Source organism: Glandiceps talaboti, chromosome 6 (genome assembly GCF_964340395.1).
Source record: "Glandiceps talaboti chromosome 6, keGlaTala1.1, whole genome shotgun sequence".
Taxonomy (NCBI): Eukaryota; Metazoa; Hemichordata; class Enteropneusta; family Spengelidae; genus Glandiceps; species Glandiceps talaboti.
The window spans coordinates 11,720,751-11,855,750 of NC_135554.1; the positions used below are offsets into that span (position 1 = coordinate 11,720,751).

Genomic DNA, 135,000 nt, shown 5'->3' on the forward strand with positions numbered 1-135,000 from the left:
CCCACATTTGAAGCAATGTCGGTGTGCAACCGCATGAATACCTTGTCAAAAGCATACCTAGATTAGTAACCATGGTTTATACAATTCTAAGAGCTCTGTGATGGGTGAAGTGGTCAATTGAACTAATATTTACTTCCAAAGTGTGCTAATAAGGTGCTTTTCCAACATACGCTCTGATTCAACTGCACTATGACTTGTCATCTATCCAAAGTGCCCCACTTGACGAAATATCATTCGTTCACGTTGATATATAATTTGAAGGCATTGGTACATCATTTGACGGTAATGGTACATCATTCGATTGTAATAATACATCATCTGACGAGACAGCTTTTGGCCTTAATTACGCACCATAAGTTGTTCTTGTTATATATACTGCACAGTCTGTATCCTTTACTGAGAATAGCCAATCAACTACTGGTCAAACATTTTTACTTTACTATAATGTAATTACTTGCGCCCTCTTTCCAGGGGTAGGCGATTACAATTGGGATTAGATGTCCGTTCGCTTGAGAGGTCGGATTAGGGATGGAATGAAAAACTGTCATCTGACAATTTTGAATAACTATTCAATTTTACTTAACACAGGTAAAAAGAGGAAGAGACTACGGTATACCAAGCTTACGTAGTTCTTCTTTACCGGCAATAATGGGAATGACTCAATTCCTGGGACGGATATTCTGGGGAGTTCTTGGAAGGGTGGCACACAAGATGAAGCCAACTATACTATATGGTGGTAGTTTTGCAGCAGCTGGAGTTGTGACTGTCATTAGCATACACACTACAACGTATACAGGTCAAATACCCTAACCACTTACTATCTGCATATGTATGTATGTATGTATGTATGTATGTATGTAAATATGTATGCATGAATGTATGTATGTATGTATGTATGTATGTATGTATGTATGTATGTATGTATGTAAATATGTATGCATGAATGTATGTATGTATGTATGTATGTATGTATGTATGTATGTATGTGTGTATGTATGTATGTATGTATGTATGTATGTATGTATGTATGTGCGCGCGTATGTGTGCATGTGTGTATGTATGTGTGTGTGTGTGTGTGCGTGTGCGTGCGTAAGTATGTATGGCATGCACGCACGCATGTACGTACATGTATGTATGTATGTATGTATGGCCGGCTGTCTAGCTGCATGCATTTAGGCATGTGGGGTTTTTTTCTTTTTTTTTCTTTTGACAGGTCAGCTGGTCTATATGGTACTGTTTGGGATATGCATGGCTTGCTATAAAGCAATTTTCCCTATCGTGATGCGTCAGATAGTTGGTATGAAATATTTCGACAGTGCGAATATGTTTTATTTCACAGTAATGGCCATTGCATCATTGTTTTGTGCTCCATTTGTAGGTAGGTATTAATGCTTCAATGCGAAGTATTTATGTAAACAGATATTCTTGATTGCACAAGCTGGTACTGTTCTGACCTATTTATACACTGGCCATATTCCTATAGTATCACGTCCTATTATATATCATATGTATAGATTTATATAAATCACGTGCTCTACTCGTGCAGTAGTTTTCCCTCAGCATGACCTGGCACACATATTTCAATCTAGTTTCGTCATATTGGCTATGGCGTATATCGATCCCATTACCATGTCGTATAATATGAATTGTGTTTGTAATTGTCATCCCATACCTTAGGTAAATGTTGCCGAAATTCCCATCAATAAATTACGTGGGGAAGGTTACAGTATGGTGATGTCTGTGCCTTTGTATGTCATCACTTTCTTTAAAATGACTAGCTCAATTGAAATTCAAAAAAGGTTACAGAATAGAGCGTGTCGTTTTTGAGAAAACGATAACACATACATACAGACAGACAGAGACAGACAGACAGACAGATATATATAGACAGACAGACAGACAGACAGACAGACAGACAGATAGATAGATAGACATATACCCCAAGATATGGGATGGAAATGACATAGCCAATTTCCGCGCACGAATTTCGTAAATAATAATATTTAGTGGCGTTCCGTTAGGTAATTAATTTCAGTCACATCATCAAAAAATTCACGAAAGAAAATTCCAATATAATCCTTCCAGCCTTTCTTACAAACCGTCAGTTGACATTTTAAACCGTAGCATTAATGGTCAATTGACATAAACATGAATTCACATCATTACAGGATGGATACGGGATATTGAAGGAAATTACGACCTTGCTTTTTATCTCATCGCTGGAATATTCCTGACATCAGCAACCTGTGCTTTCCTCGCTCAAATTGCTGACAATTACAACAAGAAAAAAGAAAGACGAAAACTGAAAGCAGCTGAATATACTAGAACAGCAGTACCAGAGTGAAAATTAATTTTAAAATAAAAAAAAATAAAAAAAATAACATTGCACGATATTAACGTCGTAATGTAGCCCCAATTATGAAGTGTGTGTTCGTAATGATCCCACATTTATAGTATTCACTTCATTTTCGTTATTTTGTTGGTTTATCATATTGAATGGGTGTGCCTACTATTACTACGAGAAAACTGTGATAGACTGAATGTGTTATTACATAAGTAACAGGATGGAAATCAAAAATAGCAGTCACTGCACGACAAAAAGCGTCATGGATTCTTTTAGATATTGAGAAGCCAGTGGAATCTAGTAGTATCGATTATGGATTCTTCAGAGAAGCCATCATCTATATATCTAGCAATTTATCAGGATGGGTGTGTCCGCTGTAGTCTATGTTTTTCATTAAGTCACAGATTTTGTTCATTCTGAAATCTTTTATTTAGTGCATTGATGAACTTATTGAATGCATGAGCTCGCCATGTACGCCGAGGTCCACAATATTTCCACCTTCAACATCAGGCATAATTTCAACAGTAACGTACGTACTTCCATAACTATCTTTCACGATTTCCTTTACTTATTTTTCTTCTCTTCATTGTTTGTCAATATAAAGAATATTATCATTAGTAATATCTATATTAATTGAAATTGTAATTTCTAACTTCGGAGTTCAAACTTCTAGGCATCACCAACAGTTAAAACATACAAATTTTTACACATGTAAAAAAATACAAAAAAGGGACATTAAAATTGTCATTTACGTCATAATCAGAAACTTACTGGTATTTTAATTGCGCGAATGAGTGGCTGAACACTCATTAACTCTGAGTCTAGCCCTGTAAGCATGCTACTAGTGTACACGTATAGGGTTAATTGTTTTCTATCCTTGCAAAGAGAAATGTGCCCATCACGTACGTGTAGTTGCCACTAACATTGTGATTTTTATTTTTAAATGATGACTTGTCAACAATATTACAAACAGCACGATGCCAAGCATTAATTGACAGCACTGTGTACATTGGAATAAGAAGGGGAGTGAGCCTGTTCAAACACATAAATTTTAAATGCATGCGTATATATATAAATATACTGAACTGTCATCTCGATATCAAATATATTTACTCTGGTATTGTTTCTATCGTCATTGCTTTCAACCACAACATCAGCGTCATCACCACCACCAACACCACCACCACCACAAGCAGCAGCAGCAGCAACAACAACAATATCATCATGATCATCAACATGATCTTCATTGCCGTCGTTGTACATGTAGTCCTCGTTGTCGTTCTCGTTCTCGTTGAACCACTCACCTAATAATGTTTAATGCTGTCATCGTCAACAACAACATAACACTACTTCTTGTTCATTATATAACCAATCCTACATGTTCTGTAGCATGTACAGTCCAAATACAACCTTTGCCTCATTACTAATATCTTATCAAATCCACAACATGAAATGTAAACATGTTTAACAGGCCATAACCTATCGCATGTTAAAATATATCAATTACATAGTCCTGACGTGTATAACCTCATATTTAATGTAAGGTCATACATTTGCGCAATGCGCATGTACGGCTTTCTTTTTGCTTTCCCGCAACATTGATATACACGGCATACTTAAAGGGAAAAAATGAACGGTTTACTTATTACGGTGCTCTTTAGACTATTCAAATAGTAATCGTGGTTGGCACTAACGAAACAACGACCCCTGTCTATATAATGCAGAGGTGGTTATGTATTCAGTGTCTGCGCATGTCTGACCTTCTGCTTGCAATACTAGTATTTCGACCCAGACAGTTTCACCTCCAGCTGCCCCTAGGGTATGAGGCGAAACGTCAAGATTGCAAGAGAACTGCCAGGATCTCGCGCACTGTTATATCCGATATCACGACATTTTATCTTGCATTTACACAATGACTACTTCTAAGTCTTATAAGTCAATGAAGTATAACTGTGACCCTCCGGACGGTGGATATGGTTGGGTAGTAACGTTCGGTGGTTTTATTGTATTCTTTCTCATCGGTGGACAGGCATATTCTTTTGGGGTTTTGTATGTGGAATTTTTGAATGCCTTTGGAGCGTCGAAAGCTGACACAGGTAGGAATGTTATAATTGTTGAAGATGACATATTCATAATTTTAGTAAATTCCGTATTTTTACTAAACTATGTACCGAATTAGCATATTTTACATTGTCTAAGCGCCTCGTTTTCGCTACCTCGCTGAATGCGGAAGTGTGTCAGTTACGGGAACCGGCGTACGGTCTCAGAAACTACGTCGTGTATTCAAACAGAATGAAAATTTTCTTTGAAATATAGCCATTTCGATTGACAATAAACCATTTACTAAGATTCTGTAAAGTATTTGACTAGAGAGCAAGCAATTCATTTACGATGGCACAATTATCCGTGCCGAAGCGGATGCAACGAAACTTTCAGAAACTGCTCCCTGTACCATCGATAGTAGCTGGTCCAAAGTTTAAGGCCGTACGATACATTGCATATATTTGCGGCATGATGATTAAGTGACGCCGTGCAGAGACCAATATGTCTATTGAATTCTGCGCTCTATGCAAGGAAATGGATAACGCACGTGTATATGGAACGAATGATGTTTTTACGCTGTTGTTTACGAGTTTGTCCATGACCACAGACATAAAGACACCCTAACAGTTTGTTTTTTCCCATATAAGCTTATACTGCCATCATAATCCAGGGCTGTTGTACCAGACTGTCCCATTTTCATACATAGCGAGAGAACATTGCGTTATAAGCTTACATCGTGGCTTAGGTTTTGTCAATCCAATTCGAAGTCTTTTGGGTTAATTTTTTAGATTAATTTTTTTTACATTTATATTTCTTTTACTATTATTTTTAGTGTTTTTAAAGTATTTTATTATTATTTTTATTTTTAAGGGGATATTGATGTGTACTTTTCACGTACAGGTAACATCGTAACTTAAATACCAAAAGTGAACAGCAAGACCAAGCTAGAAAACTTGAAAACATCAGAAAGTAACAATGCAACCAAAACACCATTTTCAAAACAGAAGCTATTAGTACGTTGATAACTCTTTACTCAGGCCTAAAAAAATAATTTTTGGTTCCGGTTACCCAACCCCACCTACTTTTTCACTGCTGGCCCTAAATTATTTGTACGTATTCGAGAAAAAATAAGATGTGAATTCTCACGAGAAATAATTGATGTGGAAACTGACACCAACCTAGGAAGACAATACATAAAACTGTTCTTCCAATCTGAAATGGCTGATGGGAAGAAATGAAAAACACAGAGACCATTTGCAAAACAATGGAAACCCTGAACTAGACACTCACACATGAAAAAATATATAATAAAATAGACTAAAAATTCTACCTACACATGTACCCCACCTATGCTAAAATGTAATAATCGGAACCACACGATTTTTTTATTAGGTGTTATGTTTGATTTTCTTGAAACTGAAAATCGTTATCATCCCAATCTCCGTCCTCGCCCTCATCCACATCATCTTCCCTCTCAAACACACATTCTTCTGGTAAATTATATTCTTCTTCAAACTGTACAAGAGTTTCTAGCTCATCAATAATGTCAAGTATTTTTTCACCCTCTGTTAACACGATGTCATCCACTTCCATATCATTCTCTCCCCTATGTCTCCCTTCGTTGCTTTCACAATTTTCGCAGTTTTTACAATAACATCCTGGTCCACATTTAAGACGTTTTTTCACACAACCACATTGTTTGTTTTTGCATCCCCCTTTACATTTACAACCCTTTGTGTATTTGCCAACAGTATCTTTAACAATTGCTATATTTTCTTCTGAATCCCACAAGATACTTAAATTACCATTAGCAATACAACCATGACTATTATAATCTGGTAATACTATCGTAATTTGATGTGACTAATTCCATATTTTAGATACAAAGCAAGACCTCAACAAATGATACTTTAATGCGGTAGGGTTTGGCATATTTTCCTCCTCAAACCGTGTTCTTACTTGTATCTGATCAACATTTCTTGTGACATTTTATCACATCACGGATTTCACAACATTTTTTCATGTATTGTTTTCGCACAACTCATGTTGTCTATGTACTGGACAAATTTTGAATGAAATGTTTTCACATACTGAACAAACGCCCTTTTTTCAAGCTTCAAAGTAACATTCATAGCCTTACGTTTAGACAAGTCTAATTTTTGCCAGATTAGATATGATACTCAATTTCCTTGGCATGTCACTAAATGTGCAAGCTGTGCATTGTTTATTAATGACACATTTTATTTAGGACAACCTTGCTTTTCGGTGACACGACAGTTGAGTGTTTTAATAGGATCATATTTAAAGAGTACAACAGTCAAAAATTACAATAGCAATAAAGTAAATAAAACGGAGCAATGTCCAATATATGGACAAATCAAAAAATTACCCGAGAAGACACTCTAGACAAACAGTTCAACACAAATTTACACCTCAGATAAAGTTCAGACAGAAAGCAAACTTCTCCACATCCACACTAATATAGCGAATGACTCGGAAATCTGAATGTCTTGTCACAAATCCCTCCTTCAACCAACCAACCAACCATCAGCTACTATGAACCTGCAAGACGAAACAATTTAAGATTTTTTGAATTTTCATTGTTTGTTTGTTTGCTTCGGATGAATACAAGAGTAAAACAATTTTAGGAAGGAGGACACAATCTCAATATATACTCTAAGTCTCAGATATCTATTCCACTTTATCATGACAGCTATGTTTGTATTACAGCATGGATAGGTGCTTTGTTTGCTGGTAGCGGAATTTTGGGCTACCCACTTTCACTGGCGCTTTCTAAAAGATATGGCTACCGCAAAGTTACAATGCTAGCTGGTATTTTAACATCCATTGGTATATTTGCAACCTCGTTCGCAACAAGCATCGGACAGGTGTATATTTTGTATGGAGTTTTTACAAGTAGGTCTTATATTTCATATAAATACGCATGTGCAGCTTTTGACGCAAGTGCAGAAATGATCAATTGAGATTTCAATTAAGATATGCGCAAACATGATCTTTGAAGATGCTGGTGTCTATCTATCTGTGTCATTGATATCAACGCAAACGAATCACAAACCTACACACACACACACCCACACACATATATATATATATATATATATATATATATATATATATATATATATATATATATATATATTACATAATATTACATACACACACGCAATGGCTCACTTTTTTGTCATATATTCCTTCCGCTTGCTTAGCTATCTATCTGTGTCATTAATATCGACGGAAACGCATCACACACACACACGCGCGCGCGCGCGCAATGGCTAACGTATTTCTGTCTTCATATTTTCCTTCTGTCTCGCTGCATGAAAGGTATTTGGTTCTGGCAGCCTGAACTAACAGCGTTTGGAATTCTTAGTAAATACTTCAGCAAGAAGCTACCCTTTGCCATCAGTCTGGCCGTATCAGGGACAGGAGCTGGACAGCTAGTACTGTCATTCGGGACACAACTTCTCCTAGATGAATATGGATGGCGTGGAACACTTATGATACTCGCAGCTCTAAACCTTCATTTTTGTATTGCTGGGGCACTGTACAGACCTATCGAAATGTATCATCGGACAAACAAGAAAACAAGTACTGAATTACAATCTGTATGTACAGCATCTCCTCACGATGTACAATGTGATAACAGTAACATTCCAAACACTACGCTACATGAATTCAACAGCAATTTCGATTGCCAAAGGAACGGATCTGAGAAATGCTCGCATCGAGAGCAAAGTTACAAGTATCGCCATGTCGTTGAAAATGACAAAGCAAGAGAAAGTGAAAAAAAGTATTGTCATGGACATTACAAGGAATACTGTATTAAACTATGGACTAGTTTTCTATCTACGTTTGACCCCTCTTTATTCAAGAACGTGGCATTTGTCTTGGTACTTGTGTGTGCATTTGGACACCAGGGTGGAAGTTTTGCGATATTGGCGCATATTGTAAGTTGAATTATAACCATGTAAAATACATTCGGTGATTTTTAAGGCAACACAAATGTTTTAAGTTTACAATGACGTTACTACTAGGAAAACTGAACTGTCAGCTAATCAAAATAGGCAAACTCTAAAACTGTCAATCAATGTGGTAGATTACACAATTAAGTGGGTGGTAGTGGTACCTTTATTGAGGGTATGTAATCACACTATAATAAACTCTGGAAGTCCCCAACCATGTACAATGACTGATCGTGGAAGTCATCAGAAACACCACACAATTGCGGGTGCATGCAATTAAAGCAATGTCCACTCAATAGCTCAAATCAACAGGTCACAAACAATAGTTTTAGTTTGCGTCTATCTTAACCGAATAAAACCCCACACATACATGCTATTGCAAAGACCCCCGTCCGTCCGTCCCTTCGTGCGTTGGGTTTGGGGTTAGGGTTTAGGTTAGAATACGTCCTAATATGCTTTTTATATGGCAAACGTGCATTAATCTACCATTTGATTTAAAACAGGTTAAAAGAGGAGGAGACTATGGTATAACGAGTTTACTCAGTTCTTCTTTACCGGCAATAATGGGACTGACTCAGTTGTTCGGACGGATATTCTGGGGAGTTCTTGGAAGGGTTGCACACAAGATAAAGCCGACCACACTGTTTGGAGGTAGCTTTGCAGGAGCTGGAGTTGTGACTGTCGTCAGCATACACACTACTTCGTACACAGGTGAAATACAATCATTTAAACAAACATAACGATGTAACGATTGGGCGGGTGGCCAGGCGGGCAGGCAGACACATGTATGTATATATATATGTGTGTGTGTGTGTGTGTGTATGTATGTATGTATGTATGTATGTATGTATGTGTGTATGTATGTATATGTGTATATATGTATGTATGTATGTATGTGTGTGTGTATGTATGTATGTATGTATGTATGTATGTATGTATGTATGTATGTATGTATGTATGTATGTACATATGCGCGTATGTGTATGCAACACATGCATGCCAATACATCTAATTGTTTTTAATTTCGCTTTACAGGCCAGCTCATATTCGCTGTGCTGTTTGGTGTATGTATGGCTTGCTATACATCCATCTTCACCATTGTCATACGTCAAATAGTTGGTATAAAACACTTGGACAGTGGTAACATGTTTTATCTGACAGTATTAGCCATTTCCCCGTTTCTGTGTGCACCATTTGTAGGTAAGTGGTCATCCTCTTCCATCTATTATTAAAAATGTATGAACATCCTGGATTATATGATTACCCCACCTTCTAAAGCAATACTGGTTAGATTGAACAAGAGTCAAGGAAATCATGCTTGTATAATACCGTAATCAGCTTATTCAAACTTGTTACAAAGACATTGCGAACATAGTTATGTACTACACAATAAATCAAACAACACAAACATTTGCCTTTTACAGAATGTATATATCAAGGTGCATAAAGACTCGATAAGTAGCTATGGACCATGGGGTTTGATCTGCCCTGTTTAACGTCACACAGATGAAGATTTGAACGTGTTTATGTAATAATCATATCATATCATATCATATCATATCATATCATATCATACCATACCATAGTGTATACATTATGTGCAATTTTTTATGACATGTCTTTTGGTTTAGAGCAAACAATCCACACAACTGTTTTTTCATTATTAATATTTGGGGTTTGATGAGGCTCGTTAGGGGATCTGGCTGGAGATATATAACTTGAAGATGAACTTTGCAGAGGCGAAAATATTAAATTAGGGATATTATTGCAAGCATGTTATATTGTGCTTGCAGACACGTTTACACAAAAAAGAACTGACAACATAATACGAATAGGATTGACAATCATTTGACGTGTATATGAATTCTCTTCATTACAGGTTGGCTACGAGATATTAAAGGAAATTACGACCTTGCTTTCTATCTCATCGCTGGAATGTTTCTGACATCAGCAACCTGTGCTTTCCTGGCTCAAATAGTTGACAGTTACAAGTCGAAAAAGAAACGACAAAAACCTAAAGAGGCTGAACATAAGGATACATATATATAAATGAATCTATGCCCACTTGTGCAGCAATACAAGTTTGAAAATCTAAAAAAAGTACTATAACAATTGTTGTCTTTACATTAATTGTATATCTTGCAATTGACAGCAAGAACTTCGTATTCACAAACGCACTTTTTGTTGTGTTACCTTCATCTTTTGAGACGATTTATCAATCGACGTGTGTGCTTAATTTGTTATCATGGACTTATTGAACATGCATGAAATAGCTGTTAATTCTTTCTTTTAACTATGAGAAACTGTGGTATTCATTCATTCTGTCTGAAATTAAATCAATAGCAAAATTTCAAAGTAACCATGTAAACACTTTAATAATCTTAGCTATTAAAAATACTTACTAAATATAGTTATATAGCTGTGACAGTTTATTTCGCGTATATACACAATAGTAGACTGTAAAACGTGACATTCGTGTTATACTGTGACCAACCACTCACGGTTGTAGTACTCCAACCAGTCTGTGCCTGCAAGACCAAAAGATTTAGACCCCCGCCTTGCACTAGTAGAGATTTTAGTACAGAATACGTCATTTTCCGTACTATAGTTCAGATTGAGTTCAATTCTGTACTTTTATGCTGATGAGGTGGACGTTTCTGTACTTTCCCATTAGCGCCTGTCTAATCGGATTATACTCGATCTGAAAAATAGTTCAGATTGCGAGTCGGAAGTGATTTGAATACATTTGCATTTAGTTCAGAATATATTCATGAGTTCACCCCGATAACCGGGCAGTAAACAAATGAATATTCAAATCTACCGTGCTTGCAATCAATACGTACATAAACGCTATACGTGTAGCTAGTGTATTCGATACATATATGTATGTATATAAGCAGGCTTATGATATGAACTACATGGTTAGGACGTACGTAGATTGTAATATCACAGGGCTCATTTTGAAATAAATGTTCGTAGTACGCCTTTTCATTATGCACTACATACCACCACCACTAAACGTGTTTCACATTTCTACGCGTTTGATGCATAGTAATACAGATTTAGATGACATGACAATCGTTTCCAATAATAGTTTAAAATTGGGCCACAAATATTGCTAGTGTATGGAGCTTCTTAACAAACCTGACCGGCCAATAGCGTCAAAAAAACTCACAGTAGAGACGTGCTGACAGATTTGAGTCTGTGGACATTATTTCTAGCTAAGTAAAATTGAGTGACTATTGGGAATATTATGGCAGTATCTACCCATGTCATCCATGTCGTCTATAGTTTCTGACGGACCGTGTTATGTACAACGTAACGCTGAACGAAATACGGTCCATCAGGAATTAACTAGACTAACCTCTATGGGAATAGTATTCTTGTCCATGTGTCGTTTATAGAACAATTAAATGTTAGGGTGTGATCTTCACAGTAATAAACAAGCCTTTAGAAGAACTACAGGTATTCACGCCTCAAATATCTTGGGCATCATCCAAATTACGATCATGAGCACCAAAGTAAAGGAAATACTTAATGACGTTCGGCATGCAGAACCCCCCCCCCCGGGCCCGTACCTATGGGTACATGTCCGGCATCCATGTAACTGTTATATCACTCTACTTGACGATTCTGAGGGCCCTCATCTCTTATTCTCTTGTTTTATTTCAATGTGGTATACTCATAACTCCTGTTTTTATAGTATAACTGTACAATGCAAGCTATATACCATGTAAATCATTCATTCATTCAATCTTTATTTACTCTACTCACTCTGTTTGAGAGTGTATGGTACAAAAGAAATGTATAGTTCTTTTCGAATGACATAGGCCTGCTATAGAAGCCTTTTGTGATCCATTCATGTCAAACTACTTTGTTTGGTTGTGATTGGTTAACACTTAAACGCGCGTGCTTCTCAGGTGAAGCTGTGAATTTTATTTTAGCGTCACTCTCTCGATCACTTTCGAAGACACGAGATAATATACAGATTGATTTATCACAATGTTCTGTGTTCGCATCATACCAAGATTACTCATTACACGAATATATCTCTCCAATCTCTATACGTTCCCTCGATAAAAGTTCATTCAGAACAACTTAAGTTCATACATTTGTTTGGGTCTGGTTATCTTGGTGAAGTTTATAAGAAAAAATTCTAGTTCGACCAGTAATTGTCCCCTATTATGCATATCGCACAATGTATATGTTTGAAACATATAAAATGTATACCTTGTGCAACTTTCGACATGAGAATATCGAATATTAGTATACATTAACAAAGATGCAACAGAATAAGATTTGACAATACATGCAATATGTTAGCAATGGAGGTACCTGTCACCTATTATTTATGGTCACTGTTCGTTTTATTTATACTTTAGAGCAAGTGTGTATGTGGTGGCAGATGTCATTTTTTGTTCGTGATTGGCTCTGCAGTACTAGTTGTCTTCACTGAAGTAGGGAGGGTTATTTTTCTGTTTCCCAATGGATCTGCAGACTGCATGGGCTGGACAAACACGAAAAAAAGACCGACGCGCAGAAACAATTCGCTCCTTTTTGGCCTTTTTTATAGTAATCGTTTTGGTCGGATTGAAATCTAGATGTACGATGGGTACAAATAGGCATGGAATGGGTTACCTTGTTTATGGTATTAGTCGTATTGGCTTCGATCAGTGCATTACAGATTTTCATGAGTCATGTGTGCACATTGCACAGATATCTGCAGAATACTTAAAAGGATTATGGGTAATGTATGCATATGCGGGAAAAACAAACTGCTGTAAGGAGCACTGACTTTGCCCTCATATCTTCATCCCATTTTGCACTGAAGAAGTTTCACATGGCTCTCATATTTCATATATACTCTTTCTAAATATATGGTGATGCAACATGAGTAGAAATAACTGGGGTTAACTAAGTTTGGTAGTCAATATAGCAGGTTTACCATCAAACTGACGCAAAATTTGTTTCAAATTTGTCTAGTAAAAACCGTTGGCCCAGTTGTCGATTAGGCTTACAAGTTACACAAAACATGATAAGATACTGTGAATGGTGCAAATAAACAACGTGCGATATGCCAAATACCAAATGCAAACAATACAAGCGAACAAAAGGGCCTGTATGCACTCTAATAGCCCGATATTTTGCCTAAAATCAGGCTCACATGTGCGAACGGTGTGTTTTTGACGTACCTAGTAGGCAGTGATGTAGATAATAGCCGGTTACCGGTCATAACGCCCAGCTATAACTTATAAGTATAACAGTTGTGGGACCGGCTTAGGAAAGTACTCAAACCTGACGATCATTGAACAAATTCTAAGGTTGGAAAATTAAATATGAGTTGCCCGGAAGTTCTAATAGCAAGTAAAATACCCAAAGTGTAAACAAAAAGATAAATTAATTCATAATTATTTGGAAAACATTTGACGATTACGCAGTAAAACAAGACTGGCCACGCTATCGCTAGCGAAAGCCTTCGAACTAGTTTCATAACGACCGGACGTTGAAGGAAGCGCGAAGCGAAGTGTGAGGTCAATGTGACGTCTCATGATGATGTATGATGCATCAACATGACGTTTACGTAGAGTAGCACTAAATGTTTTCTAAACTTCAGTGGAAAGAAATTTTGTCGATCAGACACTGACTATGTTTAAATTCTTAAAACATCTGAGAAAACTGAAGAGGGGAAGCAAAATGTGACACTGACAGACAAGCCAGACGTACGGCACATGTACAGAAGGCGAGGCACACCCTCTGGTGCAAACTGGACAATTATCGTGCGTGTCACGTATAAGGCATCAGATGTAATACATGTAGCTAACCAAATGTTCTTGTACTGCAGTCTTTCTTGTAACAGGTATTGGAAATTGTCAGAAACCTGATGATTTTATGACTGAATAAGTTTCGATAAAGAATTCTCATACTTTCAGTTAAATTATCTGATGGCCGGGAAGCAAGACATTTTTGAAACATTTAGTGCAACATTTGATACTGATGATAAGCGACGTTGATGACGGGTACAGTGATATAATCCATTAACAAATCTAACGTTGGCAACTCTTTTATTTCTGTAATGATCCTCACATCTCAAAGAGAACTGTCTGTGTTGTACACATAGATCATACATCACTGCCTAGTCTAGTTCCTATAGCTGCCGACTGTTCTCTACGATCTCTAGCTCTGTGCATGTTGTGGAGATGAACGAAACGCGAACTAACTAGACTACAAGTACAATCATGGAGGCATCAGAACATATTTGTTTCATTCGAATTTGAGAGTTGAGTAATCGTATTGAATTCTTTCCAGAAATCGTTTCCACGTGTTTTGGCACTATCCGGCACTAACCCTCGTCATGTAAATGACATAGACTGACATCGTAGTCAAACATACGGAGAGAGAGAGAGAGAGAGAGAGAGAGAGAGAGAGAGAGAGAGAGAGAGAGAGAGAGAGAGAGAGAGAGAGAGAGAGAGAGAGAGAGAGAGAGAGAGAGAGAGAGAGAGAGAGAGAGAGAGAGAGAGAGAGAGAGAGAGAGAGAGAGAGAGAGACCAAACTAGAGTCGGTACTCACCCCACCACGACATATGCATGTTTGTGATTTTGAAACGATAAAGAATGTTAATATGAATATTGGGACGATTGGAAATCGGACGATGTGAATCGTAATCGAATATCTCAGTCCATCCACAATATATGTTGTGTTGACTTAGGCGATCCCAGAAACCATTCTTAGTTTACCCCTTTCACATATATTATCAACCATGCTAATATTTTGAAACAAATCTCGATTAACAGATAATTTATCGCTTGAAAGATGGCGACGTCCATACATACCTCCCCCCCCCGGCTGCACATATTTTAATATCCAATTATACATTACCCCCTCCCCATACACGTCAGAGAAGTACAGTATGGTACACTATATGACACACTGTAAACTAACAGTGGAAATCAACTTCAGTGTCCATACATATCAGACATAGAGATTTCTTTACAAATGGATGTGGGCTCATTGGGCTGTAACCTGTACTTGGAAAAACTTAACCAGCAGAGTTTTCTTTTTGAATCCTATTTCTTGACAGAAACGGCACCCCCCTTCGATAACTAGTGGGGAGGGTGTGTCCCCCTCCCACAGTAGGCAATTTTTTGAAAAATAAGGACATGTAGGAGGCCATTTAGCGGCATAATATTTCAAACCATACACATTATTGGAAGCCATAAAGTACTTGAAAATTGTCTTCAATACCCAAATTGTACTCTCATTAAATTATTCTACAACTGTATTACCTACACTTTAACTAATACATAGATATTTTGGCAGACACACACATTCGTTTGGCCAATGGCTGCCTAATAATTAAATGTATGGTAGGTAAATGAAGTGAACAATTTTGCAAAGTACAAGGTAAACGACTGATCCTGTGGTTTGAATGTTCAACAAAGTCTCCACACAGAGAGATAGAGCAAGAGAGAAGGAGACATACGGAGACGAGAGAGAGAGAGAGAGAGAGAGAGAGAGAGAGAGAGAGAGAGAGAGAGAGAGAGAGAGAGAGAGAGAGAGAGAGAGAGAGAGAGAGAGAGAGAGAGGCATACACTTACACAAATGTAAATTTACTTGGTAAACAACTGCTCCTGAGGTTTAATTTTGGTTCAAATCATGAGCAGAATATTCGGGGGCCCTTTCAGACCATCACAATTGTCATGCCCCCCTCCCTTTGAACCTCAATTTTGTTCATGCCCCCCCCCCCGTAAATTCTGACTCCAGCATAATTTCAAGATTATTCCGAGCTCGGTATTACAGGCATTCGACTAGAGTCTTTATACCTCAAAGATATACAACAGTCCATTTCTGTACAAGGCATATCAGAAACCAAACATTTGCAGTGTGGAGTGCCACAAAACCCTGTGCTTGGTCCACTCTTACACGCGCTATGCTGTCTATACACATCACCACTTGGAAAGCTAATCCGACATCACAATCTCAATATGCAACAACATGCAGACGACAACCAGATTTACCAATATATTTCCCAATCACATACGTCAACTACAGTAACTAAGATGGAAACTGTTGCACATTATATTAAAAGACCCAAAATAAGCTAGTTTAATGATGGCAAAACCGAGGTCCTCCTTATCACGTCTCAGTTCAAGAGGTTTCCTCGTCTCATGAACCACATCAACATTGGATCGTCTTCTGTGCAGTTAGTGGATTCAGCATGTACCATTTGTGTAACAATTGATGACCGTTATAACCTCAAGAAGCACATCTCGTTGACATGTAGATCAGTTCTTTTTCACCTCCGAACAATAGGTCGCATCATTGACAGTGGAGGGGGCCCCTCCACTGTCTATGGTCGCATACGCCAGTATCTTACAAACGGAGTTTGTCAGAACCTTGGTCATGCACTGATATCATCGAAACCTGACTACTGAATGGCCCTTCTGTATGGGCTGCCAGCTAAAAACATTGTCCCTCTCCAACGTGCCCAAAATACAGCAGCTAGGATTGTGTCAGGTACAAAGAAAACAGATCACGTCACACCGGTTCTTTCAATAACACAGTTTAGTTAGAAATCACACTGGCGTCAAGTGCAGTTACATAATATACCAGTAGGTAGGGCCTACATGTACATGTAGTCTCAGGTCACTACATTGTGGTCTGAGATGTAGTTTACACCACTATGACCTAAGGACTTGAACCAGGGCTGAGGAGAAGTGGTCTGAGGTTAAATTTTTGCAGCTCTCGTTCAGCAATCTCAAAACATTTCAGCCTACTTCCCGTAATGAACACTTGTCAAGCATTTTTGTAGCTCCCATACTCAAAGACTACATATATATGTTTATATACGACTCAAAATATAACACTGAAATTTACTTTGAACACGTTCAGTTTCAGTAGACGTATTAAAACCCCAAATCTCCACCGTATAATTTAATATCGGTAATAGTTTACAGTCAAAAACTTTTAAATTTAGTTTTGACTAGGGGGTCCCAAGTTTTGCAAGTTGACTCATGACCGCAATCATTGCTTTACTCGCTTGAGCTGCAAGCGCTAAATACCATAGACCACTGCTTGACATAATCACGCCTAGATATTCATAAAAAGCGAACAACGTCGAGTTTATGACCACCAATAACCACTTTTCAATTTTCTTAAGAATTTCATCTCTTAGTAAATACAATAATTTTAGTTTTGACATACATGTAATTTACTTTCAAAAGACAATGTTAGAAACCCCTACCCCATTGATTCCTGTGGGAACATGCCTTTCGTGAAGAAAAATGGTTACATAACATGTCTACAAGAATTGTTGGAGAATGTCTATGTAGAATGCCACACTGATCCCATATCCACACCTTGAGTTTTATTTTTATTGTTCTTCAATGATCTCCTTCAAAGTAATAGTCTGGATGCCAATATGGTTTCTAACTAAACCACGTCTAGCCAAAAGCCCCTCAAATAGCACAAAAAGTTGTTCACCCAATCAGTGAAACCTAAATGTTTTGGTGATGTAAACAGTATATAAGTAGCATCATGAGCTGACAAATGTACCACATTTGAACATTACTGTCCCAATAAACACTAACTTTATGAGGGACTGTGTTATTGGTTAGAGTTTTGTGATTTATTAACAAAGACATGATGTTAATGACTGCGTGGGTGGCTGTAAATGAATTTTAAATTGCATCTCATGCATTTCAAGACTTCTAGAGTAACGACTCTGACTATACTGTGAGTGGAGGTGTAAATGGCAATGATACAGTATAGGAACTAGACTATCAAAGTAATTACCTTGTCCAAAAGACTACAGTCGGATATTAATCTCACCATTAATGCCTGAATTTATGTCTATCAAGGCGGATCTGATAAAATCATGGAAATCGAGAAACTTTCATCACTTTGGACTTGAGCATTGAATACATTTGTGAAGTACTCAGACCATGATTCATGGTTTTTTTTAGAGGTTAATTCCACTAGATCGTCCACTAAATCGTCCACGAAAACAAATACATTCTATCATTCCACCATGTCACTCAACAACGCGCATCACATCCGGGTACCAGTTCTTCTGTGAGTTCGAATTCTATCACTTGAATTTCCGTTATTTAGTCGTCTGAAGATCGCATTCAAGCGTGAAACTCTGAGTAACGGCCTCCGTGCCATAACTTGTGTACTTTGTGTAAATACAGCTCTACTTCTCAGTATTGAGCACTTTTCCTTCAGTTTATGACTCTTATATATATATATGTCAAATGTCAAATGCTTCGAGCGTATTTTACTTTGTCAAAACCCACAAAAACATTCACACCTTGACCCATACCAATTTACATATTAAAGTAATAGAGGTACTGATAATGCAACTCTCACATTACTTCACGATGCGTATACACATCTTGAAAAACCAAGTTCATTTGTAAGACTATTGGTTATTGATTTTTCATCAGTCGTTAACAGAAGTCAACCAAACATGATGGCTCATAAACTTAGTTATTTAAACGTTAACCCCAAACTCATCCTCTGGATAATGGATTTTCTTGTCAACCTTTCCCAGTTTGTTCGCTACCAAAAATTAAATTCAGCCTTCCATTCATTCAACATTTAGGGGTGCCCCACAGAGCACGATACTCTCACACAAACTATTTACACTTTACACAAATGACTGCTCATCAGGTACCGATACAAATCCACTTATCAAATATTCCGATAACTCTGCATTAGTTGACCTGTCAAATTCTGACCGTAGTTATTTGGATGAAGTTGATAGGTTTGTTACTTGGTGAAAACTACTTGGACGAAAGGTCGACTTCAGGAAGAACCCTAAAGTAGTGCCCGACCTTTTTATTGACAATGTTAAAGTTCAACAGGTGACTATATATATATATATATATATATATATATATATATATATATATATATATATATATATATATATATATATATATATATATATATATATATATATATGAACAGTCTTGACACAGATTTCATTAACAAGAAATGTCAATCTAGAGTTTACTGTCTACAACAATTGAGGGGCCTAAAATTTTGTAAATGCCAAGGTATTACAGACATTCTATCGGAGTTTTGAGTCGGTTTAACATTTTCTTTTTTGTGCTGGTTTGGTAGTCTAGGGACTAGCTACAAGAGTGTCTTGAACAAAATTGTAAATGTGTTTAGTAAAGTATTGAGTGAAAAGCAGACTAATTTGAATGAAATGTTTACATCTCGTGTACAAAACAAAGCTGGGAAAATGGTAAATGACAAAGGCCACATTATGTCCCAACACTTTGAACTCCTGCCATCAGGGAGACGATTTCGTGTCCCTAAATTCAGAACAGTCAGAACCAAATCAAGTTTTGTGCCCACTTCAACTAAATTTTAAACCAAACTAAATAATTCTATTTCAAAGACATCTGCTCTGCATTCCAGATTGGAAGAACAGCGTTTTTTATTGTCTTTTTTAAGTTGATGACCATTTCTGGCAAGACTTCACTCACAATTTTCGCGATTTTACTGATTTTTCTTCTTTATTTAAAAGGTTTAGGGTCGGCACCGGATTTCTAGAATGGAAGCGTTTGGGGAGTTATGTGTGATTTATTAGTTGAGAAAGGTTCAAAGACAATAAATATCGCCGGAAGGTGGCACTTGCCGTTCCAGTGAGGAACGACTAGTGCCACCACGGTAGTACTCGACAATTCGATGGACCACGGCCAAGTCCGCCATTCACAATTTTCAAATCACTTGAAATAAAGCAATCTGGCAAAACTCGCCCATGTGCATTTACAATCTTGTCGCAACTAATTCTAGTAGGTAAAACCATAGACCCTCCACCCTGTCTATGGTAAAACCTAGTCGCATTCATAACTTTCATCGAGGGTAAGGTAATTTTAGTCATCAACTTCTATAAAGTCCAAAATGAAATGATAAAACATGTACATTTTGGAAATTATCCCATGTATAATGCCAGATTATAAAGTGACAAAGAGTGGTTCATCTGAGTGGAATAGCTTAACCTCTTGACGATTTATAAACAATGGGAAATAGGCAGCTATCTCGATGTTCATTTTAACCTATTTTCATATGTACCCAGAGAATATGTTCAGAACTGGTATCCAAATTACCAAGATCACGTTTTTCATATTTACTGATATGCCGCTTTAGTTATGGCCGGTTTTGTGAGATGTTTTGCATGCACAATGTAAACCACAGACAAGGCATGTAAACTTCTACTTGCAAACCCGTCTATTTCAGGCTTGGCCTCTTACCACTCTTGGAGGAATTGTACTGACTCCTCCAAGACCACGTCTGACATAGTGGCCCGAAACCCATAGTCTATCGCGAGTATATTGTCTACCCTTCAAGAGACACACATTCTCTGCCAGTCACCCTTTTAAAAATACGCTTGTTAAACGTCTGCTCCTGGAGTTAAATTTGGTTCAACTCATGAGCAACATATTTATACGTGACTCCGGGCCCCTTTCAGACAACCCGAATTTTCACGCACGCCCCAATTCGTTTTTCCCGTGACAACAATTTTCTCCTGAGCCTCCCCCTACCCTAATCTAGTTCCTGGCGACCGTGTTCCAATTTTACACTACATCTTTACATATTACGTATAGTCAAAGTCATTACTCTCGTTGCCGGTGTGTTGGCAATTATATATATATATATATAATATCCATAATCACAACATATTTCCTGCTCAAAGAAGAACTGTTTCAGCTTATTCCATTTCGATATAAACAGAGTCCAGGGATAAAATACCCATGTACTACTCCTTATATTACTGGCAAGGTAATGTCAACCGTAAAATAATCCAAGCACCAGCGTCCCTAAAATCCTTGAAACAGTGTCGATATTACAGTATTTTGCTGACACTTACTACTTTCTGTAACTGGTCTATATTTGTGATATCATGGTAAATATGCTTGGAATTTATGGCCTAACAAACCAGACATTACGTAGACTTGAATATATTAGTACTTTAGACATCAGTGGGGGTCACACTTGGTCATTGAAACTATATTGACCGACCAAAATTCTAAACATCACGGATAAATAATTTGATATCGAAATGTATGTACGGAGATTCAGGTTTTTAGACCACGTGGCTTTGACATGACATCATCAGCTAAATTTGCAATACAAAAGTAACGTAAAACATGGATGTATCTAGTAGGGAGCAAAGTCCGCATGTCTGTATGGATGTTTGAAGATTTACTATCGGTATATGGGAGGCATAGAGGGAGATATTTGAATAGCGTTATTTAACGTTACATAATTCATAACTGACTACTAAACTACCGTCAAGAGGGTTGTTTTTGCTTCCATTTATCTGTATTAAGTTTTTTAAATGCAGTGATGGTGACTGCCAATGCCGATAGTGAAAATATGGCCCGCACATTCTGAAGATTTTTGTATCATACAAGTTCAATGTTGTAGCAGAGAATGTGATTTATATTTATAACTCAGTAGAATGGGTACCGGTACTGATGCGAGGGATGTGAACCAACCTTTGACTTTGTGTTGCGTGCTTTTTAATATCACCGTGTGTGTGTGTGTGTGTGTGTGTGTGTGTGTTGTTTGTTTGTTTGTTTGTTTGTAATGTAGATTCGTCATTGATATACTGCTACTAGATCAGACCGTGGGTTATACTTCCATGATCAGAACATGACCAGACACAACTCTCCACGGCACCATTTTGGTTTTGCAACTTTGATTACTTTGTTTTGAATAGCTTTTGTCAAGTTCTTGACTTTCCTGATATGACAATAAAGCAAGGGCGGCGAAATATTATTATAGTAGTCCTTCAAAAAACAAGACAATTTTGAAACTTTTAGTAGAAAATGTTAGTGAAGACACAGTTTACCCGCATAAATTAACTAACAAAAGACAAAAGAAATGTACACATGGTTCATTTTCTAGGTGTCGACCTCATGAATATGCACCAAGATTTAGAACCGAGTCAGCTTTAAATACGTTCACACCTCCAAATCTGGTCTGGACAATATTGTCTGGGCTTAGTCACCCTTTTATGCGGACTACAGAGCGGCCCTGGTGCGGACTATTTCTGCCACCGATTAATGCCTGAAAGTCAAGGGAAAGAAAGGAGAGTGGCATATGCTGAGGTTGTGTACAACCAGCAACCCATAACATTTTAGCAATCTACAGTTCTACCTCAGTATGGCTATTAGCCATGCTAGGTAGTTACTATAATGATTAATATAATGGTTGTCTTGGTAAAAGTTGTCGACCCCCCCCCCCCAAAAAAAAAAAAAAAAAAAAAAAAAGATCAACAAAACATTCCATGATATTGAAAGCGCTTCTGGCATGTAATTCCATAGAACAGTTTCCTGTAGGGAATGGCAGCGATTTCATTCAAACTCAAAGACAGAGATGTTGCTAACCAACGTGAACAGCCATAAAAAATTGTATGTGAATGAGTATGACTCTGAGATCCCGCTAACGGTTTCATTGTTGTCGGTCTAACCAGATACACTGGAGAACTTCACTGTCTATGATCTAATCGTATTGCTCAGTGTGAAAACTGTACAAAGCGTTACTATTTTGGCGTTGTATTTTCGCACATTTTTGGTTCACAAGGGTCCAATAATTTAAGCTTGAGTTAGGAAATAGGCCTGTTAAAAAAATTGTGTTGTTCCGATTAGGCCAAGTAATAGAATAGGTGGGGTAGATAGATTTATTTTATTTCATTTTATCATATATTTGTTTTCATGTGCGAGTGTCTAATTCTGGTTTTCCATTTTTTCCAAATGGTCTCTGTGTTATTGGCTTCTTTCCATTAGATGTACAACCATTACAGATTGGAGGAACAGTTTTATATTGTCTTTTTAAGTTGATGTCAGTTTCTGCATCCACTATGTCTCGTGAGACTTCACAATTGTTGCGATTTTGTTATTTTTTCAAGAACACGTAAAAAAGTTAAGGGTCGGCAGTGAAAAACTAGGTGGGTCGGGTAACAGAAACCAAACAGTTATTTTTTAGGCCTAAGGCATAACGTAGCATATAAATCTACCCAACCTGCGCAAGCAAGATCTGCATCGGTCAATGTAATATTTACATGGTCTATTACAATTTTATAAAGTGTACCATTGTATATGCTTGTGCGAGACGTAAAAAAACATCATGCCGTCTAATTGTATGAAACGATTTAGTCACTATGGTTTTGAAGTCAGTGAGATAATGTTTGTGAAGTACCCGGTATCGTGATGTTATCGCTTGTATAGAAAAACCATCACTGAGGCAATATCTCACTTTTATCATCATTCATTTTTAAAGTCTTCAATCGTGCCAATTAAAAATATCGATACTGCAGTCATTTATGTGACTTTTTTTCCAAAAATGTTTATCGTGCATCTCGATTATATTTTTTTTCGTCTTCGTAACATCTTTTTTTTTTAATTGTGCCAAAAGTAGTAGCTACCACATATAGAACAGTGGAAAAATACAGAATGAGACTCAGAAATGTAAAATCATTTACTTCAATGTCCAAAATGCGGACATCAGAAAATGATGCATGCACGTTGTGATGGACTCGTGATTAGCTCTAGTCCAGATGCCAATTAGTATCTAACTAAACCATAGACAGTAGAGAGGGTCCTCTCTATTTTCTATGACTAAACCAAGTTTAGTGAGTGGAGGTGTAAATGGTAACGATACTGTTTAGGAACACGGTGATAGGAACTAGACGAGATTAGCACTGACAACACACGCTCCGCGAACTCCAGCAAAGAGGCCTGGTGGGGTATATAAAGACTTGTCAGAGTTGTCGGAGCTACTGTGCATGTACATATAAGTTCCACGTATTCTCAATTTATTTCGTGCTGGATAGAAAACAGTCAGTATAGTCCTTGTGTTCTCCAGTGTATAGCTGATGGATTGGATAGTGAGAGTCATGATATGTGTGATACATTGTAGTTTATACACCAGAACTGAATTTTAGACTGATCCCGTCGGCATCTTCAGAGAAAGCATCAAGCGGGTACCACAATAAACTGAAAACGTAACGACTATAAGCATAACTATAAGTTTTAATTTACATGGAACTACGGTCATATTTGATAAGCTTATCGCCCACTTCCACATATGGTCTCATACCCCTTGGTCAGCGAACAGCCAATCATGTTCATGTCCGGACATACGAGTTATAAATGGGGCGGTCATATGGGTTAAGTTAGGGTGGAATATAATATATGGAAAAAGTCTGATTGACACTGGCTGTGATGGGTAGTAGAGCATTTTTTAATTGTCAAAAACAGGGTTGGGGGCCGAATGATATGATTCAAAACGTCATGATTTTCTGGTATATCTTTGTTGTCATGTTGTGTGTCCAGTTGAGGATGGCTGTCTTTGACTGGCAAGTTAAGCTACAACAGTAAGTGACTGACTTTGAAAGCAAAGAAAGTGGAAGAACATTGGTGTTAGTTAAAAAACTATTGTTATTAAAGATAAACAAGTAAACACAGCAAAACAATTGAGAGTCGGTACGGAAAGGAACAGATGACCACAGGAAGGTGTTCAGCTGTTCTTCATTGTTCTTTGCAATTTGACGACCGGGCGAGGCCTTGAGTAAGTCCAGAAGTTCGAGCAGTCAGTACGTCGCCATTGATAAGGCCGAATGTTTTTGGCAGTATATTAGGTTGTCATTGAGTAGCTAGCTGTTTATTAGTCTATCAGCTAGCCCTCGGATGTTCTTCCGATAAAATACGACACACAGCCGAACAACGCTATCGAGGATGGAACATCCGTGTTCGGGCAAGCCCTCACATGCGAACTTCGTTCGCTTATAAGTTATAGTTATAGCATCGAAAGAAAGCCCGAACGTCTAACAGCAAGACTAGCTGTTTATCAGTAAGCTTAAGTCTCGACAAACGTTTGTAGTCGTTTACGTGTGAGCCATTCACTGGTAATGACTGACATTTTTCCCTACTTGGTCGCAACCTCACCTACAAATTAATTGTATATGGTATTAATTGTATTAACTGTCATACTCTACTGCTTTTCTACCACTAAGACTGTGCCCTGGCGTAAGGACAAGCAATGTGCATTGTCAAAAGTGATTCTCACGTGACCCCTTCACAGGTGGCAAGAAATGAACAGAAATCAATAAACCCATACCTTGATTGACATTACCCACTATACAAAGAAGAAGTTGAAATAATTGAACTTGAAATGCCTTTTGCAGGCCGATAATGTAGGACAAAGAGGACGTAGTGCTGTTACTTTCTACTACGCAAAAACCACAGACAACTAACACAACAACACTGTAATACTTATGCCGGTAGGATTTAAATAGATTGCTGTGTGAAAATTTCAGCTAATGACCAATTTGCACTTCAGTAAAATTGGTATCGCTGAAACGCGATACAAAAAATACAAATAATACCTCTACCTATTGGTTTTGTTAAAAACAGAATGTCATCTTTGCATGGAAGATGGTATGTCGGCAACTTAAAGCTAAAAAAATGACAATATAAAACGAAGTGAGGGCAGTTAACAATCACCACATTGTAAGTGTCAAAGGGATGACACCTTCCTATAACCCCCACCTTGCTTGCTACGAAGTTCACAACCTTGTAGATAATCTTTGAAGTTTCGCAGTTGTACTTCTAAGAGGGTGAGGGACTGGTATGTGAGTAATGGTCAACAATAGCAACACAGATTCAAAACTGATAACTTTGAATATTCGAGGTAGCCTACCTCCATTTTTGAACAAACCATGGAGGTAGGAACATTAACACGTCTTTTCTACCTCCATGAACAAACCGATGTGTCTTTAATGGGCAACCGTCCTTGAATCATCAACTATACACTCACAGTCGCAGTTTTCAAACAGACTTTATTTGATTTTCGGATACCGGCTCAGCGAACAACCCTCGCTGTTTTCTTCGGATATATTGTCATGCTCAGGCATTCGTACAAAAGATTCAACACTAATGTTGTGGTATATCGGTTTTGCGAGAACTAATAATATCGGCGATCACATACTAGTAGTTGTCAGTGTTTTCGCTAAAGCAAAATACACGGAGATGGTTCAAAATCACTTGACTATCATTTCACTCTTATTTAAATCTACAAATATCTCATTAATATTTTCTCCCAGCTTACTTCAAACTATATGACATTTTCCATGAAAAAAAGGTGCGTATCTGGAGCAAAGAAGTGTTTCAGATATCAGAGTGTTCACGTTTGTGTGACCAAGACATAGACTGGCAAGCGACGCCATGAATTGTGATCGAATCCCAGGGTCGGATCGGCAGTAGATCAGTGTTCATGATAATTCATTTGCGTGTTCAATTACTAAGTCATCGATGTAGGGTTATAAATTCAGTGACTACACCATCAACAAAGTTACTTCTTACTATAAATCCTGTTGAAAAAGACCCTAGGAAAATGTCTAAGCAACAATGACGGGTGTTACTTTTTTGCAGTGTTTACCCAAGTAGTAATCGTCGAATAACGTGACCCTGGCTGAAAACTGCGACAGTGAATGTACCATAAATTCCCAAAACAGACTGACCAGAACAGATATATTGACACAAAAAAGTGTGCAAATTTACATCTTGTGACATGTTTGGTTGGGGTCACCTCCATCGGCTAATGGTCGAAATCGTCATTGTAAAATATTTTTAATTACCCTCAACTACAAATCAGCGTATCATTGACGATCATTTCAATCGTAAGTGTTTAGAACTGATTCAGAAGTAAAACGTAGAATTATTGATGACAATGGTATGCAAAGTTTTGTTGTTTAACAATCATCAGCGATTTGGCATGTTTGCACAAACCACAGATACTTGTTAGTGCATACACTTTTGATACTTCTATTCTATAAGGTAAAGGCTAAATTTAAAAAGACATGATCCCAGTATTAACTTTTTTGTTGCGGCTATATTTCCTAAGTGAGGTGTGCCAAAGAAAGTATTCCCATGATACTTTGCGCCAGTGCGACTTTTTGACATTGTACGTTCGACGTTCCCAATGAGTAAATGAAATTGTATCGAGAAGTCTATTCATATTTGTTTATGACAGCAAGATATTTTCAATTTTCTGTTTTTGGTCATTTTTGGGGTCAAAAACTGTCATTTGTTTTGTAAATAAAAGAATTCAAAGTAAAAATGAATGACAGCCGCAAAACTAATCGAGTGAATGGGCTGACATTTGGTGTGCAGGTATGTTAGAGTATCTGGATGAAGAATTCTTCAAGAAAAATTGAAGATGACATTGATATGCAAATACGTCTAAAACGTTCTGTGTAGTATCATATTATAGCCATGTTATTTTACAATACTCGTGAGAAAGTAGAATTTATTGGTGAAGTAAAGTTGCTCATACACCTAAGAAAATTTGACTACACTTGAATACATAATGAGCAAATGAAATGATCACAACAATCACATATCTTTGTAATATTATGACTATACAAGATCTAATACAGGGACGAATGGGGTACTTATCAAATAATGCCCTCCGTAACTCAGAAATAAATGTAGAGGCGCTGTACCATGCAGTTACGATCAGCGGTTTTGAACTATGGAGGTAGGAAGGAAGGAGGTAGGAAGGATTATAGTCCTACCACCATTTCTGAACAAAATCGTTGTCCTTGAATTGGAATGGTATGCTTTTAATACAAAAGTTGCACAAAAATATGTTCTTGCTTTCAAAAGTTTTAGAATTAACACCATGATTTCACCGTCGCCCATACTGAGGTTTTCCTGCATCTATTGCTATGGATTTTGTTGGTGGGACTTTGCTGTACTGTATGAACACTTGTTCAGACTCATGCCACTAAACCACAATTGCAAAAAAACCGTAAAGACACGAAGTATCGTTTTGCACAACGTTCGGCTTGAAGCAGGCTTGAAGGGTAACCATGCATGACAGTGAATAGATGTTTAGAGCCCCATTCACACCTAAAACAAAAAGCGATTCTAGTCTGTTCCTATTATAGTGGTCTGAGGTTCAGATCAAAGTGCCACATTCATCCACAACATAAAATCATAGACCCTAGACGACTGGCGTACCCAGTTAAATCCGATACACAGTTTGTAAAAGTCAGTTTTAAACCATAATTACTACACCTCTTTATCTTCTCGGCAAGAACATGCAGTTCTGCAATCCAACGTGAGGACCTCTCACCAACTTTCAGATCACTTCACATTGGGAACGTTGGTGAGAGTTCTACTAATATAATTCTGACTGAGGCAAAAAATATAGCCTTTCCGAGTTAAAATCCGAGGTTTAAATCCTGATATCTGAAAATTCCTAATCAACCCAGATTACATTGAATAAAAAATAAGTCTAACCAACAATTTATGATTGTTCAGTCCCGAAACTTGCTATTATCCATACACTGTATACAAAGCTAAATACACGGTGATTGGTGTATCGCACTCCTTGAATGAGTGAGTCGGAAAAAAAATAGGTAGACTCACTTGTCATAAATCGATTTATAAATCCACAACGGCACTGTGACAACTAAAGCAGTCCCTTTACAGACCATTTTCCTTTAGAAGTAGGCTAAAACAATACTGAACGACAGGCAGTCCAAGGTATGCAAAACCATAAGCGAGCGCGTACTCACGATGCTAGATTAACACACCATTTTACCTGCGCATTGCAGACGCACAGTAAAAAGACCAGTTTTCAACATTAATGCAGGAAATACAAAGCTAACAATTTAAAATTGTATAAAATGTAAGAAAACAAAAAACAGGCGACAGTCAGAGCAGGCATGAACTTCGATTTACAATACCATTATTATGTTCTTGCATTTTGGGGCTAATGAAGTCATAGAGACTTGAGTGGGCAAGTTTCATCACAGTTAGTATAATCAATGGCACCGTGATAATTCTGACTTTCACTTGAAACTGGACCAGAACCGTCTAGGTCGGACGAGTCGTCATCATCATCAATTCAACGGCGACGCCACCAAATATACACCGTGAATTCATCTTCGGTGGCATCGATTTGAACAATCATGTCTGTCATTGTTGTCCTCTTTGACTAACATCGAATGTATTTATCATTGTAGAATGTAGACCTTTACGCTGTTTGACCGACTATTGAAGTATAACCCACATAGGTGATATTTCATTGACCTACATGGAAATGCTTGTAAATACTTTTTGCAAATAGTAGTAGCTCAGACCACTCTAGTATTTTAGTGGTCTGAGGTAGTAGTAAGAATTTTTGCTAACGTTTACATGCTAGCGTAGTTGTACATGTACGTATACATGTCAGTTCGTATATATGTACATGTCAACTGACATGTACATTAAATGTAGCTCTCATCATATCATACATGTGTGTAACCCTTTTCTTCTGCACCCTCCCCCTCCGCCTTCATGTGGTCAAACACAGACAACTAACTAACTAACTAGTGTACACGCCTTGAATCACATGCAAGCGAGATAGATTTGAATATTCATTTGTTTACTGCCCGGTTATCGGGGTGAACTCATGAATATATTCTGAACTAAATGCAAATGTATTCAAATCACTTCCGACTCGCAATCTGAACTATTTTTCAGATCGAGTATAATCCGATTAGACAGGCGCTAATGGGAAAGTACAGAAACGTCCACCTCATCAGCATAAAAGTACAGAATTGAACTCAATCTGAACTATAGTACGGAAAATGACGTATTCTGTACTAAAATCTCTACTAGTGTTGGACTTGTGATTAGAAGTTCAAAGAGGTCCTTGGTTGATTATTAAAATCAAACAGGCAGAATTGTTTCTTCTTCGATTCTGGTGATTAGAACTATTGTTGTTATGGTTATACTTATCAGTTGTTTATTCGTATAGTAATACCAGATTCAAACTGAATCCCTTCCGTAATGGCAAAGTCTTTAGATTTTCGTTCCTATTTACAATTACTGTTGGAATGCAACATAACATATGCGATTAAGTATGTTACCAAATTTAAATGAATTTGAAGAGTGCATTGTTAAGATATGGCCTAATTACTGAAAATCGTAAATAATGCAAATGAGTCATGAAAACTAAAAGCTGCATCAACAAGCTTTTCAGAACATGATTAGTCATGTTTGAAGTATGTACCGAATTACATTGAGATTGAAGGATGCATTTTAAACATATTGCTGAATTACTGAATATGGTATCACTTACAAATCCTGCTGATTGTTCCAATTAAGTCAGAGTTACTATCTGTAAAAAACATAATATCACTATAGTAAATAAAAATCCATCTCAGTTCCTTGTATATTGAATTTTGGTTCAGGCACACATTCTATAATTTACACAAAGATTTTTTTTTTTTTTTTTTTTTTTTTTATTTATTTCATAACCAAAATGAAAGAACAATTACAAAGTCAAACAAGGGAAAGAAAGTAAAGCTAAACAAACTTGACATAACAGCAGAAACATTATTTACACAAAGATATACACTTGTAGCTTTCAAATATTTAACTTAAACCAAATGCCACAATTCTTGTACCGTAAACGCAAATAGATGGAAGCGATTAAGATCCGAATCGCAAAGTTGGATGGATTTTCTGCTAAATTATGCCTTACCTGCCAAAAAATCAGTCATTTCCTAACTCCTACATTAATTACGAAGCGGCAAGCCATCACGACCCAAGAAATGTTCAGTGGTAAAAACCCCATCAAAATCGCGAAAGTAGTAACGCATGCAGAATTTTGAAACGGGTAAGTACGCCAACATCTTGCTCAAGTTTTCAACGTGATCTCGTCTATTTGAGTTTGCCCAGCAGGATTCAAGCATCGGAACGAAAAAAGGCACAAAAACAAGAAAAAGCCCTCAATATCAAACCAAACACTACAATTATTGCAGCGAGGACTTTTGTAGCCATGGCGACGTAAAATTACTTTATAGTCAATTTATTGCTAATATTTAACCACGTAGACTTGAATGGGGTGTTAATTCTTTAGTTACCAGCATTTCTCTGATTTCTGGTAAGCCTAGGTTTCACGGCTGGTTCTTCGCTGGACGGAGAAGGAAGGGCGACTTACTCTATATGCAAGCAGGACTAGTACGACGAAGGATTTGTAAACAATCGACAAAACCGTCAAACTACTGTGTTGCAAACACTTCAAATCTGCCTCACAATCAATCGAACTAATGTAGCACATTGTACGCTATTACCCTCAGATACTTACCGTTATATTAAATTAAACATGGGAACAGATTTGTCAGATGCTACGCAATCTACGGGTGGTGTCGTCAACTAGGCTGTGCTATGCAAGTCTCCATGTTGACCTTCACGTAGTTCGTTTGCTTGCTTTTTCAATTTCTCCAGTGTGCGCAGCTGCCAATGTAACGCTCATCCTGATTGGCGAAAGCGCAAGATTCAAACGGGGTTGTCTATTTACATGGTCATCAGAGTGTGAGGCGGCAATCACCCGGAGCAAAACAAATGACACAAAACGATGGAAATTGAGGTAAACAAAGACATCTAGCCGCTTTCACCACAGCAGATTTTAATCAGATTGGGTGCAGCATAACTAACATACAGGACAAAATTTACACATTCTAAGAAAAGCACTCACTAAAAACTACAAACACAACTTCAAACACTTCCTCATACATAACGTCAATAAATACTACCATTGCAGGAGTTATTTAGAAACGCCTGTGATCAGAACATCGTTTTATCAGTGGTGGACAATGAAAAATGCCTTTGAAAGTGCCGAAAATTGTCTACTTGTTATCACTGTCAAACATCGATACAAAACAAGAGCGGGCCCCTCTGATGTAGGTTCACTCTAGCTGCAATAATTGTAGCGTTTGATGTGATTTTGAGGGTTTTTCGTTCCGAAGTTTAACCCGAATCAAACCCTACAATTCCTCTAACGCAAACGCAATAGACGAGACCTCATTGAAAACGTGAGCGAGGTGTCAGTGTACCGCCCGTTTCAAAATGCTGCATGCCTTGCTATATTTGCCGATTTTGACGGAATTGGGGTACCTCTGAAGACTTCTTGGGTCTTGAAGGCTCCGTAATTAATGTTAGCGTTAGGAAATGACCGATATGTTGCCAGGTAAGGCGTAATTTAGCAGAAAAATCCGCCCAACTTTGCGATTCAGATCTGAATCGGTTCACATCAAACGCTACAATTATTGCAGCTAGGTTCACTCGACTCTCGTATCAGTTTGTTTATGTCTATGATACTGTGATATATCAATCATATTTTGGCAACTTCTTTGCTTGCTGGAAATCTGAAAGTGTTGCAATTTTCTGTTTCCTACTTTTCTCAAATCCTTCAGGTGTGCCATATGGTCGCGGGTAGGCTTGATCATCGGTACTTCGCGTTTCATTTTTATCACCAAAAAAGAATGTTCGCTTAATGTTCTTCGCATGAGCTCTTTGGTAATGGATATTCTCATTAGTTGAATCTTCTGCCTTTGGTGTTTTTTTTTATATTTTATTTTTTAGAAAAGCCCCTTTCCTATGTATTGTTTAGGTTGAATTGAATTCTTGTTATGGGGCCGTGCAAGATTACATACAATTGTTGCTGACTTGGTCTATAATTTGCAATGTTGAGAAGATCATGTTTTTTACTCGTCTGTGTGTGTATATTACTGTTTCCTGACGCCTGCCATGGCAGGTACTTTTATCTTCAATACATTTGGCAATAAAATCTTCAGCATCAATGTCCAGCATTTGTTTATGGCCTTCTGGTACCATTACACGTCTTTTCTTTAATCTTTCTGCTTCAATGAGAAATTCAGCCTTTCTCTTTATAGCTTTCTTCTTTTTCTCTTATTTTGTCACTGGAAGGATACATGACTCAGTATTTTTCAATGTTTCCTCCAAACTGTCAATACGGTTGTGTATTCGACCAAGCTGGACTTTTGTCCAACTGTCTTTCTTTTTTTCATGCATGTTTTTAAAACTTGCAATCTTTTTCGAGACATCACACTTTTTTAGCTTGCACTATAAAGAGTCCTTGTAAGCATTTGATATGCACGTAGAATGCCCTGGTTCCCGGTTGATCACCAAAGTCAAGCTACGCGTGAATAGTATTTGGATTTGGATAGGATACCATCTTGGAATACCACGTGCTGTAAGCGTTCCTCTTTGTCACTCTCAACTTTGGTTTTGGCTACCATCTTTATTTTGGACTTTTAAAAATCTGCAAATGCCTACGGCCATACCAGGTAGAATACCCTGGTACCCGTTTGATCATCACAGCTAAGCTACGTCTGGCGTGATTAGTACTTGCATGGGAGACCGCCTGGGAATGCCACGTGCTGTAAGCAATCATTTTTGTCACTCTCAAATTTGGTCTTGGCTGCCATTTGTATTATGCTCTATAACATGTCCCTTTCAACACTTGCGATTGATAGGCATTAAAGTTAGGCGTTAAGACAAGGGAATTTCCTTCAAAGATGTACAGTTATATTTTAAAAGAGAATGTATTTTGTGTTTCAGATGAGATCTTAAGAGAGTGATGCTCTGACCAAAACCAGCTAAAGATGCAATTAAAATGACGTATGGTCTTATTCATAAAATATTCAAATATCAGTTCGAACTAAACGTGAAAATTTTACACAAAACACATTTTTTTTGTAATCATTCGACTCTTAATTCTAAAATCTTCATCAAAATGCACCATACTGCTGTATTAGTGTTCTTATTTAACGCATATCGATTACAGTTCTCGGTATATATCTTCAATGTATGATTTAGTTTCACAATTCAAGGTCTTCGTCAGACCCAATTCTGTTACGGCGAGACACCTGAAAACAACAAAACAAGGGCAAGTTAATGACCTACGAATTGAATAGCAACATTTCTTCATTATCTCATTGTTTTAAAGATTATAAACTTGGCCTTGTCGTAAGTGGTTATTCTCTGATTTGAAACAATTGGCCTTCAACTCTCGCTTAGCCATCTGAATGTATGATTTTGCTTTTCATGAGTTGTCGTCCAGAAATTTGGACGCAAATTCTTTCTTGATTTTAAATCTACCCGTTTTTCTAAAATATTCACGTCATGTGAATATTTTAAAGAATATGCCTCAGGAAACAGCATTGACAGGTCGAAGAGAAAACATTTTCTTCGTGATGTCATAGTAACGCAAAGCAAAAGATGGTTGCATAGTTGGTATACAAACAACTCTTCATAGAAGATACAGTACCCCACAAATACTTGCTACGTGAAAATTATTCTACAAGTAAGTTTGAATATCTTGGGTGTTAAGAAAATCTAAGCGTGTGGTAAGAGGACATATTGGACGAAATCAACCAGCGAAGGTCCTCAGCCGGCATTATTGGACACTCAAAATTCACTGAATATACTTACGTTTTGAAAGATTGCATTGATTGTATCCCCTCGTACACGAGCATCATGTTTCCTTGACCATTAATACATTCACTGACTCGAAGCTGTTAAAATACCAAGAATTGGGAGATTGTACATGTTAATTACTGGTCGATGCTAATGAACATTGTTATTGTTTACTTTGCTAATGAAACATACAATGGGCTTGTAAAACAATAACTATATAATCATTGCAGTTATACTAACCTCAACATTGGTTCCACAAAAGCCAAGAAATATAAAGGCTCCCTGTAAAATTATTCGAAAAAACAGTAGTCTTAATTTTCACAAATGCAGCAGAAGAAAGTAAGCTGTCCATGAATAAAAGAACGGATAGAGTTGTTGGTTGTGTCTGTGTAAAAGTATAACATTACAATGTATACAAATCACCCTCTGTAAGATACGAGACACTACCAAGAGGAAAATCTTGCTATCTCTCCTATTGAGGTAGGCACACCGCAACACTTATTTCGATTTTACAATATGCGTTTACTTTTAGCGCGTCTTTTGTAAATTTTCGTTGTTTCTCTACTGGGCAAGACGTATTTATCAACTTGCAAGCAAAGTTAAGTCGAAATCAAGTTTTCTGACAGTTTGAGTCTAAGGCGGAATTTTCTTGAAGATGTATGGAAGAAAAATAACAAACTGCTTACTTGCCAATTCGTTTACGAGCTTTCACCTATAATTAAAGAAAATAATTTTCATACAAACCAGAACAAAAATCATTCCTGCAAATATATATCCATACAACAGGTCATCGTTCACGGTCATCATTTGTCCAAATGTAAAGGTCAAGGTCAAAGTAGGAAACAAGAGGCTGATGGCCAATAGATCTCCCCTAAAGTAATAACAAACGGTTTATATTTGTCATGGTGCATAAGGGTTAAGGCACTTAAATGGTTTATTTCATAACTGATGAAATGTAGCAAGAAACTGCTATCTTGGTATTTTAGTGTAGAATATGCATTTTCTTTATTGGTTTCTGTGTGATTGTATCAAACGTAGATGGTGAACGGTAACTTTAAGGATTGAATTAATTTGTGATCTGCAAATAAGCAAGATGGCGGTTTTCTGAAGTCATTCTACGTGCATTTTAAAAGTCTTTGTGGACATTGAGGCATCATGTACAACATAATACTGTGGGGTAAGCACTAAAAGTAAATAGTTGCTGCAACCTACCATAGTCGTTCTTTCTCAAAACCTACAAACTCGTCCTTCAACATTCCAAATATTCTGTGGGTCATGGTAAGTAATACCACTGTCACCTTATAAAGGAGAACAAACAGAACAATGTAATTTTGTTGCAGATTACTTTATATCAATATCTAAACAAAGTTGTGGGGTTCTAAAGATGTAATATACCTGTTCATGAATTGATTGTATGAGGAGCCATGTACGAGTTGTGATGTTTCAATCTATGGGGCAGCAACAGATATATGTGCACACTGTGTGGGACGTAGTGATTTTTACTTCTGTTTACACACTAATTATTTACATCCACGCAAGATACCAAACGTATTGTACATTTTCTGGCCTTTTGCATTTTATAAAGGCAAAATCCTTCAAGTTATGGTTATCTCTTTCAAAACTTACTCTTTACAAGTGAAAACACCGCAAAACTAAAATTGTTATCCAAGGTTTTTTGACATATTGCACTTTTAACAGCAAAATACCAAACAAGTGAAACCAAAAATCAGAAGGTGTTAAGTAGAACAACATAGTAAGTTGTTTTATTCATTTAACATCCAACGTGAATACTCATTTCTTGTCCATTATATGATATGACCATTTAATTTTTAAATTGAATAGTATTACACAATTAAAAGTTTAGTCACATTTGATTGTACAGATTCCAAGTCTCTCTTAAGAATGCATGGTTTTGCTTTCCATCTAGATCTCGTGCGTTTAGACTACATCTTGGGTACGGTAAACAAGTCTACAAACCTATGTCCAACTAACAAAACTGTCACACCAACAGATTCTTACCCAAAAGACGAAGAAGGGGACAGCCACCACAATAATTACCATGTTATTATCAATTAACATCAAACACCTGAAATGATCAAACATGTCAATCATTCATTACTCGATATTTGTACATCCATGACTCAACTCTCAACTGAAACGTTTTCCCTGCATTAATATCAAGTGTAAAACAACATATAAGATTAACATATGGCCATTCCACATTGTAGTGAATTTGTAAAGGATGTTGTAAGCTAACATACAGCAAAAACATTGAGTGTAATAGGAGTTCCACAACTGTGATTATCTATTATAGCTCTGAGATTTAGACATCCTATGACATTTATGTTTACTCTCTAGTCATTCTATGACTAACTTGTGCTTTACACTGCTTACATTGTTACAGATTGATTACTCACAGATTGATTACATTAAAAGATACTATACACATGGCTGAAATAATTGTATAATGTTACCGTGTAATTTTGTACTTGAGGTGGATGCTATAAATGATTGTGGCAAACGGGGAAAATGATATAGTCGGATGTTACGAGTTGTACTTTTTAAGCAATTAAAAAACAAACAGTGGTATGCAAAACGATCGAAGTGAAACATAGGATAAAAACACCCGAAATGTTTCATAACAAGACAACTTTAGTCAGAATAAACAAACCAAATACAATAAAACTTGTTATAATATATGAAATAAGAATAGTTCAGTTCTGAATATATAAATATTGACATTTAACCAAATCTCAAGCGAAGGTTATAACTCTAGTGACATCAGTTATTAAAGACATACATGGTAATGCAATTATGTATGATAAAGCCAATGATGACGTACCCAGTCCCGGTGTTGTGTTGAATGACGTCACTGGCATGTAATATTTCGTCGACAACTACCATAATCAAAGGAACAATCCAGCCTGCAGTGGCGTACCATAATCTTAGGATAATGAGAATAAGAATGATAAATAATTCAGTTGCCATTGGATATAGTTTTTATTATTTAGATAAGCTGACGGTGGTGGTAGTGATTGCTGATGATGGCGTTGGTGGTTGTTGTGGTGGTAGTGATGATGATGATGATGATGATGATGATGATGATGATGATGATGATGATGATGATGATGATCGTAACAGCATTAGCGGTGGAGATGACAACAATATCGATATTCTTGAAAATGCATCATTTTCAAAAATAACCCCACTTAAAGTAAAATGACTAAAATTTGTCAGAATAAAATGGAAACAGCATTGCTCAAGTAGAAGTGTTTTTAGAGAAAAGATACGACATACGTAAATTTAGGGGGGAGGGGGAATCACATACTAACCTGCCTCTTGTGGTTTGGCATATGAAGAACTTCACCTTCACAAATACTTGTATAGTTTGACATAGCATCCACACACTATTACTGATCATGACAAAGTTCAAGAGTGAAGATACTCCTTTGCAGATCTATAGAAAACATAGACGTAAATTTTTCAATGAATTTACCATTTACTTAACAGTTTACGTATAACCATAGACCATCAGTATGTTGACTATATGTTCATCATGCGATATCATGTTTCAGGGAATAATATTTCTTTATTGTACATGCTGTTTCTGTTATCCAATGCCGTTCTGAGTGGGAACGTCACTCAATGAAGTATATTTACTTTATTTCATCAACTTTTAGTTCTGAAGAATCTTATCATGATTGCATAACTCATACATTTGCACAATTACCAAGAAACATTACATTGAAAAGTTATTTCACCTTGTTCTCACACTGTGTCCACTGTCACCTCATAGGACTTATTGGCAGACATACATTTTTATTAGATGCACACTGAATATTCGTGATTATTTATCTAAAGGTAATGAACACTTTGGAGTTATGAATATTCAGTGTGCATCTAATAGTTATGTAGGTCTGTTAAGTCCCATGAGGCAACAGTGGGGCAGTGTAAGTACACTATTTGAATAGGAATGTGATCACTGTCACTGGACACACATTTGAATTTGTTTTCAGCAAGGAGTGTTTTAACCTGACATATAGATGGGGGTATTAAATATGATAACTCACGTCACTCTGCTCCTGGTACAATTCACCGAATATTACCCCGATAGGTAACAAAGCGTACGACAACGTTGCATTCAACATCACAAAATAACGATCAATGTTGATGCTGGAACAAAAGGCAGGGAATTATTATACGGAGTACAATATGGATATCCAGTAGCAATGCCGATTTGTACTTGAAAGAAGAACCATGCTAAACATATATACATGATGCAATAAGACATACGGTTATCGGATAACACATTAGTATAATTGTACATAGGAAATATAGTTGTCCTAGGAATAGTACATCAGGAATTGACCTATTCTTGTCAACAGTACTAAAAACACAATAATTTCTAAGTTTTCCAAAATCACCGCACCGACCATCACCCCTCCTCCTTCCTCCCAATTTATGACATCAATGTCCATTATGGTAACATGTAACACAAACAAAGCTCTCGTAATACGGTCTACTGACAGAGTGTAAATAATATTACAACCCTAAACACTGAAGTAAAGCACTTTCACTTTTTGCCACACTCATTTATATTGCTGAAATCAAGTGTAAAAGTATACTCTTTCAATTGCTTTAATTATAAGCCTAGTATGTGACATTTCTATCATAGTCATTTTGTAAACAGTGTGTTCTGCTAACTAGATCTAGACAGTGTTTTCTGGCATCTATGTTTACACTCTAGCCATTGAGACTATTTACTTACAGTTAGCATTGTTCACATTGAGAGATACCACGTACTGGGATGATGAATAGAGCCATTCAAATATAGACTTTTACACATGATGTGAATGCTATTAATTAACAATTATACAGTGGAAATGCTTTTACTTGAGTCTTATGGGGTTGTAAATCTAGCTGTGTAAATTTACTTACTGTGCCAAACAGATCAAAATCACTGACGCAAAGATCAGGAAGGTGGATATTGCGCTGCTGATAATCATAATGTATCTTCGAGCTTCTATATAAAATGGCTGTACATAAGAAGGAAAAGAAGAAGTTTGGTAATAAAGATTTTTTTTTTTTTTTTTTTAAAGTACCTTCTGCATGTGTGCATCTATAATTCCCTCTTTATTATTCCTTTTATCTAACTTTCCAACTTGGAGCCAGAATTTAATAATTTAAAACAGTCACAAAACTTGGCTGATAATTAAAATGAAGTACATCTTCCACATAAAAAAAACAATTATTTAACAATTGCTACAAAACAGCTTTAGCGTGTTTTCTTACTTCGTTATTGACACTTACCACCGGTTCTTTTCCCATCGTCATGGTAACCAAGAACGAGGCCATGCGATTACACTCACATGTAATGAAACTGCTGTCGTCGTTACTTGATACAAATTCACAGTCATCGTTACTAATCATTCTAAAAATAAATAAAGTACAGATATTTCAGAAACTAAGATATTTGAAGTAGTAAGCAAACACAACACGGCATACCTGACCAAAATACTACCAAACCAAACTGACCATAGACTTTCAATTAGGCAGCATGGCCTTTTTCACGTCCCACACACAAGGGTTTTGTTGTTACAAATTACCTAAAACAAACAGAACACAATCACTGATGGACCGCAGGAATATAAAGGTATACAGTTCACAACTCAACATCACTGCCTGGGTGAACAGGGAAGATTCAAACACAGAACTGTTCATTTGTGTTCATAGTGAAACACATGTAAAATGTAACATATCATGTACGTGCGCGTTATCAGTGCCTGTATTTTGTTTGTGTAATTTGTAACAAGTTGTGTGTGAGATGTAAACACCACTGTCCTGCCAAATTTAAACTCTATAGTCTTTATGGTTTGGAAGTAAACGTTGTGAAATAACTACAGTGAAAGGTCACTGGAATTTTGTCAGTTAAGACAGATAATATAAATTATTTAGCTTACAGATTAATCCTTATTAACCTATTACTTTAATACAGATTCAATTATTGAAATCGGTGAATCAGTAAATCTTGATCCGTAATAAGTAATAAACAACTGTGGTTTCAACCTACACTTGTCACAGCTGGGTTTGCGAAGTCAACATTCCATATAGAGCATTTTCTTACCTATCAGTACTATCAAAGTTGATATATCCACAATGGGGATCGTATCCTTCCTGTACTCAAAACAACAGAGAGAGAGAGAGAGAGAGAGAGAGAGAGAGAGAGAGAGAGAGAGAGAGAGAGAGAGAGAGAGAGAGAGAGAGAGAGAGAGAGAGAGAGAGAGAGAGAGAGAGAGAGAGAGAGAGAGATGATAAATGCAGTTAAAAGGTATACTTAAACTCAATTCTTGGATAAATCAGAAAATGATTCATTTTTCATTGTCTAGTTCTTTAGATACTGATGTCTGAAATGTATGTACAGAAAGTCGAGCAAACCTACCATGTGACTTGCAAAGGCTCAGAGTATATCATAGGAGAAAACAACATTCTAAAGTACTTTCCAACTAATATATATATATATATATATATATATATATATATATATATATATATACTATATATATTCCTTACCTATATATATATATATATATATATATATATATATATATATATATATATATATATATATATATATATATATATATATATATATATATATATATATATATATATATATATAACTCGGTGAGTATCAATCTGCTAAGACAGTGCTCTATACCGCAGTGGCAGAGCGTAATAGTTTTGGTAGTACTGGAACTCTTTCTTGGGTGTAACTCGGAGTTTCACGCATATTGCGATCATCAGACACTCAGTGTCTGATGATCGCAATATGCGTGAAACTCCGAGTTACACCCAAGAAAGAGTTCCAGTACTACCAAAACTATATATATATATATATATATATATATATATATATATATATATATATATATATATATATATACTATATATATTCCTTACCTTTAAACTTCGAAACTTCAGTGTTACACGCTCCTTCAATTGCTTTGAATCGATCAATTCATAGGCCTTGACAGAAATAACGGGTGTGTTTATCTTCACTATTTTAGCAGTAGCAGTGAGGGAAGTAACCCATGTTTTCAACCTGTTCAATGCAAAATGTGAGAATAATAATACTTACCGTATAAAGTACTGTACATCAAAGAAATATATCTAGTGTTTCAGGCATTTTGCCATTAGATCTATCATTGTGACTGTGCAGAAAGTCAATACCCTTTGGAGACAATATGCAGTCTTTTCGTAAAAATATCTTTACTTGCCGACTGACCAGTATGAGGTAAATGGAAATATTATGATGGTAGTTATCATAGATTTCAAATATCCTTAACCATATTCTAAGATTACTGGTTTGACGCATGATATATTTTGTTCTGGACATGACTACATGTTACCTTATTAGGAGATTGTACGTGACAGTGACTTAGCAATTCTACTGCAAACTGTTTGCCTAAAGCTGTACTTCATTCTCATCGGTGCGTACTGTTTATTAGAACTGGTATCAAATACTATCGTAGAGTATTATCTTCTCTAGATTGTCATTCTCTTAGTTACCCTTAATCAACGAAAGTGAATTCTTTCACTTACTTAGGTCCATCATCTTTATCTGGCAAAACATTTTCCGGATCGAAGTGTACAATCGTTTGTACGACAATTGTGGCATCTGAAAAAAAATAAGATATTATGTTAAACATGTCCTGTATTTTGTTCATTATTTTTTTTAACCGTTATCTTTATGTGTAAAACTTATCAAAAACACTAGAATTTTGATCTAATCAGACGTATACAAGTAGCATAGTCTTTCAAGCGTCATATTGTACTTTACAACGGGTAACGGATAACCGAAGCGTTTCAGTATACTTGCCCCATTCACTTAGAAAGTTCATATCAGGTGTAAAATAACAATGTATTGACTACCTTAATTATCAGCACAGTATGTGGTCCCTCTAAATGTAATCTATCTGTAAATAATGTTTACTCATTGGAAATGGTGGATCCTAGCTGATTGCTAATAATAAAATGTGTCTATACCCTAGTTGAAGTTGTGTTTTGTCTGTCCGCGACAGTGTTTACAAATTGCCTATTTTTAGAGCGGCTGCTACTGGGCTGATAATCTAGTTCCTGATGGACCGTATTTCGTACTATATTATCTTCATACTATACTGTCTAGTCAATCCCATTACTCAAGGTGTTAATTTAACTGTGGTTCAACCCCATGGTGGGCGAAGCGTAAACGGTGCATGTCAGTAGTAATTCATTACAAATTGACAGGCTGTCATCATTCTTCTCATGTTTCTAGAATCGATATGATATGCAAATGTCCAACCAGGACTCAACCTCCGCCACCTCCAGTCTGTTTAAACTAAAATCATATGGGGACACAACAACGTCATCATGTTTATATGAATGATGTAGGGGGGGGGGAGCACAGAATGCTGTGGGAGAGCAACGGTATTGACTAACCGGTATAGTATGAAGATAATGTAGCACTGAATATGGTTCGTCAGGAACTAGACTACTGATGGGCTGATAGTCAAACACTATTATTTTACACCTGATATGAACATTCTAAGTAAATAGGACAAGTAAGTGAAACACTTTAGTTGTCTGTTATGCGTTTGTGTGGTGGGGGAATTCGTGTATTTTTGTTGAATCATACAATCAAGGTATAATAGACCTAAAGCTTGAACAACAATTACTTAGACGTTCCCTACACTTTACCTCTCTAAAATATATGCAAAGATATTGATGTCAACAGCAATACATTAAACAGACAAAAAACTAGTTACAAATGGGTTCATGTGGGTCTACAACATTATAAAATCGGTTGATACGTACTCGAGAAGTTGATGGTTGGCATATAAATCGTGGATCGATTAGTATATGTGGACATATCGTTGTCAGGGATCGCCCTTTTCTTCCTGGTTTGTCCGCTAAACTTAGGAACGGCTATATATTCTGATGTATTTGGGAATAGAGAGACTTCATAGTCTGTGTAATAGAAAATCAACGTGTTATTGAATGAAATACATTAGATTTTGCATGATTACAAATAAAGTACGATTGGATTCTAGATTTTGCACAACACATAGTAGTGACATAGTACGTCATGTAAGTAATGGAAATCAGGTTATCCACAAACACAGGTACGAACTAGATCTAATGGTGCAACACGTATTGGTAAGCTAACAGTGGACATGGATGTAATTGTAATTATAACCAGTGTTGGCACGTCTCTGATCTGATAGCAACTTTTCCTCAAGTAGCAGGACATACAACCAACTTCAAGAGCCATTTTCTCTGAACTGTAGACTGACTTTTACAACAATTCTGAACCCACGTTCAGCTGATACCAAATAAAAACATTATCATGACTCAACCATACTGTCAAATAATACTTACAAAACATCAATATACGCAGCTTTAAAATATGTCTATCTTTCACTTAACAAGTACATACGGAAAACTTCAGTACTGTCCATTTTCTGTTCTGAAAGTTACATATTTGACACTTTAATATGTAAATGCCTCACCAATGTTCTTAGCAGAATAATGTAATTCAATCAAGTGACTGGTGACAAACTCATGTGCGGTGTCTCCTAAGTCTTCAAGTGACTTTATAATCCGTAGAGATCCACTATGCGAACCAAGGCCCTGATAAGCAATAATACAAAAGAAAGGCGTTATCGAAAAGGTTAAACAAAGATTTACTTTCAATATGGTGTTACATGTTGTCGGTACCATTTCATTGTCTTTGTGGTGTATTTATTTCTATGTTTTAGACAAACCCATGGAATGTAAACATAGGCCCTCTACAATTTAATAGCAAAATGTAAACATAACAAGCGAAGGACAAAACTTCATCTTTCAATTTTACATTCACTGAATCAGTATAAGTAAACAATGTACATGTACATGTAGATTCATTTATATCGCCATTTTGGCATAACTTTTGCAAACAGTTACTGTCACTAGAATGTATGTTATTCACTAGTTAAAATTTACTCTAATTACTTTCCAGTGCATTTGGAGCAACCAAGAGAGAGTTTGAAATCTGGGGATCACAAGTGACATCAGTCATTAATGTTCTATTGTCATATATGCCCTCCGGAAAAGAATATCCAGTCATATTAAGTGAGGTATGTATTAATAACACAAGTACCTAATTAATTTCAGTTGATAGTGGTATTACTAGACATTTTTTTAGCACAACTGAACTGAAGGTTCAGTAGTGCAATAGGCGTCACTAAGTGTCTGTCTGTGTGGATGTGTGTGTGTGTGTGTGTGTGTAAACAACTTAAAGTCAAAAACTGCTGGACTGATTGCTTTGATATTTGATATTTCTGCAAGGATAACAGGGATTTTAGACAAGTGAACAAACATTTAAAAAATATATACAAATGAACCTAGCACAGTTGAACAGTGGTATACTGTATGTGTGTGTAAATGACTTCAAAAAGTCGAAAACAGCCCAGACTGACTATTCTCCTTTCATTGTTTGTGTTATGTAGAACAAAAGTGGTATAACCGAGAAAAAATCAACTGCATCAAGTCATCGTCCTCACAAGAAAACACATATGGAACATAAGAAAATCTCACAGGTCATTGGCCAAGCTGTCAGTATTGCAGAAAAGTCTGTATTTGAAACAGATGATTATAAGATTGTGTACCATGTTTCTCTCATGAGCTTACAGAAGGTAATTATCACTCGGACACACATTGCAAAGAGCACCCTGAAGAAAATTAAGGAGGGCTGTCTGGCGAAAGAAAAAGTTGCAGCATCACCTTCCAAAGTTGCGTCATCTCCTTCAGATGTTGAGTCGTCTCCTTTTAAAGTTGCGCCATCTCCTTCAGATGTTGAGCCATCTCCTCAACCTGTTGAACTGTCACCTTCACATGTGGTTGAAGCACCCTTTCCCCTTGACTGCCACCCTGTCAAAATGTTTATTAGTTTGTACATACCAATTTTAACTCTGGTGAAACTTTGTAATTTTATTCACCAACCTACTGTAAAAGATGTACCAAGAACACAAAAAGGAAAATCAAAACCAATCTTTAAACTTCCAAGAAAAAGGAAGCAACATGAAACAACTCCCGCAAAGAAAAAAAGAAAACCTAGGTGATTCTAGTCTCTTTGCTAAGAGAGCGCTAGCAGAGCTATAGAGCTAGATGGACTGTCTTATTTTTTGAGCATTGTCCATCTACTTTTATGCTCTGCTGTCGAAGACAGTCAGTGCAGCTTTAGGTATAGGTTGATGTCAGACCTTTGTCCACCCGTCATCCCTCCGTTAACTTTTTGTATTTCAATCTTCGCCCAAACTACTAGGCCTATTGAGCTGACATTGGGTGTGAAGGTGTCTTTAAATGCCCAGATCAAATTTTGTTCAAGAGAATTTAAATGGGTCATGAATATGCAAATTAGGTCTAAAATAACTCTAAATAGCATCACCAAATATACTTGACCTATTGTGTTGAAATTTGGTGTGAAGGTGTTTTATAGTGCCCACATCTAAGTTTATACTTGAAAATTTGCCTTGTAGTAAATATACAAATTAGGTCTAAAGTACAACTTTTTGTTAAAAATACTCATAAACTACTGAATGTTGGTGTGAAGATGTCTAAAAATAACCAGGTCTAAATTTGTTCAAGAGAATTTGACCTGATCATAAATTTGCAAAGTAAGGCTAAATGTCAACCTTCAACATCACACACACACATACGTACGTATGTACATACATACATACACACATACACACACACACACATACATACACACATACATACATACATACATACATACATACATACATACATACATACAAATATGCGTACGTACGTACATACATACATACATACACATACATACACACACATACATACATTCATACATACATACATACATACATACATACATACAGCCGTACATACATACATACGTATATACATACATACATACGTACATACATACATACACACACACACACATACATATATGCATACATACATGTACATTGTGTGTTTGTGTATGTTTGTAAGTCCATGGGGGGGGGGGGGGGCTATAGAAAAAAATCAAGAACTTGTAGGGGGGGGGGGTCGTAAATTTTTCCCCAATCAATTCGTGGTACAAAACATATATTTATTACTCTCAAACATACCTAGTTTGTAGGCATCATTTTTGTCAGGCTGCAAAGTGTTTGTCCTGTCACAATTTAGTAAATTGATTCGATCATCCGAACAAGTTGTTTCACAATCAATGCAGTCAGTCACATGATCTGTATAAAATAATGAAAGTACATGCGTGTCGTTAAAACATTTGCTAATAATAACTATATATAGTATCATCACATACAAAATGTACACCTATATATAAATTTACATGAGACATACATACATACATACATACATACATACATACATACATACATACATACAGACAGACAGACATGGTTAATTACAGACAAAGAAGAAAATTTACAACCGTTTTTTTTTTTGCACCGGGATTAAGTTTAAGCCCAGCCTCACAATTCAGTATTAAAGAAGACTACAGCCCTTAGAAGATTATTCTTTCTGAAATAATGGAATGTGTTTTCTGGTAGAAATTGTTCTAAAAGCACAGACTCACAATTTAACGAGACTTTGTTAAAAAGATGTTACCTTGTTGATAGACCTTCCACAAGGGTCTATGATTGTTTTAATAATGTAACAACCGTGTCTATTAAGGGAGTGTCCTGATTTTATTTCGGGGGGGGGCATAAATTTTTCCCAGTAAAATGTGGGGGGGGGGCTAAGCAAAAATTTCACAATTTTTTTTTTTTTTGGGGGGGGGGAGCATGGAAAAAAAAACATGATTACTTGACTTCTCTGTGAGGATGTGCAAGACTTGTTTCATCACTATCAGTATTATCATCAGTACATGAATTTTCTGAGCTATCAGTATCACAATTGTCTCCATCACTGCCGAGATCATGCATTACAGAAGTGTTACTTTCAGTCTCAGAGTCACAACTATCTGTTTCACTCATACCCATGATATTAGTTTTGGTGTTCCTATTATGTGTGTGGATATCATGTCTAATTTTTCTCATTTTCATTTTCTCTATTTTGATAATTAATGCTCATCAAGATATTTATCTAACTCTTTCATTTTCAAGAGTCTCGCTTCAACCAGTCATAGTCATTATATTTCTTGTTTTCTCTTTTTTTCTGTTGCTCTTCCCAATGATTTGATCTGATATTTTTGCCAAGTGAAATCCCCTAATACTGGAAATAGAAGTACAACTTGTCTATCAGTCAAAGTATAACAACAAGCACAAATCGTGATATAGTTAAATTATTTCAGTTTTTGACTATTCCTTCCAACAATAAAAATGTTCATTTTTACACTTGCATTGTTGACAAGCTGAGCAACACAAACCAACATTGGAACTAAAGTTGTATTCAATACATATCTAAGAAGTAGAACAGTTGTGAAGTATTTAAAGTATACCCGCATTGCCCAATGGAAATATATGTTGTTGTTGTTATTGTGCATGAAATGGTTACAAATGTATCTTCTTCTTTTTCAGTATAATGATTTACCCTGTAAAAGTTTATACACAGAAACTTTATAAGTTATTATGTGTATTTATTTATTTATTTTTTAGCACAACTGAACAAAGGTTCAGAGGTTCAAAGGCTATATGCAAGGTGCTGAGACAGTGTGTGTGTGTGTGTGTGTGTGTGTGTAAACGACTTAAAGTCCAAAAGAGATATTTTCATTTCCCTCATATCAATACATTTCATACAGTTGTTCAGAACCATTGGAGCTATTTTTAAATTTTATACATAGAAATTTTTAAGTTTTTTTAAGAGTATTAAGTTTTCGAAGTATTCATTGGGAGAGAAGGTTTGGCACTTTTCAATAAAGTGTTCTTGTTCATTGTGAGGTTTGTATTCTTTTGTAATTACACATATGCATGCATGCATACATACATACATACATACATACATACATACATACATACATACATACATACATACATACACGCATACACACATACACACATACATACATACATACATACATACATACACACATACACACATACACACATACATACATACATACATACATACATGCATACACACATGTGCATACATACACACACACATACGTGCGTGCATGCATACATACATACATACATACATACATACATACATAAACACACACATATATGTACATGTACATTGTGTGTTTGTGTATGTGTGCAAGTCTATGGGGGGGGCTATGAAAAAAAAATCAAGAACTTGCGGGGGGGGGGGGGCATACATTTTCCCCCAAGCTTTTGTAGGGGGGTGTATGAAAAAAAATACACAAGGAAAAGGGAAATCCTCCGGAGTCCCACTGGAAGTAAAATCTGGACACTCCCTATTCCCAACTACGTACGTGATTTACTTCCAAGGTCGAACAGGAATTCGCCAGCGTTACCACAGAGAATCGAGAAGCCTAGATATAGTGGATGAGGCAATTCGGAGCTGCTCGTCCATTCTATGAAATCTTCCTCGCCATGTTTACCCATGGTTATGTAATTGTCTGCTATGTTTATCCAAAACTGTCTCCATTCAGTCGGCGACAACCAGTTGTCCAGGCTCCACTACTCTACAACGGCACCGTACTCTAGGAGTACAGCGCGAGTGTTGGCGCATCCACCAATGATGATCGAATGCTCAGAATTCACACCAGGTACAGCGGATAGTGTTATGTATACAGCTCTCCATGCTCTGACCATAAACTGGGTGTACATAGTTGATGACCACTCGAAGATGAAATATTGTTTATTTGATTGTGCAGTCCAGAAATGCCAATAATTGGAAATTGCTGAAAACAATGGTATTCGAAATTCGTCAAATTTTCATTGAAACCATGGAGAAACATGAGAGTAAGTTGGATTATTGTCAAGTAACCAAGTAACAGATTGGTGTCACTCATACTTTAACTTTGCATTAATTTGTAGATTGCTAATCCCGAACAAACTCACGGTCTATTTACCCAATTAACACATTACGCAAAAACAAAATAAAATAATTTAGTTAAGTATATGTGGTGCTATAGTCTAGGTTTATAGAAGATCTGCAATATTTTTAGACTCATTTATTTCAGTTTTAAAATCAATGCAATTTCGAATATTTATATTTTGATTTTCATAACTACATCCTTACCAACAGATCTAGAACAAGTGGGTCCGAAGAGGCCTGCCGGGCAGATACACAGTCCATCAGTACAACTCCCACCATTTTCGCAATGTGGTACATAGTAATTGCCTACAACGGTAAAAAAAAAACGTGTACACGTACAGTTTAAAAAAAAAAAGATATTCAAAAGAGTTGTAAAGTATAAGACATGCGCCATACTGGCTACGTTACATATAAATTTTGACCTAATAATGCAAGTTCAGTATCAACTATATAAACGTACGGCGGATTTCAGACTTCGTAGCCATGCCAACGACAGCCTTGTTTATAGTCGGGCATGCACTTCACAGCAATGTCGCCCTCTGTGGCTGGACAACAGTCCGTCAAATTAAGGTGATTTTGACAGAACTCATCCCATTGTGTTATAAATACAAACGCATATAAATAGTACACATTAAAGCTTATTTGGGAATTAATAAGCATTAAGACAGCGTGACAGATATCATAACGCCATGATGAGAATATGTGACCGTTGAGAGCGCTGTTAGCTGCCAGCCTGACATTTATATTCAACGTGCATGAAAGGCAAAAATGGATAAGCCAGTAATAGACAACTGATTTCTACTCTCTGGGTGTGCTGTTTATATAGAGTGCAGACAATAGAGAAATATCATTACTATTGTCTATGTGCTGGTGGGTTGGTGCTGTGTGTGTGAAGGTGTTGGTTGTTATTGTGTGAGGTATTGGGTGCGGGTAAGTAGGTGTTGGCGGGTTGTTTCATGTCGGGCTTTGATGTTCCGTTAGTTAACGGGTTTAGTTTAGGTGATAGATGCTCTATTGAAGTTGGACAAATAAAACTTATTCTCGTGTCGGCATTTAGATATCAACTCAGTTCTTTTATTTAGTGTGGAGTATCTGTCTGCTTTAATAATAGTTAGTTTTTCGGTTAAACACATGTTGCATCGTTTTGTTTTATTGGTGTACGCTTGGGCTGTCTTGCTGATGGACCAGGGTACGGAAAAAGGCTCGTTGTTTCTTTTCAGTTTCCAAATGTGTTTTGATAGTTCTGTGCTGTTTTCGTGTTTTTCATGATTGAATGACTGTTTATGATTGGCGTATCTCTGTTTGAAGACTACAAACAGTGTATTAAACGGTGTTTTTTTAAATGTATATTAAACGACGCAAGCTCATCTCCGTAGCTTACAGTCTTGGTTACCCAGACTCTCGCCGTTGGGGCCACACCCGCCTAGCGCGAGAGTTGGCGCCATAAAGGAGTAGTACATGTCTGCATAAAGGATCAACACAGCCGCTTTCGAGATTTGGGATGGTTGCTTATTGGTCGAAAATGATTCCGACATTTCACTTTCAGCAACTCTGTATATATTAACGAAGATCATGGCATGAACTTGTCGACATTCTCTTTGCTGCGAGATTAAATAGCCAAAATACCGTAAGCAAGAGTTGCCAGAGTACAGTGTTTCCCCAGATCTAGACTCTAGCTCGCTGGTTGAGCCCTCAACGGCGAGAGTTTGGGTAAACCGAGATTACTGGTTTGGAAGCTCCAGTTTGTTCTTTCTCTAAATTAAACTGTGTGTCGTGTGTCAGCAGTTTGATTATCTTTGTTGACACGTTGGTATTAGATGTAATGAAAGGATAGGGATTTTCAAAGTCCAAAAACCATAAACTTTCAGAGTGTGGCCCTCGAAATATTACAACGCTGATTACAATGACAATGGACATTGAAACTTTTCATGAAGTAAAAACTCTTCTAATTGGGTACTTGTCTGTATCAATACATTAGTCACACTGAAAGAATATCATCATTTATTAATATTGTAATTAGTATGATACGTTCTAATTCTTATAATCTTCTACACTCTATAGACACATAAGTCGGTCTTTAGATGTCAACCCTAATGACTATGAAGTAGTCTTTTGTGTATAATAAAATTATTCAAACTAATTATTGTATCTTGCTAATCATTGTCAGCTTTATACTTCTGTTGCTAGTATCAATTACTCGTTTCGTTTAAAGAGCCGTCATTCAGTACAGTAGCTGCAACGAATATTGCACAACGTACCATTCTCGTACACATATGCCTCTATATAAACACTCGTAATCAACACCTCAATATCCTATACCAGCGCGCACACACACACACACACACACACACGCACGTACGTACGTACACACATATACACAATGTGTGTGTGTGTGTGTGCGCGCGCGCGCGCGCGCAAAACTACATATCCCTCCCGTCGTCCGCATTATTTGTCAAGGCCCATCTGCAAGCACATTTAGCCCTCTTAGACTCTGCAGCCACGCTGACTGGATGGATGGATGACAAAAATAAAGACATTTAAAGAAATCCATTGGGCCAAGCATTCCATACCCGGACAGTCACTAATGTAATAGTTTTTGATATATTTCAAATAATTAACGCATTAATTACAGGGGAACACAGTAACATGTATCTACTGTAACATAATATGTTTACCAACATGACCAGCAGTCATAAAAAAAAACTTATAAAAATGACAATACGTTTATCTAAGGACAGTCAAATGCAAGATATGTTTCATGACGGACCTCGTCATATCCAAGGATTGCACATTTTTTTATGAAATAAAAATTGTAACATAAATCAAAAACAGAAATAGGAACACTTATAATTTTTCCGCAAAATGTATTTCTTGGACATTGAAGACAGACATAACTTATTACATTCAAAAGTTTCGCCAAAACATTTTACTTAGCCATATGATATACCTTATAAGCAGCAAACTTAATTTCGTAAGTTTTTCCTTGATAATATTTTGATTTTCTCTATACTTACGGCAAACATCGGTGTATAAAAGATGAGCGTCTCCTTTAACGTCAAGATTACTAACATCCCATGCGAAGACGTTACCAGCACTAGAGCAGTCTACGCCAGCAATCTCCCCACCACTTAACGCCCAAGACCATATACTGAAATAAGCGATGACTCCGACAAAAGCTTGGTCTTGGTCATATGACCCCCTTACTATGTCCTGATCTTGTCCTAAGACCAAAGTCCCACCTGACGTTATAGTATTATCTGTTAGTAAGCCTGTACCACCATCAATAATACCACCATTGTCATAAATGTTCCACCTTCCATCTACAGTGGACCATGCGACACATATTCGATGCCAGTCAGTATCATATAGCTCTAAATTTGTAGTTCGTAGAGTTCCTTTGATTCTTAACTCTGGTGGCATAAGTAAGATTTCATTATTACGAGAACTGTCGATCGCATACGATACCATTGCCCTCGATCCCAAGTTACTGCTTTGTTGTATCCAAATACAAATCGTCACCTGTTTAAGTTCAGGTATAGAAGTGTGTACGGCTACACCGGTGTTCGTAGATGCCAACTCCAGTGTATTGTCTGCAGTAGAACCACTTGACGTTGTTTCTGAAAGAGGTAATGACAGTATGAGTAAATGATACACAACGAGGCACATTAGCACTGAGTTGTATATTCTCCTAATACCACACCTTCTTTTGTGGTGATGACTTCATGATATTCATTATACAACTTCATCCCCATCTTTTATTTTCACATAAACACCCCCTTTCACTCTCAAACCAGGTAAGAGTATAACAAGTACAGCTCGTTTCAAGGGACCGTTCAGCGGATCTATTTGTTGTATAAACCAATAGGAAACTGCACGTTACATATGCACTTTCAACAAGATTGAATTAATACAGTTTCTTGTGACAGTTTGTCTAAATGAAATAACTCCGCATTCGTACAAAACACTGCCTCAAACCTATACACGGGATTTCAATATACCGCTCAGCGGCACCCTTTTTGAAACAACCACGCAAAAATCAACAAGAAACTGCAACATGCTACACTTTAAATAGTAAGAACGAAATGTATTGCTACATTTAGTCTGAGTGAAATAAACAATTTAAGATTAACCTACTACAACAAGATGCAGACACACTGGCACCAATGTTTTGACGTCTGCATTTATTGTCTGCATGGTGGAACGTCGGTTTATTTCATATAAGACCAAATGTTGCAAATAACTATTCATTCAATACAGTTATCTTAAAATGCAGCATGTGCACTTTCTTATTAGTTTCTGCATGATTTAATTGTATCAAACAGAGTCACTGAACGGTATTTAGAAAGCCGTTGTATCATGTACCTTAAATACTATACGTGTAACGATCACTATCAAATTTAGAAGCATTTATTATACCCACCTATATTATCTGTACTGGTGGTATACCTAGCAATACACAAAACTGTGTAAGTAACAAACGCATGCCTGACACCCACAGACATCTTCCAACCTCTGGTTTCCATTATCGAAATGTATGCTATGCTTCTTCAAGCGAACTGGGCGCGAGCATACAGAAAGTGTACACGATAATAGAGACTAATGGCATCAAGCCTGCATGTCATCTGCTTGCGATAAATTTACTATTCATGGAGTTACATTTATGTTGTCAATGGTAACAAACATGTATAGAAAACTATAGTCTGTAGACTGTTAAGTGTGTTCCTGAGTATCCCTTTGATAAGCAAATTTTATTAATCAAAACGAACCTTTTAGAATTTTCTTTGATGAAAAACACTCCCGTATACAATCGTACCCTTTGTTGGAATTTTCCAGTAGTTCATTAATAATGCATTTTATTAATTCATGGGGAACCCAGAAATGTTTACTCAGCAGACCTTCATTCAACATACATATTTTCATGTTTTTTTAAAGACAAAGAGCAAATTACACGAAATATTGAAATCGTTTGTGAAAAAAAGAGAAAGTAAACTGCCCACATATACAAGAAAAATATGTAAATTTAAATGAGAATATAAAGTTTATTGAAAATATTAATCGTCCTAAATATAAATCTATATTTTTACTCATTTAACTTTATTCCATCATAGTAATCGTTCACATTATTTAAGACCTCTAGGATTTAGCGGTGTCGGGTTAGTTTGACACCTTCTAGTCTCCCAAAATGGGCTCCGTCCGTCCGTAATACATCATATATTTCGATTTCAATCAAATTTGAATCTTGAGCAAAAGCTTTGTTTTGAATCTGTCGTGATGTTGAAACTGTAAAGGTTTTAACTTGATTATTATTTCCAATCAGAAAACCACAATATATTCACTGAAAATTGTTAGAATACTATTTAGGCATTGTACATGTTAAAAAAAGTGGTTAATATTATACATAAATGGTACAGAAACAGGTTGAATCGTGATCGCCGTTGAGGGCGCTGACTGCGGGTGCGGACCCAAGAATCAATGTGCTTTTCTATATCGTGTGTACAACTACAAAAAAATATGAATGTAGGTAATGCAATACTGAAATGAGGAGTTGTGTGCAATATACAATTAAAAATACTATTGTGCCCAACAAAACATTTTTTTTTGAAAACTTTCCAGTCGCGAGTAGTGTAAGTCGGAGACTTTGTGTACGTCGTGAACAAGCAGCAACAACTACGCACAAAAATATATAAACTAGCTTGTGCCCCTTCCAAATGATAACGTTTCATTGTAGCGGCACGACTCGGTCGTCGTTACTAATCATCATGATGACTACCTTTGTGTCAGAGTCGATGGTCCATGACTGCAAATTAGCATCTACACAATTTAAGGCCAGATGAAAAATTGATTAAAAAATGTATTTCACATGGTATCATTTTTTTTTCAAGGACATAGCATGACCCTATTTGTTTTCAAAGGAAAAAAATTAGTTTGAAAATGACTGTTCATCAAATAAACTAGATACGTCAATCGCAAAAACGTTTTATGTTTACTATGTTGGGCTGATGAATTTTGTTAATCTATATTGTATTTTATGCTAAGAGTCGCCGTTGTAGGCGTGGTTATAAGCGCGCCCCCAACGACGAACTTTCAGTCTATCACGAATAGTAACTTGGATTTGCTACTGTTTACGAATACCATCATGCTAACAACGAGAAGAATGAGGCCGTCATAATTTGAACTATGTTTGAACTTTTGAAAATGCTTTCAAGTCTGCATGTAATTATCGAAGATAAGGCCTGTTATAACCTAAACCATCTGCCCAGATCAATGGATGTACTGTGCATCAGTGTGCAAATAGGAGAGGTAACCATTAGTCTGGGCGTCGTAGTACTTACTATTAAATGCATCCATGCCTTGACAAATAACAATTTCCCAAATCGCATATTCGCAGTGGAAAGAGATATCCTTTGATATAGCGGCGCTCTCCATAAAGACCTGGTATCTCATCACATTAAACCAAGCTCGCTTATAAAAAGTGACTATATTTTCTCTTTTCACTGTGAACTGAACCAAGAATCGGCTGTAGAGTATTATTCGGTGTGATTCTTTAGGAGATCATTAAATCACGATAAAGGTAAAATTGTGGACACATTTGCTGAGTACTAAAACTAAAATCCCGGACCTGACCTCCCCCCCCCCCCATTATTGAATGCTCCCTAAGAACTCATAGACTAAAACCTGTAGCACGATGGAATTGGGTTGGATGACATGTTACGTGATTCGTCAACATAAATGTGTGTTTTTTTTACAATATGCTACATTCAGTTGTACAATCCACGAAAGCAAAAATCACAATTCTCGCTTGAAACCACGGGCCTCTATACGGCATGAAACTACAGGCCTTTCAACGGCACTGTCCAGCAAGGACGCACTGTTAATGGCGTTAGCTAAAAGTGTGCCCTAGCATGTACAATTGAAGTTCTCTACTTCCGACTGGGGGTAACTCCTTCCAAACGTCGTACCATGAGTTAAGAACTCATAGATACTACAACCTGTAGTAAAGACATTAAAATTACAACGTCTTAGCAATGATGTCTGGAATAAGGTACTGCCAAGGTGACCTTTGTAAATTTAAGTACGTGGGTAGATGCCTTCATTATTGTAACATACGATACATTAATTTGATTAACGTCATTTTTACATAGCAACACAATGTTTTGTTTTATGAAGGCGGGCAATCACGACTCTAGAATTTCATCATTTAACGAAAGACAATAACTCCTTGTTTTGTTTGTGATTAATCATTCTTAATTCCATCATGCCGATATAAAACTGTAGTTGGCTGTTTTATAATATAATAATCCCTATCCTTATTTATTGGATTGGTCATAATTCACTCCATTATCTGTGGTTTAATCATTGTCATAAACTATTTCAAAAATATTTCATCACTGTGTGGATACACCATAAGTAAGGTTCAAAAGGCTAGGCCTACATGTATGCACTTCGATGACAGCATTACATATTAAAAAGGTTGCCTGCGATCAAGGCCCGTTTTCAGTCTGTTTTTTACAACTTTACTCTACTTGAACCATACAAATAATTATAAACTAAGTGATACGCGTTATATTCAATCGTACAGTACGTAACTATCATTGGTGAACAACATGTCATTATTCGTCAAGATATGTACGTATGAACAGAAATAGCAAAACACGTTACAACTGAATATATTGGGACTGGATACTTTATTAAGGATTTTTACGTATTTACTGAACATACAAACATTCCAACTGTTGAAATTTTATCAACTGGACAGTATATCTAGCACGTCTGTGGCTAAACTTGTGTTGAATTTGCCGTCTTGTTTCACCCACTGTTCATAAAACAAAGCAAATCCCGTGTAATCTTGGTAAATACATAGTAATCATCTACTCCCCTCTAGTGACTCACTGTTGGCTGCCAGGGGTTCAGCGAGAATAGCTTTTTGGTGGCAGACATGGCTGGCATATAGGAAATCAGAAGGCACGAGAAACCAACAAGAAAGTTTGAAATGGTAGGCGTTAACCGTTGTGAAGGATAGAATCGGCAAACCATATCACCTGAATTGTTAAACATACAATAGTTGCAAATGGAGTATTATTTTTTCAATCAGACAACAAACTATATATTCACTGAAAATTATTACATATTAATGAGACATTGTACATATTAATTAGAGGTCTATTTTATCCATAAGTAATATAGAAATAACTTTAACTCATGATTCATTGAGGTGCTGATTGTAGGTGCGGACCCACAATTCAATTTGATTTGATATATTGCATATTACTATATTTCCAAAAAAGAAATATGTTTACCCACAGGTAATTCAATAATGTGGAGGATGTACAATATTATGATTAAGTCAATATATCAAACAAAACATTTTTAAAAAAAAGAAAAAAAAGAAACCCGTTTCATTTGCAGCTAGTACAGATTTTAATGAATTCAAAGTTGGTGTGGTTTCTAAAAAGTACTGTTAATGGTTACTGTTGCACCACCTTCTTTTTAAGCCTGTGATTACCGGTGTTTTATATGGATTCAATTTGTATGAAAAGGGCTGCTATGTGTGAATGTGTCCAGTCGCGCGCTACTATACAGTATATAGTGCAATGACCTGTGTTCTAAGACACACACACACACACACACACACACACACACACACACACACACACACAATTCTGAAGTGAGTCCTCAGAGGGCCAATGTAACAAGTGATAAAACGATTAAACTTTTAGTGACCTTAAAATACTTAAAGTATCACCATTACTGGGGAATTCATTTAATTTGATTTTTTTTTAATAAACCAACTTTTCTCTGTTTATCTACCCTCGGAAAAATTATGTGAACGTAATTGACGAAGTTCGTATTTCTACATTTATAATTGCAAAAATAAGAGCTTCTAAGAGAGAGGAAATCTAAACGTGCAAACAGTTTGTTTATAAACCACTTTCTGTACGTACAATAACAACATTTTTACATGTTAAGCTTATTCTAGCTTCTAGCATATATATATTACAACCATGGACTTGATTTTAATATGTAGATTCACTATTTTTTTTAAACTATAAAACATCGTAAAGATGTGTTATTAACATTTCTCATCTCTGTTGCCACTTTAAATGAATGCATGTTCACACTCTACATGGTAAATTTGGTAAAACGTCCAATTAGTGAAGTGATAGAGGAACTGTGGTGTGAGTAATCGTCAGGTATATAAACCATTTGAAACATGCTGATTAAAAGAAAGGTATTCTTACCGAATATTTCGACAGGTGCTAAATGTCATCGACCATGCCATTTACAACTAAATTGAGAAATAAAAAAAATTACCATCGCAGCTTCAAAACATTTCTTAGCTTCTTCAATTTTTTCTTCAGAAATGTAACGAACTGGTAGTGATTTGTTTGTACATCGGGGTGGGTGGTTGGGGGTGGGGGGATAGATGTATACTACCGAGCTTATGCGAAAGCCAATAGGGATATACGTCATGGTCATAATTAAACACATTGAAAATGAATTACCGTTTATTTAGCGACTTGTTCCGGTCAAGTCAGGACAAAGGTCGTGTCCTTGATAATAATCACAATCGGAATTGTCTAAATCCACAAATCATAATGTATATGATTAGTTTACCGCATAATACTCAAGGAGATAACAAGCATTCAAACACAATCAATCGTAAATCATACATATCAGTAGAAACTACACGAAAACACGCCTCACCAGAATGATTTTCTGACGTCAGAGTGAGTACCAAAAGTGGGAAGTAAGTTATGCAATGGCAATCATACTGTTATATGCATAATATAAGAAGACAAAAAAGTATTCATAACATTAAATCATGATGATGATCATAATAATTATAGTTTTTATGCGCAGTTTCTTTTCTTTTCTTTTTAAAAACAATGCTCATTGAGCCCATAACAGTAATTTATTTTCGTCATACAAATTTATCTATTGCAGATCTGCTACCGTTTAAGTTCTGCAAAATGCAAAATATTCGTATAAGCTACAAAATAGTTTGAGCTATGATAATCGCGAGGACATTTGAAGTCTCATTTATCGTCATGGGATAACAGCATTTTGTCTGTGAATTTTCGGTTAAATATATATATATATATGTATATCTACATGTTACCGGCGTTTTAAATCTATCTCCTACCCTTGACCCCATAACAAATTGGATTTAGACGACGTCACGTGATATATATATGCATGATAGTACATGAATACTGCCTAGCGATGATAGCGGGAGGATACTTGACACGAGATAGTGATGCAGGAATAATCAGTTTGTTCAAATCAATACCACAGCGAAGTCCGTTCTAGAGTAGGAATACATACTAGCAGCGTATATGTGTGTGATTGACCCCCAGGCTATATCTCAGACGTGAATTGAAATCAGACCCTCGGTCAAATCTAACCCTGTACGTTCTGTTACGTTATGTTCAATTCTTTAATGATGAATTAAAAAAAACGAATTATGGAGTACCTAGTAAATGCAGAAGTGGCTGTATAAAAGTGACCAACATCACGTAATTATTTATGTAAGTTTCATACAATGTTTGCATATTGATATAAATTGGTTATCTCGACACACAGCTTCCCTCTCAGCTGTTGTTGATAAATTATTTTCGAAACCGTCATTTTAATGTGAATTTGAAAAAAAAAGTTCATCAGTTTATGCATCGCATATACCGCGACAGGCTAGGAATTTATAAACTCTTTGTACAATTGTGGGTTGGCCCTTATCAGGTATTGTAATCATTACTACCTGTAGTTAGTCACATACCCACCCAGGTGTGCAGGCGTGGGCGATACTTTTTAAGACAGGTCGCTGTGTCAGCGTCTAGAAAGAAGTTGCTAGTCTTCCAGAGTTGGAGGAAAAGTTTGGACGTCCATTTTTTTTCAAACTTGTGTTCAGTGAAGTGATGCTCTCTTATCGAACATGAGGAGGAAGAGGACAACTTCAGCCAGCGATGTAGCCGTCGCGTTGGTGACTGTGCTAATCGCCTGTGCAACAGGTAAGTCATTATATGGCCATGTGGAGTTCACTATTGCCATACGTTATCCGGCTATGTAGTTACAACATATCGCTGCGCAATAGCTGAGAACTCAACAGCAAAATGACAAAGTGCACGTGGTTGTTTTCAAATATAAACGAATCCATGAAGCGTGTTTCTTTCACTTTAATGTCCAAACCAAACCATTCTCCGTTGTGTGACGCGTTTAATAAACTTTAGTGCATAAGTTGCTCACGATAGAACATCAACATACAAAGTTCAGTGACAATAAATTGACTTTATGGCAAAGAACAGGTGCTTACGTACTCTAGTGTGTCTAGGAATGTATGATAAACATGTTCTTGAGATTTTATTATTTTCTACAGTGTATATCCAATGTTTATTCTGTCTGCTGACTGAAGTAATCAGGTTTATTTACTTGCGGTCGTCGTCGATTACAGTACGATAAACCAAAAAACGAAAATGTTGATGTAATAACCGTATTTGTCCTGCTGTATGTAACAGTGTTGCTTTCTTCTGTATGTGTTGTTAAAAGTCGGTTGACGCGTTGTGATAGATGTGTATATTTTTGTCAAAGGTTGTTATTTTCAATATGTAGTTTAACAGGTAGTGAAGAGATGCCCCCCCCCCCCCCATTAAGATTAACTGGAGATGAACTAGGAAAGGAAAAAGTGCATTTCTCGCTATTTAAATATCACAACTTTATTCCAACATGTAACTGATTATAGGTAAAATCTAACTTACGGTTATACTATTGACAAGTACGCTTGCACACATTCCTATATAGTAACATACTTGAATCTGGTTCTCCTTGACAATACATATTGCACTCAATACATCGGTAACATGACATATACATGATACATGACTGGTATCTCTACTTCTTATCACCAGGTGATCATGCCACTTAGTCACTCCTATTCAAAGGTAAATTAGTTTTAATGAATCACAGTTGATGTAATTGACATCCAAAAATGTAACTTTTGACACAGAAAAGTTCTCATTATAACACTGCAGATTTAAAAGGGTGCCATTTTATATGCTGTACTTTCTAAAAGGTCGTGAACTTTTTCTCCGAGCGGTGATATCGCATGTAACGGCCTCATTTCCAGTGACGTCACCATATTGATGTGATTATAAGTTCGATTTAATTTGACTAAATTCATAAAACTTTTAGTATCAATTTTGTATTTGTCAACGTCACTGACTATGCTATTTAGTGATTTTCATATATATTTCAATACATTTGACATCATTATGTTGTCAAACTTTTGATTTTTGAGTCCAACCTTTCAGCTGCAAGATATACAGTTAGGTTCCCACAACAGGGTTGTTTAAGCATAAGAACGGGCGGAACATCACCTACATTACTTGCAAGCGACATTATCGCACCAAAAAGGGGTATCTTTTTATAATATTTCTGATAAAAACCTGATGATGACACATGGTGTAGAGCAGAGTACATGATATATGGTGCACGAGCAGACTAGAAATATACGGTGCGTAACTGTAGGTCGATGATTAACCTAACCCAATTTGGCATCTATAGTTTGAACTTTTGTAACTTGTTGGGACGCTCGGTACCATGGAGACATGTAAACAAAGCAATAGTTACCATGTCTACCGTGCCTGACTGGGAATGTTGTTCTTTAACAGCAATTTTGTTGTATTTTGTGATTATGAAACCGTTCTCAAAAAAACACCACTTGAAAGCATGCAAACACCTAATTTCAGGCCGTTCTTTTTTATATCTCTTTTTTTTTCTTATGAATAATTTTCCATAAGAATGGAAAACGTTCGATTATTTTTAACAATCAGGGCCAGTCATGACATTGAATGATTATGGATTTCAAATGTATGCTACAAAAATGCTATTTCTACTGGGGAAAAGTTTTCAGAAAATGAACGCATGACCCGACGAGGTCAACTGAAAGACATGTGGTCGCTGTCCGTAGATCGTGCAACACTTCACTTCTGCCTAGTCTGAATTCTGATGATCAGTGCACGTTTAATGGTTGCACGTATGGTCCTTAGAAAGACAAACACGTTATTAAGTATAGGCCGTGGAGAAAAACGCGTCATTTTTTATTACGAACATACAAGGAATAAACTTCAAAGTTATGCATTCAGACAAACTCGGTGAGAATGATATAATTTACGCCTGGTATTATCCAGAGAACACTTCAAAGATTTTCAGTTGTGTAACAAAACTACAACGAGGTAGTTAACAAAATACTTGAACGGTAATATTTGAAGACCAAAGCTTTCAAAAAGGTAGCCGAAGGTCAAAATTGTTCTGTTGTTACAGTGGACATCGTGTACAGCAAGCAGTAGTTCAAGGTCTAAGGTATGAGTTTATACAGGTGGTAGTGAACAGTAATAAAAGGGTAACAAATCTCACGGTGGGACGAAAGGACTTTTTAACTGATTAGAGACTCAGGAATTCACCATCCCTTAGAATATACAAGTACTGGGCCTTGTTAACAATTTATGACTAAATGTTGACATTTCTATACCTCGAATTCTTCGGTTTGCTAGCTAAAACAATGCTGAGGTTATTTTACTTTGAGATTTACATAATTAACACTTTGGACGATCAGTAAATTATACCACTTAGCGGCATAGTAGTAACCGTACGGCACAGTACTACTTAACGGCATTCCAACTCTCACCTTTTAACGGCAATTTCACCTGTCACGTCATGCAGGTGGATTGTACTTTTAAAAAAAATAGCGCCAATGGCGTTGTAGCACAACTGTACAGTTTTTTTAAAATGTTTACCCACATGCTGATCCATTCTAGGTATAGGTATTCATTTGTTGAATGACTATCCGGTTGCCTATCCAACCCTGTTGTTTTCTTTGCAATATACACGATCATTTGGCTGTTGCAATGTGCATGGTCAAGTTGCTAGACATATTTGCATACAGTTTTTGAATGTTCATTCATGTGTCTATTAATCCCTTTTGTTATCTCTACAATATTCGTGATCATTTGACTGTTGCTATGGGCGTGGTCTTGTTGCTAGGTACATTTACATACTTTTTTGAATGTTTATTCACTTGTCTATTAATCCCTGTTGTTATCTTTGTGAAATACATCACCGTTTGGCTGATACTATGGGCTTGGTCATGGTTGCTAAGGGTATTTTTCATATAACTTTTGAACGTTTACTCACTTGCCTACCAGATGATGTTGTTATTTGACACACTTTGTCATGCCTATATAACTACTGAACCTTATTTTGGAAAGCTCCGTGTTCAGGTTAACGATTTCCATTAAGTCTGTTATTATACTTCCATAGTAAATCATTCCATACTGTGAGTTGAGTACAACGCAATAAAGGTATGCGCATGCGCTATATTAATCGGGCACATTTCTTCAACCAGAACATTGATTTTTTTTCAAGAATCATTGTATTGAATAATGTGATTGGTTTATCCACCGTCAGGATTGTTATCTCAAACCAATCAGGTGTTCTCATTCATCGGCATCAGTTGTGCTAATCATTTCGCTCCCTGTTGTCGCTGTGGTTGTTGTTGTTTTTTGTGTTTTGTTGTTGGGGATGTGAGTATGCGATCTGTCTCTTCTTCATAACGACTAGACATCCAGGGTTCGTTTAAATACACTCATTGAATCGATCCTAAAAGCGTGATACAATTTTATCAGACATCCAGTAAAGATTTTAAGCTTCAGACTAAACCACTGTAGTCGTCTGAGGCTTTGTATATCGATCGAAGTAATGGGTGCCCCCTACAGTAGGTCTAAAACTGTACATGGATGTCTAATTATATGATCAGAAGAGAAAACTAGGCATAATATCAAGTGAGATCTCGTCCCTTGAATAACCCTTTTAAAAATGAAAGATGGAGATGGTTCATTACCAAAATCCAAACAAAGAAACAAACAAACAAATCCAGGATATTTTATACTGCAAGTTTTGCGCAATGAGTATACATTTGACTTATCTCGCGTTATGTTACAACGAGAGTGGCATTTCTTCTTCATGGTGTAACTATTTTCTGACTGGAAGATTTCAAGTGATATCTTGGAACTATGAATACTATTTTCAGATCTTATATCTTTTCCACTAAATAGTGACGAAGACGTTTGAATTTTGATGTCGATTATATTCTGTATACGTAACATTTTACTAAAGTTGCCGATGGATGAGAACACCTGATTGGTTTGAGATAAAAATCCTGACGGTGGATAAACCAATCACACTATTCAATACAACGATTCTTGAACAAATCAATGTTCTGGTTGAAGAAATGTGCCCGATTAATATAGCGCATGCGCATACCACCGTGAGTTTGTACTCAACTAACAATATGGAATGATTTACTATGGAAGTATAATAACATACATATGGAAATCTTTAACCTGAACACGGACCTTTCCAAAATGTGGAAATGATTGGGCAAGACATATTGACACATGCTTCCTACTCAAACTGTACACCAGCCGGTTTTTTTTTTTATAGTTTACATGGGATTTTAGTTATTACACCCCTTGGACGGACATTCCATGCTAATCTCAAATTTGAAAAAGAAGTACAATGAGCTGCTGTTAAAATAGCTACACGTAATGTATAATACTAAAGTATGCCCACCTGTTGTTCACACCATAAGTGTTATTGTGTTGTGTTTATATGATAACTTAACGAACACATGTCGTTAAACAAGTTAAATACTGTGTTATTGATCAATTTATCTACCTGGATAGTACGCTTTTACACTGATTGATATGCAATTTTTAGGGGGCATAACCGGAGCCAGTTGGATGTAAAATTGAAGTGAAGGGTGGAGGATACACTGGTAGAGAGGGAGGGGGGGGGGTTCGATAGTTCCTGACAAATTGATTTTGATTCGTTATCATAAGATATACACAGATGTATACGCAGAATTAAATATCCGTCACCTTTAAAGCTATATCATCTTATCGATATAACTGAATTTAACTAATACGAAATAGTTCACTTTCCATCTCCAACTAAAGTTTAGCCAGCCGATAAAAAAAATATGGAGGATGTCAATCTTTCTAATGTTTAGTGTTGTCGCCTTTTAGAATGTGTCGTTACCCATACGGTGATGATAATTGAATGAGGTAATACATTGTACGGCTTTAATACTTAAATTAAGGTCCTTTCATGTTTACAACTTTTAATTTTAGATACTGACATAAATATTTTCAATAACAAAAAACAAACATGGCGTTGACCATCTTTAAGGCACTATCACTCTGTATGCACATAGAATAACAGGTTGAAGTCACCAGTTGGTGATTTTTATTAAACCTTCATATCTGCAGTTGGGACATTTTTTCAGGTAACCAAAGATATATTCACTGAAAATTGGTCAATTACTTATAACTAGTGGTCAGTGTTATCCATTGGTGGTGTGGTGACGAGTTTAAATCTTGAACGAAAGCGCGGTTTTGAATCTGTTGCCGTGTTAAAACTGTGCTAGTTTGTAACTGTTACCAGATGTAAACTGAATGTCTTCTGTAAGGGCAAAGTTTTGAGAATGTCGTTCCTACAGACAATTGTTGGAATACAACAGAACATATGTAATAAGTTATTTTTTTCTCACTGATTGCTATTTGCTCATTGCTGTTAGTGATCTCCTGGTCAACCACAACATGTACTGTGACATTTGTTGAGAATGTTAAAAAAAATAAGTGCATCGTCGTACCACTTCAGACAACATTTCTTGACGAGAAAGTATTTTTCCTTTGTAGTGGCCTACAAAAATATGCCAATGATTTATTAAATCTAAAAGCTCCATCAATAATATTTTCAGGACAAGTGCGCTTTGGTATCGCAAATGCATGTATCAAATTATATTGAATTTGAAATGTGCATTCTTGAAATATAGCCTAATTACCGAAAACCATAAATAATGTAAATTTCTCGTTAATATTCTTGAGATGTTTACCGAAACCTAATCAGTTCTTGTCACTACGCTACAGAACACATGCAATAAATTTCGTATGAATTGAGCCAGTCGTGTTTTAGAAAATGGTGATAAAGTCGCACCACTTTAGACGACATTTACTGACGAGAAACTATTTTTTTCTTTTTGTGGCCAATCGAAAATATGCCAATAACTTATTAAAACTAAAAGCTACATTAGTAATATTTTCAGGACAGGTGCGCTGTGGTATCGAAAATTTGTGTAATAAGTTATAATGAATTTGAAGCATGCATTCTTGAGATATAGCCTAATTACCGAAAATCATTAATTACGTAATTGCTCATTAACATTCACAGGATTTTTACCAAAACCTAAGCAAGTCTTGCCATTACCCTACGGAATACGTCTTCAAAATTTCGTTTGAATTGAGCGAGCCGTTATGGAGAAAACTATGACACAGACAGACAGACAGACACACACACAGACAGACAGACAGACAGACACACAGACACACAGACTTCCACCCATAAATATGTCTTTCTTACGGAAGAAAAAATGTCAGGAATTAGATATTGTACATATTGATCAGTGATCGACCTTATCCGTAAATAATGCAGTAGCAAGTTAAAATCGTGAACGTCGTTGAGGGCGCTATTTTTGAGTGCGGACCCTAAAATCAATTTTGTTGGATTTATTGTACCATATCATATATAAAGCTATGAAGACTATGTTCATCCACAAGTGATTCAATACCGTTCAGGGTGTACGATATTACGATCAAGTTCCTAGTATTTTATCTAAAAAACTTTTTTTTTAAATGTTTTGGCTGCAGCTCGTTCAGCTTTAAAGTCAAAATGCAGATAACGTTGCTTTAACGGCTTATGGCGTATCTTTTGTGATTAGAATTTAGGCCAGCTGTCGGTGAGTTTTAAGTTTAGTTGGGGACATAAAAAGGCGTGGCCCAATTTGATAAGAAGAAGGTCATCCCGGTATCTTATCTCAAAAATGTACTGTCAGGTCAGAGTTGTGACGTCACTATTGACACAAATACCTGAGTTATTGTTATACGTTACTTGTAGGGCTACTTTACAGAATTGATTACAGGTTGGGCCGATCAAGGGGCATTTATTTGTAGTGCAGAAGATAAGAGTATAGGGGGATATCACGGTTTTGTGGTTTCCTTACCGGCATACCCTCGTCTACGGACGAAATATTTCATCTCGAAGGTTAACATCAAAATTGAGTCGCCATTTCATTGAGTGTGGATTTTTAAAGCACCCAATTTAAAAATTGATATTTCGTTTGTGTTTTTAGTCGTCATTTTGTTGGGTGTCTTTATCTTAGATTATTCTTCGATCCTAAACTCTCTTTTTTACGTATTCGAGAAAAAGAATAATAAAATCGCGAAAATTGTGTGAAGTCTCGTGAGAAATAGATGCGGAAATTAAAACTGTTCTTCCAATCTGTAATGGCTGTACATCTGATGAGAAGAAACCAATAACACAGAGACCATATGGAAAACAATGGAAAACATAACTACCTAAACTAGACACTTACATATGAAAACAATTTTAAAAAATTAAATAAAATAAAAACTCTAGCTACCCCCACCTATTCTAAGATTCAGCGTAATCGGAACCACACAATTTTTTTTTGTTAGGCCTAATTCACAAACTTTTTTTCGGATTGAAACGGAGGGTTCAAAGTTCACACGTAATTCACAAAAAGGTAATCTGAGATATTTAGAAATGTTAGTTTAAACTTGTACAGGTTTGGTTGCAGAATATTATTTATTTTAATATCTATATAGTTGACGTTGTAATCAACGAAATAAAGAATAGTAACGGAGTCTTATTTACACTTTTGTATAACGGCGGATGTCACGTCATCAATAAAAGTATAGAACCTATTACAATATACCTCAGACCACTAAATAGCAGACCACTAATCTATTTAGTGGTCTGAGAATATACGAAATCCAATGCATCAATAATTTCAAATTAAAAACAAACTTCGCAATACAACATAATCTTTACCATTCATCAACGGCGTTTTGTGACTTATAGGATATTGAACACTGCAACATTAAACTGGAATTGATTTGCGGGCGAGATAAGTAAAATGTGTCAAAATGAGCGACCTGTCAGATTAACCCTTCAAATGAGCTTTATTGAATTCTGTAAGTACATACCTGACTTATTGGGTAGATGAATGCCGCTTTGTTACAGGTAATACTAATGCCATAATTACATATAATCACTTTATCTACACGATATACGAGTCGCCTTGTACCATTGCATTCCTGTCTAATCGTCACCCATTCCAAGGGTTCAGCTTGAAGTACCAACTCAACTACCAATGTTATCTGTATACCCTACTTCATCATACGGTCAACGAACTAAGTTTTTCTAAACCATGATAATATACATGTGCTTGATTATCACAGCTTCTACTGTTTCCGCATTTTCAATCTGGTTAAAATCTGGTGATGGAATATGGCTGGATTCCGTTATTTTCTTCGTATACTGCAGTCTGAATGACTGTAATTGTGAGAGTAGTCGCTTCTTCTATAATTCTCAGAAGTGCAAAAACCAAAAACAAAGAATTATACGAAGGCAATAAATTCCTACACAATTTCTCTTCTTCCTCTTTTGATTGAGAAACAGACATGTTTCGAAGAAATCACTTGTCCTTCTTCAGTGTCGAACTGGATCTGACAGAATGATCCACATTTTCTGGAGGTGTTGAGTAACCAGAGGTGTGAAAAGGTTAGCTTCAATATATGTAAATTCAGGTGTGAAAGTACTTGTCAGTTATGTACATCTAACTTGTCCGCATCTTCTGTGATAATGTCACTGTAGATGGGTGGAATGTCGTATTTTCCTACATTGGCATTAAGTGGTGGATTGTTGACTTTAATGTACATGGCCTCCAATAGTCTTGTTTTATCCATGTTTTCTTCCCTGTCGATGATCCTGACTGATTTTGAAGTTAGTTCTGTTTCTCAAGAGGAAGAAGAGAACTTTTGGATGAATCTTAGTGCTTCCACGATGAGCATACATAGTGTTCGAAGGAAATATAAAGGACCGTATTCCTACATCCAATTTTTATCTGATTGGGCATTTTTTTAAATAGATAGTTTGTCGATATTGATAATTTATTTGATTGATTTGCTAAATTGTCAGAAACTAAGAGAAGCCTTGAACAAACCTAGTTCGGCAACAGCCCATCGTGTAAAAGTTTGTTTCTCCTTTATGTACCACCACTGTAAAAATAGCATACCTAAAACAATTATCTTCATGTGTATACTATTCAGTAAAATGTAGAAAATGGTTTCATTTTAAAAGATGTCTTTGACAACGCCTTCACCATTTCTCTATGTTACCCTTAAGTGGGTTTCAAGTTTGTGGGCTCTGCTTCTGGTCTCTAACCCTTCACGCGTATAATCAAGCGACATTCCAGAGATGATGAATCGGTATTCGTTACTATAAATCAAGTACAAAGTATGTTCATCCCTGCATCTGTAGGCATGTACTAGATAGTCAACTGTGTCAATGAGGGGGCAAACGTGTGTTCCGACGCATCCACAACATGCACAATGGCGAGTTCATCTATAATCATGAGGTGTTACTCCTCCATCAAGTTAAAGTCCAAAATAGTTCACATACCTAAGATAACCATTGGTCAAAAAAAAAAACCTCTTTCATTAAACAAATAGACACTGTTTCATAGGTAGAGATAAAGGGTTGTTTCATCCTTTTGTTGCTAGTTCTTAGATCCTTGTTTGTATAATATGATTATTGCAATGGGCCAGAAAGTTCATTGCCAATGTATGACATCATGGTTGTAACTTAATTATTGTTAAGACCAAGGCATCAAATGTTGGTTTGGTTGGCTAGTTGTGGATAGTAAGTTCAGGGACTTGACTTGAGATTTCAGTCTCTTATTTGAGTTAGGTCTGAATATGAAGTACACTCAACGATCAAGTCCTACTTCAAATATTTCATCTCATTGCTGTTATGTCCTAGCCTACTTACTTGTAACAACATCAGCATAAATGGTACCAACCCCTCGTCTATATACAAATAGAGATTACAACAATTCTCTAGATTTGAGAATGAATTAGCATAGAGTGCTTGTATCGTGGTCTAATTTAGATTCTTGCTAGTGTAAGGCCTAACAAAAAAAACGTGTGGGTCCGATTACACTCAATTTTAGAAAAGGTAGGGTATTTAGATTTTTTTAAATTTTTATTTATATATATTGTTCATAAGTGTTTAATTCAGGTAGTTATGTTTCCCGTTATGATTTTCCATATGGTCTTTGTGAGTTTCCTCTCATCAGATGTACTAATTACAGGAAGAACAGTTTTATATTGTCTTTTTAAGTTGATATCAGTTTCCATATCCACTATTTCTCGCAGGACTTCACAGTTTTAGCGATTTCATTATTTTTTCTCGAATATGTAAAAAAAAAAGAGATAGGGTCGGAGTGAAAAATTAAGTGAGGTGGGGTAACCGGAACCAAACAATTTTTTTTGTTTAGGAAAAAGATCAATATATTTTCACTTAAAATCCTTTCACTTTAGATTTGTTACTAATTAACGAATATGTGGTAAGAAAAATGTTTGGAAATATACCTCGAAATACTAACAACATGAAAGATATAAGTGTACCAAATGTGTAATTATTACATTTTGATCCGAATTATATTTTATTATACAAGTTTTTTTAATTATTTGTTTGTTTGTTTGTCTGTCTGTCTGTCCGTCTGTCTGTTTGTATGTATGTATGTATGTATGTATGTATGTATGTATGTATGTATGTATCTATGTTTGTATGTTTGTATGTATGTATGTATGTATGTATGTATGTATGTATGTATGTATGTATGTATGTATGTATGTATGTTTGTATGTATGTATGTATGTATGTATGTATGTATGTATGTATGTATGTATGTATGTATGTATGTATGTATGTATGTTTGTTTGTTTGTTTGCTGGATCGTTTAATGACGTATTAGAACACCCAACTGGACAATTTACCAGAACTTGACACTTGACTTGGCCCAATAATATATTAAAGTTCACTCTAATACTGCCACTGAGTATTTTCTGTCAAAAATCGTTAATTTTGTAGGGCTGCCATTTTGTTGACATGTCGACTTTTTTGGACTATTCTTGGTTCAAAGACACTGTTGTTGATGAAGCGTTGTCAATTTGTGTTGACCATGTGACATTTTAAAGTATTTGGCGAAAATAAGAGTTAAATTTCCTCATGTGTCCGATACTAGGTAAATTACTTTCCCGCCAATTTCTAACTATTGTGTAAAAATCTCAACTTAAAATTAGGCTGAAATCATCTTAAGAATTGTACATAAAGTTTGTCACCACTGATTTTTAAAAGTCGTTGAAATTGTCTCAACTTTAGTCAGTGTAAGAGTGTCTAATGTGTCACGGTAAAAGGGGGCTGAGAATCACTGCCCAGAACACTCCTCCATAGTGACCTCAATACTATACATACGTCTAGCTTGGTGGAATGAACTCACAGTTCAAACGGTGCTCATTAGGAGGTCCAATTTATCGCATAAACAGCGGATGTTTTTTTTCACATTGTTTCTAAGACGACAGAACTTACTGTTAACTTACTTTGAAATATTTTAATAATACAACTCAATTTGTCAAATGTTATTAATTAAATAAGTTGTTACAATCGTATTGTTGAAAACAAACGAGGCCTAATGAAATAGTAGGGGCATTGTTTTGTCGGTTTTCAATGTTAGTGATATCTCATTAGTTCACTAATATGTTTTAATTTTGCCGTCATGGTGCACACATATTATTTTGTTTCTCTGTCCAATTCAATCTTTGTCCACAGGGTTCGTACGCTGCTTAGCAACAGTAAAAAGGGTCAAACTTAGATAACCTATGTAGGACAAAACCGAGTTTGCTTTCAAATTTATCATCTCATTAAATCAACATCAATCGATATAGAACTTAATATTCAATTTAACTTTTGTTCCAAACTCAACTTAAAAAACACAACTGTTGTCAAAGACTGAAGTGTGCATTCAAAAATTTCAGGTAAAATTTTCAAGTCGTGTTTGGAACAGTTAAATTGAATACTATGGTATACCAACACAGATGAATGTCCATTTGGCGATATAGAACTTGTAAAATCACCAATTTTCGCAAAAAAACGTGTTAGGATAAAATGTCATCGGTGCAAAAACAAAAAAAAAGTTGAAAATATGTCATGTTTTGGGAACGGAACTAGTACTTTATGAAGGAACTATATTGCTGTGAGTCACTGTTATTTCTTTGTAGACGTCTGTTGTATAAAAAGGTAGAATATGAATTTATGGCACAATACACATCATTATAGTAATATATATACAATGGGAATACAAGTCATAGGTTGCAAGATTGAGTGTCTTCTTGGGGAATAATGTTCAAACTTCGTCAACATGTCAAAATGTCATCGTACTGACAGTAAAAATGGCAAGATAGTTGGGCAACAAATACTAATATATAGCTATTGCGCTGTATAATGTTTATTTAGTTTGTGAAACTGGAACAGATGACTGAGAAATGTTGTACAAATGAAAACATAAGGGACACAGAGATAAAGAGCAAAAGCTGAGTTTATACCTAATTTTTGTTTCATTTTCAAAGTTACTCGGAGTGAATTACTGAAACTCCCTTAACCATCACTTGCAATTGACTGAACTCAAATCTGGTATTAAGGTATATATTGTGAACGATCTGGTGACGTCATTTTTATACCTGCAGAAAAATGTCGAAGAAATCTTTACTATGACTGTTTTAACAATGCCAGAGAACACAAATTGTAATGTTAAAGAAGGCTTAGGCATCGGTATAAACATTATACTAGAATAATTCAATAGAGGTTTTATGTAAGTAGATTCACTTAATTAAAAAGGACAATACAAAATATAAACTCGGCTTCAGATTCAGATTCAGATTCAGATTCTTTATTGCCATGTGTATAAAATATTGGCATATATTCACAAGCGCTCCTAAAAACAGGGTAAAAAAGGAAGGAAAAAAAGCACGGATTAAAAAAGAAAACAAGATAAAAATGAAAATCAAGACTTAATTAAAAATTGAATTTCAGACTGGTAAAAGCTTTCTTCCTAAAATGTTCACGGATGACTTTATTCTACGATAGCGCCAACCAGAGCGTAAAAGATTAAAAAGACCATGAGCGTGATGACTTGAATCATGTGTAATGGATATTGCCTTGCGGAAAGTCCTCGAGCGATATATGGAATTAAGCGAAGGCAGACCCCATATCCGTTCCAATGATTCTTTCTTTTTTGACACTTTAAATTTTGTTATTGCCATAAAACATTTAAAGATTGTACACTTTCATTTTGGTTGTTCTTGCTCAATTTGACTTTTCGTTCTGAATTGATGTTCTTTTTAATAAATTTATTTCAGTTATCTACAAACTTCCGACTAATCACTAGATTGGCACTTACTAAATGTGCGCGGTGTATTTTTCAAGGAGAGATCCGTATAACAAAGGAGATGTGAGGAATTATATCGTTTCTAAGGTGTAACTTGGTATCCACACACGCCTCAATGTTATCCATTAGCATAACTACGACGAGTACAAACCGACCTCTGTATACCACAAATTTCGTAGGGCGCGGTGGATCCCAGTCTGTCTAAAATCTACAAAGGTCCACGACCTTTTGACATTTTGATATATCCCCTAGCTACTTATGTAGGATCAGTATATAGTACATCGCTGAGTGATTCATTGCTGCCTTGTAAACCCTGAACGTTTTCGGCAATGTCAGCAAAATCTCGACAATTCAAGCTGACGACTAATTACGTTCTTGTGTGAAATTTAGCAAAAAACGTTATGAAATTTTCAATGTATCAAAAATATGTCTAAAATTTATGCGGATTACATGATACAATTGTAGTTATAGAAACTGAGGTGGAATTAGTTTGAAATTGTAGTTTACAACAAATGTGTTCAGTGCAAACCACAGGGACGCGTAATTTTTCCTGGATTGAGGATTTGTATCATTGACGGATATGAACTGTTGAATAATGTTGCTACGAAATACAAGAGCATTCTCCATACACTGTGCATGCTCGCTTGATACTAGGAAGAAGTTGTTTCTCTTATATTTGTAATAATACTGGCAGTATAACTGATAATGGTAGTTTTTGTATCCACCCACACAGGCAAGATTACGCGTCCCTATGGTGCAAACTGTGTTTTCTTACTATCGCCATACATAAAGCTAAATCTCGACATCTTCCTGGGAAATGATCTCCACCAGTCTCACGTGGTTGTCTTTTTCAATGTCAAATATTCGGCCTTTTGCGGATGAGACTAAAAGTAGATAGTCATGTCGGCTCAACATTTTTGGCGGGAAAAGTCGTCAGTTTATTAAGATATGGCCGCTTAAACCATAATTATAGTAGCTATTTACTGACAAGAGTTATAACCATTATTTCACATCATCAAGAATATGTTCGGGAAAAAAATCAGAAAAAATGCATGAATTTTTAAAAACGAATGATATTGGTAGGAAATCGGATAGATTGAAAATTATCATTAATAGAATACGTTTTCTATTGTTGTCATTGTTTGAGGAATCTATACACTTTTCAAAGGAGGGAAATATTCGACGTAAAACCACCTTGTGCGGGCAACGGTAGAGCACGACTCTACGTCACAGCTTTCGTGAGAGCGGATCGCCGGAACAGATTCCGACTCTCGAGTGACGTCAGGTTTGACATAATTGTAAAGGAGGCAAAAACCACCAGACGTCTTTATTGCAACGGTAGAACGTGACCCTCGTGAACGTACGTACAGCTCTAGATATACTTTATGTCAGACTAGCGAAAAACTGAGATGTTGGGAGTTACCAGTCGTTGTTTTCGGATTAAAAGTAGGGTGACCATGACCACGCCTGGATATAAACCATACAGATTAATTACCATTATGATATCAATAAAAATACTTTTAGCTATGGGCGGCAAACATAAAATGAAGCAGCGATTTTGATTGCCTGATCACGAATGACCCTAATAAATTGATTTTAATAAATTGATTTTACCTATTGTACGGGGTTATCAAAGATCAGCGGCTGAGCAAACATGTGGTCAAGGTTTGCCTCGATCGATTATCGATATTTGTCTTGCCACAGCATATAGTTATTGTTTTCATCAACATAAAAAACCACAATCATCACACGGTATGTAAGCTTAGTATTAAGTCAAACCATGGACGAACTGTCTATGGGTATTATAAAGTGGGGACATGTTTATGAGATAAATGAAACTCAGATTTGTTGTAACAAATAAGTCTTTTCTGTTTTTTTTTACACAAGAGATGCAAGCTTGATGAATACCAAGTCACCGTAAAGTCTAGTTGATCTTGCACACGTTGGATTCTATTCAGAAGGAGGGTGTGATTTCAATGACGGGACTGTCCCACGCAAAGTCTAATATTTATCAACGCGATTTGTTGTCTCAACCCAAACGATGAATTGTGAAAATATCTAGAGCTATTAACCTTTACACACAGGACAACTGCACTGTAGGCCTCTTTGTTTGAATGAATGAAATAGAGCAGGTACATCAATTCATCACAGAATTGTTAAAAGGTTAAAGTGATACAATTTGTATATATCACTGTACAACTCAACCTGCATACATTTAGATTTCAAAACTTGTTTCTTATGACGAAAAGTAATACATGTTCCATTTTCATTTCCACATGTACGTGTACATGCTCGCCCACCCACCCGCATGCACGCACATGCACTTGCGCGCACACACACATGCACGCAGGCGGGCGGGCGAGCGCGCACACACGCGCACACACACACACACACACACATACATACATACATACATACATACATACATACATACATACATACATACATACATACAAGTTCATACATATCCATTTATTCCATCTTCTATATCACCGTAGATGGGTGACAACTTGCGTCCGCTTGTACTTTTGTTGATCATGCCGGTATCGTGGCAACGGCACGTAATTTTGTCAGTAAGGGCGACGACATCCTAAATGGGCGAAGGGCGATTACAACAACGGTGCAAAGTCCTTTAAACTGGTTTAACTCGAGACAAGTCGTTTATATGCATGTGTATCATCAGTCTGCGATTTAGTCAGAACTTTGGACGTTACTAATGATTACGCAGGTGAGGGGGGGGGGGTTGACAGGAGAGACATTTGAATTCAATCACACTTGAACTTTACTTCCTGCTTTTCGCGATAGTTCCGTGTATTACCACCATTTTACTACCGTACGGTAATTAATATGACGGTAATACACGGAACTACTTCCAAAAGCAAGAAGATGATATTACACAAACCATATACGACTTTTTGGAAAACCTTGCCATTCTGGTAATATCTCAAAAAGTGTCATTGATACGTTAAGTGACGAATGAAGTCACAGCTTCCCGTCATGTGCAACTACAGAAAATATGTGTGTTCACACTGTAGAATTAGCATACACGTATAGCCGGGCCTGATGACGCATGTGGTGAAGACATTTCAGTCAAAAGGTGACGATACAACTGCCGATAAGCTTTGAAGGTGTGAGAATTTGTTTTAGAGTGATCACAGTATAAATCAAGACACTGATCTGTAGTTTATGTCTACTAAGTTAGGTGTGTTATAAAATGGTAGCTACACCCTTCCTCAACTCAAGTATTGTGGGGGCTGGTAATATGTAAGGGTTGGCCACAACTCAGACAGCCATAGAACATTTTCTAGTGGTCTGAGCCAACACCCATCATGGACTTCAGTACTCGTAGGTTTGAAATATTTATGGCCCATGTGCATCCACGCCTTTCAACCAGCATCTTTGTCCCTGTATCTCGGACAACTTGCGTCATGTACACACTCATTGTTCGAACTGACCAGTCTTCATTCAAGCTAGAAGTATCATCCTGTACATAGTCTAGTTCCTATATATGATACGAGAGTGGATGTAATGGTAATTCCTCATCATCGTATAGGAACTACCCTATCCTATACATGTCTGAGGATAAGATTGTTTCAACACGTTTTTCGTGGCAAATGAATTGCTATGACACATCACATCTAAAAAGTTCATATTTTGGCCATGACAGAGACAGGTTTGATATAAATTTTTGACCCGCTGATCTTCATCAGTCGTTGTAAATTCAGAGACAGTAGTTTATTCCTCTGAATCACACATAATGATGCACGACGGGTGGGCTATGAACCGACCAAAATATTCTCAGTGTGAACCTGGCTTAGGACTTTTGTTCATACTCTTCAAGCTCTATATATGACTGTTAATCTCAGACCACCCCAGTGATTGAAATACAAGTTGTACATTTATACCCATATAGTCTTGATACCATATCTTTGCTATAAACATGATCTGGACGTCCGAATACTGTGACAGTACTGTTAACTTCAAACACAAGGTACAACATGTAGACAGTGTTAATATGTTCTTATTAAACGCTAAAACTAAGTGAATATTGAATAAATTGCACACTTTGTTTTGTTATTTTCGCATCTTATGAAGTAATATTATAATTAACCATTTCTCGTGATAAAATGGTTTGATGTAACCCAAAGTTCAAGTTTGTCAAGGGACTGAAGAAATACAAGAGTCTTTTGATTAAATCTTTGTCGGAATTTTGAATATTTCTCCAGGGTCTAGTTTGAAGTAGTAGGTAATATAAAAATAAAACCATATATTGTTAAGAATGAAATATTAAATGATATAGTACCCACGATAACTAGGGCATTCCCCTCGCCTACATGTTGCTGTACGGTCCCCTACACAACATAGGAATCCGACCCTTTACACAGCAATAAATCGTTGCCAGCTATCTACTGTTAATATATCCTATTGACACTTTGTGTTATATGGTAGACATGACTAGTAAATGTCCCTACCTCAAATGCGTATAAGGCTAAAAAAAAATACAAGGGAATTATGAGAGGGTGTATCAGCTTAATGAGAGAGAGAGAGAGAGAGAGAGAGAGAGAGAGAGAGAGAGAGAGAGAGAGAGAGAGAGAGAGAGAGAGAGAGAGAGAGAGCCAGACAGACAGACAGACAGACAGACAGACAGACAGATATAGCATGGTAAGACTGAGAAAGTAGCAGACGGACGGACAGCTAAACATTGACAAAGACAGTCAGACAGAGACAGACAAATCTACCGATGTCTTAACAAAGAAGACAATGACAAACAGGTGTAGTTACTATAGAATGACACTGGACTCTCGGATTAAACGGGCGTTTAGATGGTTAAAGGGAACAATATACAGCTAGATCTGTATAGTATATGTATATACTACAAAACTAACATACTTTGTTCCCAGTGCAAAGATCTTGTGTTGTCATTAGTCTGGAAAGACCCGTAGGTATATACTCAGCCCATCATATATGTATTGGCTAAGGGGCAGTGAAATGGCCTTGACAGACCGTCTAGCCGTACCCAAACTTACACACAGTGGCACCAGTCGCCAATAGACATAAACATTCTACTATGATGTATTACCAATATCGATCATAGATGATTGATTTTCAATTACACCAGACATGTCAAGTCTTCCACTGACCGCCGCGCTGTATCACCTTCTGTTACTACTCAGTACTAGTACAATGCGTCGTTCATCACTGGGTGACGTCACGACAAAACGTCGTCGTACCTGTTGTCAATATCAATGTCAATTTTTATATGAAATCTACACATGCTCTGTTGTCTGGTGTTGTTGCCAGCAAGTATTGGTTTGAGACCCAGGTATATTAATCAGACTTCGGATTTGATTTGTTTGAAGTTCTCGGTAGTCATGGCAACTTAGTTTACATAAATTCGTGTCAACATGATAAGTTATCTGGGCAATAAATTCAACCACTATATACTGCAACAGCTAGTGTCGAGGTCACCGTAGAATATATCCTATATTATCAGGTTTGCGAACATTCAGCAACTTTTTATCCCTATGCTATAGCCTTGACAAATACAATATTTTTACACAGCCAAAATATTGTGAAGTCTTAATTTTACTGCTAACATTATGTGACCTTCGCTTACACACGTGACTCTATGGACATATGCTCAGACAACTGTACTCGTTGTAAGTACAGGTTGTGACTAGCTCCGTTCAAGAATTCAATTGTAATCTTCTACCGTAAGATGACAAGTAATGACTTCGTGTATCTCTCAACCTATCCGATTATATGTTTCTCGAATCTTACCAAGATATAAAAATATCGCCCTCTATGGTCGGATCCGAAAAAAACACACAACAAGTGTGTATCTGGGTAAAGAATTTACATGTATCAATGCATGAAAGACTCTGGACATTGATTAAATAAATTCTTCACATTGGCCTTCTACCTACCTGACTTTAATTTTCATTTCTAAGGCACAAAGACTGTTAAAAGTATATGAACTGAAAACACTAAAAACACAACTTATTGTTTTTTTTCCAAATGTTTTTCTTTTTTGTGAACTGATTGACCAATCCATAAATTATGACAAATAAGAAAAAGAAAAAAAAAGATGACGATCGAAAGGATGGCCATTATAGCCGAAAAAAAACCTGTTCATTACTGTAGAGGGGTTTTGTATATACATTTTTGCTACAATGCATTTTAGCCGCCATTATGACCTGTTTATGGTACATACACATTGATCTCTTTTTTATTGCTATTGTGACGTTCAACTGATATGAAAATAATATATCGGTGAACACGAATAGTCTTTACATGAAGTATGTGGCTGCACAACTACTCATATATCACAAACTTTTGAAATAAAAATACAATTACTGTCTTGTTTGATAATCGATAATTTACGGTTAGTTTTATTAGCATGTGAAGTTGCCGGGATCGTCCAACTTACCTATTGATTTTTCGTCGGCCGCGTCTTTTATGCTGTGATCCTGGCAACTTCCGTACTGTTGTGGGTCTTGGTTGTTATCGGAGACTCTCCTACAAGTTATTCCAATGATCGATCGATCGGTCGATCAATCAATCAATCAATCAATCAATCAATCAAATCAATCAATCAAATCAATCAAATCAATCAATCAATCAATCAATCAATCAATCAATCAATTAATCAATCAATCAATCAATCAACCAATCAATCAAGTTTTTCGATCGATCGATCGATCGGTCGGTCGGTCGGTCAGTCAGTCAGTCAGTCAGTCAGTACAATCAGCCAGTCAGTCAGTCAGTCAGTCAGTCAGTCAGTCACTTAGACGGACAGACGGACGGACGGTCGGACGGACGGACAGACAGACAGACAGTCAGTCAGTCAGTCAGTCATGCAGCCAACCAACCAACCAGTGTTCCTTTTATTTTCATTGAGCTGCATCGGTCTAATAATAAACATATTAAGGATTTCAACATACATGTATTAAATCTTTATTTCTCTTGCCATACTCCTACTTTACTTCAATATCTGACAGCATGGGGCGTGATCTCTTATATTTTTTCTCGTCTTCTACTAGTCGAGATGAGAATTGACGATACTGCCAATATAAGACAGTGCTATAGCTTGTATCAAGTATATTTTATCAGATTAAGTTTATTAGAAGGATTTCAGAAGATATTTGAAATAAGAAATGCCCTACAACACCGTGTGATGTCAGTTTTAACATTCAAGTTCTATCGAAATGTTGAACTCAACTAAACTCTCTCTCTCTCTCTCTCTCTCTCTCTCTCTCTCTCTCTCTCTCTCTCTCTCTCTCTCTCTCTCTCTCTCTCTCTCTCTCTCTCTCTCTCTCTCTCTCTCTCTCTCTCTCTCTCTCCTCACAGTTGATGCAGACTGCAACTCAAACTACACAGCGCCAGCTGGTACATTTACATCGCCAAATTACCCAGACAACTATCCAATACATGCTGACTGTGCGTATTTATTCAGCATACCTCAAGCTATTCGACTTCGATACACGTTGAACTTCTTCCACACAGAATACAAAATAGATATATTGAGATATGGTTCAGGCCTTGTCGTGGGCGAGAATGAAGTGGGTGAGATATCAGGTGAACAAGGTGACACAACAGGCATTGATCCACCTCCTAATCCAGACGAACCTATCGATATAGACGGGAACGAGGCTTGGTTTCATTTCGAATCCGATCACGACTACGAATATCAGGGGTTCCACATAACATACACTGCCAGCTGTAAGTATTACGTACATTTGGAATTAGGGGCCGGGCATTTTTAACTGACTGGAGGGGACAGTGTTTTTGGTGGTGGTGGTGGTGGCGGCGTTGGCGGCGGTCATTTTGAAAAACCACTTGAAGTGGGTAGCAATACTCAATATAATATATATATATATTCATATGGTGTTATAGTCACATTACTATAGTATGACATGTGTTAATGATATGTGAAAAAATATACAGGGGTTTGTATTGGGGTGAGGGTCACTTTGGAAAACGTGGTCTTTACTGGGGGATTACTTTGGCTTTGGTCATGTACGTCTATTTATTTACGCCAACACATAATCTTTGTTACAGATAATTGTCCGGTAGGCTGGGATGAGAGTGACGAAGAATGTTACTATTATTATGATGAAGAACTGACTTGGTTAGAAGCACGACTGCAATGTCATTTACTACACAACGCTAGTGACTTGGTTGTTATAAAGAAAGAAAGCGAAAATGTATGGTTGAGAGATAAATATATAGACACCAATCATTGGTGGATAGGTAAGATTCGTTAAAAACCCTCTATACTGATTGGAGGATAGACAAACGATCGACCTTTAACCTCCTCTACCTTATAAGGCCTTGGTAACCATTCCGGGTTGTCGCATTAGCATTTATAACTAATCACCTCTTGTTGCAAGACCTCAGGTCTATGCGCCATAGTAGATTGTCGAACAAAAGTTGAATTATGGGAGTATTGGGGGCGCAAACGCCCTCGATTGCCACCTTCTTTCACTCGTAATATCGAAGTTCTAACATTTATCTACTACAGAGCCATAAGGATTACAAAATTGTTTTGTTTAGGATCAGTTTATCCAATATCTCTGCAAGACAAGTATTTTTGACATCTAAATTCTCTCTCTCTCTCTCTCTCTCTCTCTCTCTCTCTCTCTCTCTCTCTCTCTCTCTCTCTCTCTCTCTCTCTCTCTCTCTCTCTCTCTCTCTCTCTCTCTCTCTCTCTCTCTCTCTCTCTCTCTCTCTCTCTCTAGGTTATTCGGATCGAACTGATGAAGGATCCTGGCGATGGACGGATTGTACATACCCAGCCGAGTGGCACGAAGACAATTGGCTTGACGATTCCCCGATAGGTGGTATTGGTCGGGACTGTGGTTTAATGGATGAGGAAGGAAAATATTCTGATGAATTATGTGATGAAAAACATACCTTTGTCTGCCATATTCTTCCAAAAGGTAAATGCCATAATTTCACTTAGATCGACCAACGTTCCTGACTCAATAACAACAGTTCCAATCATGGGGGTGTTGGTGGGGATGGCACCACATTAGTGGGCATAGTAGGCCTAGGCCAAATATATATATAAAAAAAATTAGCATGTTACCGACAACTCGACCTACCCTACTTTAAGCCGTCGACCCTAAACATGTTAAATGCAAAAAGGTAAATTATGACAGTTTACTTCTATTTCCCTGTAGATTTTCTTGCCAAAGTATCTTTGGTTACTTAAAAAAACCACGTTCCAGAGGGAAACGGTCTTTTCAGCCTGCAACAACACATATTGTGTTTGTCTACTTCTGAATCACATAATTGTCATCATTTACTTCCAAGTATTGTGACCAACGAGTATATTGTCTTTTGGTACTAGTGTCGAAATAATTTTTAAAAAAGTAAAACAAAACAAAATCCCGACCTACCTACCATATTTTCTGAAGTCATGTAACTTGTCAGAAACAAGGGTTGTTGTTGTTGTTGTTGTTGTTGTTGTTGTTGTGTTTTTTTTTTTTTTTTTTTTTTTTTCCTTATGATGCATATAATTGAATACAAATGAGAAGAGGAAAACGAGCTTAGAATGTTTAGGATTTTTCTGCATACAGAATAAGTGTACTAGTATGTGTCAAATTGATCATTTACCAACGATGTGAGATTCAGATAACACATATAAATCTCAAGCATTTAAAATGGTCACGGTCTTTCTTTTGACATGCGTAGAATATTAATTTCACTGTCTGTAAATTTATTTGACAATATTTCCACCCAATCTTTGTCCTAGCTTACAGATCAGAGGATATGGTTCCACAAGATCTCAACGCACAAGGAACAGCAACTGATAAGATATACGTCAATTGGTTGAACTCCTACTATAACTGTGAAGTGTTCGGTTATTACGTCAAATACAAAGCCTCAGGTACATTCGGTGACTTTGAAGTTGTTGATGTACCTGGTGCTGAGAGCAACGACGTGACCTTGACTGGCCTTGAAGCTACCACCTGGTACGATATCTATGTAACTGCATATACATCTGACGAAGCCCCTATCGAGACGTTAGAAGACGTCGGCCCTGCGACAGCACAGACCTATGAATGTGAGTAACATAGCGAGAGCTGTGAGTTAATTTCTAATAATTATTAATATGTATTAAAAATATGGCTTACAAAACTCGTTATATTATTTTTTTTAAATATGTAAAAAGGTGCAGTGGATCCTCTATGATCGGTGGACGGAATGATGATAACAAGTAAAACACAAATTTGTTCCTAATACTTCAAACGTAAATTGTTTTCAATTTTGGCCAGCTGTATGAACTTAGAAATATGAAATTGTCATCTTAGACTAAAGTGCAATTTAAGACAAAGAAAACTGTACATAACTAAAGGAGATAAGTTTATCTTTTTACGTCTTTATCTTTCTATTTAACTTCTTTCTCCAATACAGCCAACAAACCCATTGTACCAATTCCTCCTAGTGACAAGCCATGTGGTAGCAACTTGACTGCTAAAAACAACTCACTGCTCCGAATCCTGTCACCCAACTACCCTAGTAACTATGACAACTTTGAGGTGAGTGGCGCATATTCGACCACCGCTGAAACTTGACCAACTTCACATGCCTTTCCGTACTGTCACGTGATCCTAGTCTTCAGTAGAAAGACCGGAGTCACGGTGTACTATGCACTGGTAATTCATCCAGTATCTAAATAGAACAAACATTTAGACTAGTATTTATATGCATAATGTATAACAGAGCAACTTTCATGTAGAATACAATTTATTGCCCAGAGATTCCATGTTCTTCATCCGACAGAAGAAAAATGCTTTGATTTCTCACGGATACGGAAAAAACATCCTTTTGAGTCTGTGGCTTTATCAACTAACATTCACCTTATTATTTACAAGTTGTTAGTGTTCGTGTGTAAATATTTTAAATGATTGTTAATGGGTACGGCACTAAATATGGCCAGTCTTTTCTTTTCTCACGTTTTGTAAACCAATTTCCTTTTTCTGAGTAATTATTGTAGGTTAGTTCTTTTGTGTGTCCGATTCATGGGCCGAGGCCTTATAACACTTTGAACTGTAATTACACAATCTGGATGATCCTAATTTAATACCACGTTGCCCCTGACAACTGATCATTGTGTTCTGGCATGAATGTGAATACAAGTGTATATGTGAAAATAAGAGATGAGGATGCAGCAAATATCGTCAAAGTCATCACGAGGAGGGGGGGGGGGGGTATTACTAGTAAGAAATACGACCCTGTGCTAGTAACCCTGGCCACAGACAAGTAAGTCTGTGCCCTGGCTAGTAACACGCCTTGATGTATTTCATTTGAAATAACTTAATTCACTCATATTAATTTTAGTACTGTGAATGGTTTGTCACTGCTACGTCAGAAGACAAGGTCATTACCGTCTACATCAGAGACTTTCGCACCGAAAATCGTTTTGACGTACTGGAGATTGGAGAGGGTCTTGACTCGTATGACCTTGTTACAAGGATTCACGAGCTGTCTGGTAGTGGGTCTCCATGGCACTATTGGACGTCTTCAAGTCATGAGATATGGTTGCGGTTTACGAGCGATTTCATTTTTACAAGGAGAGGATTTTATCTTGAAATCAGTGAATCAACGATAGGTAAAGTTATCTTGATATTGAAAGTCAACAAGAGCGCCCTCACTCATCAGAAACTATAGAATATTGTACCTCAGTTCTTCTCACTTGAAATATATTAGCTAGTTTATACATTGTATTTATTTATTTATTTATTTATTTATTTATTTATTTATTAATGTATTTATTTATTTATTTATTTTTTAATTTTTCATTTATTTATTTGACTTTTTATTCATTTATTTCACTATTTCGATCGGGGAAAGAAAGTGATAATATGGATTGGAAAGAGTACGACACGAATCAATAATGTACGAGTTATTTTAGTCATAAAAGTAAACTTTGGCCATGGAAACTCGATAGCCTAACATTGTTTGCTTATGAATATGTGACACCGGAACGTTCATAGATATGGGTAGCTGCAGCTACACTACTTTTAGAGTTAGCATTGGTTTTGAGTTGTTTTTTGCCCCTGTTTTTGACCTTTTTACCTTCCGCAGCCTGTTTTGCGGTTAAAAACGACGGAACGAAGAAAGGCTCATAAAAAGATAAAAAAAAAAAGTTCAAAATCAAAACTAAAGCGGAAATAGAGATACATGTACACAAAGTGAATTCAGACTACATATACATTTTCAAGCGATACTTACGTATCTCTTTCATGAGAATAAACAAATTTCCATACAAATTTTAACAGCTTTTCTTATCTTATTTATCTAAAGACATACCCACACCAAGACCGGAACCGGAAGTACCACCTCAGTTAACAGACTGTGGCGGTAACTTGACGGTGTTTGATGACCCAGAGTACATTTACTCTCCAAATTATCCCGACAATTACGAAAACGATCTGTTCTGTATCTGGAAGGTAGCTGCACAGTCTGGTGCGAGGTTACTTATTACATTTTTGGATTTTGAGACTGAACAATGCCACGACTGGCTCGAAATCGGCAATGGACTCGACCACGCCGATCTGACGACAAGTCAACTGAGAGTCTCGGGATCAGACTATCCGAATGACCATGAATCAATCGGAGAACACGTATGGTTAACTTTTGCCACTGACTACTCAGTCACTAAAAGGGGATTTCAGCTGCAAATTGAAGCACTAACCGATGATTTAGGTAATGTATGCATTAGCGGTCACAAACGTAAATACAACAAAACACCTACCCAAATATTTACATAGCCCACAGCTGTGTTGTGTGGCAGACGACAGTTGTTTCACAAGAGGGTTTGTGATGTCGTCTGGTACAGCTACTTTGCATAAAATCTGCATCTAATTAATGTCTGTGTATAAGTTGTTTTCATTTACTACAGTATCAGAATTGTGTGTTAATAGTTGACGCTCAGCTGTTATGGGAAATATTTCGATGAAAAATCGTCACAGATGTTTTTGCCACTAGAAAATTTTTGCGATTTTACAGTCTTCAACTATATTGTAGTTTTCAAAGACTAATTTGTATGCATTTGTAGTTTTACATCATGTCTTGTGTACTGTGTTTTTATCTTTATGAAGTTTATGTACAAAAGCAAAGACAACAACATAAATTGATGGAAATTTGTGCAAGAGTCACTCAGTGTGTAAACATGGTACATGATAGTTACTAGTTGGTTCTAACAGTAGAATTATGTACTGAAATATTTTAAGTATTTTTTTTGTATTTACTCCTTTTTTGAACATTATGTTCTTATGTGTACAGCAACTAATGGCAGTAATGCTATTGTTTTTTCCTAAATTACCAAACCTATATGTAAATGTATATTGATGACACCAATGTTGATTCGGTTTTTAAAAAAAATAATTTGTGGTGGATGCCAAATATTGTAAAATTCATCAAAATATATGTAGTTTACTATAAAAATATCTTTTACATTGAAATTGAAATTACTGCATTTTACTTCATCTTGATAATATATATAAATGAATTTTAATTTTGTTAATTTTCGATAGAATGCGGAGGAGATTTGGTCATTGATGATGTTGAGGGCGCTTCTGTGGAAATCTTCTCTCCAAACTATGAAGATGGGTTGAACTACAACGACAATGACCTTTGTATATGGACAGTTACTTCAGCATCCGGTGACCACGTTGTCATGGTTATCAATGATTTCCAGACTGAAGCTTATTATGATTGGTTAGAAGTTGGTAGTGGTGTAGATCCCCTTGACACAGACTCTCGTCTCTACCGTTTATCTGGGTCAGAGATTGAAGGGTCGTTTTCAACTGACAGTGATAACCTATGGGTTGTATGGACATCAGATTCATCCGTCACAGACACTGGTTTTCATGTCACTTTTGTCATAGGTAATTTACGTAAATTATTTTTCCCGAACGATTGCACAATATCACACAAGCTCAATATAAACAAACTTATTCATTTTAGGGGGAGAGGGTCTGGTCTGGTGGGGTGGCCTATACAAACAAAGCTCATTTATTGCAGCTTGTGAAACATTGTGCGATCATCCATAAAGGGCCTTGGGCCAACTTTAAGATACCAGTTGTTATCAAAATTTCAAACGGTTGCATAAATTTAAATTCATTTTATACATTTATATTAATTTGGAGAAGATTTTGAAAAGATCCATAACATCTCCATATAGCATTGATAGGTTTACACATGTATATTTTATATATGATTGTTAGATCAGTAGAAATTTATTGATGCACACATAAAGTACCTAACCATATCCTTTATTTGAGCACATCTTCTAAACTAGGGAGAACCCAATAGTTCGTGTAACTTTTTACTGTTGCCAAATCTCAAATTTAATTCCATGAGTCTTAATGATTTGATGTTTCAGATGAAGGCTGTGGTGGCAGTGTGTCTGGAAACCCTGGTAATCTCAGTTCTCCTGCCTTTCCCAACAAATATGCCCATGGAAGTGACTGTCTATGGAATATAGATGTACCTGGAGCAAGTAGAATCCGAATTTATTTCCATGTTTTTGACCTTGAAGATGATTATGATTTCTTGTACATTGGTGAAGGCACAGAAGAAACTAGTGGATCACATAAATTTGTAAGTCAACACAGCTTGCGGGAAGTTTACATGATTTAGTTCTGTTGTTGATATCTTCATGTTTTCTTCAAGAGCCAAGTTTACAGAGAAAGACAAGTGAAAGTAACACTTTTGATTTCTAAGAACTGTCCCAGACACCTTGGCTTGACTACCCTGATGATCAAATAGTCATTCATGTAATCTTTGTAGCCTGAAAATCCAGTTGTTGTACACTCAACCCATGTAGCGAGTTGTTACGTTGCCGTGCCGATCTTATCCCTTGCCGATTTCGTCCCCGCACATGCGCAGACTATCCAACATGGTTTCTATTCATAAAACGGCCCCACCGGACGTAGACTTCTCTAACCCCCGATTTCCAAGCCACTTTCTTTTTAAAGGTGTTTTCGGCATGAAACAATTAATTGCTTTGATTAATATGTCATAATGGTTATGGCCTAAGCGTGAGCGTGTGTTTAATGCGCCTGTAGATGACACTGTGTAAGATTTTGCCGACATACTTGTGAATATGGGCGGCCACTTTTAATCAGTAATGTGTTGTTTTTGGCGTTATCGAAATCGGCAGCTTTAGCTATTCTGTGTTCCGATCGACTTTAACCGAATGATCCACTTCCCCAAACGTATATATACATTTTATACGAACTTAGACACTTTAACAGTGATCACCGGATCGATTATACGAAAGAAATTTTAGCATGAACTTGATTTTTGAGTCGAGGGTCGAAATCGGCAACGGAACCGAAATCGGCAGCTTTAGCTGCCGATCTGATCCCGCGAAGCCCTGTTGGATAATATGCGCATGCGTGGGGGACGAAATCGGCAAGGGATAAGATCGGCACGGCAACGTAACAAACTGACCAACAACTGGACCTGAGACTATGCTCTTTGCTGCTCAGAGTATTGGACATTTGCCTGCATAATTTCTGTGGTATACATGCAGTGGGCCCTCTAGATGGTAGCCAAATTTTATCTCCTTGCCACTTCCCTGATGAGGCTTTCCTATTGTTGTGTACGGTATGACACTGTTTTGGGTAAAATCACGATACATGACCCATGTACATTGATAATTTACATGTTTATGTTATTGACTGTAGGAACTGACAGGATCTGAACTACCTAAAGATATCATACTAAATGGTAATCAAGCATGGGTACAGTTTACATCAGACGACTCTGTTAGTGGTGATGGATTCTTTTTTACATTTGAAGAATACACAGAAGGTAAGAATGAGACTTTGTCTATATGTATACATGTACATGTCAGGGGTAGAAACATGCTACATGGTTGATTGACAGAGTAGCCTTAAAAATAAATGAAAAAATATAAATACTTTATTCAATTTATGGGTCTGTGTATTGTACAGTATATAGTTGAACATTTTGGTATTCATTGTACATTATTTTATAGTACTTAGTGCAGCAAATACATAGAACTACAGTAGATTTTATTCACCTGTTTTTGTCTCCTTACCATTTCCTTGTTGAGGCTTTCTTATTCTTGTGTACTGTATATATGAGTTTCTTTCTGTATATTGCTGAAAATTGACTTACTTTTATTGGTGAATGGCATATCACTTTTTACTCTGAAAAATAATGGGCAGAGGGAAAGCAACTTGGGCTTTTTACTTTTAGTATTCAAAGTTGTCTTACAACATACTGCAAACTCTTACTGCAAACTCTTCAAATGTACCATACAGTATATGAATTGACTCTAAGAACTAAAGTTTTGAAATTCTATGTACATTTAGTCCAGTTTGAAATTAGCTAACTGATAGGGGAATGCCATTCCAGGTAATGAAAGAAATTTCAGAAATCTTTGGTTCTGGAGAGTTATTTCATGATTTTACATCACCTACGGTACACTACCTGTAGTTTTACTTTTAGAGGAACATCAGCTTGATCTTTTGTCACAGTGGAGGATTTTGTTATGGGCCTCATTGCCTAATGGTAGTTCAGAAATGTATATGTAATAGATGAACAATGAATATTAATGGTGTTTTCACTGAAGGTAACAAGGACATAGGAGTCATAAATATTCACTGTTCAGTTCTGCATTTTAGCTGACATCCATGAGGGCAATGTGGCCCACAGCAAAAGTTCCCAAAATGAGACACAACTTGATATTTGTCTGAAATCATGTGTAATGATGTACAAGTAAAAAGTGAAATAACTCAAGAACCCGAAGTTCATGACACTGCCTTTATTTCCTGGAGTGGTATTCCCCTTTTACCACTGCATATTACAATTAAAAATGTATCAGGGGAATGTACATGTAAATCAATCATTATCTTTGTTGGGAATGTTCTTAGGGAAAGAATCCAATTCAAGATGTCGGTTTCCCTCCGGGTCTCTGCAGATACATTCGGGTGTCTGAAAACACCCGCGATTACCCTCACTCAGGTGATAATGAGTCTGTAATGAGCACACCTCGTCAGCCCAACCGCGGGTTTTCGTGCCTATTGTTTAACGTTCTATTGCTATGCAAATATTATCATTTTCATTTTCACTTTCTTTGATGACAGAGTATTTACCTGGCAAAGAATGTGGACAGACAGAACTTGAATTAAAAACTGGATCCAGACTCTACATCCAGTCACCAAATTACCCATCAAACTACTTCAGTAACTCATGGTGTGTTTGGACAGTGACATCAGAATCTGGACTACCAATGAGAATTGACTTTAGAGATTTCTGGACAGAGAGAGGATTTGATTGGTTAGATATTGGAGATGGTTCTGATGAGGCTGATCTAACAACTCGGCAAACTAGACTGTCTGGTAGAAATACACCACCTCCTGTCTACTCAGAAGGGGATAACCTATGGATCACGTTTAGCAGTGATGACACGGTCAATTTCAGAGGATTTCTGTTGCATATCACAGAAAGTGACAGTAAGTACATTTACTTGATTGGTATATGTGATATACTAGTTCTGAAAATCCCTCCTTATGGTAATTTACAAGAGAGACCCATTTCATAATGATAACTTCACATCTACAAATTTGAGGAACTGTCAAAATCTATCTAAATGGTTAGAATTCACTTTGAGAACTGGCTTCACTTTAATTTGGAAATCGTTGAATCGTTTACACTTTTTTTTCAATTACAGTAGAGTTTGACTTTGCAATCACACATTAACACTGGCCTTGGACTTGATGTTCATGGTCAACTTAAGCATTAAAAAACAATTGAATTATTTTCAATTTTGTGTTAAATTCTTTTGGATTCATTTTCTGATGACCGTGCATATCTTCAATTTCGTACAAAAACTTATGTGTATTTTATGTGTAGGGTTTTTGACGATAAAACTATGTCTGTTAAAACTATGGTTTACAATATTTTTTGTTTTCCATTACAGTTGAGACTGGTGAACCTAAACCAGAACCTGGTGTTACACCCACACCACCACCCCCATGTGGACAGCATATAACAGTACCTGATACTGGTACAGTCAATGTAACATCACCAAACTATCCTAATGATTACTATAACTATCTAGACTGTGAATGGACGGTGAATTCTACAACTGGTAGGAGAATTGAAGTGATCTTTATAGACTTTGAAACGGAGAAAATGTAAGTACAGTGGATAGAAAAGATCCAGTTTTGATGTTCATATGCAAAGTGACGTCATTTGATATTATGTAATTATTTCATCATGGACTCAGAGATACGGACAGACACTTTACAATGTACAAATGTAGGTTGTATGCCAAGGGGAATAGCTGGTAACAAATACAGCTGAATTAGATGGGGGGGGGGGGGGGAGGAGGTGGAGGGGATGGGGATTCAAAAACATTGACCTTCCTTAGCTTCTAATATAGACTATATTTCATTGAATTTAATGTTGCCCGTTTCTTATGTCAGTATGTTCTCAGTGTGCCCTCTAATGAGAGACAAATTTTGTTGTTGTGGGTCAGTATGATAAAAACTGGCAATTCTTAAATGAGTGACCACAAAGTAAGAGATAGGGGAACACTAAATTTGGTGAGTCACTACTAGAAATTGTGTGTCAGTGACACATCAAATTGGCTTAGAGGGCACACTGGTTCTCACCATCAGTGTTTGAATAATCCGTCCTTTGTTCTTATTTGTTTTGACAGGAGAGACTACTTAGAACTTGGTGATGGTGATGATATCTCTGACAAGACAACAAGATTTATGATTGTGTCTGGTGATGACTTACCCAGTCCATTCACATCTCACCTGTCACAGCTGTGGTTGAGATTTGTGACTGATGGAAGTGAGACAAAGAGGGGATTTCATATCGAATTCAAGGAACATGAACGTATGTATTGTTATTGAAAATTGGCTATAGTGTATTTATTTTCATCAATGTTGTGGATATATTTATGTCTAATACAAATCGATAGCAGTTCAGTAAGGCTATAGGAATGGTCACTGTCTACAGTGAGTCCAGTGTGTATGTGTATGTATGTTTGGGTGTATGGATATGGATATATATGTGTGTGTGTGTGTGTGTGTGTGTGTGTGTGTGTGTGTGTGTGTGTGTGTGTGTGTGTGTGTGTGTGTGTGTGTGTGTGCGTGCGTGCGTGCGTGCATGCGTGCGTGTGTGCATGTGTGCGTGTGTTTGTGGGTATGGGTAGTATAGGTTTGTATAGGTCCGTGTGTCGTGTCACACTGTGTGTGTGTGTGTGTGTGTGTGTGTGTGTGTGTGTGTTTACATCTATCCATCCATGCATTCATGTATGACTATGTCACTATGTGGGTGCATGGATAGAACATATATCAGTATGTTGATTCTTACTTACTAGTAAATGATGTATCAGAATTGCATAATTCTATGTTTTTTTACCAAACCAAGTACTGTTATTTAAAGTTGTTAATTTTGTATGATTACCTATTATCTTAACTGTAAATTTCTGTGACTTGTTTAAATTATACATATACATGCATATTGTCACATCTCCTATTACATGCAGCGTGCAGTGGAGAAGAGATGGTAACCATACCAACAAACCCTGGATTTATTGATGTTACTTCACCTGGCTTTCCTAGATCCTATGAACACAATTTGTTTTGTCAGTGGTTGATATCATCTGAGTCTGGTGGTAGTGTAAGGGTATCCATTGAAGTATTTGAAACAGGTAAAGATTACGTACATTTTCTGTTTTATTGTCATTCATGTTGTCATTTCTTTTTATTCTTAATGTGTATTAATGTAATTGTTCAAATTATTTTGTGTGTGTTACCTTTATTTATTTATTTATTTATTTATTTATTTATTTATTTATTTATTTATTTATTATATTTAAAATTTGGTAAAAACAACTACACAACTGAGACAAAAGTAATTGTGGCATTCTCGCAAACCAGAGTTATTATTCCTACCACTACATTTCAATATATGAGGCTCGTTAAGAACGTTGCCGTAAAACAGGCCGTGGTTTGCGACGATGAATTGTGGGTGTCGTCTTTGATGATGTAATGCTTTTATCAGTTTAAATAGTAACAGTCGCTCTCAATGTTATAACATGTAGTATTCTATTAGTAAACAGAGTCATGAGATCTGAGATCACGAGGTGGTTATGCTTTAATACTGACACAAAGTACATTGTATGTCTTTGCATGAAACTTGTCTCATTCCTACTCACCACAGGCAAGCATCATTCAGCTTTTTTTTAGTGTGGGTTGTACATGTATATGATACTCGCATTCATTGATTTTGATTTTTCCCTTTAGAGCAATTCTATGACTGGGTTGATATTGGTACTGGTTTAGACTCTACACACCTGCCAAGTCGATTACAACACATGTCAGGATCTCTTGTTGGATTCTCTGATCAGTATATATTCACCACTGATAGTAATGATGTCTGGATGACATTTTCAACAGATAATGATAACAAAGATGATTTTCCTTACCTAGGATTCCAAATAAGATTTTATGATGGTAAGTCTTATGATGGTTATTGTCGTTATTTAGATAAAAGTTAAATATATTGTAAGTTCTCACCTGAAAATACAGTTGTAAAGATTGTAGAACCTTGATAAGACACTCTGACAACACTTTGATTATAGACAAACTGGCAGTCATTGTAAAAACCTATCACATACTCCTTTAAATAACTTCTGTTTTTAAAATTAAGTTAATAGGCCATTGCAGATTGCAAACAGGAAGTTGAGAATACAGTGCCCTCACTCATATTGGGGGTATCATCATACTGTTTCTTAAGAGATTTGTTCCTTGGTATTCTATAGAAGTGTAAATCAGGGATGTGTTTTGCATTGTTCAGACATCGACAAAAGCAGCATTGCCAGTATGATTAACCAAGTAACCTATACCATGTATACCCCCAAGGTACACACAGACAGGAAGTAGAGCGCCACCATGGCAAATTTTGGAAAAAGCCTATTAGTCTATCAACCTATCAAAACTCTTTTTCAGTGAAGATTTTAGAACCTCTTTTGATAACATAGATAAACTTCATGATTTTATGTGTTCGTGACTTAAGTTTAAAGTAGCCATATGGATGAGGATTGGGTATTTTACTCGTTTTTTGGGGGGATTTTTGATTTATGAAACAATTTTATCATGGCTCCCTACTTAAAAAATCAATGTGAAACATTATATGCCAAGTCCTTATTTGTAACCCAATAAATTGCAAAAGATTAAACTTGTTACACTTTTTTTTTTTTTTTTAGCTTTTGCTATGTATTGAGTCACAAACACAGACTTGGTGTATATTGTTTCACATTGATTTTTCAAGTAGGACACCATGTCAAAATTGTTTTATACATTAAAAATCCAGATAAATACCTAATCCTCATCCATATGACCACTTTAAAATTATGGTACAACAAAGGTATGACCACCTGACAATCATTACAAAAAAACCACATGAGTAGGCAGCGAGAACTGAACAGCTAAAACAACATAAATCTATATCCCTTCACATAACTATTATTTTTAAAATTATATTCAATTTCATTAACAAAGCATATTTATTTTTCAGTGTCTGTAGACTGTACAATTTAAAATGATCAAATATTCTTTGAAAAAAATATTGTTTGTAAGATAATTAAATGTTACAATTCTGTTACAGATGGTTGTGTTACGGAGCATATTGTAGAGACTGAAGGTGAAATAGAATCGCCATCATATCCAAGTTCTCAACATTACCCACACAATGCAGACTGTGTATGGATCTTTGAATACAAACCAGGATATGAGATTCATCTGACAATTGATAGTTTCCAGCTTGAGCAGGGTTATGACAAGTTACTGATTGGATCTGGCACAGACCCCAACTCTCAAGATTACATTGTGAGTGTGTGTGATTAGTGCATGGAATTTTGATGAGAGCAGCTATGCTAGTTATTGGTTCATTTTAAAGTGTCAGCATTGTATTAAAATGAAACTGAACTAGCACGAACACTTCAACAGTATGTGCTAGCAGCTGGACAGGTAAATGCCTGCAACAGCCCTATGTTGCATACACCAGGGCTAGTCCAGTGTTTAACATCAGACTGACAAAGCACTCTGAGCACAGAGTGGGAAAGCACTATATAACTTATAAGAACCAACATTATTATAAGCATTATTGATGAATTGTAATGGGATTCTTGAGCCATCCTGTTTTTGACTCGAACTTCATCTTATGCAATAAACATCGCATAGCACGTTTGTTTTATCATGGAAGTATAACCCATGGTTTCATATTGTACTATGGTATGGTTTGAAGTATTAAAATAAACATTTCATTTTTGCAAGTATTTAATGAAAAAAATTGCATTGTGTTGAATAGAATTCTTAAACTTTTGAAAATGAACTTTCTATTGTATTCTAGGAACTGACAGGGACAATAAGCTCTGGTGAAACCCGTATCTTGTACACACATGAGGCATGGCTTCGATTTAAATCAGACTGGAGCATATCTGATAGTGGTTTTGTAATAGAATATTCAATTCAGTGTAAGTATTATTAAAATGATTGTCTGTTTAGCAGGCAATTTCTGTATTCCCATGCATGTGGAACTAGAAAGTGGGGAAAAATAAGACTGTATTTGTACCTAACGAGTGAAATTAATAAACTTTGTCACACACTATGTTCTTGTAATCAGTCAGTCAGTTACTGACTTAACTTCATATTGTATATTAATTTTTTTGTCTTGAACTTAAAACTTCTCAACTTTGCAGACCATCATTCAAAGTCTATGATTATTGTGTTTCCAAAGTTTTGGAAAAACATGGCCACCATATGTGACTTCTAGTTTAATTACCATGTTGGATTCAAGATAATCCTGTCATCTGAACAAAAAGAAGTATGTGTGTATTAAAGTTATAATAGAAATGATAAATGGACTTGTAGAAAACTGTACATCAGGAGTTAGGACTTATAAGTATGAATTTAACCTGAATATGAACACAACTTCTGAAGTTTTTGCTCTTGTTTATAGTTGATGTACTTCTAAAATCATTCATGCAAATTTTTAATTTTATATTCATAAAGTATTAGCTGCAAAAAATTATTTTTTTTTGTGTTACATATCATCTTTTATACAGGTCCTAGTGGTTATGAACCAGGTCATAATGATAGATGCTATAAGTTTGTAACTGATCCGTTGCCATGGGAAGAAGCCAGAGACGATTGTAAAGAGACGAGTGATGGAGACTTGGTGATAATAGATGATGAAAGTGAGATGAACTATCTGATAGGAGAAATTGGAAATAACAAGTACTGGATAGGTATGTATATATGTTCTCCCAATTTTAAGAGAGCATAACAGTGTTGAAGCTTTTTGTAGTAGTCCCCAATGGGCTAATGTGTTAGATACTGGATCAAGCTAAGTTATACAATTAGGCTGACTCTGGGCTAGCTAGCAAAGTGGAAAGGATTCGTGAGTTGTATTTTACCACTAGATGATTAGTATTAAAACAGGGTCTGATATAGTAGGTGTGCTTCTACTTCTACTTCTATTCTGTGTAAACATCCAAAAAGGATTATCATCACTTGGCAAACGAATACACCATAGACCCTCCACCATACACCCTCCACCATACACTTTCCACCATACACCCTCCACCATACACTCTCCACCATACACTTTCCACCATACACCCTCCACCATACACTCTCCACCATACACTCTCCACCATAGACCCTCCACCATAGACCCTCCACCATACAGTCTCCACCATACACACTCCACCATAGACCCTCCACCATACACTCTCCACCATACACTCTCCACCTGCTAAAGGGTCTATGGATACACCAATGAATAGCTAATGAATAGATCCTGTAGATCAGACACATGTTATGTACATCTATATTGTTTCTGTCTTTTCTCTGTCCATTTGTAACATTATTTTTAAGGTTATTTTGACAGGGTTGTTGACGAAAATCGTTTACATAATTATGTATCTTTTCTGATTTTTTTTTCTTTTGTCTATTCATAACTTAGGTTAATCAAACAGAGTTGTTGAAGGAGACCATGTACATATGTATCTTCTCTGACTTTTTTCCTTTGGTCTATTTTTGTCTTTTGTTTATTCATATCTATAGGTTATTCTGACAGGGCTGTTGAAGGAGACTGGAGATGGATAGATTGTTCTATACCATCAGAGTGGCATCTGAGTTTATGGGCTGTTGGTGAACCCAGTAATGTAACAGGAGAAGACTGTGGGTCATCTGAAGATAGTGAATTCTATGATGAATTATGCTCTACTAGACTGAGATATGTCTGTGAAATACATCCACATAGTAAGATACATTTTGTCACATTAATATACAATATTATTCCATGCAGCGTAATTTGAAGGAAATACAATGTAATTAATTACAAAATGATTATTGAAAGAATTGACTCTTACAAGCACCATCAAACAATGCAAACAGAAGTTAACATGTTCTACTATGCATACCTGTAAACATAAATAATGCATTGTATAATAATCATTTAGTTCTCGGAACTGTATGTTGACTCTGTTATATATTCAACATAACACAGTATTCCTACAGTCTGACACAGTAATGTCTTGCTATCATACCATCCAGTGCCCACACTCAAATACACTAGTTTTGCTAGCTTCAACTTTTGAAATCCCTACAGTTAGACTTGAACCTGAAGTAAACCAATGGTATGTTATTTTTTTCTCCTAGATATGACATATGATGAACAGAATGTACAAAGTGTAGATGCAGCTCCTAAATCTGTATCAGAGATCAATGTATGGTGGGAGGTGGCACCAGTATTATGTGATGTGTTAGGTTACAAAGTCAAGTACCACCGTACTGATTACAGAGGTGGTGTGTGGGTGATTGACATACCAGGAGGTGACAGTAACGCTGTGACACTGAGTAACCTAGAATCAGCTACATGGTATATGATGTATGTAGCTGCCTATACTGAAAGAACTGTGTTAGACTATGTCCCTGGATACCCAGTACAAACATATGAAGGTTGGTATACTGATGTGTAATATTATCCAGTTCCTGGAGGAGGAGGAGGGGGGGGGGGGGGGGGTTAGCTTTGTTCAGCATCTTTACTGGATAAGTGGAATGGAAAAAAAAAGTTTTTATAATGTCACTGATTACCGTAATTTCAGAATGACATGTTACAATTTGACTTCAGTTTCCTTTTCTGCTAAACAGAATATCACTTTGAGTTGCTTTTTACTACAAAATGATTTTGATTGAATTAACAACTTTTCCAAATTATGAATTTGGTTGTGATTAATTTAAACTTGGATGTTGAAAATAAATAGAATGCCATGGTGTTATGAAAAGTAATAAATTGGTAGAAACAAATTTAAAAAAACAACAAACGACTTCCCATACTGAACTTATGCATGAAAGGAATTACTTTTGTTGTATGATCAGAAGTAAAGATTGAATGTATGAATGAAAGGAAGATGAAATATTAAAAGAATGTTTTCCCACAGGGGATTGGGATTGGCCATATTTATGAATATTTATTTTTAGTTTTAGTTTTTGTTTATTTTGTTTGTTTGTTTACTTTTACCTATTTGTTTGTTTGTTTTTTGCTTTTTAAAAATATCTTCCCTACAAGGTGCTATGTAATAAAGTAATGATTTGAAAAGCTGGTGTCATGTCTTTTTTTCTAGATCAATTTTAACTTGTTCTTTTCTTGGTTTTAATAAACCAGCTTTACTATGACTACCTTATTAATTATTTATGAGTTATTTCTACTGAGCGCTATAACCTCTTCCTTGTCCCCACTCACCATAAAGTAGTCTTTTTTTCACGTGGTAAGTGTTGACAAGGAAGGGTACTCTGTAGAACTGACTCATTGATAACTAATAAGGTTGTCTAGTCATAGTAAAGCTGGTTTATTAAAACCAGCAAAAGAAGAAGATGAAGTTGATTTTGAAAAAAACAAACAAACACCTGATTTTCAAATCATTATTTTATTACATGGCACATTCTAGGGAAAAGATATTTTTAAAGAGCAACAAAAAAAAAGCAAAAAAAAGTAATCAATAAACAAAAAACAAATATTTGTAAAAAAGAAAAGAAGTAAACATTAAACAAAAAACAATTATTTGTAAACAAATATGGCCAATTCCAAGCCCCTGTGGTTTTTCCTATAAACATATCACCAATATAAGTATTGAATCTTGAAACTAATTAACATAATATATTCATTTCAGTCATCAAGCCTCCATACCCAATACCTGACCCTGTTAAAGAGTGTGGTGGTGAATACATGGCAAAGAATGGATCCTTATTACGTATCATTTCACCAAACTATCCAGATAGATATGATAACCGAGAAGTAAGTCAGTCATATAAATACATGATAGGCTACCACCGAGATGTCAACATCACCTGTATTACACAGTGCTGTACAAGAAACTATGCTATGCATGTATTACACATGGTGTTGTACAAGAAACTGTATACCATACATGTAACAATAGAGTTACATCATAGAATAGAAAGTGAAATTGTTAAGTTGATATATTTGTAGACTCATAGTGACAACCCTTAGGTCATGAATATTTTCCAGCTGAATGAAGAAAAATATTGGAGAATAACATAATTATATCAGCACCAGTAATATCAAAGAAAAATTGGGGAAAATAATGGCAATTTTTAATGTTCTGACTCATATTTCGAACACAGCAGAACCAGTGACGTAGACATGCTTGTTGTGACATGGACTTGTGTTGTCGTGATGTAGAATGATCAGAGTATACATTCCATATTTTTTGTTCAACTTGGCTCATGCATGATATAAATAATATTATTCTTCATTGACAGCATTGTGAATGGTTTATCAGTGCAACACCTGGCAAAGTCATTGCAGTGTACCTGAGAGACTTCAGTACAGAGCCATGGTTTGACTACCTAGACATTGGAGAAGGAACTGATAACTCAGACGGCAGTACCAGAGTCCATCATCTGTCTGGCTTTTTCAAACCCTGGGAGTACTGGACCTCAGAAACTAATGAATTATGGTTTACATTCATAAGTGATGGGATCCTTAGACTTAGAGGATTTCTGATTGAACTTGAAGAAATTGATGTTGGTAAGCTCTGATTTTCAATTTTTAGGTAAAAAGTTATCTTTTGATCACTAACAAAATGGGCTATATTGGTTTGCTGACATAGATATCACTTGCTTGGGTATACCATGAAAATTTGATATATTTGTATAATATGTCACTGAAAAGACTCTAGAACTAACCAAGAGAGTCTAAACTTCAACAATTTTAAGATTAATATGAAAGTTGGAGGATTTACTGTGAAAGCCAGGCCACCTAAAACATCATGTCATTGGGCAATGACAAAAAATCTATCTTACTAACATTGCTACATTTCATTTGTTAATAGCTGGATAAAAAATCTAAAAATATATAGCTGGAATCTGATTCTGAAGATTTCTTGTTTGGACTGTCAATGAAATGTACAAACAGTATTAGTAAGATTTTTGTCAAGCCAGATGATGAAATGTAGCATTGCAACGTTATAAGATTTTTCTCCAGTCGTATGCTTTGTTTCTGATTTGACAGTTTTGTGTAATGTACTTCATCAACAGAATTACCTGAGCCCAAACCACTGCCTACTGAACCAATAGAAGAAACACCCTGTGGTGGTAATATTACCGTACCAAGTGTTGGATCAGAAGAAATCAAGTCACCCAATTACCCAGAACACTATGACAATGATTTAGAGTGCATTTGGCATGTTGTCTCCGAGAGTGGACGTAGAATCAAGGTTACATTTGAAGACTTTGAGACTGAGACTTGCCATGATTGGTTAGTTCTTGGAAATGGTCTTGATCATACAGACCTAACAACCAGTGACTTGAGTCTGTCAGGTTCATTGTCACCAGATCCCTATGAATCTCATGGCGACAGAATGTGGTTGACTTTCACAACGGATTACTCTGTCACTAGGAGGGGTTTTAATCTTGTTCTTACAGAGATAGATGACAGTGGTAAGTTATTTTTTATTCATTTCATTATGTTACAGTTAGCATTGAAATAGTCTATTTTGTATATTATTGATGATGTGATGAAAATGGAAGTTAAGCTTGTGTTTAATTATTACTCAATAATTGCAAAACGCTACAAAAATGTGTAAAACAGTTTTTTGTTTTTACAAGTCACTTTGTGTATACACAATTGCTAGTAATAAATATTTTTACACATTTTTTCAATTTTGTTTTTTTACAATTAATGAGTAGCAAAGATGGACTTGGCCTATGTATGTTTCACTTTGTTTTTTCAGTAATAATACAATGGGAAATTGTTTTATTAATTACAAATTCAAAATAGATATCCATTTTTCATCAAATATTTTTATACCTATATTTGATTACATTTTAAATCTGCTAATGTTTCAGAGAAAACATGTGGTGGTGAGCTGGTCATCACATCAGACAATGAGTATGTACAGATAGAATCACCCAATTATCCTGATGAGTATGATTACAGTGATATCTGTATCTGGACCATAGCTATTGATGAATCACTCTCAGACAAAGACATCCTGATGGTGGTTGATGACTTTGACTCTGAAGAAGGCTACGATTGGCTAGAAGTTGGATTAGGTGACGATCACCTGGACACTTCAACTCTGTTGTACCGGCTGTCAGGATCTAGTGTTGAGGGCTCCTTTGCCACTGGCAGTCAAGATCTATGGGTGCTATGGACTACAGATAACAGTGTCAATAAGAATGGGTACTCTATTCGATTCATTGCTGGTAAGTTGGGTAAAAAAAGAATAAAAAAGACAGGTTGATTAAAAAACTTAATGATTGTTTTTATGTAATGAGTAATCAGTGATGTACAATGTTAACCAATAGGAGAATAGGTAGTCAGGATGTCAACGTGGTTCCTAAGTAAACCAGGTCTGGTCAAAGTTTCTCAATCAGCACAAAACGTTGTTCATCCAATCAGTGAACCCCAACTGTTATAGTGATGTAAACAGTGTATAAGTAGCATCCTGAGCTGACAAATATACTATATTTGGACATTACACAACTGCCCCAATGAACACTAACTTTATGAGAGACTGTGTTATTGGTTAGAATGTTGTGATTGATTAACAATGACATGATCTTAATGACTGTGTGGCTGTGGATGAATTTTAAATTGCATCTCATGCATCTCTGGACTCCTAAAGTAATAAATTTGACTATACTGTGAGTGGAGGTGTAAATGGTAATGATACCATATAGGAACTAGACTATGTGAGTGGAGGTGTAAATGGTAACGATACCATATTGAAACTATACTGTGAGTGGAGGTGTAAATGGTAATGATACCATATTGGAAGTAGACTAGAAAATAGGTTATGACCTACTTACAACATATTCCAGTGATTTCCCACTTTGTTTGCAGAAGATAATTTCGTGGGGAAACCTAATATAATAATATTCAATAAATAGTGATTCAAAGTTTTTTTCGGGGATTCAAAACTATAGAATAATATCTCAGGTAGCTGTCTCTAACTACTTACAAACCCCAAACAAACACCCTGAATGACAGAAGTTAATATACATTTCACTTTTAATTTGGTTAGACTGAAATTTTCCAAATTAATTGTAAAAAAAAATGTTTGATTATTTCCATACAGTTGATCCATGTGGTGGTAGTTTGTATGGTCCAACTGGAAACATCACATCACCAGGATATCCCATAAACTATCCACATGGTAGTCAGTGTGAATGGATAATTACAGTAGATGAGGGTACTGGTATACTTATCTCATTCAGTGTCTTTGAGACGGAAGAAAACTATGATTACTTGTACGTAGGAGAAGGATTAGTATCAGACATGTCCAGTGGTTCTGTAAGTATACATTTCTTTATTTTAAATGCAGCAAGTCTTGGAGGGTGATGTCAGTAGCAAGCACCGTTTGAGACAACCCTTCAGAATTTCATAACTTAGCTTTTATTTTTGCTACTGTAACGGAAGAAATGTTAAGTTGAAGTCTGTTGCAGTACATATTGGTTCATGTATTCCTGTATATTTATAGTAACGAGGCTGAACTCGATTAGTTGCTTGACCAACTATTTTTCAGTCTTTTTCTCTACAGTACAATGTATATAAAAAACTGCTATGTATTATTATCATTAATTTGAGAATAAAATTATTATTATAGTCACTGCAAAATTAAGTTGATGCTTTTTGATAAAAAATATAAAAAAGAAAAAAAAAATTCAGGAATAATCTGATAATGAATGAAAAGTACCTTCTGACCTTTTGTCATCTTTGTTTGTAGTATTTGACAAACATTTGGGTAACTTTTCAATACTTATAAATTGTTCAGTGATATTTCATTATTTTATACCGATGCTCTACACATTGTTCTTTGCATTACTTCAAAATTAGTGTCTTTTTTGTGTGAAACATTGCAACGTGAGTGATTTAGTTGCAACATAACTTTTGATTTTTTACTTTCTGTGAGTATAGGAACTATCAGGTCCAGAGCTACCTAAAGACATTATTGTGAATAGTCATCAAGCCTGGTTGGTGTTTACATCAGATCAATCAATTAGTTACCATGGTTTCCACCTTACTTATGAACAATATGAAGAAGGTAAGAGAATCCAATTTGATTAGACAACAAAATATTACACATCATCTTCAGGTAGATCAATTTGTACACTTTATATTTTATGTTACTCTCGTAATTAAGGCTTACCAGAGACATATCAGTTAAGAGGCAAGTGTATAGAATCTAACTTAGATTATACAACCCATAACACCAAAGTAAAGCATTTTCAGTATGTACCATAATCGTTTATATTATCCATATCAAGTGTAAAAGTATACTATTTCATTTGCTATTTGGTTGAATTAGAAAGGTCACATACTAGTCTTGTAAATAAATAAATAAACAAATTGAAACAGTATACATTAAAAAGGTCACATGTTACCAGGGTAAACTTGTAAATAAACCAATTGAAAGAGTATACATTTACACTTGATATGAATGCTATAAATGAGTGTAGCATATAGAAAAAGAGCTTTACTTTGGTGTTACTCATTGTATTATATACAGCTGATTAAAAACTCTGTGTCACTATAAAATAGTATTAACTAGTATAAGGTATCATGAAGTCTATAAAGTTTGTATTTTCAAAGTTATCACTGCAGGTATTTATCATTTGAAATTGATGACATTAGTTAGCCATGCCACTAAACAATCTGAAATAAGCCAAACTACATATTGCTGAATTACTAATTCCTTTCAACTAAACTTAATTTCATCAATCAGTGTAATAAAATATCAGAGACTTCCAATAGTTTGACTACTGGCTGACATCTTCACCTTGGAATGAGGTCATGATTTCTTCTTCAGATGTATTACTAGCTATGATATATTTTCTTTGTAGAAATCCCTGAACCCAAACAATGTGGTGCTTGGTATATGCTGAAGGTAGGAGAAGTAGTCGTAATAGAATCTCCTAACTATCCCCAAGACTATCCTAACAATGTCCACTGTCAATGGAACGTAACAACAGAGTCTGGACTACCAATGATTGTACAATTCAGAGACTTTGTGACTGAGTTGGGTTTTGATTGGTTGGAGATTGGAAACGGACTTGATTCTGGTGATGTGGATAGTAGCGTTAGACGTATCTCGGGTCCCTTGTATGTCCTGCCATTGCCCGTCATGTCAAGTCACGAAAACATCTGGTTGACCTTTGACACTGATGATACCATTACAAGACGGGGATTTCAGCTTTGGATATTTGAACACAATGAGAGTGAGTAGAACCATTTGATGATGTAAATATAATGAGAAACAAAGACCACCATTTTTTGTCTTCCATTTGAAGAGTTGTTAATAGCTAATTCATGTATTTACTTTCCCTGTTTTCTAACAAGTTCAACTTGTAAATGCTTGCATGTCACTGGTTGTATGTGATAAAACAGACAGAATCACCAATGTCTGCATTTTATTATAAAAACAATGAAATTAATTTATGAATGAAATTTTTTCACCCTCAGTTCTTGTATTCTCCTCTACTGATCTAGAATAACTGATTGTATCATCACGTTTTACTTTGCAGCTGAACCAATACCACCTAAAACAACACCAACACAGCCTGCCACCGTACCTACACCAGTAACTTTCACTACAGCAATACCTTGTGGTGGTCACATTAACGTACCTAACACTGATTATGTAGAGTTTACATCACCCAACTACCCTAGTAACTATGACAACAAATTGAACTGTGAATGGACTGTCAGTGCTGAACAGGGCAAGAGAATTGTTGTGACTTACCAAGACTTCAGGACTGAAAGAATGTAAGTTTTGGCTATTTGAATATAATTATAGTTGCAGGAGGGTGGTTCTCTGAAAAAGATTATTCTATAAACTTGCAGTGTAGTGTTTTAGGACTTCCAATGTTTACATTATCTTGATTACAGGGTTACTAGCTTATCGCTATCATCCACTTGTGTAATCTACCACATTGAAGAACAATAGATTTAGTTTGTGTCTATCGTTAGTAAACCAAATAGGCCTTGGTTACCAGTCTGAGAATTGTATTAATATTAGGCTGGATAATCAAGATGACAGGCATATCCTATTAACTGTTGCTGCTCAATTTTAAACATTAGACAAATAATGTATATCTCAGAACTTGCACTCTGCATATCTGAGATAAACAACTGTAATAAAAGACATTTCATAAGACTTGGCCATGGCCTATTTATCACACAGTCCTGTCAACATAGTCTGGTCCTATATCTTGGTCCCTCTATGATCACACAGTTTTGCTCTGATGTTACCTCTATCACACAGTCCTGCTCTGATGTTACCTATGAGGACCACATTGGAAATAAGTGTTTTTAAAAATACTTTTATGTGTTATATAAATTTTTACCTAAATAAAATCAATCAATCAAACCTCTATCACACAGTCCTGCTCTGATGTCACTTCTTTCACACTGACTGTCCTGCTCTGATGTTACCTCTTTCACATAGTCCTGCTCTGATGTTACCTCTATCACACAGTCCCTCTATCTCTTGTCTTCTATCACATAGATTCTCCATCACACAGTCTCTATCACACTGGGCGCGCTGTGATGGGTGGACTGTGATGTAGTTAATTAGTACAGTGTATGACATATTACTCACACCAAGTATGTTTTCTTATTTCACATATAAGACGTGATGTTCTCACAGTTGGAACTGGGTCAGATCCTGATAGTGGTACTCTAATGCGACGAGATTCAGGAACTGTTTTACCTAGTGAAATCCTAGCATCCACCAATGAAATATGGTTTGAATTTGTAACAGATCAATCAATAACCTACAGAGGATTTGAAATCAGATTACAAGTATATACAACTGAAGGTATGTCAAGGGATGGATAAGAGAATGATTGAGTTTGGTAGAATAAATCTCACCAAATTTACAGACTGTAACAGCACTTGTTTTACATACCCTGTTACAGGATCTGCATGAGGTCTGTTACATTTACAGGCATGTCCCGTAATATGCCTTCAGATTCCTAGCTGTGAATTTATGTTCAGCTAATGCATGCACATGCCTGCTGACTCCCATGAGGCATTATATTGTGTGTCCATGGGAAGAAATTATACTGAACACTGAATGAGGAACAAGTTTCACCCAGCTTGTCTTGGCAATCAAATGTTATATAAGTGTAAAATCTTGAAATGAGAGTCCGGAGCCCAAAATTTACAAAAGGTGTTTATCACTGCCCCTCGATCCCCCCTCCCCCATCATTGTGCACTGTCTGAAGTACACTCAGTAAAGTCTTCTCTGCCTCTGTATGTTTATAGATTGTGGTGGTGAACTACAGATACCAACTGATGATGTTGAAACTGTCATACATCCTGAGGGTGATGAACAATATGGGAATAATGAACTATGTGACTGGATTCTGGATGCTGACGCTAACCGCAATGTACGTGTGCATGTCAAGACAGTGGACACAGGTAAGTCCAAGTAATATAATAAACTATGGCTAACTTGATAGTGAATGCTGACTCTAATTATGGCAAATCTATATGTATAATGTTAAGACAGTTGACACTGGTATGTAAGTCTGAGTGAATCTTTTTAGACAAAATACCAAGATTGTCAATTTCAAATAAAGTATGGAAATTGTCATGGATTTTGATCATATTTTCATCTTTACATCTTTTGCTCTTTTCTCTCTCAGAATGGTACCATGATGTGATTGAGATAGGTGAAGGTAGAGACTCTACAGCCAGGTCTACACGTTTACTTACCATATCAGGTTCACGCCAAGACTATACTTTTTATACAATGGCCAGTGCTGTCTGGATGACTTTCATGTCCGACTCTTCCCACGTTGGTGATGGTTTTGAAATCGACTTTTATGATGGTGAGTTCTCCATAAAAAATTCTTCAGCTGGACTTTGTCATGAAAATAACAAAACTAATTTGGAAGTATTAATTATGCTATATTCTCCCAGAAGGTAACATAGTCACTGAAAATTGTTTGTAAAAAGTAACTATTGATAATATACTAGGTAAATTATTTACACCTTATGTTCTGGACTACAAATTTTATCATGATTCCTAAAACAAGATCTGTGTTGTTTTGTTGTGCTGATAAATTTGTTGTAGAAAAGAAGTTGTTGCAGGGAACTGAAATTTATGAATGACGTTGGAGAAATTAGGTAGTACCACCAAATATGCAGAAAAAATAAGCGATGCAATTTATCTGTATAGTGTCAGGATGTTGATTGTCAATTTTCCGCTGGCTTTGATAATTTGTCAAATGAAAAATTTTAATACTTCAAAAATAATTTTTCTCCTAAAATCTTTATCACAAATATTAAGCAGACCCAGAAAAATCATCATTCACAATATTAAGTGTATACAAACATACATTGGGGTTTTAAGAATTACATGTTCACAGAAATGTTATCCCTTTCAAATGAAAAATTTACTTCAAAAATAATTTTTCTCCTAAAATCTTTATCGCAAATATTAAGCTGACCCAGAAAATCATCATTCACAATATTAAGTGTATACAAACATACATTGGGGTTTTAAGAATTACATGTACACAGAAATTTTATCCCTTCTTAGAAAGCTTTAATTTTATATTTCAGATGCCTGTGTGTCACAACACCTCACAACTTTCCCAGGAGAAGTACTATCACCAAACTATCCAGGAATTTATCCACACAATTCTGATTGTACTTGGCAACTAGAACAACTAGAAGGCAGACAAATCAGAATGACATTTAATGACTTGAGTCTGGAGAATGGTAGAGACTATCTGTACATTGGTGATGGCAATGATCCATCTAGCTCACCTACACTGGTATGATTTAAATTCAACCTTTGCACCAGTTGTTTAGAAATACTGCTGATCAGAACGTCATTTTATCAGTGGTGGACAATAAAAACTGGCTTTGAAGGTGCCAAAAAGTCTTCTCCTTATCACACTATTAAACTGTCATACATTGATACAAAAACAATAGCTGGTGTCTCAGATGTAGATAAGATTCATACAATGCTTTTATCAGTTTGTTTATGTCTGTGAAAGTTAGACACATTGTATATGGTAATATGACTAACTTTCACAGATATAAACAAACTGATAAGAACATGCCATGAACTTAGATCAGAGACACCCAATGTTATTTTGTATCAATATATGTCTGCTTGATAGTGTGATAAGGAGAAGACTTTTCAGCACCTGCAAAGTCAATTTTAATTGTCCACCACTGATAAAATGACATGATCAGACCATTTCTAGACAACTAGTACAAGGGTTGTAAACTGTACTTACCAGAGACAACATTCTAAAATAGATACACTTTATTTACTAGATGCACAATTCTTAAGTGAATACAATGTTACAACATATTTATCCTCATGATCAACACAGAGCTAAAATCATGCAATACACCCCCCACCCCCCCCATACTAGAATAGACTTATCCACACAGGATTGCACTCTACCTATAAGTGTTTATTAAACAATACACCTATTTCCCAACCATTACTAGGGAGGGATGTCTGAGCAAGAGTTTCATCAGGACTGCAAACTGCAAAAACAACTTAGTGTCAAAATCAAAGTAATTTAGAAATTAGGATTTTAAAAAACCACCTTGAATGATGTTTAGAGATGTAAGCTTCTGTCAATGCCAAGACTCACTGTTTGTATTTCTTTTTCAGACATTAACTGGTCATGAGATTCCAGATATCTTTATCAGTACAAGTAACATGGTATGGATACGATTTGAAAGTGATTGGACTGTAGCAGATAGTGGTTTTAACATCACATATGATGCCGAGTGTAGGTCTTCTATTGTAATGTCACTAGATTTGCAAAGGACATGTTTGATGGTGCAAAATGTACAGTTTTAGATCTATTATTCAGTCAAAACAAATGCAATGGATAACGTGTATGATAGACCCCCATGGTGTGCAAGTACAAGAGTGGCATAATTCAAGGGGGTATTTGCACAAGTGCTTGCAGTGTTTTCTGCAGCCATACTTGAAATTGCAGCAGAAAACACTGCAAGGATGAATGTAAATACCTCGGAGTACCCACACTGGAACTGGAGTTCTGTTATTATTACATTTTTAGGTGAAACAGCAATTTCCTTAAAAATAATACTATGCAATTGCATGCTTTTGTATACAACAAATGATTGTATCCTCATTTGCATATTATTTGCATGCAGATATGCAATAAAGTTTTCGGTTTTGAACTGTATTGCAGTAGAATAAATGTGAAATTTCTATGCAGGAGGAAGCTATTTTAGAAAACTATGATGTAAATATAATATTTCACCATAGCACCGAGTTTTTTATTTCCATTTAGGTCCTGTTGGGTATGAATCTGGTCCATTGGAGAGATGTTACCGTTTTGTTGATGAGCCATTGCCATGGGAAGAAGCTAGAGACAAGTGTATGGAGACACTGCATGGTGATTTAGTGATTGTAGAAACACAGTCTGAGTATGCATATATACTCAATAGAATGAATATGACAGGATTCTGGATTGGTGAGTTGTGTTATTCAGTGGAATTTGACACTACTGCTGCAGAGTCTCTTATTTTGACAGAAAACTGCTATCCCCTGCAACAAACAAAACCCTTATTCATCAACAGAAAAACCCTATACAGAGTACAACATGAGTGTATATGTCATATGGAGGTGGCAATCCCCATCGACATTGATTATCTGACACCAGGTGGAAGAGGCCATTTGAAACACCAAGTACATCAACATAGTTTCTTTCCCAAAATTATTAGGGACTGGAACTCACTAAACCACGATCTGAAAGCCAGTCACTGATGCTTTCAGGGATGTTTCCTTAAAATTACTGCTAGGTTATGAGTGCAAACCCCACCCCTCTACCCAATTCCCCAGTCTAGATGTACCATACATCAAATCATATCTTACTTGAGATCTTGAGATTCAATGCCACAAATTGCACAAGTCTACCTGTCCCACACCCCCAAACCCTTGTTATGATATCTGGCAGGCGTATAGCTGTTGTTATACAGATACATGATATATTTCAGACAAAATACAACTTTGATGTTTTGTGGAATTTTTCAATTGGCCACAAAAATTAATAATTGGCATATATCCACAGAGAGTGAGAATGTCATACTAAATATTTCTCTCCCCAATATACCCTATAAGGAAAGTGGAGTATCTGGAGAAAACCTAATTTTATTCTAAAGGGTAAACCTTTCATCATATACATACATGACAGGGCTTGTTGTCAATTTGTAGGTTTATCTGACCGAGCTGTGGAGGAAGAGTGGAAATGGGTAGATTGTACAGACCCAGCAGAGTGGCATGAAGATTTGGCTGATGGTAGTAATACTCCTGATAAAGACTGTGTAGTTGTCACTAATGGCACCACCTGGAGTTCAAGACTATGTCAAGATGCCTTGCCTTACATCTGTGAATTAAATACTAAAAGTAAGTTTGAAATACCAGCATGATCGCCAAAACGCTCACATATAAATTACATTTGAACCCTTATAAGGCTGACACCCTATTTTTAGAGTGCACCGGTAATTGTTACTAGAAACCAAGTCATTAAAGGGGTAAACTTATTGAAAATTGAAATGTAAATGCTGAAAGCAGAACCTATGCAAAAAGTCTGTTACAACACTGGTAACCCAGCCTTTGGTTTACTAAGATAGATGTAAACTAAATCTATTGTTCTTCAATGTCGTAGATTACACAAGTGGATGATTGCGGTTCTTCCTCTGTTGTGTGACTCTAATCACCCTGTGTTCAACATTGGAAGTCCCAAAACAACACTGCAAGTTCATGTAACTCTAAATAAACTAGTTTTCAGAGAAGCCTCCCTACAGAAACTATCATTAAACCAACGTCCATTCAATATCTTATCACTGTTGTATCAACCTGTTGCGACAATAGTTTTAGTTTGTGTCTATCTTAGAAAACCAAAGGCTCAAATACCAGGGTAATATGACTCTTCTATGTGTTTTTGTTCAATTTTAAACAGACTTTATTCCATATGAATAACTTTTTTTTTCCACTAATAAAATAAAAATAAAAGATGGCAATTTGACTGTAGAGTTTAATAGTTGCTCAGGAATGTTCTTGGGTCTCTCTCATTACCAAGCATGATCGTTCAAATCATAATCATATTTTTCTCTCTCACAATTACTTTCATTTCACTGTCTTACAGACTTTACCTTAGAAGACCAGAATGTGAACTCAGTTGATGCCGAGGCATTGTCTTCATCTAGTATCCATGTCGACTGGGAGCTGTCTTCACTACGTTGTGATATACTGGGTTATAGACTGCGCTATCATAGAACTGATATGGTAGGGGGTATATTTATTATCGATATACCTAGTGCTGATAGTAGTGAATACACTCTGTATGGACTACAATCATCTACTTGGTATTCTACCTATGTAGCTGGCTATACTGACAAGATACGACTGGACTATGTACCTGCTGACCCTGTACAGACATTTGAAGGTATGTATACACTAGGTGAATGAATAACATAAGAATTAATAGACTTGGTAGAATTTTGTGTTTGTGTGTCAGTTAGTAGCCAATCGGTTAGTCAGTCAGTCAGTCAGTCAGTCAATCAATCAATCAATCAATCATAGCCAATCAATCAATCAATCAATCAATCAATCAATCAATCAATCAATCAATCAATCAATCAATCAACCAACCAACTAACTAACCAACCACCCACCCATTAACCCAGAATTAGTAAATTAGTTAGTTAGTCAGTCAGTCAGTCAGTCGGTCTGTCAGTTGATTAATTAAGAGTCAAATACATTACAATTGATACATTGCAGTCGATCAGAAGAATTGTCTGACTGGTGCCAGTACCAGACCCTGAAGCATTGCACTCTTTTCAGTCATCAATGACACTAAAAGATCAACACACACTGAATAATTCTTTGAATATATATAATATATGCTTGTCTCCAGCTTGGCTTTGAAAATTTTAAGATTTGTCTTAGTCAAGGGAAGGGGTTTGAATGTTTAGAAGTGCAATTTGAGAAAATTTGATCACTTCTAGGTATAGAAATTGTTTCTGATTTTTTAGAACTTGTTGTTGTTTATGACTAGAATGATGTCTACTCTTATAAGCATTCCATTTATTTATTCTACTCTGATATTCTATAGTGAGGAAACCACCATCACCACCTCCTGAACCAATGAAAGACTGTGGTGGAAATTACACAGCTAAATCAGACAGTCTGTTAGTGATTACATCACCCAACTATCCTGATAACTATGAAAACAACAGAGTAAGTATTCAGCATTTTATTGATTCATGTATTGAAAATTAGCTTGCCGGTGGGTATATGTGATGTCATCACCAGATGAAGTATCAAGTATTCATTGAAATGTATTGAAATTAGCTTGTCGGTGGGTATATGTGATGTCATAGTGCACCAGAGGTTTCCCTTAAACCCTTGCCAGAAAATCCCCTAAAATGGCCAATCAATTGTCAAGATTTCAAAGTTGGATATGTTACTGAGATCCTATTGTATCACCCAAATTCATATTTAAGGTGATAGAAGTAAGAAATAAAAGTCAAGATAAATGTATCATTACATAATGCTTGTCCTATATCAATATCCATATTATTTTTGTATGTAAATCATAACAAAAAAGTTGTTTGAGATGTAAAAACATTGTGCCATCTAGTTAAATGTAAAACTCTATATCCACTCTGGTTATGGTAGTATGTCCTTTTCTTTACTGCTAAATCATGAAAAGCAAAATATCACAAACAAAAAGGCATTTTTTCCTTGATTTTTACCATCGTATGTTTTCTTCTTTTTTTCCCAGCTATGTGAATGGCGTGTCAAAGCTACAGATGGCAACAACTTGATTGTCTATCTACGAGACTTGAGAACAGAGTTCTTATTTGACTGGGTAGATATCGGTGAAGGGTCAGATCCGGGTGATGAAGACAGTAGAGAGCATCATATGTCTGGATACTTCCGTCTTTGGCAGTACTGGGAATCATCAACGGATGAAGTCTGGATCACTTTCAGTACAGATTACACTATTAACAGGAGAGGATTTATGATTGAGATTGTAGAGAACATCAGAGGTAATACATCATTTAAAAAAAACATAAAAAATAAAAAATTGAGTGTATTCTAACTTAAGGGTTATAATTTTTGTTATGAATTTAATTTTTGTATTTTGCTTTCATTTCATTTTCTGTGATTTTAATCATTTATAGAGAGAAATGACGGTACTAACAGACTCAGTAGAGGGGTCATGCTAAATAGTTTTTTGTGAAAATTATGTATTTCACATATTTGTAATTGTATGTTACATACAACCCCATAACACTAAAAGTAAAGCATTTTCTGTATGTATCACAATCATTTATAGCATCCATATCAAGTGTAAAACTAAATGTATACTGTTTCAATTGCTAATTGACCACTTTAGAAAGGCCACATGCTGTGCTTGTAAATAAAGTAATTGAAACAGTATACTTTTACACTTGATATGAATGCTATAAATGAGTGTAGCACATAGAGAAAGTGCTTTACTTCAGTGTTACTCATTGTACAGTTGATATAACTTTGCAATTCATAGTAAAGTGGTTATGTGGTCTCTGTAGTGTATGAAGTTTGATGTATGTACCTCACTTGATGTACCAATTGTGAAATTATTGTGCTAATATTTATATACTATTTTGTGGTTTACTAACTGTAAGAGTTACTCTGTTTGAAGTCAAGTTGCCTGTTCTTTCTGTTGCTTTCAAAGTTTGTGCATATATTTTACTTTTCGCTGGTGGAATAAATTTCAATTCAGTTCAATCATTTACATTATATCACATAGTATTTATCTGTTTCCGTATTCCAGACCCTGTACCAACTGAGAAACCAGTACCATCTGATCCCCCTGAATTACCACCAACATGTGGAGAGAACATTACCTTGACTGAGGGAGAATCACGAAATGTCTATTCTCCTAACTATCCTGATGACTATGACAATGACCTTGAGTGTTTATGGTTGATAGAAACCATAGCAACACATAGAATTCAGGTCACATTTGAAGACTTTGAAACAGAACGTTGCCATGATTGGTTAGACGTTGGCCATGGTGTTGACCATACTGACTTGACTACTTCTGAACTTCATCTATCAGGAAGTCTCACTCCTGAGCCATTTGAGTCTATCACCAATGGTGCCTGGATGCTATTTACTACAGATTACTCCATAACAAAGAGAGGTTTTCATGTTGTTGTAGAAGACATTGGACCACCACGTAAGTAACAAGTTTGTTAACATTAGATCATAGCTGGTTTGTAAAATATAGCCAATTGCTTATAAACAGTTCAGTGTTTTGCTGAGGTTGAAGAACGAACCACACTTACAGAGGAATAAATCTGGTCAAATCTAAACATAAATGTATTGCCATACATCCAACCATGATTTTGTGTGGCACCCCAGTAAACCTGCAGACTTTACCTAATCACAAAAACATTGCAGTTGAACCAAGGTATCTTGTAGTTAAAAGATAAGTCAACTGTTCTGTTTCTGGAAAAATAGTCACTAATTGTCATCAATATGCCATATTCTGGTTATACACAATGCCGGCTATAATTCTCAGGTAACCACCACAAGAAGGTGCACCAGATTTGTTAATGTAAGGGCTAAAATTTTTGCCATGGCCACTGGTTACATGAAGCAGTGAATGACATGTGTGAAAGAACTCTGAATGTTCTTAAAAGAATATTACAAAGTGGTTAAGCATGTTTTGATTATTGGTAGTTGCTTTTAAAATAGTATTTTGGGAACAACATGGAGAATGAGTAGTAACTTATTGTCTGCTGTCTTTATGCGACAATACTCCACTATTCTGGCCCTCACGCCCTGCCACCAAGTATCTTGTGAACAGCACTCCTAGTGGCCAAACTATGAAATCTTTCGTTTTTTCCTATAACCAGAATATGGCATATTGCATAATCCCTACATCACTGTTAAAGTCCCACTTACACTATGTTACAGTCTTTTTTTAATACTTCAGTTTATTATCAGCTTTGAGAATATATACAAATTTGAGATCCTTATCATCTTTCAAGCATTCGTAAATAGGATAAATATGGTAAAATATTGTTCCTTTGAAATTTGTCATTCTATTTCACAAATCTCCATAATTGTTGATTTTCTTTCTTCCAGCCTGTGGAGAACCCCTAAGCATTATCCGTGATGGATCAGTAAATATCCAGACTCCAAATCACCCCTCCGATTACTCCAACAATGAAATCTGTAAATGGACCATCAGTGGTCCACCAGACCAGTATATACTGTTGATGATCAATGACTTTGAAACAGAGAGACGTTTTGATTGGCTGGAGATTGGTGAAGGAACCAATGAAGTCGACTTCTCAAGTACTTTCTACAGGCTGTCAGGGTCAAGGGTCACAGGATCCTTTGCTACAGAGAGTGAAGGATTATGGGCACTATTTACTAGTGATAATTCTATCACAGCCAAAGGATTTGATATTGACTTTATAGCAGGTAACGTAAAATTTGATACTGCTGTCAAACAAAATATGAAATCAGCTTGTGGACATGACAACATATATAAATGACTCTTGAGTCAATATCTTTTTTGCACGATAGAAAAACATTTGTTGATCTCAATAATTAAAACATGCCTATAGTACCACTGCCAGTGCGAGATTTTGTGTATCTAAAAATATTTGAGTTATGAACGGGTAAAGTTCAAGGCATTTGTAAACAATTGGAACATTTAAAATTAAAGTAGATTGCAAGTCATGAAGTAAGTATTGAGTAATTCTATCTAGGTCTATCTTAGTATTGCGGTATAGTATTTGAATATACTTTGTCAGCAGCAGTTCTATGAAGACTGTTCCTTTACGCTACCATAGACTCCAGGATCCATGATTCAACAAAGCTTTAAGCATTCATGACAGTTATAATACACAGTGAGTCTTATTGTGAACCTAAGTAAACAGAAACAAATTCCAGAAAAACAACCAATAGGAAATCTGCCACGACATGTACACAACTCAAAACTTTCAAAATTGTTTATGTTATCACTAACTTTTATATCATAATGTACATGTTTTGTGTTTGTATAAACTGACTCATATTTTTCTATTGATTCTGAAACTAACAGTGGATCCCTGTGGGGCTACTTATACCAATGAACCTGACAACATAGCAAGTCCATTGTACCCAGACTACCCGTACCCACATGGTAGTAGTTGTGTATGGAGAATTGACTTGTCAAGTACTGACCCAACACATCGTATCAAGATTTCATTCTCTGACTTTGACCTTGAGAGGAATTTTGATTGGTTATGGATTGGTGATGGACTGCAGCCTGGCATATCAACTACTACAGTAAGTTGGCATATAGTTATGGTTTCATTTTTTTTTTAGATTCTCCTCTTTCATCTAATTGAAATTGGAGACTTTGTTTACTTGAATCACTTTCTGAACCAAATGAAATGACAAATCTTATCAGTTCACCAAGATGACTGCATTTAAGGCAGTTGAAGTACACTGTACAGTATTTTTGCTCAGATCTGGTAACCCTGGTATCAGCAAATCCATGGTTCTTTGACAAGTATTGCAATAATTATAACTGTTGTCTTTTCTCCTCAACCAAAGCATGTGAATGACTAAATTACAGAAATTATGAATAAGAAAAAAAACCCACTTTAAATCAACTAGAAAAATACATTGATGAACTACATGTGTATGGCTTAGAAAAACCACAGCTTCTCCACTGTCTCTGGAAAAACCACAAATCATCATAGACTTTTTAGGTCAAAAGTTCTTTAAATTTGTTTATGTTCAAAGTTGTAATTGATAAATTTTTATACTTTATGTTATAGGAACTGACAGGATCTTCATTGCCTAAAGACATCATAACTGAAAGTACACAGGCATGGTTATGGTTTTCAACTGATAATTCTTTCCATGGTGCAGGATTTCATCTGACATTCTCACTATACACAGAAGGTTAGTTAGATTAAAGACTTCGCAACTCTTCATATCTGTTGTTATTCTATTAAGCCCATTGCCATACTCTCTACGTGTATGGTACATGTATGAACCCACTGGCAGACGTACATGTATTGGACAGGCTCTCATGTGCTCCTCTAATTCTGTGGAACATGCATCCATAAGAAATACGCCAAATTCCACAAATGCTGTCTTCAGAAAGAACCTAATAACCTATCTATATTAGTACTACATGACAGTCACAATGTAATGTGTCTGCCCTTTTACAGAACTTTATTTGATGCAGCTACTGTATTGGTTTGATTGATTGATTGATTGATTGCTTGATTGATTACTTGATTGATTGATTGATTGATTAATTGATTGATTGATTGCTTGCTTGATAGATTGATTAATTGCTTGTGATTGATTGCTTGCTTGCTTGCTTGCTTGATTGATTAGTTGATTGATTTATTGATTTATTAGTTGATTGATTTGATTGATTGATTGATTGAGTAATTGTTAATGATTGAAAGACATATTAACAATGTAATGTCACTTACAGTCATCGAATGTAATTTCGTTTGACAAACATAATGTGAAAATACTAGTACATGAGCAGAATGGAATGCTACAGAGGGAGCTTACTAGATCACTGTACAGGAGACCAACTGAACTGTACAGTGACTGTCTGACACTCAAAAGTGTGAGAATTATCACTTCAAAGATATTCATTGTTGGTCAGAGTTCATCATGGCTGAAGTTAGAATGATTTGAATGTTTTGTAATCTATCATTGACCAAATAATGGAGTTAAAACTCTATATCTATCTATGGAGTGATTTTTGAAGAACGCTACAAATTCTAACCTGACTATTTTCTCTCTTGTTGTTATAGATGTACCTGAACCCAAGCCATGTGGTGGTACTTACAGCATAAAACCTGGTCAAACATTAGTTATAGAATCACCAAACCATCCACAAGATTACTCTAACAATGAGCAGTGTCTGTGGAATATCACTACGGAATCTGGACTAAGCATGACAGCATCTTTCCTGGATTTTGAAACCGAGGAGGGTCATGATTGGGTGGATATCGGTAACGGACTTGACGCCACTGACCAGAGTACGCGTGTGCGTCATGAATCGGGTACAACACTGCCAGTGTCGTTCTACTCTTCAGACAGTGAAATGTGGGTGACGTTTTATACAGACTTTACCATCGTGATGCGTGGTTTTGTACTGGCAATCTCTGAACGTAATGACAGTAAGTATTTTTTTTGTATTGTATTTCAAGTAATATCAATTTACCCACAGTTATTGATACAAAATGATTGCACCTTCTAACTTTTCTCACAGCTCAGCAAGCCCTGTCATAGAAAGACATATAAAGATAAAACCATTTTTTTTATATAAGTAAATGTATAAATGAACATTACACATGATTTTTACATTATCAAAACTCTGCTCAACATGGATTGACAAGTTATCCTGCGAATAAGTTCTCCATTAGATCAGAGTTCAAGAATTGCGTGTCTAGGAAAGAAACTGCATTTAGTAACATTCATATCTGTACTGCTAATGCAATTAAAACAAGTCTGTTCATCTCAGAATATTGACTCGATTACTTTTTGTTTAATTCTTCAGCTGACCCAAGTCCACCTAAACCAGATCCAACTGCCACTGCAACCCCTGCAATATGTGGTGGACACGAAGACTTAGAACCCGGTAACACTGTTGATATAACATCACCCAACTACCCTGATAACTATAACAATAATGACTATTGTGAATGGACAGTCACTTCAACTGCACCCAGCAGAATTAGAGTTACCTATATAGACTTTGTAACAGAACTGAGGTACGTTATAGTTGGACTTAAGATTCTGTAGAATATTAGTTTAATCATGTACATGTAGATATAAAGTTGTTTGCTTAAAAGTGATTTCTGTGTTTGTGGTTGTAATACTCCTGGAGTAAATATGTCATTTTGTTTATTGAAAAGCTACTTCTGTCTAATACACACATTAATTTTCTTGTCAACAGATTGGATTACTTGGAGATAGGCAGAGGTCATGACCCATCAATTCTGCCATCTTTATTACGTCAACATAGTGGAAGTATTCTACCCAATCCATTTACTACAGATACCAATCAAATATGGCTGAAGTTTGTCAGTGACTATGCATTAACATACAAAGGATTTCATATACAGTTACAAGATAATGGTAAGTTAATGCATAGACAGTGGAGGGGAGACCTCCACTGTCTATGGTTAATGTTTGTAAGTGACTGTAAACTAACTTACAAGGATTCCATATACAGTTACAAGATAATGGTAAGTTAATGTTTGTAAGTGACTATGCATTAACAATACTTAAGAATTTCATATACTGTTACAAGATAATGGTAAGTTGACTCACCATGCTCCTATCATTGTAATAATTAGTCCCCGCAAACTTGGTACAGGGGCAACATACTATGGCATACATATGCACATCAATTTGTTTTAGGATACGATCCAATATGGCCGCCTAGCAACCATTTTGTTTGCGAATTTTCCCTGTCTAAAGCCATAACTCAGACATGCTTTAACAGATCTCATTCAAAGTTGGAATTAGGACAGTGTTCTATGACATACATGTGCATATTCATTGTTGTCATGAGACGATCCAATATGGCCGCCTAGCAGCCATTTTGTTTGTGAATTTTCATGTCCAAAGCCATAACTCAGACACGCTTGAACAGATCTCATTCAAAGTTGGTATTAGGACAGTGTTCTATGACATACATGTGCATATCCATTTTCGTCATGATACGATCCAATATGGCTGCCTGGTAGCCATTTTGTTTGTGAATTTTCATGTCCAAAGCCATAACTCAGACATGCTTGAACAGATCTCATTCAAAGTTGTTATTAGGACAGTGTTCTATGACATACATGTGTATATCTATTTTCGTCGAGATACGATCCAATATGGCTGCCTGCCAGCCATTTTGTTTGTGAATTTTCCATGTCCAAAGCCATAACACAGACATGCTTAAACAGATCTCATTCAAAGTTGGTATTTGGACAGTGTTCTATGACATTCATGTGCATATCCATTTTCGTTGTGATACGATTCAATATGGCTGCCTGGCAGCCATTTTGTTTGCGAATTTTCATGTCCAAAGCCATAACTCAGACATGCTTGAACAGATCTCATTTAAAGTTGGTATTAGGACAGTGTTCTATGACATACATGTGCATGTCCATTTTCGTCGTGATACGATCCAATATGGCTGCCTGGCAGCCATTTTGTTTGTGAATTTTCCATGTCCAAAGCCATAACTCAGACTCCATTTTCATCGTGATATGATCCCCCATACCCAACCAATCCTTTATTGTTGGAGGCATATTCCATGTCCAACAAGCACACACAACATATCTAAGTCTGTTTGTTATAGGTTCACAAATATTGTTGCGTGATCAGAGTATTGATAATTCCTTAAATCCCAATTATAGCGGGGACTATGTCACTTTCAATGACTTGTTACCAAGGTATGAGTTTCATTCACAGTTTATCTACCATCCTATATACCGGTATATCCTCTGGGAGATTATCACACCAAATGAATGCATTCGCATACTGATTAGGTATAATGAGTAATATGGATTTAAAATCAAATCATCACTGACATGCTTGCTGGACCCTGTGGGTTTTGCTTGTTTATATTTTTTTTCTAAAATTGACATAAATTTGTCAAATGTCACATAATTTACTCTCATACATTGTAGACTGCGTTGAGACTCTAAATATACCAGATGGTGGATCAGTGACTGTTAAATCACCAAACTATGATGAAGGCAACTATGACGATAATTACTTCTGTGAGTGGATCATACATGCTGTAGAAGACAGGGCAATCCGTGTAGAAGTTGTGGACTTTACTACAGGTAAGATATCTGATTACTATTCATGTATAAAGTCATTATTTGACAGACAGGATGGAGGATTAAAACTAGATTAATTGACTCATTATTATATCTGTTTTTAATTCATTTATGAATTTTTTTTTTTTTTTTTTTTTTTTTTAAACCTTTAAAAATATGTTTTTAAAAGTTAGGGGCAATCAATGTGAATATTGATTTACAGTCCATGAAAAGAACACCAGTGTGTTTTCTTGAAAGAAGTGAGCCAAGAAAGACTTCACACAAAGACAAAAGTGTGTAAAAAACAACAACCCAACAATACAAGTGATACAAAAAACAAGAGTGGATGCCTCTGATGTAGATTCGGACTAGGCTTTATCAGTTTGTCAAGATACATGTAACAGTTAAAAGCCAACTTTGAAAAGAATTAAACATTGGTGTGAAAAACGGTTATTTGACAAAGCTATAGAAAAAAAGTTGGCCCAGAACAATACAATAATCCTCATGGCTCCACTGATGAGATAATAGTAATGTGAGAACCTGGGATTGAAACCCTAACCATTGATTGCCACTTTCTTACAGAGGATCAACATGATTGGGTAGACATTGGATCAGGCAGTAACTCTCTCGATATCACTAGTCGTTTCGTACATGTATCTGGTGTTGTCAATCCAGCAATGTATCTAACTACCGATGAATCACTCTGGTTAACATTTGAATCTGATGCTTCAATCAACTATAAGGGATTCCACTTTATTTTCTATGATGGTAAGTCTGATTATCTGATTGCTTTGTTAATCCACAGACAAAGAAAATATCTTTTCCTTGTCTGTGGTTAATCTAAAACACAGAGGTGTAAAGTAAAAGTATTTTTTACTTAAAGGGGAATGTCACTCCAGGAAATAAAGGAATTTTCATAAACTGGATTCCGGAGAGCCATTTCATGATTGTACATCACTTAGAGTTACTTGTGATTTTAGAGAAACTTCAAGTTGATCTTGTGCAGTTATAGGGTTCTTTGCTATGGGCTATTGCATTGTTGGAGTCATCAGAAATACACAATGAATATTCATGAGAGATGTTTTACACTGACAGGAATAAGCACTTAAGAGGAACAAATATTCATTGTGCAGTATTGTAGTATGTATAACACATTCTCCTGGGAACTGAGGTCCAGTCTAGTCATATCAGTTGAAATGCTTCAATATTCAGCCTATGAAGGATAGAAAAGACACACAGAAGTACACGCACAAAATTATTAATGTCACTTTACAGTTGGCACTCAGTGTTCAAGGATTTACCAACTCATACCAACAAGTTGAATCCATTGTTGTGACTGCCCAAACCTAATGAACCAAATGTTTATAACTTTTGATTTAATACACCTGTTCAATTCACTTCTCCATCCAGATGGATGTGTAACAGAAGAGTATTCAGACACAAATGGTGTAATAGTGTCTCCACTTCATCCTGCCCACTACCCTAACAATGCTGACTGCATATCTCTACTAACCATACCTGATGGAAGGGGTGTCAAACTGACATTTTATCACTTCAGACTTGAAGCGGGACATGACTACCTGTACATAGGAATAGGAACAGATCCAGACTCAACACCAACACATGTAAGTTGTTGTTTCCTCTGAAATTCTAATCTAACTGAACTATATGTATGTGTAGTATTCAAGTGCCACACAGTAACTAAAATGTCTGACCAATCAAGTGCCACAGTAACTAAAATGTCTGACCAATCAAGTGCCACATTAACTAAAATGTCTGACCAATATTTTACCTATGTGCATATTTGTTCTAAGAACACTAGATTCCAACTGAGCTTTATAATTTTTTTTAATTAAGAGGTATTGTATATACTAAAGGTACATTGTATACTGTTTACTGTGAATATGTAATGCTTGGCTTTTCATACACTCTATGCAAGTACATATTTTGGATATAGATTGTCACTACATTTAGGTTGATTATAAGCACAAAATCATATATCCCCATCTGGCATGAGAAATATGCATAGTTAACATATTAATAAGTATTGTGCAGCAAGTCAAAACTGTAGAATGGAATTTCTGTTTTTCTTGTATAGTGGCACAGTCAACGTGACTACACTATCTTGATTACCTGGTGATTATATCCACATAACCAAGGCACGGCTATCACCCACTTGTGTAATCTAACACATGCAATACAATACTTTTAGTTTGTGTCTAGCTTAGTTTTCTAAAAGCTTACTTTCTGTAGTAATAATTCATGTTTGATGTATGTCAACCTTTCTTTTACTTCATATTGTTGTTGACAGGAATTCACTGGATATGAGTTGCCTGAGGATATTGTCTTTGAATACAGTGAGATATGGTTGAGATTTAGAAGTGATAGAACAGTTACTGAAACAGGCTACAATATTACCTATGGTGCTGTCTGTAAGTACTCCATTCAAGTCTGTGTGTCTATCTGTATGTATGTATGTATGTATGTATGTATGTATGTATGTATGTATGTATGTCTGTCTGTCTGTCTGTCTGTCTGTCTGTCTGTCTGTCTGTGTGTGTGTCTGTGTGTGTGTGTCTGTGTGTGTGTGTGTGTGTGTGTGTGTCTGTCTGTCTGTCTGTCTGTCTGTCTGTGTCGCTGTCTATCTGTCTCTGGAGACTGTCTGTCTTTCTATTTGTTTGTTTGTTTGTTTGTTTGTCTGTCTGTCTGTCTGCCTGCCTGCATGTCTGTCACTCTGTCTTTCCAATGAATGTTAATGATGAAACACTAGCTAGTTATTGTGTTCAAATGATAATATTAAAAGTGGTAGGTTAGTGTTTTGATGATAAAATTATGGAATAAGTGCATAAAAACATAAGGATTTTCTGACTTCTTACCAGTTGCTTTTAAAAAATGGATTATTACTAGACTGAGTGAAAATCGGGTCTATTTCTTAAAATATGTGACCATGTCTAGTATTAATTTGAGTACTGTCGATAAACTGGACTGCAACTTAGCCCATACATCATTTTTGATAAATTACTTAAACTTTTTGAGTGTCATATAAGAACAAATGTATCATATTTGTATACAGGTCCCCAGGGATATGACTATCACCTTGTAAATGGTGATGAGAAATGTTACAGATTTGTAACTGATCCCAAACCATGGTATGGAGGTAGAGAAGACTGTTTAGAGGACACACATGGAGATTTGGTTATCATTGATAGCCAAGAAGAATTGGATCTTGTCACTTTGGAGATGAATAATGTAGAATTCTGGATAGGTATGTTGATATATCTTGTCATAATTACTTGATGACAATGTTAGTTTCCAATGGGTAGAACCCAGAGGGGGCTACAAGAATGACTCTTGTCCATCTGTCCATGTGTCTGTCCGTCTGTGGACAGCAAATGTCAAATGCTATAGAATAGATATGCACATCACTTAATATCTTATCAGTGTTGTAGTTACTTGATTACGTTGTTAGCTCCCAACAGGTAGATCCCTGATGGGGCTATAAGTCTGTGGACAGCCATATCTCTGACACCCATGTCAAACCTGGCAAAAATGTCAAACTCTACAGATTACATTATGCACATCACTTAATATCTTGTCATGGTTAATATGAGTTTTTGCATACTTTTAATCCTCTAGATTGCCACATATGTACTAAGAATAATGGCATTGATTATTTTCAGATTGTGTATTTTCAATTTTTAGAATACTTACGCACTTCTAAAGTTCTATGTCACCAAGGACATTAGTCTTGCTGCTATACCATACATGTAGGGCAATTCTTCTAGCTAAAAGAGTGACCACAGGTCACATAGGACCAGAGGTGGCGCATGTAAAGTATGAATTCTGTTGCCTGTATGCATAAACTTAATGTAATGTAATGTAATGTATGTATGGTTTCAAATCAGTGAGGCCCTTCTGATGGTGTCACATTTTCTCAAAAATTCAAAACAGTTCATATCTCTCTAGCTCTACATACAGAATCAGGAAGTGCATATCAAATATTCTTACCAATACTACTTTAACGTCTTAACCATTTCAGGTTATTCTGACTTATCTGTGGAGGGTCGATGGAGATGGGTGAATTGTAGAGATTCCTCAGAATGGGATCTTAGTAACTGGGCACCTGGACAACCATCTAATGGTACCCATGAAGACTGTGCTATCACTAATGTAGACAGTAAATGGGAGGACAGGAATTGTAACAATTTGTTGCCGTATGTATGTGAGATCATTCCAAAAGGTAAGCAGCTTTTACCATGTACACTTAGTCCCTCCTAGCCTAGTCCCTTGGTTTGGTTTGGTTGACCTCAAGTTTCACTAGCTGCAACTGAAATAATTTTTTTGCAATTGTTTTGTTAGATATAATGACAATTACCAGTCGAAGATTAGCTTTTGGTTTTAATGATGAAACATTGCTTATTTTGTAAAATGTGATTTATAATTACCCCTGTTTAGCAATGTATATTTACATATAATATTGTATACTAGTATTTTAGTCATGTATTATTTTTCTCTACATATACTATTATTTATTTATTTATTTACTCAAGTATTTATTCCAACTTAAAACTTTTCATCTCAAATTTACAATTTCTTGAAACAGAGTTTGAATGGGATGACATGAATGTACAGGAAGTATTTGCTGAAGGTATCTCACCTTATGATATTCATGTTACCTGGACTATATCTGAGTACAACTGTGATGTGATTGGCTACCAAGTGAGATATAGACGATATGATTGGCTGGGAGGATATTTGTATGTATATGTTACTGGAGGTGATAGCAGTGAAGTGACATTGAGTAATCTAGAAAGTTCCACCAGATATGTGATCTATGTGGCTGCAGACACTTCTAGAAGACTGATGAGTTATGTTGGACCAGTAGAGGCATACACACATCAAGGTATTTATTATTAGGCCCACCCCCAGTAATAAAAAAAATTGTGTGGTTCCGATTACACTCAATTTTAGAATAGGTGGGGTTGGTAGATTTTTTATTTTTAATTATTTTATACTTTCTTTTTCATGTGTGAGTTTTATGTATTTTCACTTGAGTAAAAAACTTTTAAACTCGTGTTGTGCCACTTTCACTAACATTTATTTGATTTATATTCTTGTAGTACTGAAACCAGAAGATCCTACCATAGAGCCAGACAAACCATGTGGTGAAAACTTTACAACAAAAGATGGTACTGTGGTCCAAGTAACATCACCAAACTATCCATCTAGATATGATGCTAACACAGTAAGTTTATTAGTCTGTATGCCAGCATGGTTTCTAACTAAACCATGTCTAGTCAAAGTCCCTCACTCAGCACAAAAAGTTGTTAATCCAATCAGTGAACCCCAACTGTTATAGTGACATAGACAGTGTATAAGTAGCATCCTGAGCTGACAAATAGACCATATTTGGATATTATATAATTACCACTATAAAGACTAACTTTATGAGGGACTGTGTTATTGGTTAGAATTTTGAGACTGATTATCAAAGACATGATGTTAATGACTGTGTGGTTGGCTGTGGATGCATCTCATGCATCTCATGACTTCTAGAGTAACAACTTTGACTATACATGTACTGTAAGTCAAGGTGTAAATCATAACAATACTGTATCGGAACTAGACTATAAGTTTATGTAATGCGTGTGTCAACAGTACAATAAATGAATAATATGTGATTGTATTTATCTCTCAATATTCTATGACATTTATGTTGATGACTTTGTACTGCTAATATTGTTTACAGATTTATTATGTAACCTTTAAATGATCTAACCACTTGAAAAAGTATACTTTAAAACTTGATATGCATAACGATTGGGCAAATCCTGCAAACATTTTCTTGTGAGTGTAGTTTGTTTATAATTTGATTATCAGGGTAGATAAAACACATATATTGATTTGCATTTATTGTGATTTCTCTTGTATAGCATTGTGAATGGCATGTTGTAGCATCTGATGACAGTAAAGTTCTAGTGGTTCACATCCGTGACTTTATAACAGAGAGATGGTTTGACGTGTTAACTATTGGTGAAGGCAGTGATCCAAGCGATAGTGATTCTGTGGTACATGAAATCTCTGGTTTTATTAGACCTTGGCATTTCTGGACTTCATCTACTCATCAAATCTGGCTAACTTTCACCACGGATAGGACTTTCCACTTTAGAGGTTTCTTACTAGAAATAGAAGAACTGGATACAGGTACGTGAAGTCAAAGATTTGTCAGGATGCTTTGCAAACAGAGAAATACTTTGTGTATCTTTGGTTCACTAGAAATTGGATTTGAATTTTGAGTGAAACTGTATTCCACCAGAAGATGATATTATCAACAAAAATAAGGAAAAAATGAGAACAACTAATTATGGGAAAACTTCTTACGGCATTTTTATAGGGAAGCATATGAAATACACACATAGGGGTATATAAAGGGTATTGTGGGTAATCTACTCCAATGCGGGAAATTCAATCTGACATACATGTACACAGCAGAGGTCTTGTTTTCACCCTATTTTTCTTTCCCCACAAAATGTTTGACTTCTTTGTACAAATTTGTGTTTTGTACAAACTGTACTTGAATACCTACAGATTGCAAATTCCTTTTTCAGAAAACCTTTCGTGTTGTTGGTGCTACAGCGCATAAAAACCATAGAAACACGCCTAAACCTAAAGTCAGCCATTTTATGCCCTGGGTGACTCTGTTCTGGCTGTACGTGAGTTTGTCAAAAGTTCATTTCTTATGGGCATATTTAGTATTGTCTAACTTATTCTGTTTACAGAGGATCCAGTGCCAGACCCTAAACCTATCCCAACAGAGGAACCACCAGAATTAATAGAGTGTGGTGGTGACTTCACAATCCCACAGAATGGCTATCTAAATCTGACTTCACCCAACTATCCTGACAACTATGATGATGGTCTGAACTGTGTCTGGTACTATGACACTGAAACTGGCAACAGAATCAGTGTCTCATTTGTATTCTTTGATACTGAATCCTATCAAGACTGGTTTGAAGTCGGCAATGGAATCAACCACAATGACCTGACTACTTCTATTATTCGTGTATCTGGTGATTACACAGACAACTTACCAGATCCAGTGTCTTCCACTGGGGGTCATGTCTGGGTGACCTTTGACGCTGACTATTCAATCAACAAACAAGGTTTCTATGTCATACTCACTGAAATAACAACAGGTAAGTGGATGATAAATTGTTCGTACTGGGCACTGTCCAAACTTAAAGACTCAACATTGTGTACACTCCAACTCCAGCAAATAAAGGCTTTTACATAACTTTGGGTTCTTGAAAGTCATGGCATGGTTTTACATATATACACGTCATCAGTTTGAAGTTGTCCTTTATTTGGAGATCTTTGCTGTGGGCCACATTGCCTCATAGGAATCAGCAGAAAATTTTATGCAGTAGACAAACTGTGTATTCATGATGCTTTCACTGCGGGTAAGAGACACTTAGAAATCATGAATGTTCATTGTTAATCTAATTCATTAAACATATGCCTGTATTTCCTGGAGTGACATAGCAGTGTCTTGGTGATATGCATAATATATAATAACCATGTACCATGTAGTGAAGATAGTGTAAACACACAATGAGGTTGAATATACAGTCACTTGAGACAAACTCACTATCAGAGACACCACCCTACTGTGAGTGTAATTACATCAACTTCCTTAGATAGCTTGTGTTAACATGTACCAATAGTAGTTGTAGTTTGTCTATCATAGTTTTGCAATAGTAATAACAAACTTAATTTGTTTTGTCTATTATAGCTTTCCTATGTAATTCAGACTTGTGTGTTGTCATAGTTTTCCTATAGCTTGGCTTCCATAGTAGTAATACAAAGTTCATGTTTTTGTCTATCATAGTTTTCCTATAGCTTGACTTCCATAGTACCGTAGTAATACAAACTTAATGTGTTTGTCTATCATAACTTGCCTATAGTAATACAAACTTGTGTGTTATCATAGCTTTCCTGTAGCTTGACTTCCACAGTAGTAATACAAACTTAATTTGTTTGTTGTTTCAGAACCAGAATGTGGTGATAGTCACACATTGCCAGGAATTGTTGGTTCATTGGTTCACATCACTTCACCAAACTATCCAGACAACTATACAGAAAACGAACACTGTCTGTGGAATATAGACATAGAGGATGACAGTGCAGATAATCTACATATCTACTTCCATGTCGATGACTTTGACACTGAGAGAAATTTTGATTGGTTGGAGGTTGGCAGTGGTGATGATGAATCTGAATCCTCATCATTGCTGTATCGTTTCTCCGGTAACCAACAAGGAGAGTCGTACTTCAGTGATAACACAGCATTGTGGTCTTTGTGGATGTCTGACAACTCCAACAACGCTAAAGGTTTTAATATCACCTACTTTACAGGTTAGTCATCTCAGTTCTCAGGAACAAAATATATTTTTTTAGAAGTAGCTGGTCATTTTCAGGATATGAGGCAGAGATATCTATTGATACACACATTTTGATGTTGATATGATAATGAAAGCAATGAATTTCCTGTTTACCAGGTCTATGTACAGACACAAAGTTCTGTGTCGTAGAAGAAATTTCATTCAGTGGGTACCTTCACAAAAGTGTCAATCTTCGTCATTATTTCAACAATTGCTGCATACTTAAGTTAAAAAAATGTACTTCAGTTGTCGAGTAACATTTCAATTTAGATAGCATTTCTGAATCAAAGATAAAAAAGTTCTATAACCCTGACAATGGACAACTCAAATACTGTATAAGTACTTTGTACTGGTATATACAATATCTGCTAGACAGAAGTTTCTCTTGAAAGTTGAAACTAGAAATCTTTTCTTTTCTTTTTTCTGTGTATCTGCATATGGTATGTAGTATGTGAGTTAAGTTTTTGTGTACCTAATTAATACACTGAATATATGACTTGTAATATTTTTGTCATTTAGTTGAAGCATGTGGTGGTAGTATGACAGCACCTGATGTTATCACATCACCACTGTATCCAATGAATTATCCACATGGAAGTTATTGTAGCTGGTATCTACAAGTCAGTACTGGTAGTCTCATCTACATCACATTTGATGACTTCCACCTTGAACAGGACTACGATCACCTGTACATCTATGAAGGACCAAGTCCGGACACATCTAATGTTGTGGTAAGTTAAGTCGTAACGCTTTGACTTTTAATCAACAGATTACTTGGTACATTTACCATCTTATGTTACATGGTATATGTTTATTTTACTTCAACTATAAACTTTTGTATCCTTGCTGTGGCATCATGTTTTTGTAATAGTTCTGAACTCTGTATATAATTTACCCACATGTAGTATATTGCAGCTATTGAGTAGTGACTCAAGTAAATTTTACCTTCTTCCTACCCATAGCAAAACTGTAGTAGGGAACCTTGGTAAAATGACAGGAAACTTGGGTAGACTTTACCCACTTACTTACCACCCTTAGCAAAAAAACACTGTTTGGGAACCCTGGTAAAATAACAGGGAACTCAGGTAGATTTATACCTACTTAACACGCTTAACAAAAACACTGAAATCTATTTGTACATTTACAGGAACTGACAGGTGAAGACACACCAAAGAATACTTTAATAAATTCAGACTTGGCATTATTGGTGTTCACCTCTGACCTGACAGTCAGTCATGGCGGATTCCGTCTGTCATTTACAGAATACAAAGATGGTATGTATTGTCTTAGTACTCTTTGGAACATCTCCATTTGGACATAACCATTCTCTCCTTCTGTGTTATAAATGTTATTGAGAACCACACAGGGGAGATGATGTGCTGTAAACCTAGTTGACAAGCAGGATTTTTTTTTTGGAACTCTTTGGCTTGTAGTAGAACAAACATTAAGAAGTAATAAAAAAAATTGTAAACAACATACCTGTATTAAGGATGACTCTGTTATCAAGTTTATAAATAATCAGTTGATGTCCCTTACCTGCATGTAATTTCTGGTGTAGGATTGCCATTGCGTTTTAGATGAAGAATATTAAAGAAACATAAGACAGTAACAGTGATATTGCAGAATGCAGCAGAAGATGCAAATATGAGTCACTCTTTCATGCTCATGTTTTGTATATATTGCATATTTATATTCGTTTTCACTATAATCCCAGAACTGATACCTGCTAAACCGTGCGGTGGAGAGTTTGAAGCCAAGTACGACTCCATCCTTGTCATCCAGTCTCCTAACTACCCATCCAGTTACTATGACAACCACTTCTGTCATTGGACCGTCACTTCACCAGAAAATACCAGAATGAGTGTGACATTCCGTGACTTTGTAACTGAGGAGGGTTATGATTGGGTTGATATCGGTAATGGTTTGGACTCTACATTTCTTGACACCAGAGTTTTACATCATTCTGGTGATGCCTTGCCTGCATCACTTGTATCCATGACGACAGAACTGTGGATGACCTTCATCACAGATGACTCTATCAGTTTCAGGGGATTCCTTCTGCAGATTGAAGTCGTCAATGACAGTGAGTTTGATTGTTAATTACATAAACCGCGATAGTTGATTCTTAAGAGAGAAAAATGTTTCAAGTACATGTATACTAATAGGGAACTTGCAAAACTGCCATGTTGAATGTTGCATCATGGGAAATGTGATAATAAATACTAATCAATTAGCATCGTAAACAATAATGTTAAATTGTTTGTAACCACAGATAATCAATTCATTGTCACCCTGACCAGTGTGGGGGATTTATTTTATCAATAGCTCCAGATTAGGTATTACGATAACCACAGATAATCCCATAGTCCTTTGCGTCTGAGCGTACTCAGTCTGGATTGTAAGTTCCCTATTACAACGTACCTCTTCAAGTTTCATCCGACAGTGATATTGATTTGTGTTCGCAGTAACATTGTATATGCTTGCACGCTATAAGAGTCTATGAAAATACCAATGATTGTGCTGTGTATTAATATTGAAATGCTATAGTCACTCTGGTTTGGTCGTAACATTACACTGTATGTTTTTCAGCTGAGACATCTGAACCTAAGCCTACTACATCACCTGTACCAAGTCCTACAACTCCACCTGTATGTGGTGGAGATATCATAGTTCCAGCTGATGGTGAGATTGATGTCAAATCACCAAATTATGATGATGATGATTATTATGATAATAATCTACACTGTGAATGGACAGCTGTTACTACAACACCAGGCAGAAGAATTCGAGTGAATTTCTATGACTTTGAAACTGAAAGAAGGTATATAATTAATCAACAAAAATCTTTCCAACACTGTTACATTTCATCATCTGACTCAACAAATATCTTTACTAACACACTATATTTACTGTTGACTCAACAAATATCTTACCAATAGTGTTACATTTTATTATTTTGCTCAACAAATATCTTACCAACAGAGCTATTTGTCAAGAAAGATTATAAAATGTAGGAAGTCATATATTTGTCGAGAGATTATAAAAAGTTAGCAAAAACAGATATTTGTCAAGTAAGCTGATAAAATGTAGCAAACACAGATATTTGTCAAGAAAGATGCTAAAATGTAGCAAAAACAGATATTTGTCAAGAAAGATGCTAAAATGTAGCAAAAACAGAAATATGTCAAGAGAGAAGATAAAATGTAGCAAACACAGATATTTGTCTAGAGAGATGTTAAAATGTAGCAAACACAGATATTTGTCTAGAGAGATGTTAAAATGTAGCAAAAACAGATATTTGTCAAGTAAGATGATAAAATGTAGCAATGTAAACAATGTTAGTAGGATTTTTGTTGCACCAGATTGTGGACGCATGAATGGACTTAATAAATATCATTTGTATTTGGGCAATGAGCTGTGATTTGATATACTCATTACATGTTACTTGACATATGGAACTACAATACGGACAGTTTTCAGCAACTTGTTACAAATGACCTTCGTGTTTACTTAATGCAAATTACCTTTGGCAGTGTATCCATGTGTTTAGCTTTTGAAGCTTACAATTTTATTCTAACATTATTATATTTTTTTGTGACAGGTTTGATTACCTAGAATTTGGTGATGGTTTGGACTACACCATTCGTAGAAGTAGAGTCCGAAGAGAATCAGGATTTAGATTACCAAGACCTCATACCACCATGACTGATAAAATGTGGTTACACTTTGTAACTGATGAATCCATTACTCATAAAGGATTTCACCTCACATTACAAGAAGAGCAAGATTGTGTTAATGAAAGTGTCGTTGTACCACCCGGTGGCTCTGTTGCTATACAATCACCCTATTACCCTGCTGTCTATGATAACAACAGATTCTGTGAATGGAAAGTATCAGCTGAGGAAGGCCGTAATATACATGCAGTGGTCAATGACTTTGACACTGGTACGATACTGTATTTTCTCTAGACAACATTACAAAGACACTG

At 36.2% G+C, this 135,000-nt stretch overlaps 3 protein-coding genes and 1 pseudogene across 3 annotated transcripts in view; all 4 read left to right on the forward strand.

Annotated features, from left to right (window-relative positions):
• Window positions 1–2,706, forward strand: part of LOC144436840 (monocarboxylate transporter 12-like) — a 19,806-nt gene extending 17,100 nt beyond the window's left edge. The window contains exons 4-6 of the mRNA XM_078125698.1: window positions 589–796; window positions 1,214–1,378; window positions 2,169–2,706. Coding sequence (XP_077981824.1) covers window positions 589–796; window positions 1,214–1,378; window positions 2,169–2,344 — 549 coding nt within the window. The 3' untranslated portion in view covers window positions 2,345–2,706. The remainder of the gene's footprint in view (window positions 1–588; window positions 797–1,213; window positions 1,379–2,168) is intronic.
• Window positions 2,707–7,295: 4,589 nt separating this feature from the next.
• Window positions 7,296–10,673, forward strand: LOC144436705 (monocarboxylate transporter 3-like). Its single transcript, XM_078125558.1, has 5 exons — window positions 7,296–7,303; window positions 7,733–8,355; window positions 8,874–9,081; window positions 9,406–9,570; window positions 10,250–10,673. Exons 2-5 carry the CDS (start codon window positions 7,906–7,908, stop codon window positions 10,417–10,419), a joined length of 993 nt encoding a protein of 330 aa, XP_077981684.1. The 5' UTR covers window positions 7,296–7,303; window positions 7,733–7,905; the 3' UTR covers window positions 10,420–10,673.
• A 22,848-nt stretch (window positions 10,674–33,521) lies between these two features.
• LOC144437087 (5S ribosomal RNA) lies at window positions 33,522–33,640 on the forward strand (annotated as a pseudogene).
• A 26,969-nt stretch (window positions 33,641–60,609) lies between these two features.
• Window positions 60,610–114,267, forward strand: LOC144436841 (cubilin-like). Its single transcript, XM_078125700.1, has 39 exons — window positions 60,610–60,685; window positions 81,604–81,819; window positions 82,159–82,350; window positions 82,938–83,039; window positions 83,858–84,169; window positions 84,520–84,644; window positions 85,447–85,717; window positions 86,413–86,814; window positions 87,645–87,998; window positions 88,496–88,713; window positions 89,805–89,931; window positions 91,233–91,601; window positions 92,069–92,285; window positions 92,813–92,997; window positions 93,653–93,817; window positions 94,413–94,622; window positions 95,776–95,996; window positions 96,520–96,643; window positions 97,235–97,417; window positions 98,238–98,435; window positions 98,835–99,134; window positions 100,346–100,470; window positions 100,959–101,226; window positions 101,736–102,137; window positions 102,546–102,905; window positions 103,781–103,995; window positions 104,620–104,746; window positions 105,546–105,920; window positions 106,227–106,467; window positions 107,334–107,521; window positions 107,971–108,126; window positions 108,354–108,539; window positions 109,276–109,490; window positions 110,351–110,471; window positions 111,003–111,185; window positions 111,926–112,117; window positions 112,860–113,159; window positions 113,829–113,953; window positions 114,220–114,267. Exons 1-39 carry the CDS (start codon window positions 60,610–60,612, stop codon window positions 114,265–114,267), a joined length of 8,394 nt encoding a protein of 2,797 aa, XP_077981826.1.
• Window positions 114,268–135,000: the final 20,733 nt, after the last annotated feature.

What these genes read in the sequence shown, in the direction of transcription:
- LOC144436705 (XM_078125558.1), top strand. Translation starts at nt 7,906, where the DNA reads ATGATACTCGCAGCTCTAAACCTTCATTTTTGTATTGCTGGGGCACTG. An exon ending in TTGCGATATTGGCGCATATT is followed by an intron (nt 8,356 to 8,873) that starts GTAAGTTGAATT and finishes GATTTAAAACAG; the next exon opens with GTTAAAAGAGGAGGAGACTA. An exon ending in ACACACTACTTCGTACACAG is followed by an intron (nt 9,082 to 9,405) that starts GTGAAATACAAT and finishes TTCGCTTTACAG; the next exon opens with GCCAGCTCATATTCGCTGTG.
- LOC144436841 (XM_078125700.1), top strand. Translation starts at nt 60,610, where the DNA reads ATGAGGAGGAAGAGGACAACTTCAGCCAGCGATGTAGCCGTCGCGTTG. An exon ending in CTAGTGGATCACATAAATTT is followed by an intron (nt 88,714 to 89,804) that starts GTAAGTCAACAC and finishes TATTGACTGTAG; the next exon opens with GAACTGACAGGATCTGAACT. An exon ending in CAGACATGTCCAGTGGTTCT is followed by an intron (nt 103,996 to 104,619) that starts GTAAGTATACAT and finishes CTGTGAGTATAG; the next exon opens with GAACTATCAGGTCCAGAGCT.